This window comes from Trichoplax adhaerens, genomic scaffold (assembly GCF_000150275.1).
Source record: "Trichoplax adhaerens TRIADscaffold_3 genomic scaffold, whole genome shotgun sequence".
In the NCBI taxonomy this organism is placed as follows: Eukaryota; Metazoa; Placozoa; class Uniplacotomia; order Trichoplacea; family Trichoplacidae; genus Trichoplax; species Trichoplax adhaerens.
The window spans coordinates 8,502,919-8,647,097 of NW_002060945.1; the positions used below are offsets into that span (position 1 = coordinate 8,502,919).

Genomic DNA, 144,179 nt, shown 5'->3' on the forward strand with positions numbered 1-144,179 from the left:
TTTCCATTATAACTTTAATTTCTTGTCTCTAGTAATTGGTTTATAACTAGATTTTATTAAAAATAAATTCCATATATTTTCGCCTTACTTTCGAACATTAGAGATATATTTTGCGAAAGATTTCTCCCAAGCATACATTTTGATTACTCTCATTCCTGTTATAATTTCGTTCATAACCTTTATCCTTTCGTCTGCATATTTTAAATAACTTATTCTGTAATGGATGATAAAGGATAACTGCGTATTACTTTTATATACATTTAATCTAATTGAGACATAATAGCATGAAAAAAAGTATTAACAAGTGCATAGATCCTTTAAAAAGGATATTTGTGCATACTGTATTCAAGTTCCCTAACCTTTCTCTCGCAAGAAAAGAAGCTATTATAGTAGTAAAAGCTATAGTAACAATCAGCACAACGATAACTCCAAGCGAGGCAATACCAATTTGCAACCATAAAATGACGAGCATAACTATTCCGACTATAGCACCAACCCATAGATATTGTAGAAATTTCGTTGCATCGTTAAACTTTAACATGTCATTTGCTAGTATATTGATGATTCGGCCAGTAGTAATTTGCGATATGGTTCCACTACCTAATTTTAGTGTCTATGATACGTATACAGTAAATTGATAGGTCAAATTTTATATTAATATAAAATCTACAGATAGAAGAATTCAAATTCCTTGTGATTTGTAGTTTATCATAATATAGATACACTATTTATAAGTTGTGATTTGTTACCTTTCTATAAACGGCCGTTGTCAGAACTACTCTTATTTGGCTACCATGTCTATATGCACCAAAGAATGATGGTTGCTCGAAAATAACGATAAAAAATATTGATAAGCATAAACCTAAAGTATAAAGGTAGGCTTCGGTTTTAGTGGCAGTCGACTGAGGGGAAAAACATCCAACAAGAAGTCCAATAAAGATAGGATACACGCTCCTACCAGCTAGCTATAAAATGTTCATATAGAAACTATTTTAATTTTTATGGCACAATTGGTAATAATAAATGTTACGAGCTCTATTATGGTACTAGCGCTTCAGAAATTACTTGATAAATAAAGTAATTCAATATCAGTTATGGCGTGATACAGGAGCAGCAGTACATGATTACTTTAAATAAAGTTTAGAATGAAATATTACCGATATAAAACAAGGTATACTAAGTAACAGGTAGCCTGTTCCAAATAACCTCACTAAGGCCCGAAACAAACTTGCTTTACCACCATGATTTCGAATTTCTAGTTCTTTATTCCATTCTCTGAATGAAGTAGTAATAAAAATGAATACAGCTTAGATTAAAGCTAGCTTTCTTCGTAAAATTTTTTTCAGAATTACTGAGATTTATTTTATATACAGCAGTTATAATCCTTAACTGATCAAAGTTTTTCAAAAGAACATCCGATTTGTCACGTGAACTTAGCTGGTATAGATCTTCTACTTCAAGTGTTCTGTTTGAACTTATTCGAAATAATTTATTCAACCACCTAATAATCAATAAGATTAGTGACTATGCTAGCTAAAAATTAAAAGTTCTTACTTTCTAACCGATTGTATGGGTACGAAATTTATTATTATAGCCTCTGAAATGGCGATTTTATAGCCCTGGTAAAGAAATATGATAGCTAATGTAAACTATCATTGTTGTACGATTTTCTGGCGATCGTAAAGTAGTTGATGTAATAGGAATTAAATTACGTTTTAAACGACATTACAACACTATAGATTAATAGATACCATTGCAGGTCTCATAATTAGATAATTAGTGAAATAGACCTCGAGAAATGACTATGATATACAGTAAATCGATAATGTCCTCATCGGCATGCTACCGGAAGCAACAGTAGCACTCCAATTTCTTGACATCATATTTTGACTGTTGCTTAAATTCCGTCATGGTTAACGTAATAGCAATTAAACTCCTATTTATGATAATAATATAAGTTAAAGATCTCTTTACAGTAGAGGCTTTTTTGCCTATTCTGACTTAATGTGTTTAAAATCCGTTCGGGTTGAGTTTATCAATCAGATAAATATTATATTATTATTATGTTTAGATTACAGGGGTTATGCGATACCGGCATATACGAGTAAGCTCTCCCTTCAGTATCCGATTAGCCAAATTGTGCAATTAAGGATACTTAACAAAAGCTATAGATTTAATTCTAGATTGCGGGTTAGCAAGTATTTTTTTGATTACCCAGTTATTTTCATACTACTTAAGGCGTACTCATGATATTGCGGTCTATCTTGGTATAAGAATAATTTCTGCATACGGTAGTATGAACTATTACTTTAAAATTCACAGATAAATATTCCGTTACCAAAATGAAACCGTGCGAGGAAACCAAAAGGCTGTATCAAGTGGTACATCTTTTTCGATCTTCTATAATAGAATGGAAAAAAAGACTTGCATATAATTTTTTGTTATGTGTAATATTATCATAATAGAGCGCAATATTTTATTTGGCTCAATAATAAGAAATAGAACCTATAGCGTCGTTGTACCTTTGTAGGATTGTCACAATCGAGAGTAGTGGGATCACTTTTATCCATGTTTTGAAGATTTTGAACCAATTTCTTTAGAATGTGGTGAAACTAACTTATGCTTCTGTTTAAGCAAAGTTAGTAATACGTATTTATAATGACTGATATAATGTAATTAAATATCGTAAGATCTTGTTCGGATTATGCGTAATCTACAATTTTATTAGAGGATTTTATCGTTTTATCAGTTACCGCTTGTCTAACGCATTGTAATTAGTTCAGGAAGTTCAACCCATAGAGGTAAAATAATTTCTCACTTTAGCCCTTACAAAGGCCAAAGAGTTACTATTCAGTTTTAGTGGACTTTAAACTTTAAACTTAAATAAACAAGGAATAGACTAATGGCGCTATTAAAATATCATGCAGCATGGATGACTTACAAAATATCGCCAGCATGTTATTATAATTGCAATTAATTCCAGAAATGCACCATTGATTCACTTTCCATATATATAAACTGATAATTTTTCAAGCGTACCGTAGCCAAGTAAGAAAAGATAATACTTATTTTGCGAAAGCAACGCCTGTAATAGCATGGAATTAATATGGTCGTAGGTGATCACTGCGTCTATGAAACTCTGTATAAACATGAATATTCATAGCCAATCCAATCTTTCTACAATGCATGCCAGGGTCCACTTATAAGGTGTAATATAACCCCCCAAAATACGATAGTATGTTTCGGTTGTGTACATCTACGTAAATCATTGACGCAAACTAAAATCGGATCATAAAATCTGAAAGAGACTAACTAGAACTAATGCATAAAATTCGCCTAGATATTATGGCTAAGGTTGTATATTGTAGTTGAATTTAATCACATGGAAATGGTTCAATACTGCAATTCTTATACTGTATAATATTTCGTAGCATGGCTGTTAATCTTTCCATGAGGCAAAGTAGAAGAAATACCGCACCAAGGTCAGGATAAGCGTGATGAGGTCACCAGTATGTATTCCATAGTACCGTAGTCATTGCAATCAATAGTAAAGCAAAAGGTTAAGCAATCTTTCCGCAATCAATAATTTCTTTGTTTATGTAACACAGCAGTACTTGTTTGCCAGTTTACACCTAAAATAGGGTTGAAAAAGAGACTACAGACTATAAGCATGGATAATTAGAAGAAAATTACTCTAGTAATCCATGTTGTAAGTAATACGATTGAATGCTTGTCGTTGCATCTCTAGTATGCGCGTAGAGCAAAGGCCAAAGTATAATGATGTATAACTCGGCAACGTAATGCAGCACTGCAGTTGATTACCATTACTGTACTTGAGTTAATGGTAACGAATGAAAATTTTTATCAAAATGTAGCACCCTATATTAGCTAGTCCTTTGTATTCCCACTCACTTGATGAAAAAATTGACAGCTTTGATACATGCTTCGTCTCTGTTATCATGCAGAGTAATAAATTATATTTACAGAATAGGATTATAGGATAGCGGACAACCTCACGTAAGTAAGTCCTTAACGACAGCTCCATCCTACTACCAATGAAATAATTATCTTATCATGATAGTTGTCTCAAGAATATTTTAACGTATTCCTAATGACACGATGAGAAGTCGACGACTTTTTATGCGTCCACTGTTTCTCTAAGTGTAATGTAGATTAACTAATTATTATACTCGTATACGCAATAAAGTGTATCAGAACCAGCTCATGTGTTCAAGGATATAAAGTAAAAATATTATAAAGCTGTTCGTTAGTCGTATCTGATTGAGAAAATCGCGACCTCGGTACCAGTTATTTTTAAAATGAATTATCCATACATCTAAGTGGAAGTATAAGCAAATTCACACATTCTGTTCAATTGAATGGACGTCGCATTGGAAACAAATTGACAGCTTATGCGAATTATTATTGTAGGATTGTAGATGTAGTAGATACAATGTAAATGAGCAAAGTACTCGTAGATAGTTCCGTCTCATAATGACAAGCAAAGACTATTACGAAAATTCTTCAGAATGGAATGATAATTAATAATCTTATATAAAATAATTAATATATCTCTGCTGGTACCGGATGGTCTTATTGATGAGGATAGTAGACGTAGTAGTTACAATGTAAATGAGCAAAGTACTCGTAGATAGCTCCGTCTCATAATGACAAGCAAAGACTATTACGAAAATTCCTCAGATTGGAATAATAATCAATAGTCTTATATAAAATAATTAATATATCTCTGCTGGTACCGGATGGTCTTATTGATGAGGATAGTAGACGTAGCAGTTACAATGTAAATGAGCAAAGTACTCGTAGATAGCTCCGTCTCATAATGGCAAGCAAAGACTATTACGAAAATTCCTCAGATTGGAATAATAATTAATAGTCTTATATAAAATAATCCCAATAAAATAATTAATATATCTCTGCTGGTACCGGATGTCTTATTGATTAGGATATACCTTATCGTTTATGTTGATGACCAGTCGAAACCGTACACGAAACCGTACACGAAACAAGTGCCACTGCCTGTCCTACAATACACTGTTATACAGTACTTACTTTCCGTACTGTACAGTACTGTACTGTACACTATGCAGTATGTACAGTACAGTACAGTACAGTACAGTACAGTACTGTACGGTACAATACAAGTGTGTGTACTGTACTGTCGATTTTCCGATTGACAGTCTCTGATTTGATCATGGCGGACAACCCCCAGACCTTAGCTATCTCGGAGATGGAGGTATAAAACTATTTCTATTCCTATTCTTCCTATCATAATATAGCCTACTCTAGAATGGTTCATATTTAAATGACGCTATTGCATTGATGCCTGTACTGTATTTTATGCATCCATGGCTGAATAGACAGTTCAAATCAGTCATGTTGTAAATACAGTACTGTTGTGATCATAGGAAAGTACAAGCACGTCGACAAAAATGAATCCCAATCCCGTGATATAACTTGTGATATCGCTGTCATCATGAGCCGATCAGTATATTTGCACTACAGCTTACGGCGCAACATTACTCGTATAAATTCAACTCCGCATTGTTGTTAATCCACTGAAAGTACCCTTTGTAGTGTCGGTGATCTTCACTCAGTTGAGCCGATGACCGTTGCAAAACATAGCTAAGAATAACGTAATGAGCATAGTTTCAAGTAAGAGAGTAATAACATACTACTCACTTCAATCTAATTTACAAATTCACATCGCTCTCAGATATTGAATTTCACTTATCAATGACTGATTTTGTCACTGAAACAACAACTAGCAAAGATCCTCAATCTTGAATACACAATATTTGAGTTTTCGGCTAATTCAATATACTGTACTTGATGCAAAATTTTATTTTAATGTCTAGTCTTTCTGCAATCATATAGAATTGATTGAATCTATATAATTCTATTCTCTATATCGTAACAGGACGAAAATGACGATCGAGGTAATATCTCGCAGAGGAATAATAACGAAGGTGATGATGAATATGAAGACGATGAAGATGAAGATGAAGATGAAGATGAACCTTTGTTCAAGTACTCTCAATTGGGCAACGAATTTCTTAATATTATGAAGGATAGAGCGACAACTTGCTTTGCTGTTCATACAAAGGTAACAAATCAAAATCTACTATTTAGTTTTATATCAGCCTCGATATGATATCGGTTGAATTAAGCATGTCTTATTTGGACCCAAACAGTTTTTAGCTATTGGTACCGATTTTGGCACTGTATTTGTGCTCGATTCCATGGGTAACTGTATTGCAAAGTATGATAATGTTGTAAGTATAAAATATGACATTATATTAGCAGACTGTTTCTATAACTTCTTTTATTATAAAACTATTGCTTAGAAAGTGATAATGCGTAGAATTAACTTCCAGATCGTTCATGAGATTGCTACAGTAAATTTTTATCATCATCAATGTCTGATGTTGCTTTTATTTGGGATCATTTTAAGCATGGTGGTGCAATTCGCGACATTAGTATTGACACCTATGGGGAAGTCATAGGTAGCTGTTCTGATGATGGAAAGGTACTGTCAGAATTGTTATCAGCATGATTTACAAATAAACAATGAGAGATTAACGAGTAACAAAAAACTGTAAAACATACGAAAGTTAACGAAATATATCCACAATTGATTATTTCATGTGTAGAAATTAACTGAATCGTCTTTGTATTCAATCATAGATCTCAATTATCACGGTTTTCTCGCCAAAAAGCCCTGTAGTCCTGTCTTTCGATCGTCCTACAAAGGTAGAATAACTACCCATTACATGAGTCACATCGGGTTGCATTGAGTTACTAGGTACGTGTATTATACAGCCATCACTTTTCTTGGTTTCGTTTATAGACATTAGCACTAGCTCCAAATTTTGCCCGTTTGAAATCTAAAACCTATGTCATTGGTCATGGTGACAGAGTAAGAAGTGTTTGCAGATATTCTTATTTCAATAATAGCTTAATTCTAGCTCGTTGAAATGGTTAATCGGTGGGGTGTCTTTTAGCTATCTCTAGTATCTGCTGATTGGCTGGGACGAAATAAATTTCAAGCTATTGATGGTGGTGAAGGCACAGTAACTAATGTTCGATGGAGAGATCGTTTTATCGTGTGGTCTAATAGCGCAGTAAGGGACTTAGTACTACTTGAGTGATGACGAGTACGATCATGTATTGTTATCGTCACCTTATATTTTATACTTTATCGTGATCTGAAAATCTAATTGAAATGCTCTAATTGTGCAAATCTTTCATCTTTTAGTTCCTGGTCAAAGTATACGACACCTTAGCTAGAGGATTAATCTCAATTATTCAAAGACCTACGACAAATGAGTGCGTTTACTCTTCCTGTTATGACATACGTATAAAATGGCAGTTGCTTCGTTGCAATTTAGCTTTACTAAACAAACCCTTAATTAATCCTAATTTCAAATAGCTTTAGACCCGAGCTCTATCCTACGATTATCAACTGGATCAATGACCGTAGGTTTGTTGTAGGTTCGATAGACTCTGTCAAGGTGAGAAGTTAACGTTTTATACTGTATATATAAAATTATAACCTAGCGTAAAGTGGCTTACATCGTAACGTTACCCAAGTTAGCGGGCTAGACTGATCATTAAACCACCATTACATACTTTCCGTACATTACGTGTATAGATTTGTGCAATAAAGGAACAAACAGAATCTCATAAACCTCAGATGCTTACAACAAATATGCCTCTTTATTTTGTGGAAATCGGTATAGCTATTTTTCTTATTAATCTATGATCTCAAGCAAACTATTGACTTTCTTGATTTGATTGTTATACACGAATAGTTTCCGTTTTCAAAGTAGCGGATGCACACTTGTGTGGATTAGTTCCATACGAAGATAAAATGGTATACATATGTTCTAAATTATCGCAATTGATTTCGTATAGTTAAGTTGTCGTATTGTTCTATAGGCCATATTATGTTTACCAACAGAAGAAGCAGTTGAAAGAGATAGACAGGAAGCCGAGGAAGACGATGACTTAGAATGGGTTTGTGCTTTTTATTGAATATTAAAATTATATGGTATAGCTTATGGGCTAAATTATAATTTCAGGACGAAGAAGATGCTAGAAGGCCTCAGTTACGAATCATTGGTGATTTATATGCTCCCAAAAAGAAAGAAGAACATTCTAATTCATTACCCATTCAAAATTTTCGAAAGTATAGATGTTTCGATTATTCCTTAGGTACTTACTGACTGATAAACGTGTCGGATTACAGTATCATCGATTTAATTGATGATTTTTGAAGTATGCTTTCTTACCGGGTTTTTAAAATGACTCCGCTGAGCCAGTCTATGTAAATTTAATGTTGTATAGTGAGGGATGAATGCGAATCACAACTCTTCATAGTCACTCCAAAAGATATCATCATTGCCAAGGTAGAGATTATGCTACGCAATTAACATTTTGTTCTTGTGCGTCAAAGAGTTCATGAAAAAAATATTTTACTATTGATTGTATATTTCAAACTTTGTATTTTAATTTTAGCCCAGAGACCAAGATGATCATATAGACTGGTTAATTATGCATGAAAATTTTGAGGTATAAATACGTTTAAGAACGAATAGTTACGAACGAAATAGAATTATATGTTATAACCTATTCTTTGATATTAATTATTTCGTTTATCAGTTTCGCTCTAAGCTGGTTTATATTTATTAGGAGGCTTTGGCTCTTACTGAAAAGTTAAGACTTCAAAGACACTCCGTGAAGGTGTGTGTGTTTGAGAATTAATTTCATGCAATTTTTCATTTATCGCGAATTTAAAAATTCACTATGCCATTTCTCTATTATTTCACAGAGTGTTGGAGTCAAATTTGTCCATTACTTAATTACTTCTAAGAATTACAAAGCTGCAGCCATGTAAGTTTGCTACACTGTTCCGTATAAGTCTACCTGCTTATTAAATAGTAATTAATACCTAATTTGTGTTATAGTAAATCAGTCAAATACATGGGCAATGACAAAAACGCATGGGAAGAGTTAATTGAAAAGTTTAAGCTTGCTCAAAAACTTAAAGTATGCCACTAAATAAGTTCTTTCCAATAATTCCTTTTTTTTTAATATAACATTTGCATTGTATAGTAATTACAATGATTCTTTTGGATAGGAAATTAGTTTTTATGTTCCTACTGGTTCATTCAGACTAGATCAGTATGTTTATGAGCTTATCCTTGATGATTATTTAAAAACTGATATAGAGGTGAGACGAAAGTAATAAGTAAAAATTTAAAACATTTATTTGTATATTGTTTGTCAGTAATGGAGTATTCTCTTTCAATTAGGGATTTTATTCGTTGATAAAGACTTGGCCAAAAGATTTGTACGATTTTGAAACTATAGTTACGGCCGTGAATGTAAATGATAAGTTGTTGTCTACATGACTTTCGATTAATTTATATGATTTTGCTAGAGAGACTTTTATGTTAATTTATTTGTTATTAATAGAGAGAAGTATCTGTAGCACTACAGAAGCTTACAACGCTAAACCAGCAATTGTCACAAAGTGAAGATCAAATAATAGATTCCAACCAGGATAATTCACCCAAGAGCGCAAATTTGCAACAATATAGAACAATGTTGCAAAAGCAAAGACTTGATACAGCGAAACAACTAAGAAGCATGCGAGCTGCCTTGGCAATATTGTTAGAAATTTTAAGATTCATATCTTAGAAATTTTATTTCTTTAAGCTAATACATACCATTTCTTACAGATACTGCCAAGAAGGACAGTATGAAGACGCCATAGGAACATACTTAGAGTAAAGATTATCATTATTAACTACTTTTGCATAATTAAAGTATCAGCCTTATGACAATTTGCAATCTTTTACAGTCTTGGGCATGAAGATGTATTCGACCTTATCGATAAATATAATTTATACGAAACCGTCTTGAAACATATTCCAAGATTAATGCAACTACAGGAAGTTGTAAGTATAGGAATTAATATGTAGATTGACTTTATTTCTTTAAATTTTTTTCGACATACCTAATAATGTAAATTTTTTAGAGAGCTATGAAGATGCTTGTAGAAAATACAGATAAAATGCAGGTAGGAAATTCAAATCTTAATTACAAAATTTATTATCAATTTTAATATTTGTTAAAGATATATTTATTACACTACCACTGACGTTGCTTTTTCAGATTGGAGTAGTTGTTAAAATGTTAGATCAACTGAAACATTTACAACTTGCGGTAAGGATTCAAAGAGTTGACGAATTAATTGAAATAAATATTTGAGTTATAGGAATTTCATATTTAAAGTTTTTTATTTGTGATAAACATTTTTTATATGTGTAACAGTATCTAGATAAGCTATTTGAAAAAGATCCCAATATTGCCAAGGATCATCATGAATTACAGGTATCTGTGATGTCTAATTATAGATGATAAAAGTTATCAAAAATTTTTAAGACTATAAACTATTTCTATTTCGTAGGTTGAACTATATGCAGAGTATGAGCCAAAAAAGCTATTACACTTTCTCAAGAAAAGTACCAGCTATTCTCTGAAAAAGGTATGACTTGTCTCGATTCTACTTTATGATGTATTGTCATATGAAAAATTACTGTCAATTGCACCTTAGATTTACGATGACCATTGCTGTTTTACTTTAATAGGCGTATACGATATGCAAGGAACGGAAGTTCTTTCAGGAGTTGGTATTCCTATTAGGTACTACTTATCGGTGTAAATTACGTAATGGGACTATGTTTTCTTAAAGATCAAACTATCTAGAAATCTTGTATACTGAAAGATGTTGTAACGATACTACCCCACTATCATAGATCGAATGGGAAATTCTAAGGAAGCTCTAACTATTATTGTATCAGAACTTCATGATATCGATTACGTAAGTTATCTAAATATTAGACGATGTTATTCTTCTTGCAATTTAACTCATACAGCAATTGGAATTGATTTAAAGGCCATCGAATTTTCGAAAGAAAAAGATGAAGAGGAGCTCTGGCAGCAACTAGTAGAATATTCAATGGACAAACCACGTTAGATGATGCATTGTACTAGCTTATTTATAGCAGCTTTATTGCTGGTACTGATTGAAAGTATTTATAATAATTACCACATATAGATTTTATCACAAGCCTTTTGCATAACGTTGGAAGCCATATAAATCCAGTCATGATAATTGAAGTAAGTCTTAACATAAATTTTAGAATTACAGTATTAAGCATATTGCGTTGAAATATTGTCAATTGTTTATTTTTTACTAAATCGATACCTACGATCATGTAGAAGATACCATCCGGACTACAAATACCAGGACTAAGGGATTCGTTAGTGAAAATCTTGCAGGATTACAAACTTCAGGTGAATCGGTTCTATTTATACTGTATGGGTAATTTAGAATTGAGTTAAACTGGATTTATGTTTTGTAACACAGATTTCCTTACAAGAGGGTTGTAAGAAAATTTTAGTTAATGATAGGTAAGGATGTTTACTCGTAGATTACTGCTGAAACTATCGTACTCTCTTTATTTGGTTAATAACCTGATGGAAATCGTTAATGGCCTTTCTTCAGAGTAGGTTTATTAATGCATACTTGAACATTTTTAGTGTATTACTATTTGATAAATTAACGAAGACACAACGGAGAGGATTCTACACTGACGGTATGTAATAGTATATATTTGAGCGATATTTAGCATTATAAAAAGAGCGCTCAAAAGATGGAACATTGATGTTGTCCAACTTTGTCATTCTGATTTTACTCTAAATTTTTATTTTAGAATTTACTAAATGTCCGAATTGTCAAAGGAGCCTGCTTTTAAGTATGTTTACCTCGCATAACGAGTTTATAATCTTTCATCACAAGTCATTGCTTAAATTTTGCCTATAAAGGAATTTAAGTTCTCAACATCGGTCTAAATCACTTGTACGTCAATTAAAGTTATCTCGTAATATCTTAGATCAACGTATGGACGATGATGTTGTTATGTTTTTTTGCCGACATGCTTATCATAAAGATTGCTTACCCGCTCGTGAAAATGTAAGTGCTACATATATCTAATCTTACGTTAACTTTACAATCAATATTTAATTTTTTCTTTTCTGCATTAAAACATTTATTTGTACTTCTTACGCAGGAGTATTCTTGCCAATTATGTTCGAATGCGAAATCTTACAGAAAAAGAAGGATTAAAAAAATTTAGGACCCACTGTAAAATAATTGTAATAACTAGTTCAACATTTGTTGTTGAATTATTGTTATAATATGTATATCACTTTATGTATTTTGTGCTAAGATATACCAACGGGCAGTATCTGTATCGAACAACTGAAACTACTGGAGAATTCGTTTTAACGCTAGAAGTTATGTGTCAGATTCGATTACAAGTAGTAAATTTAAAATTGACATCTGATTTATTTCTTGTCAGCCGTCCAATGTGCTATACATTAAAAGTTTATACTCGTATAAAAAACTGAACAGGATTTCACTCTACGTTTGTTTGTATTTCGACTACAATGTTAAATAGTGCTTTCTATGATACTAATTGTATGGCATTATGTAATTAAATTGTCACTGAAATAAAAATCTAGATAAAAATTTTCTAGGTAGTACTTATCAAATGCATAAAAAATATCATGGACAACTGCAAAAAGATCTTACTACAAAGTCTAGGATGCCTCTCCTATTACTCCACGAAAATACTTATTTGTTATTTTACGTAATATTATGCCAGGTTTTATCATCAGATGACATTAGCGGCAACTGTACCGTAGTTAATATGAATAGTTTATACCAAAAGGAGATTTCCAATTCCTTTCTTCTCTTGTTTTGCTGTCCTTAATACTTAATGTGGTGACCCATTGGCCAAATACACTTTACTGGACTTTACATGACTGATTCGTACTTCATTGAACAACTATGTACTGTACTAAGCCAATATAAATGTAAAGTTAAAGAGTATCCTTATAAATACATTCCAAGTGTAATGAATCACAGAGTGGCGAACTTTGGATTTCTCTACAAACTCCGTGGTGTAGACCATAGATGAGACACTCCGAAAATTGAATTAAAAAGAGATAGGAAATAAAATCAAGATAAGGTATCATTATAAATCGCCAAGCTCTCTCTTCCTATATTATAATTAATTGTAGTCTCGAAACATGCTGGCCAGATACATCTTGTTTATACAGTGAACTACTTAGAGGAATCACTTACCAACCAAATCTATTTCTCTCTATCGGATAATCTGAATGTAAAAGTACATGTGAACCGTTTCATCTTGCTAGCCATAATCAACACTTACTTTCTTAAGATATACAGTACAGTTCTCCACTGCATACTATCACTGTATTCCCTAACACATGACTACTGTAATTAGCTGAAATCATTACAGCAATCATTCGTCATACTCCCAGATTACTTTCTGTGTAAGACACATCATGGGCTAGGTTTAGAACTAAGTTTATTTCAGAGCTGGCTACAGCTTTCACATTAATAACAACGATCCATATAGTAACGTGAACGATAAGAAGCGACATCCATTACGCAACATGAATACGATACGTATTAAAAATAAAAAATAATGAATTAATTTAACGCCATTTATTAACCAGGAACAGGAATACGGACGACATAATCATTTGTCTTGTCTCGAGTCCCTATCCATAAAAAAGTTCATTATGTGAATGTACCTTTAGAGATAACATAAATACCTTAAATACTATCTACACAGGGCATATTTGTAGAAGTTCATGATCCATAGTACAGCGCGTCCGGAAAGTCTGGACACATTTTATATGGCTTTGTATGAAAAATGTGTCCAGATTTTTTTACAGTCTTTTTTCTCCAGACTTTCCGGACGCCCTGTACATGTGAGCTATTTTATCCTACTAGCCATAATCCATCAATAGTTTACTTTATTAAGGTTAAGACCTACAATTCTATGTTGCATATTATCACTATATTGTCTTAAACAACACATAACTACTGTGACTAATTGGATGGAATCACTACAGTAATAATAATTAATAATGCTCCACGATTACTTTCTAAATAGAAATGAATCATCACGTTATCGAGGTGAGAAATGAGTCAGTAAATAGTTACGGCTACGGCTATAACAGCAATCCGCATGCAATTCAAAATTTGAGTCGTTAAAATAACACATAGTACATTCATCCACTTCTAGAAATGATCGAATAATAATTAATAATGCTCCAAGATCACTTTCTAAATAGAAATTGATCATCATAAATACTAGGCGAGAAAATGAGTTGATGAGGAGTGGCGAAGCTTAACATACTATAGTTACAACAATAACAGCAATCAGTATGCGCAAGGATCCCTCAAATAAGCCCTAGCTTAAAAGTCAATCCAGAACAGTATGAACACATGTTGCAATGTTACGTAATGAATTGTGGCTACCCTGCCAGGCGTAGTAGACAGCATCAAATTTTAATGGATGATTTTAGAATAAATAAATCAACTATGGCTGCGGTAGCCATGGCGGTGTCTAATCACTGCAAGCTGGTGGCCAGTCTAACCTCGACGTAGTAGACTGTATCAAACTCTTCTTCGTAACCTATAATAATCGCTATGGATAAAAATTATAATCTGTCAGCGTACTTGATCCGTCGCTAGGCTTGAAAATGCAAAATAAAAGCATTGAAAGGGAGCATCGCGCATGCGTTCAGGCTACCACTTTCATCATGTCTTCCGCGTGTAATGTCGAATCAGCGATCGTCGGCAAGAAACTTCGCTCTGCAAGTAAGATTGAAATAGATTTGATGCCTAATTGAATGTCATAAATGACTATCTGTATTGGCTAATTTCAATAAATCACTTTATAAGTTGTTACTATGGTAAAAAAGTCAAAATTTTTAAAAGAGAAATCCTAGTAAAACGCCCTGATTAACATACAAATTTCATATTGTGCTCTAGTATCCTTGTTATCATTGGAATCCGCATCGATTCCTTGGTCTCTTGGCGATAACTCTTGCGTTAAATTATCATCCGGGTTCGTTTTTTTCTTGAATTTTAATCATAACTTAATGTTCAATATCCATTGATTTCATACAGAAATTATCTAGTATTGATAATGATGATAATTAATTATCCATCATTTGTTATGTATATCCATAGGACTACGTTAACCAATGATATCGCTATTGCTCGATATCTTGCTCGAAGTCAAACTGAATTGAAACTTTATGGCCATAATATATTGCAATCCACCGAGGTAAACTGAACTGAATGGATTAATGGATCAGGACTGGATAGTCAATGACTTATCGATTCTATCCTATCATAAGTACTAACTATGTCTGCAATGATGCTAATGGCGAAAAATGAATGTTATCATACACTGTACATTCTACAATTGCTATAGCGATCTTACAAGACATAAAGTGAATCACTGTACAGTAGCTATTTCTTGCAATAAGTATACTCATTAGAAAAATAGAAAATGTTTACGCACTCTAGTGATTCTGGAAGGATGCAATCAAATCTGTTCTCTAAATATTTGAATTGAATTACTCAATCATAGCCTAACACTTATCGAAATATACTGTCATATTTTATAATAATCAGTTGTGAAGTATGACTATCTATCATTATACTTTAATGTCTATATATCAAACACCCATCACAAAAACGAATTGGTTAATAAATTACTACAGTATTTATTAATTGGCCTTGAAAGGAAAGAAAAATCAGATAATCATGGAAATAACAGTGAAAATAAGAAATATTTTAGTATCCTGCTTTATTGATTTTTATGCTAATTGGATATAGGTTGATACTTGGATCTCCTTTAGTCAAAAATGCCTTGGTCAATCCAATCCAGACTTCTCTTACTTAAATGAACAGCTTGCACTAAGGACCTACTTAGTTGGTAATAACGTAACGCTAGCCGACTTTGTTGTCTGGACAACCATTCGAGGTAAATAACGGTGTTAATCATGAACAGTTTAAAATGATTATTTCATAAATGCGATACATTCTTACTCTTAAAGGTAGCGCATTGCTCTCAATGTGACCTTGTATTATATGTATTATAATTATCGACCCTGGTTGGAATACCTTTTTAATGCTTATTCCCTTACAAGTTATACAATAGAGAAATAGAACCGTTCAATGAATTAAATAAGTTATATCTTAATATATAGTAAATGGGCATGAAGACTCTCTTTGCAATTATACTAACGTAAAGAGATGGCATGACTTCCTATCGAATCAAAGCATCTTTATGAAGGCGTTATCTCAGTTACAGAAAACTGTTAAAGTAAGTCTAATAAGTTTATACGTACTACTATCGTTTGTTAGTACTTATATAACTTCTGGTATCTAGCCTTAACATTAAATATTCACTTTGATATAGTATTATCCTATATTGTCTAAAATAGATAGATGTGGCACTAAATAAGTTTTCTTATACGATAGTATCTTCGCTTGATATAATTTAACTGTAATTGTATAAATACAGTAACCGTCGAAATTAATGTGTACTTAAAAAGTTAACTTCTAATGTTAGGTAGTATATTTTTATTGATATTTACGATGCGATCTAATTACGATTATTTATTGTGGTCGGTCCAGGAAGCAACACAACCAAAAGAAGACTTGGGCAAATTTATCGAGTTACCAGGAGCTGAAATGGGAAAAGTTGTGGTACGTTTCCCTCCGGAGGCTAGCGGGTAAGTATAACTGCCTATTAACACCAAAAGATACCTTTTGTAATTGTACAGTAATAAATTCAATAATGCTTTATATTTTAGGTACTTACATATTGGTCACGCTAAAGCTGCCCTTCTTAATCAACATTATCAAACCAACTTTAAAGGAAAATTGATATTTAGATTTGATGATACTAACCCTGTTAAAGAGAAAGCTGACTTTGAGAAGGTATTCTACGCTTTATAAAATGACTTTACGCTATCTATAGCAGAATTAAATAAACGAAGTTAACTCCTGCATGCAAGTATTTATCGTAGGTACAGCTTACCCTTTATATATATATATTGCTTCATTTCCGTCTGTAGGTTATTATTGAAGACGTATCATTGTTACAAGTTAAGCCTGATATTTTTTCGCACACTTCGGATCACTTTCCGTTGATGCTTGAATTGGCGGAAAAATTGATAAAAGAAGGGAAAGCATATGCTGATGATACACCAGCTGACGATATGAAAAAACAACGAGAACAAAGACTTCCCTCTAAAAATCGTGAAAATTGTAAGCTAACCATCATCATCATCATCATTTGTTCCTCATGCACTGTTACCCATTTAGGAAAATATCTAAGCTACTCTTTTAAATTTTTGATTTCAGCTGTTGAGACAAATTTGCAATTGTGGAAGGAAATGCAAGCTGGTACTGAGAGAGGACTGCAATGTTGCATTCGTGCTAAAATTGATTATAATTCTGTTAATGGCTGCTTGCGTGATCCGACAATGTATAGATGTAAACTAGAAGCTCATCCTAAGACTGGAACAAAATACAAGTAATATGATAACTTACAGTGCAAGTGATATCATTCGTATCAATTGATCTAATCTACGGTATTATTTTTATCGGTCTATCTACTTATGACAGGGCGTATCCAACATATGACTTCGCTTGCCCTATCGTGGACAGTGTTGAGGGTGTTACACATGCCCTACGGACGACAGAGTATCATGACAGAGATGACCAATATTATTGGTTTATAAAGCAAATGGGTACATTAACATTCTGTAATCTAGATAGGTCCTAAACGTATTTCACAGTTAATAGGCTTGTGCTTGAAGTACTGTAAACTGGTTATTGTTACTCGAAGCGACAAAACTTAAACATTTAACAAACTGTTACTTAGGTCTTCGTACACTGCACGTATGGGAATATAGCAGATTGAACCTAAATCATACTGTCTTGTCCAAACGAAAGTTAGCTTGGTTTGTTGAGCAAGGACTTGTTGATGGCTGGTATGCATAAATAGACTTACGTAAATTTCTAATGGTGTATCGCATGTCTCTATCTTATGACGGTAATTAGTTTAGGTTAATCGATAACCTAGTGATATCATTCTTACAGGGATGATCCTCGATTTCCAACTGTACGAGGCATTGTTCGTCGCGGTATGACGATCGAAGGACTGCGCCAGTTTATTGTTGCTCAGGTATGACTTGAATGGAAAGAAACGGCAAATAGAATTCTATTGATGCGCAAAATTTTACATTCTCAGGGATCATCTCGTAGTGTTGTCAATATGGAGTGGGATAAAATCTGGGCTTTTAACCGCAAGGTGAGCTAAGTTTGTTTGATTCACATATCACTTTATGACATAAGAGCGCGATGTATGTATATTTGCTATTTAATAAATATTCTTATTTCAATTAGGTAATTGATCCTATTGCTCCACGCTTCACCTCATTATTAAAAGGCTCCACTGTGCAAATAACAATTCCTGGTGTAGAAGAAAAATCCGAATCTGCACTCAAACATCCGAAGGTATAATATTACTAACTAAAGTTATTTCTAGGGATGCTATCCATTTTAATAATATTAAATTCTACTGTAGAATAAAGATGTAGGAATGAAGACCGTATGGTATTCTTCGAATGTTCTCGTTGATAAAGTAGACGTAGTTGACGTCCAAGAAGGCGAAATTGTCACGCTTATCAACTGGGGCAATATTAAAATAAGTAAAGTTGAAAGGTACATTAATGTAACTTAACTTCTTTACAAACGTTAAATCATATTTAAAAAAATATTAACTTGTATAAATAAATAATATCAGAAATGGAAGTAATGAAGTTACTGGAATAACAGCTAGTCTCGACCTGGAAAATACTGTAAGCATTGTTTTGTTTAATATCATACTAGTAGTGTATGTAGCTTCCTAATGTAGTGTGTATTTATATGGAAAATAGGACTACAAGAAAACGAGAAAACTTACGTGGTTATCAAAAACTGACAAGGCACCGTTTGTACCAACGATTGGAGTATACTATGACTATTTGATTACAAAGACTGTCTTAGGAAAGGATGACAATTTTAGAGATTACGTCAATAAGAACACAAAGGTCCGTTTCGTACTAGCGTTTAACATCATTACAGATATAAAGAAAAAAACTATTCATCCTTCGAAATAGTAGTAATGTAATCTCATTATTTGATGTAGTAAAACTTGTATTGATTATTTTTGAATTGTAGAATAATGTGGAGATGTTAGGAGATCCTGAACTAAAATTTTTGAAAGCTGGAGATATCATTCAGCTACAAAGACGAGGATTTTTTAGATGCGATAAAGCATTTGACCCTGCAACGTATGACAGCTTGATACTCTTTGTGATATGATGTGATGTTGTTAATAGTAATTATCTATATTTATGATGTGGGTTTTGATAATATATGTAGTGGTGAACCTTGCGTGCTCATTTGCGTTCCTGATGGACATACAAAGTCTGCTAGTGGAAAAAACACCGAAACGAAATCAAGTAAAGGAACCGAAGCAAAGGTACTGATTTTAATATTTGATATCTTTTAAAAACAATTGTTTAAGGCTTTATAAACTAATGAAACTCTCCAATTGTGTATGATCACCTTCAGAAACCTAAGAAGGAACCGGCAAAAACGCCTGCAGCGACATCGAATACGACAGCCTCCTCGCAAGAAGTTGATAAATTAAAAAATGAGATTACGGAACAAGGAAACAAAGTTCGAGAGCTCAAGGGTTCTAACGCCGCCAAAGTAGGCATTATAATTTATTATGGTTAGAAACCTTTATTTAGCAAATTTTAACATTGAAATATGTATCTACGAATGATTTAGGAGACCGTTGATGCAGAAGTGAAGAAATTATTGGAATTAAAAAAGCGATATAAAGATTTAACTGGCGAGGATGTATCTGGAGCAAACCGTAGTAAGAAGCCAAGTAAAGAGAAAAAAGCTGGTAATCAGGACAAAAATACGGCAAAACCGAAAAAAGAAAAGCCAGGTAAATTATTATAGCTGTCGTACTTGATAATGACTCGTCTGAGAGTAGCGAGCTCAGTCTATCATTACGTAATTGCTTGGTAACAATGTATGCGTGTTATCTCGTATAATAAATATATACATGATTTAATTTTGAAATCGGATAGTTAAACAAGAAGCTCGTAAAGAGGAAAATGCCGGATTACAAGATGAGCGAAACAACCCTGAACGAAAGAAGGTATCTAGATTAGGATTAGAAATTGCAAAGGAAGAAAATCTTGGAGAATGGTATTCACAGGTACTTGTCATTGATTTCTTATTAAGTTTTTATGTCATGCATGCTTATTTTTCCAACTATTATTGTTTTTATAGGCAATTACGAAAGCAGAAATGATAGAATACCATGATGTTAGTGGATGTTATATTCTCCGTCCTTGGTCATACGCTATTTGGGAATATATTAAAGGTATTAAGCAGCAAAATATCCGGACTAGTCAATCCTAGGTTAATTATTTTGCTTAGCATAACATGTTCTCTTGCTGGTATTATGCTAGATTTCTTCGATGCAGAGATTAAGAAACTAGGAGTCAAAAATGTATATTTCCCAATCTTTGTTTCGAAAGCCGCTTTGGAAAGGGAGAAAACTCACATAAGCGACTTTGCTCCAGAAGTAAATTGGACTATTTTTTAGTATTTGATTAATTGCATTAGAATCTTGAGAGATACAATATTGCTTTATAGGTTGCTTGGGTTACTAAATCTGGCGATACAGAACTTGCTGAGCCTATTGCTATTCGTCCCACTAGTGAAACAGGTATAATACGTAGAAGCTGCAAGTAATCACTTTTTACTATATGTGTAAGTGTAGAATCACTCCAAAAATTAGTTATAAATATCTATTATCACTACTACAGTTATGTACCCATCCTATGCTAAATGGATTAAGTCTCATCGTGATTTGCCTCTAAAGCTAAACCAATGGAATAATGTTGTTGTAAGTTTGTTTATTAGTTAAATGACTATGATTCTTTACATTCGCCTGGTTACTAGTTTCGTTAGAATGCTATTAATGTTAATAGAGATGGGAATTTAAACATCCGCAACCGTTCATTCGAACAAGAGAATTTTTATGGCAAGAAGGCCACTCAGCCTTTGTCTCCAAGAAAGAAGCCGAAGAAGAAGTAAGTCGTTTTTTTGTGCAATCTTACTAGTTGTTTAAACTTAAAATGGCTGTAGGAAACTTACATCATGTACGCGTATGTGGATTTTCTAGGTTTTTACGATACTAGAATTATATCGACGTATTTATGAAGAGTTATTAGCTATTCCAGTTGTTAAAGGCCGAAAAACAGAGAAAGAGAAATTTGCTGGTGGCGATTTTACTACTACTGTTGAGGCTTTTATCGATGCAAATGGCAGGGGTGCACAGGTATGAACGAATTTAGCATCAATTATTGGATAACCTATACGAGCAGATGTTATACGTTATACGAATTCATATACTATTCATTTTTAAAATCAGGGCGCAACCTCGCATCACCTGGGTCAGAACTTTTCTAAAATGTTTGAAATCGTTTATGAACATCCAGTACGTTCGCACTGTTCGCTGTACAACGGATCACTAAATTGAGATCTTAAATTTAAATTTATGATTTACCTACATATTTTGTAATTAATACTCCTACAACGCAACCATTGTAAATATTTGTATAGGAAACTAAAGAAAAAGCGTTTGTTTATCAAAATTCTTGGGGTATTAGTACTCGTACCCTTGGTGTCCTATGTTTAGTTCACGGCGATAACAAAGGACTGATTATACCACCCAAGGTTGCCGATATTCAGGTAACTAAAGACCCTATTAAGAAATATTACTCCAACCAAGCACTGATTTCTTATATCCTTGACTAGGTTATAATTATTCCGTGTGGTATATCTGCTAATCTTAGCGAGGACGAAAGAAACAAAATTTATGATTCCTGTTCTAGTTACGTAAAAATCTTAAAAGACGGCGGTATTCGTGCTGATTGCGACACTCGAGACAATTATTCAGCAGGATGGAAATTCAACCATTACGAATTGAAAGTTAGTGTGTATAATATAATTTTTAATTAGATAAATTAACCAATATTATAAGTTTATCTACATTGACGATTTGCTAGATTGATCTAACCAAATTTACTTATAAGCAATATTTATTATAACATGCATGCATTCCTCGATGTTAGGGTGTACCACTCAGGATGGAGCTTGGCCCAAAAGATATCAAAAATAATCAATTTGTTACTGTCCGCCGTGATAATGCGCAGAAGGTAAGAATAGAACAGCTGCATTAAATGTCAATTAAAATATCGAGATTTTGTATTTTATCCTATTTAAATGAAATCATATTCTTGTATTTTATTTTAAGAGTTCCTCTAATGCTGATAATGCAGTTGAACACATTAAAATGTTACTAAATGCGGTCCAGACTGATATGTTTAACAAGTAGGATGCTATTAATTTTATTTTACTAGTAATAAAACTCAGTATATAGCTACTGCTTGTGTTTATGAATATCATATTTGCTATCGGAAAATAGAGCAAAGAAGAGCATGGATGAAAGAATTATTCGCACCGAAGACTGGAATAATTTCCGTAAACAGCTAGAATCAAAGAATCTTATTTTAGCACCATTTTGTGGTGCGACAAGCTGCGAAGATCATATCAAAGCGAAAAGTGCGAGGTAATGTCATCAATTCTATATTATTCTCGCCCTGGTCATTCGGATCAACATCCAAAAAATTAACTGTTTGTTTTGATTATCAGTGAAGACCCTGTTGATCCTAGAGCACCATCTATGGGAGCGAAGAGTTTGTGCATCCCTCTGCAGCAGCCTACACTAAAGGAAAACATCGAGTGCATATCGCCGGCTTGTGAGAAGAAAGCGAATTTCTATACATTATTCGGACGTAGCTACTGATTGATAAAAATCTACAGCTTACAGTCAGGGCTAAGATTATTATGGTAATTAATAATTATGTAATCGCACCACCTATCTTCAATTCACCTGAGGGCGATAACTGCATAACAATGTACTGTAACTCTTGACAACAAATTATTCATTTATAAATTGCTAAATAATTCATATTTTACTCATGTCAAGTGGTACATTTTTAATTATGTTTTGGATATCGGCTTATCCGGTACCTAATCGAATGGCTAATAAAGTAATTTAAAAAATTTAATTTCACTAAGATAATTTATATGTATTATATATAATCTAAACTTATAATCAACGGTATATCAGTACAAACGCCAACCTTAACATTAATACCGATAAGTTATATGTGGTTGCATTGCATACATACGCGTATATTACTGTACACTCTAGCCTGAGAACCGATTGTGCGAAAGCGGAAATAATTATTACTGCACCAGTTGAACCGCTTGCTCCCGCAATCCTTTAGTGAAACTAACGTCTGCACTAATTATATATACTCTCTCTATATAAACTGTATATTGTACTGTATATGTACAGTACCTGACAGTCTCCGCTGTAAACACAAGTATTTACTCGCAGGTTCGGTTTCATATACGTTTTCTGGATCATTTCATGAGCATTAACTCTAAACCCGAGCTACATACAGTAACAAACATAATCTTTTATTCCTTTATACAGTATAAATGCAGAAGGTACATTTCGAGATAACTAAAGCGAGTTGTTCTAAGTGATTTAACTTTCAAATCAGTGTAAACATATCTTACAGAATATGATAAATTTCGAATACTGTAGTCTATTTGTCCTTATTGTATAAGACATAAAGTTTTGCATCACTAATTGTCCTGAAGTTTAAGAAGCTTAAAACATGATATACAATTCATTATCCATTGAAATGTCACATAGTTGAAACTATGGCGTCGTACGATATGTTTCGTGCATTTCGGATCATAGACTATAAAACTACTAGATGGAAATATTTCTTCACTATGATATAATCGGCAATTGCTAGTAGATTCTTTTTCAGGACGTCGCGATAGCACTGTACCCTCCCCGCGTTGTACTAATTCAATTAATTCTTCTTTACTTGGAGCAGGAGGCTTAAATTCGTTCATAAAATAAAACTTGCATTCATGAAATAGCCCTGGTAACTAAATTAATAAACGTAACGATACAATATGGGATCAATAAATACAATATTTGTTAAATATCTTCATAAATTAAATTCAACAAATATAGAAATATGCTAAAATTTATTTATAAATGAGTTATAAAACCTTTAAACCACGATTTTCTCTAGCCCTTTTAGGAGTCACCATATCAGGTACGTCTTTGGACCCTTTCAATTCGTAATCCATTTCATTCGCTGGGTACCCAAGCTTTAAGCTCTGTCTTGCCCCTAATAGTTCACCAAGCAGTATAATTTTAAATTGCTTTCCAGCATGTAACTTACAATAAAATGATAGCATGCAAATAGACATACAGCCAATATCCACAATCCATTTTCCAGCTAGAACGGCATTGAGATACTTTAAAGTTCTAGGGCAACAGCTATTTTCATCAGCAACGACGATGACATGTGTTACTAGAATGTTCAAATTTTAAAGCTTTTTAAGAAGTGAAAGACGATTTAGCGCTATCTATAGTCTAAAATCATAAGATGTAAAAACATTACTGTCGTTGGAGAACGTCATTAACGTCTTGAAATTCAGATCACGAATGCACTTATCAAGTAAATCCTGAATCAAGAGAGAACACAGTATAGTGAATAGTATTGTAAGTAAAGTACGCCGGCAAATACTATCAAGAAGTTACTTTGTCATCTTTTTTCTTTAACCCACTTGGCAAGAGAACAATTTGAGGACTACGATGACTCTATAATTAAGATGTCAATTCAATTATAAAGTATTAGTAACCACAGAAGTGTTCAATTAATGAGAATATCATTCAATTGTTGTTATACCGGCATCGAAGCTACATCTACTGCTGAAGTATTGAGCTTCAATTGAATTGATCGATCATTAACTGGGCTATGTTGATCGTCGCTCTCCTCGCCATTGCATGTCAATACGTCCAACAATCTAGCATTACTTGTACAGTCAGCAGGCGTTAACCCTTGACTATTCCTAAAATTTGTGAATATGTCACGTACGCACGTATATTGATGAGAATGATTGCTTTATCAACTGTTAAGAAATTATTGGCGTCAACATTTCTCGTTAACTGAACAGTGTTAATTATCTATTGTACAATTACGGAATGATTATCTAGAAATTAGACCATTTATCTGATTTAGCTTACTTAATTGTTTTATCTGCTCCATGGCGTAATAAGGATTGCACAATCTCCATATGATTGTTGTAAACAGCATCATGTAATGGCGTCACGTTATCCATACCAAGTATATTCACATCACAGCCACTAGCTAATAATATATTAACTGCCTGTAATTGGCCATAATTGCAAGCCTCATGCTGTAATATAATTATACACAATAAAGTTATAAAGTAAGGACAGATCTAATTTATAAATCTCTACCATCCACTTAAGGATTTTTAAAATTAATTATTGCTTACCAATGGGCTCCATCCAGCAAAATCTTTAACATTTGGATCTACACCTTGTATTAATAGGCTCTTGATCTTTTCTTCGTCTCCCTACAACATAGTTCGCACGCTTCAATAAAGTCTTATATTTTTAAAATATTATTAATAACTTATTTTTCTTACTTTGATAGCAGCTAAATGTAGTTGTGTTTCGCCCTTGTTATTTCTTTTCACTTTTACTTTTTTATCGACGGCTGATACTTTACTACTCTTACTACTCTTTTCAGTCTTTTTATTCTTGACAACCAGATCGATTTGATCGTCATGCGAGGATTCTACCTTCCTTTTCCGTTGTGATACATTTTTTTCAGTTTTTTTCTCATCTGATTTATCATATAGTCAACAGTGTTATATGAAAAATTTTATGTATTTACAATTTAATGATTTACCATTATAATTATTCTTATAGACTATGCAGTCAGTACGAGATTAGGCACTACTTTATTTGATTGCAAAAGAATAGATGATCCGATTTTCGTTAATGACATTTATACGCGTATAATTTATAATTTATATTACTAGTCTATTAATCAGCTAATTTGTGTCTATAGGCAATTTATAACTATTTTTAATATTTCATATTTAGTATCTTAGGATTAGGATTAACTATTATTGAAATTGTAATATATTCAAGTATTTTTTTTACTTACCATTAGTACTAGTGGGTATTACTTTGGTCGTTAACGATTTTAACTTTTCTAATGTACCGATAGCGCCTTCTAATTGACGATCGACTTTAATGTCTTTAGAGTAAAAGAATGCATTGCATCGTGCACAACGAGAGCCAGTAAAGCAACGACTATTTGAAGAAAGCCCAGAAGAGTATAAGAATCATTGTTGAATATTATGATATATCCAATAACGTGATTAGAATTAAAATGCAAAATTGTAGGTAGTCCGATAGAAGATAAGAATACCATGATTTCACAAATGTAAGGATTTAATTTAATTTAAAGTAAAAGTACCCAATTTCAAGACTCACATATCTAATAATTTAATAATTGTAAGATTGTCAACATTGAGGTAGATGATACTGACCATCATTTTAATTTTATGCTATAAAATGGTTTAAAAGAAAAGCTTTGAGGCTTCAAGTTGTATTTTAGCCTCAAATAAATAGGCGTATTTAGTAATGTATTATCTCATGTTCCATGTAAGTGATAATTAATTATTAGTTAGATGGAACATTAGATAATATCCTGTCAATCAGTAATGATTTCAAACATGACTATTAGCGCACATTTAACAGCTTAAGTTAGGCTATGGATTACTAGAAGAAGACCTAGTTACTGTAGGAATGTAGGGTCTTCTTCCGCGTAGTTCGTGGTTAGGGTAACTCTTACTTAGTGTGCAATGATTTCAAGCATCACTATATTGTCATAGAAGCTATAATATTACAAGTATCATCAAGTTTTCCCTTTCCTTTACGCTAATACCAGCTTAATTTAAAGTTAAGTCCTACTATGTAAGCAAGTTTTCTTTGGTAATATTGTTCTGTCCAGCTTGCGTTCTACAGAGGCTCCATTGAAAGTCGATGCGTACAGCATATAGTATGCACATATTGCAATAATGTACAGTACTCATGTACTGTCTATCTTACTATACAATATTGGAAGAAGTATCCTATTTTACTTTTTATTTTACTTGCTATTTTCAATGCCTGTGAATTGTTTACAGTGTACTAATACGCACAACACCGCCTTAATCATATACGCTTGTTTTATGCTGTTTTATACAAGAAAAGGCAATTTCTATCGACCTTACCTACAGAAAAAGTGGCCACATTCTGCAGCTACCGAAGGCTTTGTCATTAATTTTTTACTATGAGATACAAAATGAATAAAACAACAACATTCAATAGCCAATCTTACCAACTCAAATTACCTCTTACCAGAAAAGACCTCTTCTAACGCAACCTACCAGACACAACAGGATAGAGCATCACTTAATCTACTTAAAGCCTGAATTGTTTTCGGCCACGGGGACTCGACGGCCATTTTGTTGAAATTTTTTATTTCTTGGTAGTTCAGTGAATTTCAATGAAAGCTGTCAAAATGAAGGACGAGGCGACAACTTGCAAGTGGCGTCAAGCTACACTACAAAACAATTGTTAAAAATCGCGCCACGCTTTCTGATACGCCGTCACGTTTACTGATACTGTACAGTGTACAGTATCAGTAAACTCTTACAGTACGGTACTGTAATGATACTGTACTGTACTGTAAAGGGTAGTCCGATCCGGGACCGGACTAGTCCTGTCTTAGTTAACAAGTCCATAGCAAGATGGAAATTCTAGGTGGAGGCAAAATGCCTCTAAGCTTCGTAGTTCGCAGAACAATTTTAAGGACTAATATCGGAAATACCTGAAAAGACAATTCGAAAATACAGTAGTATGAAAAGTAGTCTGCACTGAATAACGATAATATAACACAGTGAAGCAAAACACGATTCTGTATCGCTTACGGAAGTAGCACTACACTAGTGAATTCAAGTGGATAGTAGTTAACAGTAATCAACATTGCCCATATACGAGTAGTCTACACTGACGAATTTTGAGCGAGCAAAGTTTTTCACCAAATGCGGAACACGAGTACATACTGTATCAGATCTCTCATACAGTTAGAGTGTTAATTTAATTCACTATATTTTGCTCTGTATAGAGTCAAGGCTTAACACTTTTGTTAATTCTGATACTGTTGAAGTACTGTACAGTAATCTACTACTTTTGACTAACTTGAAAAGAAGCCGGCTTGAAACACTTGGAAGGAGTTGTCATCTTGTGTGATTGGATAACTTATCCAAACCTATTTTATCTTAGCCTTAGCCCTTACTAATAAAATGAATCGTGAAAAAGGACTACTGTTGTAGTATTTTTTAGTCGTCGTGCTGCAATTGTACTCAGGGTAACACAAGTATGCATATCAACACATGAGATTGAAAATGAATTTTTATTGAGACGGCTCACGCATTATTATGTGAAGTACAATCTACGCTAAACCCTCTCGCTGCATGATCGCGAGATAGTATACCCTATTGCAATACGACAGATTCCCAAGTAGACGAAATCTACAACACGATACTTTAATAAAGTATTAGTATACAAAGTAATTGCAGATTCAATCCACGTACAGATGTTGAAATCATAAAATTTCAAAATCCGTTTATCTAAATCATCCTAATACAGGAGGACTAAAATAGCAACAATTAAACAATGTTTTATGTATCGAACTGGATAGCTGAATAGCATTATTAATTTCGGAAAAGAATATTCACCAGCAACCTCAATAACCAATGGGTTAATCAATGTTTAAACGGAAGGTACAATCAGTGTCAATTCAAAGTACACATTGCTAAATACGTTTAAAGCTCATAACAGAATGATAATCAAATATTGACTAATAGAATCCAATAACTTAGTATATCACTGAAATCAGTGCAAGGTGAAAATATTACAGATAACTACATAAGATTTGGATAATTTCAAAAAGTTATTCCACAAAAAAACATTTAATTTTGATACATTATAAACAATTTGATATATAGCAACAGTAGTATTTATAATAATAGTGTAGATATAGTCTACATCGTTTTTAAAAGTGTAGATCGAATGCTATATTCAACATACAATCGAATAAGGTAATCTTGCCAATTTAGAAAGAAATAGCAGGCCGAATAAATATACAGTACTAAGGTATAAAATTACCATTGCTGAAAGTAATGTCACATAGTGATAGACTATAGAAGTTAGTTTATTAATTATATTATCGAAGCCACACAATCACTACAATTTCTGTCACTCAGAAAAAAGTATTGCTAGTTAGCCAGTACCATATTCGCATTCAAAATTGGCATTTGGGGTAATTTTCGATATAGACTGTAAATTTTGAATTATCATAAAAAATTACAGCCTATTTATTTTCGAGTTATATTCATTATATGTTTATTTTACAACTAAACCGAATTAGTTATTTTCTTCCTCTTCTAATTCCTTATCTGGCTCACCAATTATCGAACCTATCTGAGCAAAGCTATCATCCATTTCCGGAGAATTATAACTCGCAAGCCCTAAAAGATTTTGCTCAGCTCCAGCAATCATTTCTTCATCAAGTTCAGTTTCATCCTCTCGAGATAAACCTAACAATTTACTAATCGTAGGGTCATTGATACTGGGCAAACTAGATGGATCGTCACTTTTCTCCAAATTGACGGAACCACTCCCAGCAAGATCAGATATGGCACTTAATAGATCTGCCCCTTCCATTCCAGGATCACTAGTTGCAACCATACTATCTTCAACAGAGGGTATAGATCCAGTAATAACTTCATCAATAGATGTTATCATTATATTGCCATCGCTATCCATCTCACCAATACTTGCAGGATTGGGCAAGCGATCTATTTCATCACGATCGCTTTCCGGAATTGACACGTCATTAATGGGCTCAGAATTACTTTCAGCTGTAGTATTACTCAAATCGACTGTTTGAAGATAAGTCGCTGGGTCTTTCGACAACGTCGAAGGAGAATCATGTACAGTGTTATGAACAAAAGCTTCTAACTCAGATACCACTCTAGCATCAGCAGGCTCTTCAATAGCCGATGTCACAATATTTTCAACTACTGGTTCAGGTTCATGATTATTTTCATCTTCAGGTTTATCATTCATTTCTGACATTTTACTATATTCAGTCTCTCCAACAATTGGAGATTCCATGACATCAGTATCTTCAATAAACACCTTGGCAGGTGGTGTTTCAATTTCATTATTATCATTACTAGCAGACTTTGTTTCTGTTACTGAGCCTGTACCAGCCTCAACTACGCGTACAGCCGATTCTTGTCCGAAATCGTTTACATTCGCTTCTGTTTAAAAAATAATAACGTTAAATATCAGTAGCATTATAACCGTTGCAAGCAGTAATAATGACTGGTATTGAAAAATTTTTACCTTCAATTTCACTATCATTACGTTTACGTTTAGTAGGATTTTGTTCAACAGCATCGGTTAACTTCATTGATAAACTAGTAGTTGGTGAAAGAATATTAGAAAATTGCATAACTTGGTTTTCTGCATCGGTGCTTCCAGCTGAACTTGGAATCGCAATATCGTGACTGTCTCCCTGCTGATTCGCCGAATAACTGACGGATTTACGTAATATCGCCCTTAGCGTAACTGGTATGCTTAAGCAACTAAAGCATAGCAAAGCAAATTGTGGTAGCCTCCCATTAGTCCATATTTCGTATAAACATAATAGACAGATTACAACATACACTTATAGTATAAATTGTATAACAAACTAATATTCTTATCTTACGCCTGCAGTATTCTTGTAATATACTCGTCTGTACAGAATGATACATCTCCCGGACATACGCACGCACGCCCCGACACCGTTCCATTTTCGTTGACACTAATTTCAACTATAAAGAACAATTTTATGTACTTTTTCATGGAGATGAGGACATATGCACAATTCATACTGCACAAAATCTTACCAGACATGAGAAAATCACTTAACGGATGCTGAAAAGTTAAACATAACAAATTGGGCGGGAAAGTAATGACTTCAAATGTTGTAATTCCTACTTCATCATCTATGTTTTAAAGAGATTACAATAATCCAGAGACTCACAATCAATTAAAAAGTATAATAATCAGATCGCGTAAATCATTTAACTATTTTTACCTCTGAGATCGTTCGGCTGTCCACATACGCAACTGCTAATTAATTCGTTGAAAACTATCTGTTGTCTTAATAGCTACACACGAGTAAGAATCAAACAAGAAATTTTAAAGAACGTACTATAAATGCACTTTCATTCATTAATGTATATAATATTCTAAATCTGCACTACCGTAATAATACGCGGAACTTGTTGAGGATTTAAAAAAGGGATTCTTTTGACGTTTAATGTTCCCAATGGTACTGAATCCAACGATTTACAGAAAACATACTTCTGCTTCTGATCCGGTAATTTCTGAGTGACACAAAATATCAAGTTGAGATAAAGTAGTATGAAATATTTCCAAGAAGTTAACTACTTACAACAACAAAAGAGGAGTTTCGATTCCGATGAAAGCCATTTTTTGCTTTTTCCTCACGAAACTATGGTAAAGATGCAAAAGAATACAATTTATAATGCTGTAAAAATCGGATCTTATCATAAATACTAAATTATCAAACAGTCAGCATACGTTTGATGCAAGTAAATCTTCAATGGTAGCCGAGGACGAATTTATATAGACTTTGTCTATAAAAAAGTAAGCAAGTATTCATGAAGTATGGACAGGGTACGATAATTCATAGCGGCTATCATCGAATACCTTGTCCTTTCACAATCTTATAGATTTTTGCCATTATACTCGCATCCACAGGAATAAAGTCATCAAAGACTAAAACAAAACTCGCAGGTAATTCTGCACTGTTTTCGTTACATAATTTTTTGTAACTAAATTTAATAAGATAATATTCGAAAAATTTTATTAAAAAAATCATCCATTGTATGGATACGGTTTCAAAATTAGATAAATAAGATGGAGCACCAACCTTGGTACGTCAGTAACCTGAGTTGGTAGAACAACTACAGGCAGCTTTGGTAATAAACACTTTTTCCCTTGTTCGATTAAAACGGAAGCTGAAAATCCGATTGCTCTACCTTTGATAATTGCATCTATGATAATAGTAATCATTTTAGTTCAAATATCTGAATGATGTTAACACATGTACATTATATAGTGTGCCTATAAGAATCTGTATCTACCAATTACCTTCTAAATTAATTTTTTCGCTAGTGTTATTATCGAACATATCTTTTGGAGAAATATAGAAGGTAAGCTTCATAGGTAGACCTACAAAACCGCAAAATGATTATAAACCTGACAAAACTGTTCTAATATACAATAAAATAATATTAAATTAGTTATAAAGTATATATACTATAGACTGTACAGACCTCCTTCTCTTTCAGTTACATGGCCGACATAGCCTTTGTTAATAATTTCCATTGGATTATTTTGGCCTGATAAACTAGACAAGAATAAAAGAATATCTCAACACTTACTGATGTTGTTTTTCTACAAAAATACGGTAATAAATATCGTCTTGAAACTCATATCATATATCTATCTTACTTTTGATATGCAGCTAATGTTGACAGATCAGTTTCCACTGCTTGTAAAGCCATAAATGCCAAACTTTTTTCAGTACTTAAAGATATAAAACGGACACAAATTTAAGAAAATAGCCCTTTCTAGCCCTGCTAAAGCATTACTCAAATAGAAATCGATAGATGCAAAAATATGCTAATGAAACCAGTGAATGTCCAGTTGAAAGTTTAATGTATCATTCAATTTAAAAATACAACAATACCCACTTGCGTGCTAAGATTTAGTCAGGGACACTACAATTGGCTATGTACTCCGTATAATTTTAACAATGCTGCCAGCGTATGATAACCTACCTTGTACCAAATAGTTGGTAGAGGCTTGATAAGCCTAGTAAATGCTTCTTGAATTCCTGAAATTGGCGTTTCCTATAGTTTACGATTTCAAAGATATTCAGAAATTTACCTCAGTGTTACGGAATTTTAACAAAAATGTCTCGAAGGCACTTTAAAAGATAAACATCTTATGCATAAATAATCACCTAAGTAGATCGGTCATAACGGGAGTAACCTATCAATAAGAAATAATTATAGTTCCTATTATATATTTTAATTTAATACAGACGTAGTATACCAGCCGTATGTCTAAGATATCCATGTTTTGCACCAATTCTTCATTATTTTAAAATAGCAAGTAGACATGTTTTGCACTTACTTTAGGATCTTCTCCATGAACAACTTTAACTTCTGTTACCTCTTTATGATTTTTCAAAGTTATCTATATAAATGTACGTACGTTGATGAATGTCATCGTTACGTCAATAATTTGTTCCTGAAACTTTATCTAGTAGACTATGATACATCCACTAACCTCGACGTAAAACATATCCGAAGAAATGAAGCAATTGTCCCCATGGTGAACAAATTTTAAACTGAAAAATTTTAAAATTGAAATAAATTTGCTTCTTTTACGTTGCCTTTAAGCATCAAGTTGATTTAAGTATCTAGCTAATACGAGAGGTCTAATATCATAGCGTTGCAATGAATATTAAATATACTGACTTGGCACTTCTTGCAATTATCTCAAGGTAAGGTATATAATCGGTATCGCTTGCTGCAATAAATATTAAAGTTATGTAAGTAAGCTATCAGGCTCAATATGACTTATTTATAGCTATATATGCTTCTCCTATTTTTTATCAACAGGAGCCATGTTAAAGTAGCATTCATATTTTCTACGTTGAAATAAGTTGATAGGAAGAAATATATGATTTACCTGACGAATGTACACCTAAAGATTCAATGATATTTCTCAAATATGATTTGATGTATTTACAATTTTCTTGCTGCTGGAATTTATCCTATCCAAGAAAAAAGGGGCAATTTAATAAATCAATCAAGTGATATTATCCAAAATCATTGCAGTCTACACCCTGTTGCATGGGCATTAGCATACAAGGAGATTAAATTAATCAATGATGGTAATAACAATAGTTTATGGCAAGCTGAAGATCCATCGTAGAATTGAGTCAACTTTATATAACCATGACAGCGATCTTTCATTACTTAATTTAACTAAACTATTTTTCATGACATTTCTAAATATAACTGGCAATAATGATACATTGAGAAATGAATTCGAGTAGATAGTAGACTTGATGTCGCTGACCTGGCATAACAGAAGAATCCGAGAACTATTATCCATTTGTAGAATATTATCCAGGTGTTGCTTCATATTGGCGATTGAATTTTTAAAATTAGCGTGGATTTGATTGAAGTTATTTTCAGCAAAAGGATGAACTACAAAAATAACAATCCATCCATTCATTTTCAAGTCAAATCATCATCCAACTTGCAAAGAAGATGGAATCCATTGTGATGTCAGGGCAACCGACAGTTATTACTACGCTCCATATAGTACGGCTGCAAGCGCGGTTTGCAATACGTACAGTACTATGAACATTTTACCGTGGTGTTTATCGCTTACATAGAACAATAATAAAAAGACATTGAAAAACGACCCTATATCACATTATCCACATCGATATATTTCCTATTGATAGAGCTTACTTTTACTTCCATCGCTATCTGAATGAATGAATTCGTCTTGTAATCCCTTTAAAATCTCCTTCCATTTCTCGATCTCGTTACCTATCGACATGATGAACGCTGTTTGCTTGGCCCAAGCCTCTCAGTGATTACCTTGAGTCAGGCTGTCAGTGAACATTGCGGTCATGCTACAGTAGAAGGTACAACAGACCACTGCCCAGTCTGATACTGTAACTGTTAACTGTGTCTTAAGATTGTTCACCTTAACAAAGAATTTGCGCTGAAGGCCTGCAGCACACAGGTCGTGACTGGCCGACTCGTTCGTTACCATACTGGCGCGGTAAAGTATCCGACTGCAGTAGTCCGTCCATACTGTAATCATCAGACAACCATCAACAGAAAATTTGTATACAGTACTGTAGACCTGTAGTAGTACAGTACAGTGTACAGTACTATTCGGTACTGTACTATGTACTGTAATCTACAGTATGTTATACTGTACACTGTACAGTACAGTATTGTACAATGTACTGTACAGTGTACAGTACTGTCTACTGTTAATACTGTACTGAACTGAACTGAACTGAACCGTAAACGAGAGATGCGTAGATTCACTACTGCAGCAGTCCGTCCATAACTGTAATCATCAGACAACCACCAACAGAAAATTTGTATACTGTACTGTACTGTACAGTAGTCTGTAGTAATGCTACAGTGTATTCGGTACTGTACTATGTACTGTACTTTACAATATACTGTACTGTACATGTACTGTACTGTATTATACAGTACAGTACAGTACTGTACTGTACAGTACTGTACTGTCTACTGTTAATACATGTACTGTACAGTGTACAGTACTGTACCGTACAGCTGTACTGAACTGCACTGAACTGAACTGAACTGTAAACGAGAGATCCGTAGATTCACTCATTGGACTCAGCTGGTGCTGCTGCTGTTGGTGCCTCCAACATTGAAAATTTCAACCTCCATCACAGCCCATGAATCAACAATTATGTATCGCAATCCAAGACCTAATCGATTCTTTAATCCACGAGCTATACAAATGAATAGGCCGATTAGACCTCCGTTCGGTCCTGGTGGCGCTAGCAACTATCCATTTGATCCAACGTCACAACTGCGTTTCCAAAGCGGTAGTAGTCGTGGCCATCGTGGAAGCTACAGGGGACGATTCCCTAGAAACCGGGTAATGACTAGTTCCTTTCGTAAATTTCATTCAATAGTCTTGATCACTTTTATATGTTGAATATACGTACTAGTGCATATGTATATATATTGTTATAACAGGACAACTAGAAGTGTTCATTTAAATTGATAATTGCATGCAATACGAGTATTATATGACAATAGACAAGCAAGACTGCTTCGCATTATGCTGATCGCTTCAATGTCATCGCTAGATAACTCAATTACTGTAATGCTTGTGATGCGAATTCTTGATGGTAGCTCCATACTTAAATATGAGCCGGCTAAAGTGGCATGACACCTGAGATTAGCCTAGTTATAACGTTGTTACCTAGTACAGTTTTCTACAACAGTGATCTAATACTACTGCATTAATCGCTTTAGACTTAGTAAGATCAAGTAACGATAAGATTGTAAATCTTGCTGAAAAGTAAACAGACTCTTCTTGTTGCACTACTGCTGTATTGCTACTCTCTAATTCTTCAGTTTACGACTACTCCAGACCAGGCACTCCGAAAATTCAATTAAAATAGACCGGTGATAAATATTTTCGCTTTAAGTTATACTTGACATACTTTGATAGTAGAATGTGCATGCAATATACCGTTTAAGAGGAAGGTACGCGTAAACCGTCCTCTGATTGAAACTTAATCACAGTCACGACGTTAAATCATCTGACTATAGTATCAGTTCGACTCATTGTTGCGTGTGCTCCTTACATGAAATATACAATTTTATTCATTTGAATTTGCAAATTATGACTGTATCAATTCGTCCTTCTAAATGATCAGGAGGACATCAAGCATTTACAACCATCCTTGTTTACTACAAAACTAAATTTTGTGCATATTCAATTATAGGGTCCTCAAAAACAACGGGACTACGACTTTAATCCACGTTCATACTTTAAGGAATCTATGCTACAAGATCCTTGGAGAAAATTAAAACATATAATACAAGAATCTACAGACGATCAAGGAATACAACCAACCGCAGAGGAATACATAGAAAAAGAATCTGTAGATACTACGGAAGAAATTGTAAATGAACCAGCTCCACGTTCACCTATAAAGTAATATATGTTATCTCAGAGCTTTATACAGTGGATGATAAGTGCTGTCAAATACTTACACTTACATTAGAAATTCTGTCTTTAGATGTAAATATTTGTATATAAGACAACGGTATTAAGTCAATACAATTGATATCACCTTCAGACTTTAAAGACAAGTATGCTCTACCTGTCGACCATACTTTACGCTTGTATTACATTATGTTAATCTACATTGAATAGCACTGTCTACGACATACGCATAGACAAATATATTGTTGTTTAATTTATTTTAATACTTTGTAACAAATGATTTTATCAATACAATAATTATAACGCATTTAAATCTTTTGGCAGTAAAGAATCTGATCAGTCATATTCACATCGGTGTTTACAGCCAGTTGGACAAACATGATTTTTTTTTATCCATTCTTTCATATGCTGCAAATGTCCTCCGTGCCCACATCCATGACACCATACGTAAAGTCCTTTTACAGGCAAATGGCTATAAACGTATTATGACAGTCAACATCGAGGATAATATATTATTACTATATTCTCTCTTAATCTTTATTAATGTTATAACTTGAGGTATTTACAGCTATTGTAGTATTATATAAGTATGGATACTATTACAAATCCTGTTATGATACAGTATGACTAGTCATAAAAGTTAGCTAGCTAGGTCAGTGCTTACCAAACTGAGCACAAAGCGGCTTGCTTCTTACAAATATTACAACAACCAGCTTTATTCACAACCTTTTTACAATTGTTGCACCCAGTGTTGTAAGGCCAAGACTAAAAAATGAAAGTGGTAGCATTTAGAATTTAACATAAATAAATTTTCCATATTTGCAACTATCCTTTTTCCAATACTGTATTCGAAACAGCCGGTCTGGAACAAAAAATAATTTGACAGTTTAATTTACAAATCGCTAGGCAATACTTACGAAACTTAACTCCCTGATAGCGCTATAGTGAGCAGTTTTGATAAGTTCGTTATGAGCATTCCAAAGCTCAAATTTGTCTAGAATCTCTATAAATATAGGGTTACGTTTGGTAATTGATTTTTCAATCGTTCAATAATCTGACTACTGTCATTACTAAATTTTAGTAAATTAACTTACCTAAATAATAATTATACCAATTAACGACAGTCTCTTCATTAATTGATGTAACATCAAATCGTTCTCCAAGAGCAGCTATTATTGAAACGCACGTTTGAACATCTCCCTAAAATAGAAATCGTAAATATTTACCATTACTAAGCCAAAGAATAAGAAATCAAGACATATTCTCACGTTTACTTACTTCATCAGCATAAGATTTTAACAAATCTGGAATAATGTCCGAAAATTTCCAAGAGCGAACCTAACAAAGTAATAACAAATGTGCATAGTTGGCACTATCACTCTGAGCTAAGTAACAAGATACTGATATCACAGCTTACTATCATTTCTGGTGTAGGCTTAGTCACGAATAAATCTGCTACAAGTTCCGTTGGTTTTGAGTAGCTTTCAGAGTTATCGCTTTGAGAAAAATAATCAGTAATTTTAATTATTGCATTAGTGGTGACTACATTTCCTAAAATGTCATGTTAATCGTTATTGTAGTCACAACACTAAAATTGGGGTGTTTTAAATTAAGGTACAATAAATGTATAATACCAAGAAGCACGTTCTATTCTATCTTGGGATTCGCTCCCAATTGTTGGAGTTCTATAATTTGGACATAATCATAAACATTTTAATAGCAATGAATAACCTACGCTATGAGAAAAATTGGGGGTTTCTATAATCCATTAAAAAACACATAAGGTCTCATCACATCCTGAAATACAGAATTACAGGCCGATTACATACCCATCATTCTCTAAGCTCGCATACTCAAAGGCCTCCTAAAGAAAAAATGCCATCATATGAAGCGGTGTAAAGATAAATTACAGCATATAACGATCATTTAGTGGAGCTAACCGTCGGCATATGACCCGGAGCTTGAAAAGAAAATATGGAAACCTCGCCATCAAGAGCACCTATACCAATTTCGCCGTCATCTAAATGTCACCATTTTGGAAAGAAGTTGCACGGTCTTATATTAAAACATAATTTAAAATATTGGAAAAACTTCAAATCCTTAACTTTAGAAATTTAAATTTTGCAACGTAATATTGACTACTGTTATACCGCTCATAGCAGAAGTGAATGCATAAGAACTGCTTGGTGCATCATCCGATAAACTTCCGTCCGTATCTAGTTATATAGTTTAGTTTATGACTGTTACGCATCGAAAGAGCTAACAATTTTTTTCTTGGACAAGCTACTGACATAAGTTTAATGCTTACCATCTTCATCTAAAACTAGATCTTTTCCAAAGTGATCTAAATCCGGAACCGACACTTTTCTATTATCATTTTGTGTTGAATAATTCTGGTACATTACTTTGAGAACAGACCAAGTTTGTGCAATGTGATGTAACTGAACTTTGTCGGCAACCTTAACATTTACTACATATTAGAAGCCACATAAAAACTGATTCACAATCGTTAATTATATCTAGTAATTAATAATGATGTGAATACCTCTCTATTATGATCACAAATTTGACCGAATAATTTTCCAGTTATTAAATAATGCTTCGCAAGGTAATATATTTTTCTATCATCCTATTTAAGAAATTATCAATTCCAAAATTGCTTTTCCAGAACGATAGCTTAGAGTACTGTAACTAGTAAATTGCATTTAATATCTCGTATGCAAAATTCACCGTTAAATTTTGGGCATAACTCGTTACTACACTGTTATTATACTGAAGATGGTGATAAGCGTTACAAAATTTGAACAAGTTGTCATTTTCATCCACAGTTTTACTGAAATATGAAACACATAATGGAATTTTGAATTCATTGTCAGTGAAAATAATGGTAACATTATGATCTGATTAAAATATGTTATAGATATTACCTCTCCTTATCTGCAACAGGCGTACGTATTGCCGTGCATAGATGCCCATAAGCATTGAAAGTAAGACTGGAAGGGGTCTATAAATATAAAAAATGTACAGTAAATTAGATCACTGTAAAAAAACTAGTCCACATTGTTCATGCTCTAGCTATAGTAGGCTTAATATGAAGCACATACAGCATCTTTGGCAGGAATGTGAGGATTCTTTAGTTCATCGAGCAAAATTCTGTTATCTGCTGAACTTGAAATTAAGGAATTGCTGTCCCTCCAGATCAGACCTAGTCGTAAGGGAAACGAAATTGCAGTTTAATCAGATATTGAAAAAATACTTATGCAAAGCAACTGCATTTCCACAAACATAATACTATTAGTTATCAAATATCAATATACAAACTATACGCCATACCTGAAATCACCTGTGAATGATTTTTTAACACGGCTACAGGAATATATGTTCTGCTTAAATCCCATATATTAATATCACAATCCCATGCCATAGATCCATAACTTTACAAATTAGAAAAAATTCGCAGATGCATTAAAAAATGACATGTCATCTCATTAATTAAATACCAAACAATCATGAAACCTTGCACATTGATCATCATGACCGGGTCTCCATCGTACTTTTCTTACACCCGCATATGTTAAGATAGTGTAAACTGCTGATTCAACGCTATCAGAGAGATCCCAGACCTGCAGTAGGAAGTGATTCATTATTGGCTGCCATGGTTCTTTCAATTGTACGATTTTAATAAATTTAAACAACGTTCTATCAAACCTTTATGTATTGATCTCGTCCGGCTGTAACCATTCGTTGATTATTTGTAGGATGCCAATCACAAGAAAATACTACATGAGCATGGCATGAAATTACTCTTAAACATTTATCAGATTTTCTTGTATCCCATATCTAAAAATATTGAAGTTCGCATTACTTAATATACTGTTGAACGTTTTACCCTAAGCACAATTAGAACAAGAGCCGACACATTTATAAATAATTAATAGTCGAAAGAGAAATATCATTTATACCATCACTTTCCCACTATCGTGAGCAGTTGCAAATTCTGACCTATCCGAATATGGGAACTACAAAATAATTCAGATTCCAGTTAATATCAAAACTGCTATATTGGACTGGTATGTTCTAAGTACCACTTCCGATAAACTATAGCACTATAATCATCATTTTACTTTAAGTAAATAAAATAAGAACTAACTCGTAAATCTCTCACTGCATCTTCGCGATCTAAGTATGTAGAAACTAACTTCTTTTCTCTTAAGTCCTATGAATGAATCAAAAAGCAAAGAGCTGCAATTAAAATGGAGGCAATTACGTTCCATAAAAGTGGAAACAACTTTTAGCATAGGTTTTTCCCCAGTAAATATAGCACGTTTCTGTAGAGGCTATGCAATTAAAGTACAGTATTAATAACTCACGAAAACAACTATCTGACTTTGTGAACCAGCATAGAGTAGGTTTGGACGATAAGGATCGAATGTTAATGAATTAACACTTCGCTGGCAATCTTCGTAGGTATGAGCTATTAGAGATATCAATTGCACAGCACTGGTATTACTAGCCAAATCAATACATATTATAATATTTATATAACAGTCATTCATTAATCAATTAATAAGATAATAATAACATATTAAGGATTACTGACTAACCTATGCACAGATCACGTTTCCAATCGTATTTCCATAACTGAATTTGACCTGTATTTAAGGACGTCGCGATAAAATGACCTAACGAAGATTTATAATATAGGAATAAGACCATTGTGATTGCGTTCATAAAGTAAAAGCAAATCTCGATTTTTATAGTAAGAACAAAAATATAAGATAGATAATAGAGGCATTCCATCACAGCAGTGATGGGCTAGCTTGCGGATATTATCATCCATAACAAGTTATTGTAAAGTCTTCAATTAGACTGGATAAGTAGAACGATATAAAATTATAGCTTTGATATTTCCATATGAGCAATGCTAACTAGCGTGTTGCAAAAATTTCCAACGCCATCTATCAATAAATAGCAAATGTCCCCAAAGCTATTTACTACCATCTATGACATGTATTGGTGTATCTAGACTCCTGTGTGTCCAGTCATAATTCGATAAGATAATTTAATATTGGACTACTCGATCTATCTAGTGCATACGTTAACCTATTGACCACTAGCATTTAATCACTATGTGTCTAGTAGTAAAGTTACTAAGAGTTAATCAATATTGTATTGCATTATATAAAAGTAATAAAGTACTTGTATACCGTTTTTTTCCTGCCATCCAACATCGACAAAATTATTCGCTCGTTCTCGATATTGAAATCGAGCAATTTCCGAAAATTCCGTACCAGTAAACCATCTATTGATTCTTAAAACTAAATCATGTCATTGAATAACAACATAATGAGTATTTACCACTTTTATTGAACTAATGACGATATCATTGCGATACTGTCAATACGGGTATATTGAATTGAACTATCATTTAATTCATGATCATCTCGTATCTGTGTACTGTACAGTCCCTTTAATTATTTTACTCTTGTTGATTGTACTATTAATGTTATTCGTTTATTATGCCATTATCGAGTAAAATGAAGAAGTAGTCGGAACATGATGGATTGACATCCTATGCACTTCATCAAATACGCATGTATCTAGCTGAGCTCAGAAAAGTATTTCGCCAATCCTCGTATATTGCAGAAAAACAACATTCAACCTACAAATTGATGACTGTCTACTCTACTGCCAAGAAGTACATTACTTTATAACTTCTAGCTGAAATTTACCTTTTCCTCCAACTGATGCAACATAATCTTCATGATCATGCTTTAAATAGCTTATGGACGTGATTTTATTTGTTAACTTCTTGCTGCTGTCAGCCATTATATTGCAGTTGGTTATACCTGTCAAGATTGTATCCAAACTTTCAATCGTGTGTGTGATGGGTGACCTCAACACGACTGCAGACGATATGACCGATTCTGATTATACTCACTTTACTCTGCTTGCGTTACTCTACAGATTGGTGCTGATTGATGACGTAAAGTTGAACTATCAGTTTCACGACCTACTGTACAAGCGATCTTACATTATCGAATTTATTTACTATCCATTACTCTTTTCCAATCTGTAGTGTAAGGGCTTAGCAAGAAACTCTTGGATTGAAGTGGCAGATTGTTGTTGTTGCTATCTTGCCGACAGAACGTATTCGGATCAGATGAGATTACAGTACAGTACAGACTACGCTATACAGTACTGTACACTCTACAGATTATACTGTAGGTACAGTACACAGCACAGTACCATGGACTACAGTACTATTTTTACTGACAGGAAAAATTTCAAGAATACTGTATCAAATATCAATACAGTACAGTGTACAGTATGAAGCAGGAACTACTGGCTGGAATGTTGTTTGGGTTAAGTCAAAGAGATGCATGTCGATGGAAGTACAGTACAGTAGATACGATTTATCGATACACGATATTGGTGTTGTTGCTAAAATAGAGATCTATCATCAGAGAGAGAGAGAGTTGTTCAAGAATGCTTTGAATAAGCAGATGCATATGATGATATAAGTAGTTACGTAGATCAAGACAGGCATGCTATTAATGTACTTATTGTACCAATTCTATCATACTAAGATAGTATACTGTAAGTAATAGGATTCCATACTATGACACTGGCCATGGAATGAGACATGCCTGAGTTAGCAAAGTCTTTTGAACTGAACTTTATACTACATACAGCCTGCAAATGAAAGACTGCAGGCTAGAAATAGCGTACTTTGATGAATCATTGAATGGACGTCGTACATAATGAATAGGTCAGTTGTTCGTCCTGATCTTATTAGGTAGGGAAATTTTAACGGAAAGTGAGGGAGGTAAAACTTTTCTTTAGTAAGCCTCTGGAATGATATGTCTTCAAAAATGAAGAGATTAGGTAACATCACGTACCGTATTTGCGTATTGGCGTACCAATGTTCAAAGCGTACAGCAAGGTCAAGCAACGTAATGCAAATACAGTATGAGCTGGGAAGTCAAAATCTTAAGGTAAAAGTAAAAGACATTAAAAGCACGAAAGGGCGGGGTTGGAGGTGGTGACACTGCTAAGTAGAGTACTGTATAGAGTTAATTCATACCACAATGCACATATCGTCATTCGTACGTGATTCACGTATAATAGTTTTCTGTAATGTTGACAATGAATCAGTAACAGACTCAATTCCGAATGGATCAGTTTAAGATCATAATATTTTAGGAGATAATGACGGTACATTTGAGAGTGTACGATCTGCCCATCAGATTTTTTACTCGATATTTCAGATTATATGCTCAAAGGTGTCAAGCGATGGCATTTATTTAGTCGAGGCTCATCTTGGAGACGTTTCAGTACATAATGTGAAACATCCAGTAAAGACTGGATAGTCTACTATACACCTACAGTATAACTTCATTTGAGAGCACAGTTGTTAATTTAATTATCCCTACTATACGCGTATATCCTTTCTGATAGAGATATATGAAATATCTGACATATTCCATTACAGTACTATACCAGTATAATATTGCACTTTTTAAGAATCGAATAAAGGTAAAAGAATGACTCGACTGATCATGTACCAGCAATATAGCGCCTAGAACCGATTCTGTCCTATTTCCTCTAAATAGCTTTCCTACAATATTTTAACCCGATAATTATAATTGACTTAAAATTGACGAACATCAAGCTTTTCATGCTAAACTCGTAAACTAATAAAAACCTCATATACCGCACCTACGGTATGTCGGAATCTCACATTTTCTTACTCAATATTGGACATGACGTAGAGATCGTCGGCTCTAATTGATAAATACACGCATAGTAACAGTAAATTCTCGCACCATAATTACCTACCAACTACACCTTTATAGTACAGTACATACTCGTATACTTTGAGCGATAAAGCTTGATCATGATAAGACAGCAGGCGCGACTTGATAGTCCCCAAATAACTTTCTCGTCCTATTTGTGGCCTGTATTACAATACTAATAGCTTAATGTTTAATGTTGAAGGGTATAATCTTATCGTTATGTCCTCACTTTGAATGATTTTCGATATACGTGTACGTATCTGCTTTAAATCACTATCTAAATATAAATCACTATAATCTACTCATTCAATCATATTTAGCTTATATCAGTCCGTGCTCGGATATTTGCTTGGATGATTTTAGCATTAACAACATCTACAGATTTTTGCAAAAGCTTATACGAAGCAGTTTCAACTTTAGCTTTTGGCAATAATGATGCCTTAGACCATTTACTATTAATTCTTATATACCGATAATTAGTCAAAGTTCAGTATAATTTGTATAATAAATTTATACAAGACATAGAGTATATTAAGTTGGATGATGTGCCGTTGATAAAAAACTAAAACACCCATTATTACTGTATTGTGCTCGATTTTTGTATATGCACCAAATTCTAAACATGCAAGCTATCAATTTATCTTTAGCAAATCTTATATCCGTAGCTTAAAGATAGCTCACTCTTTTTTCGTTTTATAAATTATTATTTCAGAGCCAGAGTCCTAAACTATAAATAGCTACTTTTCCAAACTTTTCATCTGAATACCGCGAAATCTATTACCTGAAACATCACTACAGATGTTTACATATAGACATTAGAACAGAAATTAATATCACTGTAACTAGCTATTATTACTGACTTCCGATAATAGCACAGATAACTAATAGCATGATTGATATCGGACTTCTAAATAGAATGGATACTTTTATGTTTTAACTTAAAAAATTGCGATTGATACGTAGTACTTGCTAACCACCTACAACTGTCTATAATATTTTATTGCCATTGAAGGATTCATCTCTGTTATGAAAGGTGAAGAGGCCGCAATATCATAATACTGTGATAATATTTTTTTAAGAACATATGGTATATCGTTTCGGTATTATTAATTATCATCGAGTTTGTATACTATGCTTTAATAACCTCAATATAGATTGCCAAAAAATGGGGTGGCTATGAAATAGCAATTACATATTGGAGAGTTGATAGATAAATGGCTTATATTAATGCTTTGAGATATTCTTACCCGCCCAATTATTGCAGTTAAAGAAGATCATATTCACACATATGTCTTAAAGACACAAATACATGCAAATATTGGCGAATCTATTTGCCCCTTCGACAGAATCAAATCTAACCACATCACGAACTAATCTTAGGATTTTCTTGATTTACAGAAATTGGATAGAAGTAACATACATTCTAAGCTAGCAAATGGTAAAATTTTTTAGTAAAATTTATTTTAACAGCATATAATAATTCCTTATGTCGCCATATCTACATAGTGATAATCTCTTCCAATTTATGCGCCCGGTTCTCTTTGAAATCTTTAATAACGGCAAATTCTCAATTCAATAAGATATAGCCCGTACAGTATTGCAACATATGGCAAAGCAGATCAGGCGAATATAATATGCAAACTAGTTCTTCTGATTTGAAGTTGATAAATTTGTCTTTCGACAGTACAATCAATTGATTTATCCATATGTTATTTTAGATAATTTTTATAATACTAAGTGATTCTGGGATATAACAAGAGTTTAGCGAATTGTTACTTATATGCCGTAAAATCGATTATCTATTCATTTGCATGAAACCGGTTTTTAAATAGATTCGGAACAAGAACTTGACGCTTCCGATAGTGAGCAATTTTCTAACCAAAATACTAAGGTAAAAAATCGATAAAATTAATTGTTTTTATCTCATTAAATTATAAAGTTTTCTTTAATCTGTAGCCATAATTACACATATTTTACTAGTAGTATAAAATTTAATGCCTTATTAGTTTTACACTCCCACAACATAGTTAAGCGCTTACTCTCACAATAGTGTATGAATAACAATTGATGTACACGTATATGCGCTAATTGCAGTATCACATTTCTTTATTAGCGAAAATATTCGCGTTCCATTGCATATCTACTCAAAAATTACACCTTATAAGACTATAACGCCATTCCAACTATACAAGCGATACATTCTGTTTTATACCTTTATAATCGAAAGGATAATCACTACAAAGAGTAAAGTTCATTCATTAAGCTCTATTTGAGAAGAAATCTTTTAATATCAGTACTATAGACTACAGTAAAACAGGAAGTATGCTCGTATACGATTATATTGGTTCGCATTTATAAAGGCCCCCTTTAGGGTTCATTGGTTGATGTAGGTAGAGAGAATGTTAAATGATTACATTACTCAGGCTGTAACCTTTATTCGATTATTTTAGCAAAAGAAGAAATTGATTGTGGAAGGGGAACATTATAAAATAGAGCGTTGCAAGTATGCAAGTCCAAGTAATTGAGCCGAATGCTTGTGGCATTAAAAATGAAAAATTAATGGATCACGAAAATAACTTTTCGTATGATTTTAATGATATATCATCTTCTGGTATATATACACTACGACCGCGGGAACAAGTTACTCAGAAATGCTCCAATAAAAGAGAAATTGCTGAATCAAAGACATCCTCGTCTTCTGCAACCAGGCGCAAAAACAAATCAAAATCTTCGTCCAGGTCAAGAATTCGTAGAATGAAAGCTAACGCAAGAGAGAGATGTCGAATGCATATGTTAAACGATGCATTGGAAGAATTACGCCGTGTTATACCGGGCTATGCTCCTGATCAGAAGTTATCAAAAATTGAAACTCTGCGATTAGCTCGAAATTACATTTCAGCCCTAACAGAAGCACTTAAAATAAATTCAAATCAACCGTTATCTACAGAATCACAATCATTTATGAATGATCATCCGGTGGTTAACAATAATTGCTCAATCATTGGTAATAATTCCGGTGATCCACCATCCAGAAATACAACAAACTCAGCAGATTTTCTACATGGGAATGAAAATGTCCCTGTTGATATGATGATGAATGATGTCAATAACTGTAATGACGACTTACACTTGGATTTTTTTAAAGATTTCTAAGATAGTGTCGTGATTTTTGAACAAAATATTCTCTTTTGACTTTTTATTTTACTAACCGCTACATCCGATTCCTGATTTTACTTACGCTTGTTACAGTACGAGTGTAGCAAAGTTCAGTTGTTAGACTTAATTTGGGAAAATTGGGTAAATTTGCCCCCAAAATTCTTAAGTTTAATCTTTATTAATAGCGTCCATTCTTAATTTCTTAACTCAATAAGGTAATTAACAAATGTTCTCTCGCATTGAACGTTATACTCTCCTTTCGTAGTACTGTATTACTCATAGTATGGTACCATCCGTACCGCATACCGATATTAATTCGTTATACAGTACTATTCTTAAAGGTAGAACGAAATAATAAGACACTATCATGTAAACGATACAGTAACTAATCATACTCATATGACATGATAGTATAACTGTTACCGATTGATAACAGTTCTGTTTTTATCAATTAATATAAGATATAATTTAATTGTACAGTCGTGATTAAATAAGACTGCAAGAGAATTATCTTGTATGCTTTTGAGTTCATCAGACGCAGATGTTGCCTCATGTAGTAACGTGAGGTAATTACGTAAAATAGGGGGAAATAAATGACGTATTTGTAAATTTATAACGATAATATAACCTTCACATATTAATAATGCCTATAATGCAATAAACGATTGATCATTACTATTGAATTAGTATAATATGTGATTGATAACGGCAAGATGATTTACGAGTACATTGTAATATGCGTTGTGTTTCCACTCTTAGTCGTTAACGTTAGCACAAGAGACTTTGATACACTCCTACTAGTAAGCTTACTAAAAAGTCTCTTTTATTTAGGGATTTACTGCATTTAAATAGTATAGCCGTAATGACATATTATACCCTTATCTTATGCTAACACGTTAGAGGTGCAGTACAACAGGTTACTGTATTCTTACATACATAACAATATGTTTTATTGGGACTTAATAATAATAGATATCAAGGATGATGAGAGGATGAAGAACAGGTTCATTTACAGGTTGAGAATAACAGTCCGGTACTGTACAGTACTTAGGTAGAACGTTAACGACATGTACAATACAGTACAGTACTGTACAGAGAATTCTACCGCCTGACGGAACTGAATATGAATGTCTCTATATTATCTTATACTAATATACACTTATACAGTACAGTATACAGTATGGTAATATACTGTACTGTATACTGTATATTTTGGGAGGGTCTGTCTGTCTATCTGTTGTGCTTACTTATTCCACCGTACTGTATTATGCCGACCACTACTGAATTTCTAAAATTTCAAACAAGTCAGAAATTAGCGCTAACTTCCCGTTCTTTGCACTGTGGGCCACAACTTGGTCATAATGTAATTTTACAAAGTCGCTGAAACTTAAAAATTTAAAATCAATTTATCGTATCTGTACTTGCCGTACTCTAAAAACAAGAATCATTTGGTAAATTAGTGGTACTTATCTAAGCATAATATTGCTAATTATAGTGGATAGGTAGCGTTGGCCTTCATAATGTATGAAAATGATGCAATCTACGTACTGTACTGTACTTTGCTGCAAAATCAGCAACATTAGCTACAGTACAGTATATCGAGTCGACTACAGATGCAACTGAAATCTACAGTACTGTATACTGTACACTGTACACTGTACAGTAAAGGTATCTGATTACAGATTGCCAGCTTTGCCATCAAAATATCAACTAGTCTACTTTCATTTTAACTGTACTACGACGTATATCAAAATGGATTATTGGAATTACTGGATTTTGACATTATGTATCGCATGTTTCAACATTGTAGGATGTTATTTACTACTTCGATTCTTTTATATTCTTACTAACTTACCAACAAAAATAGCACATGATGGACGTGTCAAAACTATGATTATTGCTGGATCAGGTACAGTAATTCAGTACAAAGCTAAAGGTCATTGTACCGTACTGTATTTTAGATTAACTGCAAAGTGAGATTAAATAACCATTAGATATATTGGAAAATTCTTTCTTTAAGGCTTAGCACTATGGAAACAGATAGTATTCATAAATCGTTTCAGATTAGTCATTGCATATCATAGCTACTTCTATTCCTGTATATATAATCTAAGTATTCATTGCGTTAAACTTGCCGACATACGTACGCACTATGGTGATTAATCTAATGTAGATGCAAGATGTGATTGCAGCTGTAGATACAATTTATTGTAGATAAGAAGTCAGGGATATTCAGCTACTCAAATTTAATTTCCGAAATTTCTTGTAATGACTTTCACTATTTAATATTCATAGAATAGAGCGGTATATGAGCATCATATGTAACTGTGTACTATTTGTACCACTGTCGTAACAGAAATTATTGCGTGGCACTACACCTTACATTGGAATTTACAGTTATATCATGCAGAAGATCTATACAGTATTGCATAATTAAGTACCATTTACAAGATGCTGTATACTGTATAATGAGACTTAAAATTAGCACTAATGCAGAGATCATACGCTATTATATAATTGCTATTCAGTCGAAAAATCCCTAAAAAATCTTTTTATCTGTGCTTGCAATATTAGGTGGTCACACTATGGAAATAATGAAATTAATAGGAGTTCTTACTTCAGCCTACAACCCAAGAATCTACGTTGTAGCCGCTACTGATAAAATGAGCAAAGAAAAGTTACTAAAATTAGAAAAAGAAGCAAACTTAGGCGGAGATGTATGTCTATGTCTATGCTGTTGTACGAGCATAAAATGCATGTGATATAGAAGAAATTATTTTAGAGCATCGTCTTTCTCACTGTACTTTTATTAATCTGTTTGATTTTCGATTTCTATAGTTCTGTTGTGAGATAATTCCACGCAGTCGCGAGGTTCGTCAATCTTGGCTAACGACAATTTGGACAACTTTATATGCATGTATATTCTCTATACCTCTTGTGTGGAAACACCGACCAGATGTGGTAATAATTCTGTACATGCGTCATTACATACGTAGCATAATATCTATAGGCAACTATAATTATCTACGCAATTTCCTAAGCTGCTATATTATCTCTACATCAACACTCATTTTTGAATATTGCATATCAGATCATAAGCAACGGTCCTGGAACCTGTATTCCAGTTTCTTTAATTGCCTTTGCTTTCAAGGTGATAATTGTTGTAATCATTGTCAAACGTATTTTAAATTCTTATTGAGTAGATGCAAACTAACTATAGTGCTTTTTAAAACTATCAATTTTACCCAATTTATAGGTTATGGGAATACATAACTGTGTTATTGTTTATGTAGAAAGCGTATGCAGAGTTACAACACTCTCCCTTTCAGGAAAAATCATATATTACTTTGCTGACTATCTTTTCGTGCAGTGGCCAGAATTGAAGGAGAAATATTCAAAATCTATCTACGTTGGTAGATTCTCTTAATGTCTGAAAATAAAAAATGAGATTATTTTTAGTTTTTTAAGAAGATACTCGACTACTGTACTTACTGTATGCCAAAATATATTGTTGCAACCTTTTTATTACCATAAATTAATAGTAACCTACTAGCTATGGCCATGAAAGTAGCTAATCGCATATGATGCGTAAAATTCAAGTTTAATACTGTACTACTAATTTTCAGTTATGAAGTCAGTGCAACAGATTAGCGTGCTATTTGCAACCTACTTTGTGATTATAAGTAGCTATCCTGATTCTATAAATGCATCTGCTGTCCTAAAACTTGGTAAGAACTGCAAATGCGTTGTTTTAGCACTGCGTTTCTCGGAAGAGTGATTCAGATGCTCTAAATTGTTACTATACGTGTATCATTTTTAATATAGATGATCTAAAATGGAGTGTTAGCCTTGTACTCTGTACAGTACATCATGCAATTATGATAACAGAAATTTGGGGAGTCATACTTCGATCTTTTTCTTTGTATATTAGCACATACGCGTATGCGTACATATACATATGTACAGATATCTTAGACTATCAAATATTGTTGAATTGTAATTTTGTATATGATTTTATTTATAAATATAATTTCGCCCTGTATCATCCATATCTAGAGGTTAGATGCAAGATAGGCAAAAACTTGCCAATAAATTTATTTCATTATATAAGCGTCTTGGCATTTATTGTCTTGCTTAAAATCTGCAGTATCCTATATTTCTGTATAGTCAATAGGACTCAATGGTGCATCTACTGACACCATAATTCATGATGGTACATAATGTAGTAAATATACTGTATGTACTAGTATATAAAAAAATGCAATGATGTATGGAGTGATAATGTGAAGTAAACGAGAACAGTGATAGTGGTATGTAAGAACGAGGGATCGACTAGCCCATTGAAATATGAAAACAGTACGATATACAGTACAGTAGTACAGAAACCCTAATGAACAGGCAAGGAGTACTAGAAGAAGACTTGAAACTAATCGCTCTAGGATGGACAGACATTTTCGGCCTCATCTCGTCAAAACACGCGTACCGTGTATTGTTTCAAACACTTCGTTATGACAGTACTTTAGTATGCAGATGGGCGATTTTGAATTGACTAATTTTTCTAAATTAAGTGATATTACACTAAATGTTATTATCTGTTGCTAAGTTCCGCTTGGAGGCAGTCATATAAAATCGCCGATGTTATTAAAATTACTACCAGTGATTTAGAAAACAAACATGGGAAGATCCATACTAAGTAGGTATTTTTCGGTATTTATAGCCTCATTTGGTAACAAACTTCCGTCTGTCTGAGAGAGAGAGAGTGCGGTCTTCTTCTACTGTACAGTACTGTACTGTACCGTACGTACACATGTACGTACTGTAGGCCTACCAAGCTAGGCTGGAGTGGACCAGTACCGTACTGTAGCAGGTTAAAGGTCATATCATGGAGGGTTTTTCTTTTACCTCTATGGGGTCATACTGTATAGTTTGCAGGTGCCGCCCCTTAAAACCGCTAAACGAGATATTTGTGGCTTTGGAAATAGTTTGGTTTCAGCTGATGGCGTATTCTGTCGGAATCTATGTTTGACACGCTTAGTTAAAGGCCCTCTCTGTTATGGAGAGACCTTAATTCAAAATAATCTTGAAGAGGCAATTGAACTCAATAAAAATGAGGCGATGGTTGAAGGAAATCCCTGTCCAAAGCGCATTATTGATGTGGCTGAGGCTTATTTTGAAGCAATCACTTCATTTTATGAAGACAACTAATTAAAGAGTTTTAAAGTACGGAAGGAGTTTTGAGCGAACAACTAGTTGAATCAAGAAAACGGCTATCAGGAGAAAAAAGACGATGGCAACATATTCAACTTTTGCGTAAGCAGATTTCTTAGTCACTGAGTAATCACTTCCAAAGGAGGGCATAACTTGAACATCCCAATACTTGGGCCATTTAGAGATTGCTTGAATATTTTTAAAAACTTCTTGAAACTTTGCGGCTTTACCCATTTCTTCTTCGAAAGCTCTTATATTTTCAGTATCTGTTTCCGTTTTGTCTTCGCGTTCTGGCGAGAGGCCTGTTGTAACATACTCAACTGAAACGCTGTCAAACATAGTTGGAATTTGTGTGAGTCCTCCTCTTTTCATGCTTTCTAAACGCTCCCCGCACCAGGTCAAAGAGTCATTTAGGCTAGTCAGACTTTGTGTAATGCTTCCAGAAGCAAGAGGTTGCTGACTTGTTAAACATTCAAGAAGTTGAGTAAACTTGATATTGCTTGCTTGAAGAGCGCTGAGCATATTAGGAAAACAACGAGAGTTTATATAAGTCCCTATAGGTTGGAGAGATGGGGTTTTGTCTAAGTAAGTCTGTTGATCTAGACTTAATGTTGCTAAATAACTCATTTCCCTAATTCCATATGCATTTGTCACAAAACAGCTTTGCAACAAGATAACGTAATCTACGATCAATAAGTCAATTCCTTGAACTACGTATCAAGGAACGATATCTGCACTATCACGAGCACTTTTGCTCTACTAGCAGACTACACAAAGACTTAAACGCCTCGTATTTTACGTTAAACACTAAGTTGGACAATTCTTCTTTATTTCACGATATACTGCATTTATATACTATTCCTCAATAGTTCATGAGTCATAGTTAATACAATTAACATTAGAATCATTTACTGAATTAGATATTAATTTTAGCTACTGCTCTCTTAATGCAGACAACAGTATTTACGAACATAGACATGTAATAACTAATACAGAATAGTCAGATTACGATATGTCCTATCACGGAACATTTCCATGATAATTTACAGTCTATCATAAGTAAATTACAATCACAATGATTCGAACTGTAAGCAGATGATTTGCATTCCCTATTATAACTATTATAATTTCAGTATGTGTATAAGTGTCACTGTCATAAAAAGTCAGTGCTATATTAAAATACAGTATATCCAAATTAGAAGTTAACTAAATAAGGATAGTCTAACAGAATTATCCTAACATAGTTATTTCTACTGTAATACAGTATTTAACACTGTAACAGCATTAAAAAAAAATTTCCTGCATGATAACAGGAAATGTATTATCCCCCAACGGGAATATGCACTTCATCTTGAGTCTCTAGGGGATCTTTGCCAAATCGTTTAACAACGGTTGACTGAATTTCTCCTCCCACTCCAGGGCGTTTTACGACAAAGACGGGTTCGATTCCTAAAAGCATTTCTCGTTGGTTTGCTAGAGCAGATCTTTTCGTTTCGAGTTCATGTGTTAGGCGGCCAGAACGTTGCAGGTGACTTTCAAGAACACCAACGGTCTCCTGAAGCCAGACAATATCCTGATCAGCAAATGGGGCGATACGTAGCATTTGAAAATTTGCTTCATATTCGGCAAAACGTTCGAAAAGCCATTCAGCCTGTTTCCGTGTTGGAGCTGTTAAGTCTCCTAAATGATGGCTTAAGTCTCGTTCGAAGCCACACCGCTCTATGATGATTATTGAACTTGGGTCTCGGATAATCCGGTTCGCTTTTTGAATGAGAAGAGCTTTTCCTCCTTCAAGCCACCCTGTGGTTTCAGTTGGGTCAAATTCAGGAAGAAAGTGCCAATAGCGTTTAAAAAGCTGCAAAGTGTCTAGCAGATTTTTTTGCAGGTAAAAGTTCTTTTCTTGTGGAGATAACTCTTTTTGCTTGCGGATTTGAACAGTGGACTGTGCACAAGAGGCCGGGCAGTTCATACGTCCAAGTTCGACTTGAAGGCGCTTAACTTCAGCGGGGTTTCCTTGGGCTGCTTCAATTTCACCTAATTTTGCTTGATAAGCATGGAGATCGCCCAGAGTTTCGACAACTTGTTTTTGTTTCCGTTGTAATGAGGCGAGGTATTCCTCAGCATTTTTTACAACCTGGGTAAGAAGCGCTGTTTGGGTTGTGTCACCGCGAAAAGCTTTTATGAGAGCGGTGCTATGGGGCTTGAACTTGAATAGTTGGCCTAAGAGTTTTTTCTCGCTCATTTTATCATCAAAGAATTGTTTAACAAAGCCCATAGCCTCTTCTTGACTTCTTATCGCTTTTTAAGGTTATTAGATTCTATATTTGTAGCTTTTAAGGCAGAACCCAATGCTTGGCTATTAGATTCATGCAACCAAACAGTAAGCTCTTCTTGTCCAGCATGAGCAAAACTCAGACCTTGCAAATCAGGATTGTGAGCGATGACTTTCCATGTATTTGGAACGAGCTTTAGGTTAAATAATGGGAATCGTTCTTCAGAGCTGTAGCCACACAAAAGGCAAACGAGTTCTCTGCCAGAAGGATGGCGGTTACAGCAGTTATTTGGCTGAAGCCAGAGGCCTTGAAATGCAATCGTAGGAGGCATGCCTTCTTTTCGGTGCATGTGCTGAGTTAAGAGTGCATAAAGTTGTGAAGAAATCTGCTCATAACGGGCATCCATAATAACAGGATCGACGCGTGCTCCAACAGGATCACAACCAGATAAGAAGGATCTCATGATGCTTTGTTCAATCTTTGACTGATAAAAAATTAAGGAAAACCCTTGCTGGGTGGCGACATAAAAATAGTAAATCAAAGGGCCATTAGGATCACGAGGCACGAGAGACGTTAAGACATTGACAGAGCTTCCATGTGGATTTTTCCAGTAGGGGTTTTCTGGAGGAAGACGATGTTGGTGTTGCAGATGAGCAGATGAACAAACGTCAGAAGATGGGAGTTGTCCATGATGCATACTGGGGGATAGAGGCATGACTATTTGATGGATGTAAATTTAAAGGTGAAAAGGGACCAACGGGGGGGGGGGGGTAGCCATCTTTATGCTCCTACTCTAGAAATTAAAAGAAGAAGTATTGGGATATCTGTTGATAAGATGCAAGCATAAAAAAAGCCCTCAGAGCATGCTCTTTTGCTTTTGGGCAGGCTTCCAGCATCTTATTTAAGATATGGATACGTCCCTGCTTAGCTTGAGCCAGAGCTGCACTCATGATCTTTGGGTTAATTCCTTCAAGTACAGTACGTACTGTAGGCCTACCAAGCTAGGCTGGAGTGGACCAGTACCGTACTGTAGCAGGTTAAAGGTCATATCATGGAGGGTTTTTCTTTTACCTCTATGGGGTCATACTGTACAGTATAGTATTGTTTACCATCAGCGTCTTTTAACCGGGTAAAAACGTTGAAGTTTTAGGTCGCACTTTGTACATTGTCCTCCTGTCCACTCTACTGTTGGGACGTCTATAGAAAGGTGTAGAGAAAAAACTTTACCCCGTCAAAAATCTAGTGCAATGTGGCCCATAGCTCGTAGAGTAACAAGTACTGTAGCCCACGGTGTATGGGGAGTTCGGATTGTAGGTTTTTCTTTTATCTCTATGGCTATTTGTACAGTACAAAGTTGGATTTTGTGGAGGTTCATCGCTTCACGCGGTGTCACTCGGATTGCGAATGGCGTGACATACAGAATAATACAATTGTAATCGTCAGTGGTATTGCACAAGTAGTAGTTACCCGGCGACATAGCTACTGCTTGGTTTGCATTATAAATCAGATCAAGACAGAGTGCATGGAAATCTGATGGCGGCGATATCAAAATTAGTCGAAAATCCACGAGCAAGTGCTGCAGTACTTGGTGGAAGTTTAGCAGCGTTAATATTTATTAGTAGAAGCATATCATCACAGTAAGTAAATCTCATGCCTTAAAATATCTTGTATGGAGTTGCTTTTTACAGTATTTAACGCATTCGTTGCCGTAAGGATAGAGTTGTAAAGAGGTCATACACTACTGCACCCTTTCAGACCTTCTTACTGTAAATACTTTAAATAAGCTGATTTGTTGACGAGGTTGGTGTATAGAATCGGTTCATGGGCATGTACAGAATGGCTCTCGTTTGCTTATTATATGGAGTTTCACAAGCTGTTTCATTGCTGCCAATCCTAGCTCTAGGATGATAGTAAATTCATTCGCCTTCTACTTACTGTAGTGTGTTATACACTGTACCGTATATGGCTGTGCAGTAATATACAGATTTACTGTACAGTGTACCGATTTTAAGTAAACTGGTTTCATACCTTGTCTATTTCATTGACAAGGTACTTGATAACTAATAATAAAAAAATTGATAATCGATTAAAATAGTACTATCGAAAGTTATCAGATATTATTTGCTTAGTTACTTAGATTTCTTCGTCCAGGAAATAACAGATCTATCTACTAAACCATTTGCTTATTATCATGTAAATCTCCTGCTTGGCTAACATCAAAATACAACACCCTTGTACAATGTACAGTACTGTAATATCCTTATCACCATCGAATAAAATCTAGTATCTAGTTTGTTCTACTCATAACGGCAATGGATAGAATATTGATTGAATTTACCGTAGCAGTCATCACGCTAAATTGCAATAGTTTTAAATCTACGGTATGATTTACCACAGTAACTTACAGTGTTCAGCACATTTTCTTCTATACATACGTGTGCAATGTGCATTACTGTACAGATTGTCTATAGGTCCCCGGCTTGACATTTTTAATATTTTGGATATGTATTACTATCATCCTGTCTGTAATCCTAAAGTACCTTAGCAACTTATCGAATTACTTTTATTGTTTAAATCCTTATAATTCCTATGGATAAGAAAAACCAAGAGTGAAATTCAAATTCTTCCAAGGAAGGTAAAAAATACATCGTAACCATGATCGTAATGGATGATGTGTTTACATGATTGTAATGAAGCAAATTGTAGTAAAACATTAAATGGATAATAATTTCATTGCATGATCGTGTTAGCCTATTTTGTGGCAGATCATTGATTTTCCTTTTCTAATATTAAACAAACTTTCGAATTCTTTTAGGGTAATGGTAAAAAGGAACTTCGTGTAGCTGTCAATCTCAAATTTTTTCGGTATTTTAAGAAACAAACATTAGATATCATAAGCTATGTAACCCGACACAACTTTAACACATAATCTTTTGGACTACAGGAGTATAGCGTCAATATTTCGTATACTTGTTCCGAAATTAATATGTCCAGAGGTGAGCTAAATTAGTTCAAATCTAAGTAGTGTGTTATGTGCTTAATTGCTGTAAAATATACAATAGAATCGGTAACTCGTTCAATGTAATCATGCAACTTGTTAGTAAGTGTTATATTTCATTCCGATGGCTTGTAGTACATGTTTACTGATTTTGACAGTAGGACAAAGATTTTAGATGCCAACCAGATTATGCATGATAAATTAGTGATGACAACTTATTTTATGATGTCTTTAGAGCGGTTACATGGTCATGGTTGCCATTTCACTGGTAGCCAGAACCGCTTGTGACGTTTGGATGATTTCAAATGGAACTTCAGTTGAAAGGTAAATAAATCACTAGCAGTCTCAGCTTTAATTAATAATCAACGTCTTAATTTCAAGGTTCGTAACATAAGATAACTGAATAATTTACTCATAAGTACTGCAATAAATATTTGTTCAGCTCGATTATTGGCCGAAACTACTCACTTTTTCTCAGCCACCTGACTCGCTTGCTTTGTGCCATGCCTATAGTATGTATCATTTTTATTAATGTTATGATATTGTGGTAATATTTGTTACTTAAAACGTTTATATTAGCACGTGATCCACTGTACTTACTAATCCTGTGTATTCTAATTTTTTTAATTTATCAGATTTCAATCGTCAACAATGCCTTAAAGGTACCTTCTCATTACAATGATGTTATATCGTCATCTTTCATCTACAAGTGGACATATAATAAACACTTATTCTTCTTGTTAACAGTACAGTTTAAATGAGTTGAAATTAAGATTTCGTGAGAGATTATCCAATTATCTATACCAGCAATATTTAAAGTTAGTAAAAGCTTGCCTATTTATTGGCCTAAAATATTGTGACATACAACCTCTTTAAAAGTGCCTTATTTCTCTCGTAATAGTGGATTTACGTACTACAAAATGTCAAATATTGACAACCGAATTGCAAATGCTGATCAGTTACTTACTCAGGTGAATCTGTGCAATATACTGTATAACATAAAGAAGCAATTGTAATCTAATATAGGCCTTTGTTCTCCTTTGTTTCAGGATGTGGAAAGATTTTGCGAAAGTGTTACAGAGCTATATTCAAACATTAGCAAGGTATAAAGTAGATTTTTCTGTCATATAGAATAAACCAGACTGTATGATAACAGAACTAACAAACTTGTAATAGCTGATCTATGCTAACCCTAAATATTTTTACATTCAACTATAGCCCTTACTAGATATTATCATATATGCTCGTGAATTAGCTGCTGCTATTGGTGCTCAAGGGCCAGGCTATATGCTTGTATACCTTGCTATTTCAGGCCTTGTGCTCACTCGGTAAGGACACTAATAAATTTATGATCATACAGTAAAATACGAGACTGGTTAGTTTAATCCTCTATATTTACGCTATAAGAATAAATTTCATCGTACCTATAGATTACGACGCCCAATCAGTCGGATGACGGTAACTGAACAAAAATTAGAAGGAGAATATCGTTTTGTTAACTCGAGACTTATTACTAATAGGTAATTCAGATAGTACCTAGATACGTGATTGCTTCAATCTTCTAAGGTATTAACATAGTGATAGTGAATTCTAAAAATTTCCTCTCTGTTATGGCAGCGAAGAAATTGCTTTCTATGGAGGAAACGAAAGAGAAAAAATTACTATTTTGGCCACGTTTCATAAACTGGTCAGTTTTATTTTTGCATTCTAACGTTGTGTGTTAACTAATTAACATGTAACGAAATATCTTTCTTCTTGTAATACACTAGATGAAGCATTTAAGGAATCTCCTTCAATTTCGATACACCCTCGGTCTTTTTGACAATATTATTGCGAAATGTATGCGACATAGCTTACTCTAGTGGCGATCCGGTTTGACTTAATTTAGAATCGACTAAGGAATTTTTTCTATTTATCAGATATGGCTACAGTTGTTGGTTACCTTGTAGTCAGTCGACCGTTTTTAAATTTAACTAATGACCGTTTCGTTGGCTTTTCCCATAACCAGCTGCTAGAGGTTATTTATTCTTGTAATAGTATTGTATGATTGTCGAGGCAACTTTTTTATGTATTTTTGTGATTGCTTTGTATCAGGAATACTACCGTAGCGGAAGAATGCTGGTCCGTATGGCAGAAGCCATTGGAAGGCTTGTCCTAGCTGGCAGAGAGCTAACGCGACTAGCTGGGTAAGACCTATGATGATGACGTTTACGCAGTATAGTTTAACTAATCAATTTTAACACTTTTAACTTTCCAGTTTCACTGCCAGAATAACGGAACTAATGACTGTTTTGAAAGACCTTAATAACGGACTATATGAACGTACTATGGTTACCGGAGGCTGTAAGGCCATTTAAAAACTAATGCGGAACGAGTAACCGGGTGTGATTAGAATCTTACTTTATTTCAGCTAAACCACGATTGGATTTTGCTCCCGGAAATGGTAAAATCGTTTACGAAGATCATATCATTAGGTGAATAGGAATATCTAATCTGTATAAGATTCCTCCGCTTCGTAAAATTGCAGCGATGTTAACTAAACAGAGAATTGTGCTTAATTGATTTTACTGATAATGCCAGGTTTGAAGACGTACCATTGGTTACGCCTAATGCAGATTTACTGGTTGATGGACTCAACTTTGAGGTAATATCACTGCATATCCTAAATGTTATGTGTAATATATACTGATACTCTATCTGTACCGTCCGTATGTAGGTAAAGTCCGGTCAAAATGTTTTAGTATGCGGTCCCAATGGTTGCGGCAAGAGCTCTTTATTTAGGATATTAGGCGAAGTATGAAACTAATTGGTCGGCTTGATAACTAGTCTACGCATACCATTTACTTAGTAACGCCAATCGTTGTTTTTTAAAGCTATGGCCATTATTTGGCGGAGTATTGGTTAAGCCAGAAAAGAAGAAGCTGTTCTATGTTCCTCAGGTACTTTACTAACTTTCGCAATGATCTGTAGATGTAGGCGAAGTAACTTGATTACATTTCAGTATTAATTTTGATGAATTTCGTTATAGCGACCTTATATGACAATTGGTAGTCTCAGGGATCAAATAATATACCCAGATACGCTTGAAGACCAAAAGAAAAAAGGATTTACAGATGATATGCTGGCTGAGCTTCTTAATGAAGTAACTCTTTGTTTTCCCTAGCGTTTATTGTAAAGTATATTCTCAGTAATATGCTAAGAATTTCACTTTTCTTCTACTACTATCGCAGGTTCAACTTACTAATCTTGTCGAACGAGAAGAAAATGGATGGGAATCCGTTCAAGTAAATTATCTTTTTGTAAAGGAAAAATGATTTACGTAAAGTGCTATGTACTTATCTCCAAATTGTGTTACGCTAGGATTGGATGGATGTTTTAAGTGGAGGTGAAAAACAGAGAGTCGCTGTAAGTCTTCTTGAGAGATAGCTGTCATATAAACTATGTATGTACTAAGAACAATAACTCGATTAAGTATCAGTCATAACACAATAATCCATTCTTAGATGGCCAGATTGTTCTATCATCGTCCACAATTTGCAATCTTAGATGAATGCACCAGTGCAGTTAGTGTAGACGTCGAAGGATTTATGTATTCCTATTGCAAGAAGGTGAGAATCTTGTGGTCCAAACGTAACTTTCTTATCATATTGTATAATATTAATTGTCAATTTGTCATTCTTTTGTTTACAACCATGTGACCGATTGTTGATGTATTGCACCACTATTATTAGGTTGGTATTACTTTATTCACAGTTTCACATAGAAAATCGCTATGGAAGTATCATGATGTAAGTTTTATTAATCAACTTATCTATTAAATCATCTATCAATGTTTATTGTACCGTGTTGCCAATTAAATGCGTTTTTATACGATAGTATGTGCTGCAATTTGATGGCCGTGGTAAATATTCTTACACACCTATTGACGAAAATACTGAGGTATTCGGATCATAGTGGTGCCTAACCTTACATGGAACTCTTGGTCAAGTGTTTTTTTAACTGGTAGCGTATTTGAAACTTGCAGTACAGTTTACAAAAAAAATGTAGTTATTGGAGATGTAATACGACATTATAACGTAAATATAACTAACTTATACAATGTATTACACATTTTGCGAAGGCGATAATAACGTAAGTAATATTTCATAGCATAAAAAAGTTTTAAAAATGATATTGTTAAATTACTGGGCGTCCCATAAATGAATTTGCGCTTAATGCTGGTAAATACGAATAGAGTACTTCAAATAGCAGTAGGCTGTTTATGAAGTAGATACGAGTACACCCGATTTTTAAATGAACGCGGTTAGCTAGTGTCATTATTGGCCTCTGGAGACGTTACCGATTAGAGAATTAAACAATATCGATCTTCTTAGGTAGATAATGTTACATACAATATCATGAAGTTTATGTAGTATGTCAATGCATATAGCAGTCTTACATATATCCAGTTTGGAAACGAAATTGTTGCTGCGGAACTATATAGCATGGCTTCCATCGTTGCAATATATTTAGCTTAAAAGTTTTTATTCTTTTAAATTTAAGCTTTTAAGATACTCAAAATCACAGCAGGAACATGTTACACTGTGAATTTGCTAGCGACTTGAAAACAAATTTAATATATGATGAAAAGGAAACGTGCGCTCTTACCGCAATTAGAAGTTCTAAATGTTAATTGCTAATTATGTAAAGACTTATGTTATCAGATCAGGAATAAACGCAATAGAATAAAGAGGTGTAAAAACAAAAATCGTCGATAACTGCCTAAAATTAAACTAGGTAGGTCATAGTTTGAACTAGCAATGAACTCGAAGGACGCTCAGCAAGATCTAGACTGATAACCTTAGCAAAATGGTATGACTATTGAAGTCATAAAGCAATGGCATGACTATGATGAAAGTATACACTTATATATATATATTAAGAGCAGTTTAATCTACCGTCAGCCCTTTACTGGTTAGAAATGCTGTTTCATCCGGATCTCGACCTAAAAATTCTTTTAGCATATCGATTGCATCCTGTGATCAAATTTTATGTTATGTCAGTAAAGAATGTCAAAATTAAAAAATCACTAATTCCGGATTGTACTGCTATAATACCTTTGTTCCTCCAGGTTTTAATATCTTTTCTCGATAGTCACGACCAGCTGTAGCGTTCATAACGTTCTTCTTAAATCGCGTATAAAACATATCCATGCAATATACTTCGCTCCACTAGAAAGATAAATAATTACACATGAGTATCGTACTGTACCTTTGAATGCAACCCTAAATCTATGTTCTATAGTAAGTATCTCTAGCTACTGAGATTTCTGCCGTATGGATAGCAAGCTTAGTTGTACACAAGATTTTCATACCAAATATCCATAGTACATTGCATCATAACCATCCGCAAGATGACCAAATGTTGCCGCCATATTTGTGCCTGCAATTATAAATAAAAAAAAGTACTATAAACTTTAAATTTATGCCAGCTTGAATATGAAACTGCCATAAATATAGGGCACTTAAAATTCCAAAAAAATGATGCAGATAATGAACCAATAACCTGGAGTTGCTTGAATGCCTAATATTTCTTCAGATAATCGAGCATAAACGGCAGCTGTATCCGCCTAACATCAAAATTTTGCTTATCAATACTTTACTATCTTAGGCTACCGAATTTCTAGCGCATATATAGTGTTTTGCTTATCTGTCATAATATTAACTATAGAATTCCTGTAACAATTATTTACTTTACGACTTGTATGGATGGTCTGATCGAAGGTTCCCAACATGATCTTTTTAAATAAAAAACAAATAGACAATACACAGATAGCTTAAATATTCCATGTCTATCAAATAATATTACTTAAGATGGGAAGTAAAATAGCGCATAATGTAGCAATTAGAATTTTAAAAGCTCTATATTTAATTCATACCTGACGCAAGTTGAAGACACCAGCGTTCGCCCGTTGTGATTTAATCAATTTTTCTAACAAATCATCAGGAATCGGACTAGAATCTACAATAGTAACAAAGCCAATAGGAAACGTATCAACATGATGATTGATACTTCATCTACGCCATATAATCTATATCTCAATAATATGTTTCGATTGCTTAATATTTTGTTACTTATACAATCAATTAATTAAATGACGAATGATGCATACAGAACTTACGATTGAAAATTGACTCGACATTAAATTATCCAATTACCTTTATAATGGGCAGACATTTTGCAAAGGGACTCTTTTTCCCAGCACCAATTTTCAAGCATTTGAGATGGAGCTTCAACGAAATCTCTTTCAACTCGTGTACCACTAAGAGAACAGAAATATCAATGTTAGCTAAAATTCACTTTAAGACTTTAAAACGAACCTAACTCTATCAATCTCGTACTGTGTACCTGAACATAGAAAAGTTAGCTTCTGCACAAATTCCATGCATTACATGGCCAAACTCATGAAAATAGGTCACCACCTTCACAATCACAAATACTATTTCATTAAGAAATGCAGCAACATGAAACGATTGCTTGAGGCAGATCCTACCTCATCATGAATGAGTAAGGCAGGCCGAGTCGCTGTAGGCTTTGTAAAATTAGCTACCATTGCAGCAATTGCGTGCTAACGATTATGATCATAAATAGAACGATGATTAGGTCAAGGCTATATGATATGTTTCTAAATGATGGCTATAGGCAGCAAATTAAAAATAACCTGTCTAGAGCCATCCGACAATACACATCCGGGCTATTAACAAATTAAAACAATTTGATAGATCAAAATATCTGACAATTACTACGATAAATGGCATTCGTAATTAACCTGTAATCCAAAGCAAGCGGCATGACCAAACTTTCCTTCTCTTGGATGTAAATCAAGGTAAAATTGGCCCATGAAGGTACCAGACGAGCCATCACTGACATTAAACTGCAAAATTGAGTTGAACTCAGTTAATGTACATAAAGGTACTAGTATGAAATAAATTCATAGTTAGACAAATTTACCAATCGCACTTCCGGATGCCACACTTCTGCATTCTCAACTTCTTCAAATTTTAAATCCAGTAATTGCTAAAAATGACAGCGATATTAATTCTATGAGAAGATGTCATCAGCTCAATAAAATGTAGATGAATACCCGGGTAGAACGTATACGTAATTTAATCCTTACCTGATAGATATTTAAAAGGCCTAGTGGTAGTAATGTTGAAATTCAAAAATTTCAAATTAGTTCAAAATTGTCATTTTAAAGTACCGTACATATTATCCATGTCCAATAATTACGAAAATGAGAGCTTCAATATTATATAATATTAGGTCATATCTATAGCAATTTTTACGTCTTTACCTTCAGTTACAATCTCAAGAGGAAAGTATTCCTTCAGTTTTTCGTGATCAACCGAATATTCTTTTTCTTCGACCAAATTCATATAATATCTCATATCCCAAGCATGTATTTTTGCATCATCCTTGTACCCATATTTTTGGCTCTATCGCATCAGGATTAATCAATAAATGAGGTAAATCTGGAATTATCAAATACCGATATCCATAAGACTATACTACCTCTTCAGACTTATACTTTAAGTATGCTTGTAGATCAGACTCTCCTAACGGTTTGAGCTTGCTCGCTAAGCGCGAGAGAAAATTCTTGACATTGGCTGCTGTCTTGGACATTCTAATCTGTATATTTTACAGGATAACACTATTACTTCTATCTCAAATGTTAAGAATAAAGATCATAATGAGACTCTTACCTCCGTAATATAGTCCGCATGTACCGCGTACCCAAGTAAGTCAGCTTGCTATGAAATTTATGAATAAGGTAAGTAATATCTACATTTTTGCTTAGGCATAAATGCATACCTTTTGTCTTAATTCAACGAGTTCTTCCATTATAGCAGCATTTTCATCTTTGCATCTATATACGCATTAGAGTATAAGCATCAATGAAATATTACATCATAACGAAGAGACGTTAATAAAGTGAACATAACAGCGCCGGGTATGTCTATTTCAATTTTGATATTTTAACTTCAACAAATGTATAGCAATCGAGAAATTTGGATGCGAAAATTTGACAACTAAAAATCTGATTTTTTCAAAATTTAAAATTTATTATCCAAATGTAAGTATTTTTCTTAGGAATTTCGAAACATAAAGTATCATGATGACATTATACTAAGGTTATAAATCCACGCAATGAAAGTAATTCTGAGATAGCAATAATGTAATTTTTAAATATGGAAGAAATACCTTGAGTTGAATGCAGTTTCGAGTTTCCTTCTAGTTTCTGGATTAGTAGCTTTCTTCATGCAAGGAAAATAATGAGGATACTTGAGCGAAACCTGGTATAAACCGCTTTCGGTTTTACTCAACCCATCCAAAAAATCATCAGGTAAACCATGTAAATCTTCGGTAGAAAATTCTAGAATAGTATTTTCCTCATTTAAGTTTCTATTAAAATTAATAGCTAGTTCCGTCATTCGCTTCTTGATGACGGTGATTTGATCTCGAATCTCCTTATCCAAATGTAAGCCTAATCAATAAAAGACCGTACACGGATATATATGAATACATTTAATAATATTTCATTATAACCATAGTAGCGTGTAAATATACGAGTAGTTTAAAATCAGATACGAATGCTATCATTGCTGAGAAATAATTAAAACAAATTATGCAATATCATAGGCTATGATGTAGGACACCAGCAAGAATTAACATGCAAGTGTTAATGTAAATATTAGAATACTGTAATGCACAACACAACTAAATCATAGTAGTGATAATGATATGAGTAAAAAACTATTGTATGACTTCAATAGAGCTCTTTTATTTCATGTTAAAGCAATCTTATTTTGTATTTCAGACTAAGTTTATACGTAGTTCTGAAGCAATACTTACCATTTCTCTTTCCATTTCTTATTAATCTGCTGACAAATCTTTTTACTTCACCAGTTAATGTTTGACCCAATTTTTCCTGATTAAGATAAAGAGTAGTACCATTTGATTGAGCTGTGATAGAAGATTATGAAGTCTACATTTCATATAAAATGTTCAGTTTTAATTCATTAAAATTTGGCATAATTACATCGAAAGCTTTGATGTTGTCGTAAACATCCTGCCTCATGCTGTTCACAAAATGAAAGTTACGAGATTAAAGAACGCTTAACACCTTTAATCTAGTCTGCATTACTATTTCTCATTTAGGAATTGAATCGTGCCACAAGACTGCCAACAAACCTAACATTGACTGATCAATACCTTATTTCTACCTCCACTTCCGATAGTTTTCTCTCAGCCTCAGTGCTAGCATTTCTAATTTCCTTATCTGGAGATAATTTAATGAAAAAATATATTATCATCACGGTTACTTCAACTACAGTAGTATTATACCTTTAACGCTGGATATAGCATGTTATAATCAAATCAATCAGGGGAAACATACACATACTTGTCAAAGCATAAAAAATCATAAATTACAGCACGTGTTTTCTAATTCAACTTTAGATGTATTTTCTGCGAAAGAATATAGTATTATATCGTACAATCGAACAAATATAGCGTAGTATCGAGTGAACACATGATACTGTCTGTAATAACTGCTGTTAGCTGATATCGATACTTCTATTAAATAATACAAGCTTAACATCCTGTCGCATCATCAACAATATAAAATGCTACGATAATCGTCTATATCCCTTATAACGATTGCAACTGATCGACAGTAACGCCATGTACGATCCCGTTTTATTGCTGCATATCTTATTATCCAAAGCAATTGACTAGCAGACAATATTGGCTGATGACAAAACAACCAGATGCAAATGTTTACAAATTCTAATTATCAATTTTATTACCCGGTATTAACTTGAAGTATAATTTAATTAGCCCAAGAAAACAACCTAACCTGGCGAGACATGCTGAGGAAAATCAATCGATGACCGAATAGCGCTGGAATCAGCAGAGAAATCAGCTAAAGTCTATTCAAAAATGAAATCAAGAGTACATTGTAGTGCATATTCTCCTATAATAACACCATTGATGCCTATCGTACGTGGAAACAGGCAAAATGATTCTTGCAGTTGATCAAGATAAAATAAGCCGAAATCATCAGCTAAACCTTCCATTATAACTAGACTAATTTGCACTGATACTGTACACTAAAAGTAGACATTAGGATACCACTACTAGGTGAATATCCGATGATAGAGAGAGAAAGAATACAGTTTCGACATGATTTAATCCAATTGAAAGACAGTGGTAGCATCGCCACCCTACTATAGCATGTTGTCTACCATACCTTAATGCAATTTTCGTACGTTACATCTGCATTTTTCATTAATCCAACAGAATCGTAAACCGCTTTCATTCGCTCGATCAATTCGTCAGTAGTTGATGCAATTTCTTTTGCATTTAAATTAAGTTTTAATCGATTGATAGCCGTAACAGCAGCCATTTTGATGTCTGAGATATAGAAGCCGGCGAAATGGACGCTGACCAAGTTGGAGGACTCCTTGGTGACGATACTGACGCTATACACTATGGGAAGTGGGCGCTGGCTGTACACAATTTACGATCTCGACTCAAACGCTACCGGCTCAATACTTGGACAGTATAGACTACGTCAGCAGAATGTCAAACTGGCCCATCACTTGCAATACAGTACAGTCAAGCGGCAGCTCTGGTAGAAACGTCCAACTGCAGCTGACCTACTCAAACACTAGCAATCAACACTTGCGCAGTAGGGACAACTGCTGCGAATACGTTGAGTCATACTGGCATCTCACACGTCTCTACTCAACACTACAACTAGTCAACAGTCGCACAGCAACGAATGCCCCCTATCATGGCGGTCTCTCCTAGTCTCTCTTACTATCCCCTACACTCTTCAGAATCTAATTAAATACTACCAGTTGGTCCCTAAGACCTTAATACGACCAAATTAGTTAGCTAGTTGGGCAAATTTCTTCTTTGATGGAACAAATCCCAATACAAAGTACAATATTGACTCGATCTTACAGTATAAACTTGGCCAAGTTAGAGTTGCTTCTCACACACCTAATAATCACAGTCTCTCCTAGTCTCTCCTACTATCCCTACACTCTTCAGAATCTAATTAAATACTACCTGTGAGTCCCTAATACGACCAAATTAGTTAGCTAGTTGGGCAAATTTCTTCTTTGATGGAACAAATCCCAATACAAAGTACAATATTGACTCGATCTTACAGTATAAACTCGGCCAAGTTAGAGGTGCTTCTCATACACCTAATAATCACAGTCTCTCCTACTATCCCCACACTCTTCAGAATCTCCACTTAAATACTACCTGTGAGTCCCTAATACGACCAAATTAGTTAGCTAGTTGGGCAAATTTCTTCTTTCATGGAATAAATTGCAATACAAAGTAAAGTATGGAATAGATCCTATAGTACTGTATAGATTCAGCCAAGTTACAGAGCTAGCTCGAAAAAGTTCTTCTTTGATTGAATAAATTGCAATACAAAGTAAAGTATGGGAATAGATTCAGCCAAGTTACAGAGCTAGCTCGAGAAAGTTCTTCTTTGATTGAATAAATCGCAATACAAAGTAAAGTATGAGAATAGATTCTATAGTACTGAATAGATTCAGCCAAGTTACAGAGCTAGCTCGAGAAAGTTCTTCTTTGATTGAATAAATCGCAATACAAAGTAAAGTATGGGAATAGATTCTATAGTATTGAATAGATTCAGCCAAGTTACAGAGCTAGCTCGAGAAAGTTCTTCTTTGATTGAATAACTCGCAATACAAAGTAAAGTATGGGAATAGATTCTATAGTACTGAATAGATTCAGCCAAGTTACAGAGCTAGCTCGAGAAAGTTCTTCTTTGATTGAATAAATCGCAATACAAAGTAAAGTATGGAATAGATCCTATAGTATAGTTTCGTCCAAGTTAGTGCGCTAGTTCGGTAAATTTCTTCCTTGATTAAATAAATCGCAATATAAAGTAAAGTATGGAATAGATCCTATAGTATAGACTCGGCCAAGTTAGAGAGCTAGTTTGGGAAATTTCTTCCTTGATTGAATAAATCGCAATACAATGTACAATATTGACTCGATCCTATAGTATAGACTGGGACAAGTTAGTGAGCTAGTTCAGGAAATTTCTTCTTTGATTGAATAAATTGCAATGCAAAACATTGACTCGATCCTATACGCAGTTTAATACCGATAAATACACACACCACATATTGTCATTTTGCAAAATGCCCGGGCAGTTTGCAAAATGACCGACTTCGCATACGGTCACGTTCATATATATAATAATAATTAATTTCTAGTTATGGGATTCTGTTCACTCAATACACGTATCGACTAAATCCTACGGTATAATACTAATCAATATACACTATATTGATATATATATATAATTATAATAATAACTAATTTCTAGTTACGGCATTCTATTCGCTAAATCAGCGCATTTGACGTTGATTACTAGGAAATTTCTAATGAAGACCTGGAAGCTGTGATGGTAACCTAAATTTGAAGCTACTGTACTGTATTTGAAGTCTTCAACAATTTACTAGTAGATAAATACAGGAAGAAATTACGGTAGTAGCAATACAATTAATTTATTTTATAGTATTGGACAAGGACGCCATTATCCTTGTTAGATGGTTTAGTCATGACCTACTAAAGAGATGTGTCTATTTAGTAATCCACACCTATTCAGTAGGCCTAATAAAACTTGACCATTCTTGAACCTCTAGTGTACATTGACGAAGTCCATTAGTAAAATTTTATTGTATTGCTTGGATCTACGAACTATCGATACTAAAGTAATAGTAATTGTCTACAAACGTACACCAAAAATTAATACATTAGTTAGGGATACATTAGTTTCGGTTCAAGAAAACAATATTATTTGCAATAGATTAACCATTTATGAGGTTTACTTCGTGAATTAACGATTAATAAACTTAACAGCACTGTATGATTTATAATAATTTAAATCAACTCTTTTACTATACGTATAAGTTCTAAAATTAAAGTAATGTTATAAAAACTACTTTTGGAATGTAATAATAATATTACTATAAACATAAAAATGAATATATTGTTTATTCTCATCCTAAAATAATAGTAGCTGTAGCATAGCGCCAAACATACATCATATCATCATCGTATCATTAAAGCGTCACCATCTAAATTTAGGAATAGATCTTTCAAATATTTGAAAGCTATATGGATGTAGCAATATTATGCTATACATAAAAAACATAAAGTGATTTACATATTACTATATAAAACTTAATCAATACTCTTACATTTAATAGGTAATTTAGTAAAAAATTACTGCAGAGAGCATAATTTTATCTATTCAAATCAAGTCACGAACGATATACAAACAATCAACTTAAAAAGTGCTCACGACAAGGACGTAATATCCGCTTTAACAGGCTGGGATAGAAACACCCGTAAATTACTTGAAAACCAAATCCTACAGCTAGCTATACGGACGAAAAAATCAACGCATCATTCAAATTCAACAATATCTAGACAGCAACTTGTTTGTAGGTACTGGATAATTTCAATTAAAGTGGTCAAGTTTATAATTGTATAATGAAAAGATAATGTAAAATTTAGAAACAAATGCGGTAGTGCAACGCTATTTTATGATATTTTGTCACAAGCCATGCAGAGGCCAACAAAATTCAACAATAATATTAATGATAAGTAAGGTAATTTATAAAATTTTGTGGTCTAATAAATCATATCATTAATAAGACTTTGTTCAGGAAAAAGTATTTGAATGTTGCAGCTATGCATATAACGCACTCTTGATCTTATTAATCTCCAATACAGTCCAGCATTTTCACGGTACAACATTTCCAATTGAGAAAGTACTTTAGTAATAATTAAGCTCAAAAGTTGATCAAAATAAAAGTATTATCTGAGGAAAAAACAATGCATCAAAGTATTGTACAGTATTGTAACTCGCACCAATAAATACTGACACTTTAATTGCCTTTGTACCAATAATAAAACAGCAGATAAATTAAAAATCAGTAAAGTACAGCCTAATAGCAACATTCATCCTAATAAAATAAAAGATATTACATATTACGAAAGAGAAGAATGTATAATACACTGCACACCTTATCTACCTGCTATAGTTAGCATACAAGTAGATAATGTCATACTGTAAGATCTCTCTTACTTCACTTACATTTGATCAATTTGCTAGAATTAGCAAAACACTATCTTATCTCACAATAAAATCATACAAATAGTCCGGATAAACAATCTATTTAAACACCATATTAGCGAAACTGTTGTGAAAATAGCAAACTTACTTCACTGGCGAGCAAACTAGGGCATCAAATTGAAACTCTACTAATAGCCATCTACAACAATAAATTGCTTCAACTAGCAGTATCAACTGAGTTAAAATATACAATTTCTCATATTAACTGATTCAAATTAAATATCAATAAATATTTTCATAATACGTGAAACTGTAGAGAAATGCGATAATTTTGAAAGAGTCGCCCAGTAAAATGCGATAAGCAAAAATTAAAATTTCAAAATACTTCTACAAGGGTCTAATCTCAAATCATAAATTAAACATTTGTTCGATACTATATAATTAGTACATGGTTAAAACCACCAAGTTTCTAATCAATATCGTCACAGTAAGGCGTAAAATTTTTCAAGTCAAGCAATCGTTTAAGTCTCTCCCCTGAAGGTGGATGCCATAAGTAGCCCATCAACATCATAATACTAGCTTCAGGCATTGCACCGTTAAGAAAAGCTTTCTCCCACAGTTGATTTTTCCGCATGAATTCAATACCACCTGCAATCACAATGACTATATCAAGCTATGCACAAGGATATGCAAAACAAGAATAACGCCAATACAATTTGCTATACTTATCTTCAAAAATATCCGCGTACAAATACGTGTACACAAAATGACTGTCACAACTATAATATAGAGTAATTATCTTATTTCGGCCAGATAATAAAATTTAGAATATACTGATATCAAAAATAGTCCTGCGTCAATTTCAGTTTTTTAATATACGATCTATAGTGACGGAAGATAGTGTTTACTTTCGCAATCATATCTAAATTGATTCAATTGATGTTTTCAGACGTGTACTATAGTTAATATAAAAGAGAGGCCACAAGTCGAATAAATTTTAGGTTCTGCGGTTTAAGCCTAAAAGAGGCGTATGATTGATTACCACGGCCTCCTGACGAGAGTACTGTAGAATATCAATATTTCAAGTTATACTGTTGAAATGACGCTTTGCAACAAATCGATTATACTATGGGGTTGCTTACTATCTTGATAAACTTCATTTTAACGCTAACATCAGATTCTAGAAAAATAACTTTAGGCACAGTGTACAATAGATAATACAAAAGATTAACTAGCAGTACCTGCCATGTAGGTAGGATCAATAGTGGCTGCAACTCTATCTGCTCTATAAACTTGCCAATTCATTACACGTGAAGTAACAATGTGATAAAAGGACAGCGTCCCAACTGCAACCAAGATTTTATTCAAGATTCGCAATCTTCGTTGAAGAGCCCATTTATTACACAAAGCAAAACCTCCATAACCAAGCAAATAAAATGCAGGCAAGATTGTACCAGATAATATAAAGTCCTTGTATTTCAAACGTACTAGCTCATGAGCCATTTGAAACTTGTTACAATTAGGTGACGGAATTAATTTGTCAGCTAAATCTGGATGTCGAGATAAATAACTTGATTTGATAATCCCAGAACGCTCGATATCATTTCTCGTTGCAAAGTACATTGTATATGGTAGACTTAGAACAGCTCCATTTCGCAAACTGGTACTTCCTAAATTTCCAGCTGCAAATCCTATGATAGTTAGAAAGGAGAAGTTGAAATAGGGTTCCCTAATTACCTTATTAACAGCTTCAATGCCATTTATTCATGATACGTAGATCTGCTCTATACAAATCGAACTAAAATCAACATTGATTTATTGCACTACTACACTACAATAGGGCAATAAAATACTAAATTACATTGTTGCAATGACTACCATAGCTACGAAATGATTCATCAGTGTTGTTATTAAGTACCTTCTCCAACAACAACTTCAATTTTATTGCTTTTATTAATACCAAGTTTCCTACAAATACTCTGGCATAAATCGAATGTTTCTTGTTGAACAGGTTTAGTATTGAGCATAAAATTAGAAACGACGCTTTGATGGAAAAAGTGTGGCCCAAATTCTAATGTTAAAATACCACATGTAACAGCACCCAGTACGATGACCTTCTTCATGTTGCAGCTAGTGTATTGATAAACCAGAATAGTTGGATCAATATTTGATTGATTAAAAGATTGTCACAAAACAGCTTCGTAACAAGGTTTACGTCAAAATAAATCTCTAAATTTCTAAAGTCGCCCAAGATTCAATATCCCTTGTCTACTCATAAGAACTTAGACGCCTTTGCTTCGATATTGTACAACCAGAGAAGTCATTTTATTCCACTATCTACTGAGCTCATAATTATTATATTGACCCTTGGGCATCAGCTAACATTGATGAATCATCATAAGATTCTAACAGTTAAGTCTTTACTTAATAGCCAAATTAATACAGAAATAGTTATAGGCATATGTAAGAATTTTCTTCCAGTACAGCATAGAAGTTACTGTAATACACTATCACTTACTTCCAACCGTGGCCAAGATAGAATATTCCTCAGCTAATGCAATCGTTGCCAAGACGAGCTGAAATTAATTGGCTCTACTGTACTGCGCAGTTACTAGAGCAGCAGTCAACGCACTCACTCAGTCCCCTACAGCACCTTCAATTGACCGTGCTTTACCATTCCGTACGGTACAAAATTACGACTGTTCTGCATTTAGGGTTGCACAAGCCGTCACAATCTTCTAGTCATGGATGACTAGAAGATTGCGATGCGTTTATTTTCTTTTCAGACTCAGAAAAAGGGAAAAATAGTTCTGAAACTAACGTAAAATTACTATACCTTTATAGCTTTATGTAGCTAGAAAGCTGAACTTTGTATACAAGTTGATAGAATTACGCTACTCGTAATGCTCATTATAAAATATTACTTTAAAAGACAAAATCTGCTACATTACAAAGTGCAATTTTGTCCGAATACCGACTGTCCATTAGCCCTGACCATTTTGCATAAAATGCAAGAACAGTCGTAGCACCTAGTAATGATGACGATGTACTTTGCCATCCAAAAGTTGCAAGTGAAAATAAATACAGTGTTCATTCTGCTAGTCCATGGTACAACACTGGCTATTGTACTAGACAGTGTATCCTGAATATACGCGTTGGTAGCCATTGGTGTAGATTGTCAAAGTGACTTCGTCAACATGGCAAGAAATGACTTGTACATTTTAAGCTAGTAGCGATGTGTAATAAGTACTACTTTCAGCCTTACAGTATCCAGTCACACAACGAAGTAAGCCCTCAAAGTAGCGGTTAAAAATATAGTTTATTACTTCAAATCTTATTGATGAGCATTGCAGTAGTAGAACTGAAGATAATGCAACTACACCACACAGCTAGTTCAAGGCTATCGACCTATCTCCCCTCCAAAGGAGTTGGCCTTTTATAAATACATTCCTAGAAAAGATTATTGATAAATATGTTTATCAAATCCCCGTTTCAATCAATTTAGGTAAATCCTACTTTGCTTTCCCTATATGATTCCTTACTCTACTTAACGTTCAATATGGCTCCTGCAAACATCCAAAACATCATCAACTAATTGTCTGTAATGCCCACAACACCTAATAGGGTGGATCTAACAACGCTAATCTACTATCTTATTTACCCGATGCCTCAACATAATCTAGTTTTCCTACACGATGAACAGGTTTTAATTATAAGACATGAGAAAATGGAAGAGTCCATGACTCAGTATATTGTAATCTTCAACGTTATAAGTACAAATATGCATTAGCTGCATTCGCTAGCAATGATGTGCAATAAAATTAGCATTCATATGTTTTACGAGAGATCACGATACTGTAGCCAGCACAACATGATAGATTTCTGGTAAGGCTTGTTTACAAAGTCTTGACTTTCTTAACATATTGTATAGTTCTGGAATTGTCGAGCGCTGTATCAACTACTGGCAATGTGCATAGGAAGTATAGAATTACGGCCTCCTATGTATCATCTTGTTAAACCAATAGCTATTGATGACTACAGCCATATTAGCGATCAATCATTTACTAAACGCAATATGAAAATAGTTGACTACGACAGCTATAGTATAGAAAAGAAACTAACAGAATGCCATCATAGTCATATAGGTAAGAAAATCTTGACAATTTTGGCAAATTTCTGATACTGTAAACAATAAACTACACATATATCGATATAATATGCCTGCTTACGCCTATGTACTGTATAGTTGCTGATTGTTCGCTAGATTAAAACGATCAAATATTCTCGGTGAAAAGGATGGATATGAATGAAATTACCCTCATATTGATACAATAAGCCTACTTACGACTATATATGGTAGCTGATCGTTCGCTAGATTAAAAGGATCAAATATTCTTAGTGGAAAGACAGGACATAAATGAAACTACTCACATATCGATACAATATACCTGCTTAAGCCTATGCATAGTTGCTGGTCATTCACTAGATTAAAACGATCAAATATTCTCAGTAGAAAGACAGGACTTAAATGTAACAACCCACATATCGATACAATATGCCTGCTTAAGGCTATGCATAGTTGCTGTCATTCACTAAATCGAAACGATCAAATTTAATGCGGTAAAAAGGCGAGACAGCAATTAAACTATTCAAATATCGATGCAGTATGTTTACTTATGCCTATGATCAGTTGCTGGTCATTCGCTGAATTAAAACGATCAAATATTCTCGACGGAAAGACAGGACAAAAATTAAAGTACGTGTATATGATATATATAATCATGCTAATTTACAGTATAAGTATTTAATAGTTAAAACTAATATCCTTGCTTAATGCAATTGAGGGTTAGCAGAGGCAAAAAAATACTCCATGAAAATACTGTCGATGTGAAATAATAATGTCCATAAGAAAAATATGCGTATCTATTTGTTTATTGGTCTACAGCAATGTCTTATTATATACGTACTGCATTTTAATATGCACTATAAAATGTAACATAATACTATGAAATAGATCATAGTATAACCGCGAAAGTCAGCAATCAATAATAGTGGGAATTAATATCACTATATCAAGTCCTTTCGTTCTACAATACGTGATTCTTTTCTCAAAATACTTGACAAGTATTTCATACTTGATAAACTCCAGCTTACAGCTACTCATTATCTTTTATTAAGACAAGCTTTATTGATTGCAGTGACGCTTTTCAGCAGAAAATACAAGAGAAAATGATAAAGGATTAATATATATTCTTTATTTTGTTCACTTCTTGCACACATTTATCTTTGTTATATCCCTAATTTAACCATTACGAAAGTTGAAACGAGCGCTACCAAAGACAATTACATCAAGCCGAATAAAGATTTGCTACGCTATACATTTGCCTTCAAGCCAATATGTATCAATCGTAGCCTTTCCGTTATCCTATTTCAACACAACAGAATAAATTAAATAGACTAAAATTACTTAAAATAAAGTTAAAATAATAATAGACGTCTTCCAATGTGAACGCGTTTATATTTTTATATCACATTGATAAGGTAATTACGCTTATATAAATTGTAACTCTTACCAAAATGGGAATAGATTCATGATAACGCATATCATAGTCGCCATAGCTAGATAAGGCTTCATAAGTTGATTTACTAATATTTATCTTCATAGCTAAGAGGAACATACAGGTAATAATGAAGCAATTTCGCAGAATTGACATCAATTAGCAAACGAATCATCCAAATATTATATACTATTATAATTATCAGTGATAATTTTGATTTGACTGTAAGTTAATATCAATCATGATAATCATAGATTATTATCATAGTAAAAATCAAGATTAGCAGTTAACACGCACTGGGTAGTAAAGTACCTGAACATTTTTTCTAGTTTAAGTAAATTTCAATTTGAACTTACGACTTCCTCGTGCTTCCATCCTAGTTGCTACAGATACTGTCTGACCGAATAAGCAATAGCGCGGCATTTTAATCCCAACTACACCAGCAACGCACGATCCTGCCGTATCAAAAAGTATATAGAAATAATTACAACATTGACCAATATAATCAACATCTGACTTAAACATTAGTAAAAAAATTAATTCATGGTATCAAATAATCATGCACGTAGCTAAATAATAAGTAAATGGTAATGTAACTATTAAATAAAAACAGAACTTTAAGTTGAAATATTCTTCATTATTCGCCAGTTATTAACAAGTTATGGTAAGAACAAATTAAATTATTATTTGACAGCATCATAAAATATTAAAATTTCCTGTATTATTATGAATATCATCGGTGTAAACACAGAATTGCCTCTTAATGTAGTTCGCTACTAGATTTTTCAAGTATCTAATTTTGAATACAAACACTGTCGGTACCAAGAATAACAAAATGTGAACTGATATAACGTTCTCACCAGTATGGATACCAATTCTCATTTGCAATTGTTCAACAGGAACATGGGGAATGTTAATTCGTCGCATATTAGTCAAGATTTCCATTGCCATTTGGGCAATTTCTACCGCGTGCTTTTTCTCTGCTAATCGCTTCGGAACACCAGAGGCTACCATATACGCATCGCCAATAGTTTCCGTTTTATAGACATGATAACGATCGACAATACGATCAAATAGCGTATAAATAGCATTTAGCATATAAACTACTCGTACCGGTGTAGTGGAATGACATATGTGTGTAAAGCCAACAATATCACTAATATATATAGTAACATCATCGAAAGCTTCAGCAATGACGACTTTACCCAATTTTAATTGTTCAGCAACAGCTGAAGGTAATAACTGATGTAACAATTGATCAGTACGATATCGGTGATATTCAATATCACTCAATCGGAGTCCAAAATAGGACACTTGTCTCTGAATTTGTCGTTGCATACCAGTAGTCATTATAATAACTAAAACTCCAACAATTAAAGCAGCAGCCAAAACTAAAATTTGCTGACGATTAACAACTTTAATGTCACGTACAAGTTTGTCAGTATCATTATGGATATTTTCTCTTAATTGATAGCTTAAAGTAGTTAACATCTGTAAGTATTGGGTGGTGCTATTTTTCCAATACGATAAAGACTGAACATTAGGTTGATGATGTCGATTGAACATAATTTTAGTAATTTCTTGGTTAATTATTTCTACAACAGTATTATTTAAGTGGTTTTGAAAATAATTGTTTATGAAAGAAGATAAACGCCCCGCTGATGTCAAGTATAACTGATGACGACTATTATGATATATAAAAATGAAGACTTCACTTGAATATAAATAACCGCGTGAATAATATAAATTACCAATAGCTCGACTTAGAGTAGCCTCATCTTCAGCTAAAATTAAAAAATGAATAGCTATAAGATCCTGCCAATCGAGCAATGTTGATGTAGTTTGTATCAGACGAACTTTATGTTCAGATAACAGTCCTACTGTACGGGCATAAAATTCAACTTCAAGTAAAACATTAGTTAATTTATTATCCGTTTTATTACGATGATCTTCAATTCTATGATGAATGATTTCATCTTCATCATCATCATGATCATCCAAGCTATCTTTATGATGCTCATCCTCTTCATGGCCATTTTCAAATTTAGAATCAGTAATATTACGTTTATCCAGTACATTACTGTCATAGATATTACTAGAATAATTCGAATTGATATACGTAATAGTAGCAGTTAACTCACTCAAGATAGCTTGAATTTTATCCACATGATCAAATAGGCTATCCACTGCTTTACGAATTGAATTAATTTGTGCAATATCTTTAGTAGAACGTCGAAAATTAGTCGCGGATAAAACAATAAAAAAGACACAGATCAACGTGGTAAATAAAATAATAATCATACTCTGCCGTCTGCTACGTTTATACTGCGATGAATCATCCTTTAAATTTCCTCTGCCGCATAATCTATGCCAAAAGCCAAGTTGATCTCGGCTCTCCGTTAAATCATAGCTTTCAACGGTATCATACCTTGTTAGCATGCTTCTCCTTCTTCTACTCGGAATAGCTCTAGTTACGAAATTCATTGCTGTAATCTAATGCCGGTAATGGATTTACCAAATCTTTCGATAACCTATTTTTAACTGATTATATATATTTATTAAATATAATCATGTAGCTATAAGGGAATATAATTATACCGACCAAATATGTTTAAAAAAGATCGATTATTAATTCTATATTCTTATTTTCAAACTTTTAGCGATAAAACGTCACCACAACACCTTCTAATGTTTACGGTATTCCAATTTGATACGAGAATGTCAAAAGCTATGCAATAAATAAATATGCATGCCGACAACGATCTTTTTTTCGACCAAAATATACGAATTTTTCAACGTCGATAAGCAGCCATAGATGCTATAGCATCAATTAGCTAATAAACAACTTCGATTTTTTTTTTAATCTTAGCTAATAGTCTTTTAAAATTCGTTATGATAGGTTAAATACCTGTATAAAATTTCATTCCTATGATGAAAAATTGAAATTGAAATAAAGATTCATACAATATTATGATCAATACCTAATACTGCATGTAATAGCTTTCAACATTCAAGACAAGACCGCCAATTCAAATATTAAATCATGCTAAAAATTCCTTCTACGCGTTTAATAAGTTCTCCCATTGATTGTTCTAAAATATTTTATATAGGCTTAAATGGTCTTTTCCTTAGTGAGATCATCGAGTTAACCTCTTTTAAACTAGATAATTGAGGGTAATTTCTTGGTGTGATAATGATCCAACGAAAAAAATTTCTTCTTTATGCTTGGCTAATTTTAATGTATTTTAAATATCTCAACATCTATCTATCACCATTTACAACGCATTTAATGACAAAATATTGAACAGGCAAATTGCTCTGATAGCCACTGTTATATTATCAATCAGGATTATGAATGAAAGCTATATTTCTCTAATTCTTTGGTATCTGATTTCTATCTGCTTTTAGCTGATGCCAATAACCGCCGATTAATTATGATAAATTAGAAGAAACAATTTTGTATAATGATAGCTAGGTTAAAGTTAAATGCAAAAGGCTAACTAGCAATAGTAGATTTCTTTGCCATATATAGTTACTATGGCATTAAATGATGGGTTGGATATCGTAGTGGCCGTTAATCAGCTTAAGATCTGTTTCTTTGTATGTCTAGTATGTGTTTATATTTTAAGTTCTATTTTATAGGTACTGTTATATGTGATGACAAAATTGAACAGATGGCAAGTTAATAGTAATGGTCAAAAATTGATCGATAAATCAATCTCTTCTTTTGTGAATATTGTATTATATTCTTGACACCGGATCTAAGCTTAATCAAATAACCATCTTACATAATTAATTTGACGTCTGAACTTTTATACGAATATAATATTCTACTACTGGCATTTTTACAAGATAAATAAAGTATCCCTCGCTAATTATATTATTGACAGTGAATTCTTCCAATTTATTAGCTTTTTCATTCGGTAGCAGAAAGAGCTAATTCTATATTTTTACTATTATTATCTGTTTAGATTTTGGAGGACAATTTTTAATATAAAATGCATTGATCTAACTCTTAATTCTTTTATTATCATGATAATACAAGATGATATCGACTTTACTGTCTTTGGCGTCAAAGAGATCACCACTGTTATTATTAGTGGTCAATAAGGAAATTAGAAAGAAAGTTACGGTCATATGTAAATGATGCAATTCTAAACCAAATAGCAGCTTTAGTTTCAATTTAATTTCATGTCATCATTCACTAAGCTAGTACTTTCTTATTATGACCAGGATAGAATTTCCTGTTAAGACAATTAAGGACTTATATTTCCCCTGTAAAAATACGTAAAGTACTTTTATTACTCATTATTATTAAAGTCGAGCATAAGTCCTTTATCATCAATAATAGAGTTTACTGGAAATTGAAATTATTGACTTCGGAGGTCTAAAAATATAGTTCATTATACGCACAGGGGTCATTGTAAGTAGTATGGAGATAAATCGTCGTAATTTTATAACAGAATCACATTAATATAGTCATTTATTTCATGAATGAACTAGTTAAGATCTAAGATATTGCGATAGATGAAGTAAACCTCAGCACTTTAGATTGCAATTGATTAATGAGATTTGAAAATTTTATCATGAATAACTTTAGTAGCCGTTACTTAGAAATACTTTATGTTTAAAATCTCTATTTGGTATATACTATTAATATCACGTCCGTGTTTTAAAAATATATTGATATGTAAACACGTAAAATTATAATCCTACTTACAGTATATGACGTAAACTAATGTTTAGAGTAATATAGTTATTAACTGTATTAGATCATAACAAATCTCAGGATTCATAATTTTGGCTTAAAAACTGAATTATTTGTCGGTTATTATAGTTCTATTATACTCTTCCGGCGATATAGAAGAGATTAGCAGCCTTTCTTGCTAGCGATAGTGTAAAAACTTAGGAATCATTTACACAGCGTTAGAATTTCTGGTTGAATCCAATCACTGTGAATCTGTATTTGCAGCAGGAAATGGAAAGAAACGAGTATTAATATGATGCCTAATTAAGTAGTCCAATACTGGAAATGTTGTGACATTGGATCAGTGAGTTAAAGTAAATAATCTTTCATGAACAACAAGCTGTTATTCTAGATCATACTGCAATTAAGAAGATAAAGCAGACGTTTTAATCGATATATAACAGAAATGTATTGAATAAGAGCTACTTACTTAATAGATGTTATATATCTACCATGGTATTATATTAAATTTACATCTTACAAAATAATACTTAGATTCAAATAAACTTGATCAAGAGCATAATTAGCATATTGCTAGTACTATAAATTAAAATAAATTAGACGCAATATATTTTTGACAACCATAAAATGGTCAAATGATCATTGAATTTGAATTTAAAATGGAAAATTAATTTTGCAGAAAAATCTACCGGTATTTAATAAATCAATGATATAATTAGCTGTTCAAATTTAAAAATTAGAGCTGAAGAATATCCGTTGCTATTCAAAAGGGGAGAATCTTCGTCAGAGATTGATTACCGTAACATTAGTAAAAAAAATCAAATTAGTATTGCTTATATGATCTCCACAATCTGAAATCAGCGGTAAACTGCGACTGAATTGCTATAGTATATCCTAAAAAACGAGGTGCCGTTATAGACATCATACATCGATTCTTATTAACAATTTGAATGATTATAAATATATTTAGCATGAACTAGAAGTATATGCATTTGGTCTATAACCATCTACATGATATCTGCTAAAGTTAAGAACAACGAGGACTGAATCTAAGTCGATGAAAAATCAGAAATAGTAAGAATTTGCTTGCATAAGTCATTATTAATCTCTTTAATACTCCCTATGGACACAATCAGTCATTAGCAATGCACAACTAGAGATGATCGATCACCCAATAGTAAATGAAATTCGTTAAGTCTGGGTATCATTTTCTGACATTATAGGGTAACTTAGCTTGACTTCAAATTACGGACTTTCTTCTAGCTGTATAAAAATCGTTAAAGATTGAAGAAGAAAGTTTTTTGAATTATTTTTATAGATTAAATTATTAGCAATATTATCCCCTACTATGAATAAAAGTTTGTAACGAAGAAAATTAAGATTACGTGTCTACCGTTAGGTTTGTTCTCCCAGATATCTACATACTATACGACTCCAAATGCTGACAATCTTCCCTATCATTAGCAAGCTACAGCAAACAATATATCTCTCTCGGACAAAAGCGACCGTAGACTTCATCAGATAATCAGTTAATTTAGAGTTTAGTTACATTGATATTTGTTATGAGACTTTACAGTTATCTATAAGACTATATATAATGTCATAGAAAACGATATTATCCCATAAATATCAAAGTATACTGTATGGCGAAATAAGATTAGCATTAGTTAGTGAAAATCATTTTGTGGAATCTTTTAAAACATTTAATAGGCAAAGGTGCTATAGGACAGCTGCTTACTGAGTCCCACTTCATTTACATAAAAAAGCTTCTTAGTTGGATTGTTATTAAAAGAAACGAAAAGATGTGTTTAATTCCCTGCTTGAGTTAAAATGTATCCAATTACTTTCTGGTGCTAGAATCAGTGCCCAGGGCTAGGCAGAGGCGACAGCAAAGTAATTTAAAAAAATTTAGTGCAATGTGAATTATGAATACTGACATTAAATCAAGAAAGTCAATCCGTTGTCTCTTTAAACACTGCTGATAGGGACTCCTCATTATTTTCGAGTTTCTTCAGAATTGTTCATGCAAACCCTGGCAGCTCTCCTCTTTGCGACATATTAATACAAAATCTCCTTACTTCCAAGAGATCATACACAAACAATAAATATTTGATTACTCCGACCGCTATTTTATCCCAAAAACTTAGTAAACTAGTTATAGACAATAAGCCTTAATCATAGGTTTAGAATACATATCGTTAATGATATTCTATATTGAAAATAAATATCTTTACTTTTATTAAACTGGGTACGGTACATAATTAGTACACATAAGATATCAGCTGACAAATTGATATATAAATATAAGTTTGCGACAGGAGTGTAATTTTTATAGGTATTGTTGATGCGTTGCTCATTACGGTATCGAAATTGCCTTTCCTCTTCAACCTTACTTGGCTTCCATAAAATGTTATTAGATCATAATTTTGGCCTCTCTTCCCCAACTTGGTCTATATAATCGGTGTAACATTCACTATGTAAAATAATAAAGAAAACAAAGCTAGATTTATGAATAATCACTAAGCAATACCTATACATAAAAGTATTAACCAATAAAAATGAGTGATTTCTAGAAATTACAGCAGTTGAATTTTATTTCTTATGGATAATCCGATACTCATTATTGGAGAATAACGAGAGCATAGTAAAAATTTTCCAAAACTTAAAATAGGTATGATTGAAAAATCGTCAAATTATTGTCAATCAATAATTAACGGTATTGTTTTTATAGTAACCATACATCAGCCATTAAATTATGAATAGTAGCTCTCTAGAGGATTACTATTTTTTCGCAGTCAAAGTCAGTTAAAGATATAAGAATCCAGTTAAAATTTATTTTTCCAATGTGATCTAAACGTCTAATTTTAATTTCTAATCTATTTGGAGGCTAAAATTCCATTTTAAATCAACTTCGTAACGTAAAATCAGTTTATGGATATCTCATCATTTCCTGTATCTTACTATCTAATGTTATCTTCAATAGCAATCATTATTCGCTTGAAAAGAAAGCACTTTTAGCTATTAGTCTTTATCATACTAATTAATTTATCAATCCCAAGAAAGTTTATTCATGTATGAATCTTGCTAACCCAATGTGAATGGTCTCACTTCACAATAAATTGAATTATTAAATGATACGGCTATCCTAATAGCAATAATAGGTTCCTATTGACTAATTCTACATGAGATTAGTTAAGTTCAAGCAGTTTTTTTGCAGTTTACTTATGCTGCATTAATTTTAATATATAATCTTCTAAAATAGCAACTTCTTTCATTAAGTAATGAAATGACGGATTAAATTCACAATTTGATGCCGTACTGCACAGATTGAACTTAGAATACTAAATAATATACAAAATATTTCGTGTGTGTACATGTTAGGTACGTATGGATGCCGCATAATGCCACATATTACAGGAAAATTGATAAGAATTTGCAACTGCGAGATGCTTTATCCCAAAAAATTCTTTAATATAACGATTTAGATAGTGAGCGGCCGCTAATGGTAAATGCTGTATTCCATCGTTCTAGGTGGCAATGTCTAAATCATTGATTGACGTCATATTGACATAAGGTCTGACTAATACTAAAATAATATAACGGATTTATTTACTTTTCTGAAATCCACCATTGTAAACTAGATATTGCTCTCAGAGTCTCATCTATCTTGATTTTGAGGTAAGTTGTCTTACCGTTACCATATTTAGCAACGATTGCTGTTGATTGTAGTCAGTAACAATATGACATTGATTAATCCTCAGTTCACAGGAGTTGACAATACAAAAATCTTACTTATTAAATTAAAAATTATGCGTGAAAACAAGTCAAGAATGACCACTAGTAATGAAGCCATGAATGGAATAAGGTTGTCGTTAATGCTCTTATATTTCCTTATAAAGAACAATAAATTGTTCAAAATTGTTTACAAGTCAAGATGATTCCTATAAAGGACACATTGTCAGAAGCAAAAAGATCTGTTTTATAATTGTTGATAGTGTACGTTACAGTATTAAGGTCGAAATAGCGTTTAAAAGTTTATTGCGTTATCCATAAGAGTGGTTATAAGATCCTGGAAAAAATAATGTATTACTTAGACACCTTTCTTTAGTAGATATTCAAGAAAGCTTTACTGTACATTTTCTTGCCATAAGTTGATCATTAAATCATTTTAACTGAATGTAATTTGTCGATGCCAAACATCGCCATAATGCCAAAAATCTAGCTGATGCTGTATTGCTATTTCAAATTAAAATCATAGAATTTTTAACCTCCATCGGAGAAAAATGCTACAATAGATTTAAGCTTAAATATTGCATATTTTGCTACTCCAAACTAGCATAGTGTATCGTCCAAAAATTCTCCTTAATCAATTTAACTTTAGACTACAACACATAGCTCTGATAGCTCATTGGTACAATACTAATAAATAGTAAAATATACTCGTAAATGATTCTCATTAATATAGCTAAATTTAAAGAGATGAGGACTAAAATAAATTAAAGTGCAATACGTTGCTGCGTAATAAAATTTATTGTAAATGTCTGTAAGTTTTTGCGAACGTTAAATGAGTAGCTTTCTTCCTTGGAAATGAGCCAAAATTTTTATTAATGTGTACGAATATACATTTCGCGCGATATCAACTAAATTTATAGAGTGACATAAGTATACAATTTATTACGTTTGCAATTTTAATTTGATTTTACTATTACAGAAATTCCATGAAGAATTTACTTAAGTTTAATCCTCATTATAGAGAATTACCCTCATAAATACAGCAATCATTAAGACGAGTCGGCGTCTAATTACAATATTAGCATTAGGTAATAATGCAAATCTTAACAATTGATCTTGATTACTTGGAATACGTGCTACCATAGCAGGTTTTGTTATATAAGAACATATGAATAATTTATTTTCTTAATATAGACAATATACCTATTTAATGTGTTAGTATACGTTATAAATAATACAGCATGATGATAAACTAATGCACGAAAATTCTCGCAATATTAATTTCTAAGTTATAATGAGGTTATATGCGTACATTATACAATGCAGTACGAATAAAGAAATATTGCAGCTTATAGGCTCCAATATACAATGAAGCAATAACCATAATATTTTTAATAGGATAGATTACTCCTACTGTAATCGATACAAAACATATGTGGCAGAAACGTAACTTTACTCCTTATTAATAGATCCATTTTAAATGAAAAATACATCGGGTTGATTCGTCTGACATTATTGGCTAGAAATATTACATAAGTCCAGAACTGCTGCGGTGATTAAGTGAAACTTCCTTTTTTCCGACTAACCAGTATGTAGGAATGTTGCCCAAGCCCTAACAGATGAGTAAGAGAATTAGTATACTATTATTTTATCTCTACTTTCTCATCATAAGTAATAAATGACATAGTTATACGGTTAAGATTGCCTTTGTATTCACTATTCACGATCGCCCATAAATTAATAATAATAACTACTGACAAGCAATTTATGACTAGTGGCATAAACGCTATTCAATTGTATTTCATTAGATATCAATAAAGGGAATGAAAACCTGCAGCTATCGTCTAAGATCACTAAGTACAATCTATATACTATTCTGATACTATATTGCAAGCTAAAACACAATAATCCACAATATTCAAGTTTGAAATTTGATGTAAAATATAATTATAAATTGATAGAAAATCTTCCAATGATGGACACATTTTTTGTTAGCTACATTAATTTGTAATGAATTTAATTATACTATTTTAAATCATACTTAGAACATTAAGATTTTAATCAAGACCGAATAATGCAGTAAAATCATGCTATTTGCAAAAATTTAAAACTACATTAAGTTCTTAATTTTGTAAGTATGTGGTTTAATTCATTTACAACAAAGAAAAGTTTCTTTACCAATAGGCATTTAACTTCATCAAAAACCATTTCGTAACCTCCAATTTCCTCCAACGCTTCATAGGTTGTGTGACTAAGATGAATTTGTGATGCTATGACATAAGATCAGATGATATTGGTCAAAAAATCAACAGACTTCCTGATGCATACTTATATAGTACCATACTATTTCTGTTATATTGTTTATTTATGTCAACTACTATTTAATCGCAGGCAAATGATAATTAATTCAATATAATTGCATAATTTTTAACAAACGAAAAAGGCAATAGATTAACTGTTTACGTGAAATTGCTTTTAAATTTTAGAAAGTGCATACAACGAAATCATGATATCGGTGGCTAAATAGCAATTTAAATACTACAATTCTGATAAATCCTAAACAGATAGTCTGTTTCTTGGAAAATACTATAATAAAATTGAGTCATCTCTACAAAATAATAATTATCTAAATATCTGACAATATTGTCGCAACGCTTAATATCATTCTTATATATCGTTCAAATAATTTTACATCATAATCCATGTAATGGTAAATTTAAGAGAATTGGCAATATGAATAATGTTTATGAAATTCGAATAATCTACAATAAGTTATAAATAAGTAATCTTTGTTTTCTTTTTATAGCTCTTTACAATTACGGTGGTAAATAATACGCTGTGATTCAAGTTCGATAATCATTATCCTCGTTGTGACAACTTTCAATTAAAGCTGATTTCAAAAAACTTAAGTGATTTCTATTAATAGGCTTGATCGATAGTTTATAAACTTGATAAAATGTATAATGAATTTATCTTAGATTTCGTTCTCTGATTTAACTAGGTAATTCAACAGAATAATTCAATTTGACTATCGTAGACGATATATCGCACTAAAGCCTTTTGTGAAATTGAATGCAGATGATTTGGTTAATCGAACATCGATATTTACTATTACCCAATCGATGTACGGCTAGATAATATTAACAATGCAAGTCGTCAATTTTCAATAATTAAGGAACGTTGCATAATTTTTGCTTAATTGAAATCTTAATTACTAAATAATTAAGAACGATTATCCACTATCATTCGCGAGATCAAGCATTTGTTATAGGAAGTGACCAAAGAAATTTAAATTTATAGCCACTTTGATATCAAAAGTATCTGTATAATTGGAACCAAAAAAGAATTAGCTTTAATATCCAAAACTATCAAAAAGCAGCGGAAGCTTTAACTATTATCAGCAGCTGAATTCGCAATACGCTCATAGTAACACTACTTTCCATTTAGGTTTTGATTGGGCTATTTTTATGTATGCGTATAGCTCTTTCCTACACGTACGAGCATGTAGTATGTAGACAGTTATAAAATATTAAACTGGCAGGTATTTTATTAATTGATTATGTATTTCTATCATATAATAATCATTTCCTTCCTTTTACTAAAAAAAACAGAAACGAGGTATACTAGAGCTAATTCTATTTGCCAGGGAGGATGATAATAATTTTGATGAAGGTTACGTATAATAAGGAAAAAGAAGGAACAACCTTATTTCCAGTAACATTTTTCCGTGATGATTTAATGTAGAATAATTCGATCTCCCTACATGCATCTTTTCATTGCAGGAATAGTTTGGAATGAAAAGCATTTAGTACCTTACTCCTTTTAATCATCAATGATCATTTTATAATTTTACCTATTCCAGTATAGGAAGATTCAATTTCACGCAGCATCATACGCTTAAAATTTTAGTCAACTCATTCGTGAATATTTCTAGCATGCGACACGAGTATTCAATATGAATACCCATCCTGATTCTTCTCTTTTACTAGGCCAATACAGTTCATGGGGGTAAAATTACCGGTACCCAACTACTGTATACATCATCCTAAAAATATTAGATACTCATTGCTATATAAAATATGCCCATGTAGGTTGACCTTTATGTTAAATCAACAAACGCGTTCTTCTGAATTTATAAGGTTATTCATCATCGTCAATTAATCAAATGAATTGAATAAATTTAAAAAGAGATTCTTTGTAGATACACTTTACTGATTTGTAGCCCACACAAGTCTAGCATTCGATCACGATAATAACTTCAACTACAGATCTGATTTCGATCTATGATTAATTTAAGGACAAATGGTGCTCATGTCCTATATGAACATGATGGGAATCAATTTACTATTGAACGGGTGATTCGTATGCGCGTTAATTTATTTTTACGGAAATCTAAACTTGATGGCTAAAGCGATTATCAGCCGTACTATAAATCAAATAGCGTATAAACTTATTCAGGTATAATGATATAATTATTACAATTGCTTAGAATAAAGAAATCTAAACTTGGTAGCTGCAAAGCAGCTAGATTCGATCGCTTCTGCAATATAAATAAAACCAAATGATGAAAGCTGCCGTACCGAAAACTAGTGCTGTATGGACGAATTATTTCATTCTTTTGAATTCAAATACACGAATAGCTAGTGGAAATTTTAATTTCCAGCCATGAAATCTTATTTAAATTAGCAGATTACAGCTGCAGCTATTGGATATCTCAATAAACGGTCGTGATTTATGGAATACAGATTTATGACAGCGCTATGGCCATAATCTATCCAGTTATCATACAAAATGGAATTAAGGATAGAGATCGAGTGACTACAATAACTTATTAAGTCTGTTTAAATTTAGATGGAATACTTTCCGATCTTATTAATTATAAATGCCCTTACCTTTTCCTGTTGATTCGATTTTAGATGCCAAATTGACGGTATCACCAAAGAGACAATACCGCGGCATTTTCAATCCAACCACTCCTGCGGCACAAGGACCTTTAAATATACCGCAAGACGTAGACTATTAAAAGAAGTTTACTCACAACAGAACATGTATGAAATAAGCTTTAGGCTACAACTTTAGAAGTTGCCCGGGTAATAAGAACGAGAGCAACGAATGTAATCGAGTATTTACCATTTATGGCTATAACTAGAGCGATAAGTGCTTCTATAACAGTTAGAACCAAAGGAAATGCTAAAACATATACTGAATACTTATTCTATTTGACTTGTCAAAGCATAACAGCTATTTAAACTCAATTAAAATTGCTCTTTTAAATTTAACACCAATCCCGCAACTATGATATCTCAAGCGATATGGTACTGTAATTGATTGAATCATTTTCTTTCAGCATGTAAAAATATGAAAACTAGCCATGTCTACATCGTCCCATATCTGCCAAATAAACATAAATTGACTTACCCGTGTGAATACCGATTCTCATTGACAATTGTGTATCTAGCATATTAGGTATTCGAAGTGTTTTCATTCCTTCGACAATATCTAGTGCCATACAAGCAATTTCTTTTGCATGCTGGCGTTGTTGAAGCGTTTTTGGTGCACCAGATACCGCAATATAAGCATCACCAATAGTCTCTAACTTATAAACGCTGTATCGATCGATAATTCGATCAAATAACGTATATAATCCATTAAGCATGTAGACAACTTGAATAGGTCGCCAACTATGGCAAATATTAGTAAAACCGCATATATCACTGCAATAAATAGTAACATCATCGAATGCTTCTGCACGAACAGTTTTACATTGTTTGAGTTGCTGAGCTACAGTCGGCGGTAACAACTGTTCTAACAGCCGATCTGTATTTTCTTTTTCCATTTCGATAATTTCAGTCTGATTTACAGTAGCTTTAATCGTGGTATAACTGGAACATAGAATACGTCCAACAGCAATACCTAAAAATAAAGCCGTTACTAATACTACAACCATCGCTGCAATTGATAATGGCAACTGATGATAACGGAGAATATGAGATAAGGAATTTGATGCTGTAATAGCTTTGCCAAGATTTTCCGCTACTGCATATAACTTTTTATTATATGAAGTTGTAACATTAAGCCAGTGAAAACGATTTTGTATATTAGTCTGAGTAGACATGTTACGACCCATACGTTCTTCTAGATCTTCAATCTCCCCTTCGATTGAAGCATTTACAAATTCCTGCTCATAGAAAAACGAATATAAACTGGAATGTTTACTAGCTTGCATAATATATAATTGCTTTTCAGACGCTTGTCTAATAAATGCGAAGTGATGCTTTCTTTTCGGAAAGTAGCCATATTGGTAGTAAACGCCGCCAGTAATTTGCTCTGTTTCTAATGCTTCCATACTCTTTAATAAAAATACAAACGATGCAATATCGTGCCAAAAATGAATAACGTCAACTTGCTGTATATATTGTATAGCAACTTCATGATTTTGAGTTATAATAGAAGTATAAAATCGAAAAATTTTAGTTAAATTTCGGTTACCAGAATCAATTAAAAGGCGGAACTGCCTTACCATTTGTTTAATTTTAAATTTATCTACCATTAACACAGATTGGTTATGTAATTTATTTAAATATTGATCGGTAAAGTATTGATCAGTTATTTGGCGTGAAGGTAATACATTCGATTGATAAAATTCTTTTGAATAATTGCCATAAACATAGCGTGATGAGACGTCGCGTTCCTGTAATAATAATTGATTCATGTGTAAGCATTCCAAAGTAATTTGGATCCTATTACTTATAACTGCCTCCTTATTAATGGCATTTGATAGTTTCAGGTAGCTTATTAAGCTAAAAATCATCATAGTACAACAAAGCACAATTAAAATGCTGATAATTAAGCAAAAATCTACTCGACTTTGGTATCGCGATTTCTTTTCCCGATAAAAGTCATCAAGGTGCTGGTCGTCTTCCATGACGATTTTATTTTGGATACAATCAGTAAATTGTGAAGGATTAAGAATATGGACTGTTGATGACGAGCCTCTATTGAAGATACGATCCAAAAAATGAATTCTCATCTTACGTAAGATTCTCCTGAAACTATTGATAATACGAATAATCATAGTTATTAAAAGAATATATGATGATATTACCCTAACTGGTTCAATAAGATACAATACAAATTGAGTATTATATCACGATATTTACAGCCAAGTAGCATGTTATTAAAACACACAGCAGTCTAACAAGGATGCCACCTAGGGAGTTTATTATGACACAAATATGAGCGCATATTATACTATACGTATGGATAAAAGTTGAATATACTGTATAAACAGTTACACTAAATGGATACTGCTATTTTGCAATTGGTTTTAATTTTTGATGCTTACATTTTTACTTTAATGATATCTCAGATATTATAGATCTTTTATATCCGCATGAAAAAGAATTCAGAAGGTAATGAATTAATCAATAATGCAGAAATTATGTATAGTGTCCTTACGAATGCATAGCTTGTTTACGTCATCGAAAAACACTGTTATAAGGTGATGATACTTGGTAGTAGTGTATTCCATTTTTATTTACTGATCTTTCTCTTCAATTAATAATATATGTATAATAGGACCCATCCTTTAAGCTTCCGATATCATCAGATCTAATTACTTAAACATTACTATATTGTGTCTTTCATTATTAATCAATAACTATAATCAATATCACCAAATGATGAGAACGTAAACTGTAGCAAGGTTAACATGATATAGCATGAAGTAAGATAGTTCTACTAGTTACGACACCACCCGTTAAAATAATTTGTCATCTTTTTAGCAGAAATTCGACATAAAATCAGTATCAAATAGAAGATACTTATGCTTACTACATGAAATATCTAGTTTATTTAATTGTATGGAATCCTAACAAAGAATAAATTAACTTCTACTTATACCATCCGCGATATTCTGTGGGGATGTTTCGTACTAATTTAAAGCTTGCTTGGGTCATTTTAAATTTCTAGGGATGAAAATATGACGACTGATAAATGGAAGGGTAAAGTAGAAAAGGTTAAAAATGAGCATGTAGAAAATTTCGTTCAATTAAGTTTTATGATATATTTATATACGAAATAGTTATGATATCTTTACCGCCTATAGACTGAAACTGCCGTAATTCAGCTGTTGCTAGTATTATTAACAGGTATTAAATAGATAACAGAATTTATCATCCATTAAGGTATCTCATCACTACGAATATAGTTATTCCCTGATATGAATAGTAAGATTAAATTTTAAGGATTGCGGAAAGACGCCCATTTTGTATCCGTGATAGGTCTCGTTGATAGCAATAATCCATATCAAATCTAAGTAATCAACCGAGAATCCCTATACTTTCGCAGCTAATCTTACGATTACTAATATTAATTTCCTTCTACTAAGGTTATATATCGAAAACTAGTGCATAGCGTTCCACCAAGTTACTATCTGAGGATCGACAGGAAAAATAGAGTACGATTGCCGTAAGCAATTGAAACCAGCTTATTACTGCAATTTAAACTGTTGAAAATAGTTACGCATTTAGACATGCAAATTATCAAGTTTTGCACTATTCATAAACTTCATTTATCGATTATCATTTTATCAGCAAGTAGTGTACAATAATGATACCAAGAATATCGTCAATACTTACATTTGAAGATATCGCTAGAGCTATTTTTAACTTTGCAAGTTATCTTCCATAGCAACCAAATGAACCAAAGAGCGTAATTGTTGCAAGGGAGAGAGAAGTTCGATATATCGGCTATATCACAGTAACGACTAGGTGACAAGTACTAATACGATTTAGAAATTCTGCGATGTTTTTCTAGGTAGACAGTTCATTCTCGTTTGCTAAGATCAAAAAAATTATTTTTAGACAAACAGGATATCTATATAGAATAATATCATTTTTTTAGGTTAATGTAGTAACTACTACATTTCTACTTGACTACGATTTATCCTAAATGTTACAGAACGAATTTGTATTATGAAAATCAAGTTAACTTCCTTAGCTTATGAAACCCAATTGAAATGATGAAAACTAAAATCGAGTCAAAAATAGTTTCCATTCTTTAAATCAATTTAAGTACGAAAATTATTAGAAATCCATTCTATTAAACCGGTTAACATCTCTTTTTGATTATTATATGCATAAACTATTATTTTACATAATTGGCTTATTAGTCAAAAGATTAGTTATGCTATGTGAATAGTGATGATTAATATGATAGATTATAGAATTATTACGTTGTTTTAAGTGTGAATTTATCCTTATTTCTTCTTGCTGACAACTTTAGGTAATAATTGTGCTTATTAGTATCGTAGCGTTTACTAACTACTGTACTTCAGTTCTTGATCTGCTAAGAATTTAATTTACAGATAGAGAAGACCTTCTCTATCTATTTACTTTATTCTAAACACTATAACGAAAAGTCCTAATATATTCATTCAACCCTAACAGTGATGAACCGATATTGAGATCTGAATATCATTCTGTAGCTTACTTTACTTCATGATATCGTAAACACTTTTCCTGCTATCGTTTCTCGTTCAGTTCCGATTGTACATTTAACAGTTTACTTAATCTTAAATATATTGGTTCAGTTACGGCATCAAGAATCCCCAATGCAAACATTCGAGTTTACGAAGGCTAACCTTATATCCTTATTCATAATGAACTTCAGCTATTACATCTGCAATAGAAGTATACTGTAACTTACTTTACTGTAGTTTTTATTGTTATATGAAATAAAGCAAAGGATAGTACCCTGAGATGAGAATTAAAAAATAATTCATTCTTTGTTCTATTGATATTGATCATATAGCTTAATTCATATAAGTTACGAAAGTTTCACTGGACCGTTAGATGCAAATACAGATGGTAATCGTCATTTAATTAAAATTAGATTTTCAATGCAGAGTTCTTTAAATTATATTCATTATTCATTGATTCGAGCTATCATTTCTACTTTAGATCCAATAAACATAATTATTATTACTGTATTAAGAAAAAAATGGATATGAAATAGCGTTTTTATTAGTGTCTCACTTTCACTCGAACATTTTTAGTGAATTTTCTGAACTTTGAATTAATCAATACACCTTTTAGGATCTGCTTAATAGCTAGCTAAATATACTGTAGACTGATCGTAACTCGCCACTACTTAATTATTGTCTTTTTTGGAAATAATCAGTGAATTCATACTGACGAAATTTCGTTTTTTCCTACCGAATTTCTTCGACGGATAAATATTAGATTTAATTACTATAGACTGAAAAAAATCTAAGCAATATTGGGTACGGCTATATCAGAACGCCATTCTCTTTTCTTACACCCCATTGATTTTGCTTATTTACCATATTTACTTTAACCCAACTCAATGCATTTTAATTACTATATGAAGATAATTTATTATGCATGTATCCTTTGCCTTTAAAGCTTCAATATATCCTTTCTAGAATTAAATCATCCTAATAAGTCAAGCAATTGTGGCCATAATGGACGTGAATTCTATCTATATTGGTTTAAACTGAACACTTTACACAATAATATGTCTCTATATTAAAAGTGAACTAAGCGATGAAATTCATGTATAGTACCACTAAGTCATAATTGAATCCGTCAAAAAACCTCTATAAATCCATTTGATGAAGATATATCGCTGAATTAGGATCTGTAATAAGACATATCGCGAATATGGAAAAGCACTCAAGATTTTCATAGAAAGGGATTGAGGTGAAACAGTTGAAGTTGAAGTGATCAATGAAACCATAATGCAATTGCATTCGTTCGGTTAAATTCTAGAACTACTGTAAACTGCTATGGTACTGCGTTTTCAATTAAAAAATTATTAGCGAAGAATGAATACTTTCAAAGGTCTAGATAAGGCCATATACTGTACTTTGTTTGATGTTTAATTTTGGTGTGCTTTTAGTTAATACTACAGTGGCAAAATTGTAATATAAGATACAAACTATTGCGAATTAATTTAATGTAGATCGGAAGGTGTTCTAAGTTTAACAGCTGAAAAGTATGTGATCCAAGGATGCGTATTTCAAAACTCGATAGTCCATAGCTACCTTGGTCGCAGAATAATTACTATACCGTACTGTATACTTACCCATTTAGAAATTGTATATGCAGTAGATAGCGTACTGATTTACCTAACTTGTAAAATATAAATTCAAGCCAGTTTACACTGGAGTTCACTGTAGAAATCGATTTAGCGCGTGTGGTTATAAAATAAGAGTTGCAATTCCTTATCAGAAGCGTATAGAAGTTATAACGAGAAGAAAAGTGTAGCAAGTAATCAGTTGTCAAGAGAGTACAGCCTAGACATCGTGTTCTCCATATCGTATTCACATAGAGACTGAAAATACTGGCGAAGTAGCCCGAGTTAATTATCACTCCTACACTACATGAGTCAAATAAATTTACTTCATAAGAACGTTCTAGAATTGATGAGCCTTATACAGCTGAGAATTCATCGTCTCTTCAACATGAGAGCCGAATAAATTATCTGCAGTAGCAAGAGGGACTGATTGAATACCTATCACAGGGCTGACATTTCACTATCTCTTCGGTAGAAGAGTCGATCAAATTCGCTCTATTAAAATTTATAAACTTAGCGAAACTTTACGAGGTTGACGTTTCACTAGCTCTTCAACATGAGAGCCAAACCATGATCAAATAAATGAGTAATATAAGAACTTTCTACAATTGGTGAACCTTACGACGTTTCATTATCTCCAGTTGATCATTTCGAGCCCAACAAATTTTCTTCTTGAGAATTTTCTAGAATTGGTGAACCTTACGAGACCGACGTTTTACTATCTCTTCAACGTGAAAGAGTCGAATAAATGACCAAATTGACGTTTCATGGTCTCTTCAACATGATCACTACGAGCCGAACCAATTATTTATAGCACAACTCAAGTTTCAAGACTAATCATAACCTTGTATATTTGGTAAGTTTTACGGAGTTAATGTTTCACTGTCTCTTCAATATGAGAATCGAACAAATTATCTATTTATATAGGTTAAGGTCAATCCTGGAAATATCCGATTGCCTTATATATGTTATATTATAAATAATACGTATGAGGATTTTTCTAGATTTGGTGAAACTTATAAGGTTGGCATTCCACTAGCTCTTCAACATGAGAGCAGAGCAAATTAGTAATACGAACCAACGCTCGTTGTACTTAGTAACTGATTCTCGGGATTCGCCATCACAACTAAATACTTGTACGGTGCTATACATTTTACTTTATATTATCACTGTCAGGCAAGAACTTTCTAGAAGTAGTAAATCTAACGAGGTTGACACTTGGCTGTCTTTTCAACGGGATAACTTCGAATCCAATAAAATTTTCAACTGAATATTATAACCTCCTGAATTGATGAGCTTTACAAGATTAACATTTTACTGTCTTTAGAACTGCGATGGGAATAAATCATTTGGATTGTACTAGGTAGTATGACATTGTAACTCTTATTAGTATATTTCTGGTATGCGAACCAAGTGTAATACACAGTGATAAGATGACACAGTAATAGCGATGAGTAATATCGGAAATGCCAAAATTATGCATATGTTATATATAAATAAGCTAAGTTAACGTAATAAAGCAGTTCTTAATCACCTAAGCTTGTATGCGTCATTGTGTCACTATTCGTAAAGGTTCTACTATTCAGACACATAAGAGGATAACAACTTTCTAAAATTGCTGAGCCTTGTTCTACCGAGAACTACTCAAGGGAAAAATGGGCTTTATTACTTGGTACTATAAATCCGTTGATAGTCTCAATTCTTCAACTAGGGCAATTTTTTCTCCAGTCGTCGCCACTATTTATTATTGTGAACAACCGAGTAGATACTATATACACTCTACGGACTACAAGTAACCTATGGCGTATAGTGCTAGTTAACATTGGCCAATTAGGAAAATTTCAAAATGAACGACATTTTACACAGGTGACGATATGCCAATCTTTAGAAGACACTTATCAAAGGATTTATCTACGTATAAAAGGAATTTCTTTGAAAATTAGAAAGAAAGAGACCTTAGTAACATGCTACCGATACATTGATGCGCGATTTTCAGACAGAAGAAGAAGAATTTGTACGATCGGTGCGGTGCTACTACTAAATGACAATTGTTATTATAATAAAGGCATGAGTGAAATTAAAGTATGAAATAATTTCCTGCTACCAGGGTAATTATACCGCGATCTAGCATACAGTATTTTATTGAAGAAAAATTGTCCTTTGGGGTATCAAAAAAAGGGATAGTAGATTGAATAAAATTTAGATTCCACTATTTAGTGGAAGAGAAATACTTGGATACTACGGCTTCCTGACGATGAAGAAGTTGGTAATTTTTAAATGTGTAATGTGGTCTTAAATAAACAGATCGTGTTTATAGGTTAGATTAAAAGATTTTACTAGTATCGATTCGTACCTTAGTAGAAGAATTTATTCATGTAATAAAATGAACAAGAAATACAAGTTCTTGTCCTATTTGGGACACTTATGTTACAAAGTCGAATAAGGCACTGAGAAGAGTAGGCTGTGCTTTAGACCCTGCTATTTTACTACCGTTCTGGAGCCATACAGTGAGCAAATACCGAGGAAGGTAAATCTGGTAGTAGATTCGTAGTTACTTTCCCTTAGTAAAGTTTAATTTAGTACAAGAAAACTATCTAATAGAATTCGCTTTAGTTCAAGTTATCTGGATAAATGAATCCTCATATCACAAATCACAACGGTTCAAATTTTAATTAGCATGTTCTAGCAATAAATAACTATTCTCTAGTGATACAGTAAAATGGATTTAACAAAATACACTGATTCTTCAACTTTTTTCGATTAAATTCAGGTTTAACATTTTTGATTCAATACCAATTTGAGCATTTCACTATTCTCTTATGGTATTAACTATAAATTGAACTAAAATGTAATTCTTACCGGCAGTAAAGTAATTACTCTATAGTCTAGCAACTGAAAAACTTTAATAACGAATTATATAATTTCTGTATTTCCTGAATTTACCTTAAATGTCTACGAAAATATTCTATAGCTATTCTATGAATTTTTCCTTATAAATTTGAGCATCCTACCCTTTGCTATCAGTTTTTCTAACTTCGTTAAATACTAGATATGTACAGTTTATTTTTATAGGTATACCGTTAGTTATACGGTTAACGATCACATCACAAAAGATAGTATGCTCTAAACTTCTATACATTATAATAATTTCATTTTCTAAGCATCTTTTTTGTCATCATAGGCTTGCCTGTGATTTTAATTAGCTTATCGGCTGAAAAATAGCTTTAACAATGAATACCACTACGGAAAAATAGAGATATTAATTTTCTTTAATAAATAATATGGATATTCAAAATCCTCTCTAGATATAAACTAAGTTGAAGTTGCATAGAATATCAATTTCTGTAATATTGATGCTTTAGCTTGTTATCGAATTTGAATCGTCAGTTACCTTCACGATTTCTTAACACTTAACTAGTTTATTGCTAATAAAAATCGTTCGTTAAAGTTTGTTTGTATCTCTTATATCTCTATTAATGCAATATCTGTCTCTTAATTCATTTTAACGTCAGAAATAATTTCGATCAATGACTACAGCTTATCCTCCAAAGTTATTTCTTCCTATCTCGAACAAATCAACTTTACTTAAATTTACTGCTACCATTGAACTACTTTCTTTTGATAAGTAAAAATTAAATGATGAACATAATTGCTTATTACTTAATCTAATATTTCTTTCTTTAGATATCATTTTATATATACTCAATTTATAATATTTATTCTCACTACCTTCTTTGCGTTGGCCAAATTTGATCTATTGGATATCTTCTCTTCATTCCACTAATGGAAGTACGTAGCTAACTGTTCACTAAATTGGTTCTATGGAAAAGTGCTATACTTTGTTAACTTTAAGCATTATAATCCAATCAAATACGCTTTATTTTATGTAAATTTTTAAGAATTAAAATAGGATATTATTATCGTTCATCTTATGATCGAAATCATTTATTGGTTTGTTATGACACCATAAGCGTCATAATCCAAAATGGTAAATAAATCTTACGCGTCAACTTTATTATTTGTTTTACTCTAATAATGAAAGACAAAATAATGCTATGCCATTTTCTAAACATTGCCATTCATCAAATTATTAAAGCTCAATGTCTTGATTCTATAGTCGGACTAATTGGAGACAAGAAAAGACAATCTTGTCAGTATCTCAAAGAGATTAATTTGTCAGGAATAGAAAGGTCAGGAATTTCAATAGATGGAATACGAAATAAATAGATAAAGAAATGGTTTCTATGAAGTCAATAGCTCTACTATTGATTGATTCAGGAGAGATATATAGCCAATAAATTAATTAAAAGGAATACCCTTCTTAATCATAAGGATTTATTTTGAAGAGAGAAAATGATTTTAAACAGTCTGTAAACCATATCGTGCTATTTTAAAAAGTGAAATACAGCAAGATTAAAAATTCTCACTTACCGTCGATTATTCCTTATTTAATCCTTTACACTATTATTCTATTGGCATCTTCTCTGCTGCTCTTATAAATCGATTTATAAGTTTGCACAAATAGCTTCAAATGAAATATCATTAGGAGAAGCAAAGAAAGATGGTTGCGTTTGATCCTTAGTGCCAGTTCTTAGCTTCTTTATGCAATGTTTGCCACAGTCATCTCTCTAAAAATGAGAAGGTGAATCTTTATCTACACCGTACGTTCTGGTCTTATCCTTAACTCTTCGAAATGATCATCTATACACGATCCAATTCTTATAGTTAGCTCTAAATCAAATGTTAGCGTTGTTACCTTAGCAATTCAAAAAATCTTAATTTACACTAATTTCTCTTCATAAAAAGACTAGCACTATTGATTGATTTTTTGTTGAATTAGTTAACTGAAAAATGAAAACAATAATGATGATTTCAGCGGAAGTAGATCCTTGATATGGCGAAATATTAAACTGATCTAATATTCCCACCTGGAATAAAGCAAACAATATCAGATGATCTCTAATATAGATAGATGCTATGGTGATCGAAATAACATCCCTGACCATATCAAATGTTCTGAGAATAAATTATAAATTTCATTTTATTGCTCATATTTTCTAGCATAATTTACATACAAAATTAATAGATACCGATGAAAATGCTCATATATACTGTAAAGTAATGAAAACAAGTATTACAAATTTCGTTTAATTAATCATCTTAGCTTTCCTACAACTATTCCATTTTCATCACAATTTAGATCTTATTTTTATAGCAACTATCTGAATCATATCGAATATAACGAAAACAATTATAAATTGCATATTATTATTTTATTCGCCCAAGTATCATATCTCTTATAATAAAAAATTTTATAGCGATAACAACTAATCCTTGATGTAAAACCAATAGCTGTTATGATTGATTGACGGCATTATTACTTGCATTTTAATATCATAATAAAATATTTAAAATAGTAACATATACTATCATGTGTGATTAATAGCCTTTCCATCAATAAGATTCTTACTGAGCGGTATCATTATTTTTAATCCTGTCTATTCAAGTATTATTCGAAGATGAGCCTTAAGAAATACGCATTGATCTCTTTATAGTTAATTTTCATTGGCATAAAGTTTTTTATAGACTATACCGGTAGCATTTACTACCTAATTTTGATTCTATAATACTTAGTAGCATTGAATTTTATCTAATATGGACAACAGTAACGCTATAAATCACTATTGTTCATTATAAAATTATTATAGTTATAATCTATCGTGACAATGCATACAGGAACAGATTAAAATCAATCATAGCAAATCAAGAAAAACAATTTATATAATTAATCAGTCGATTTAATCATGCTAATGATAGGAAGATCTATGTATTTTGTTATTGATTTACAAAAAACATGCATTGAAAATTTACAATCCCTTAAATGTCGTTGATGGCTATAGATTATAACGACATCGTTGTACCTTTATTACAGCTTACTGTAATATCCTATCAATGATAATTACGTAAACTGATGTTCTCCTTCTACTAATTTAAAAAACACAGAAATCAAAAATTGCATTGTTATAGATTGCTTTAAAAATCGATAATACTAAGCTTTTATCTATATCATTATGGGTGAATATTAAAATATTTAAACACACTGAATATAGTAATTACCGCATTACTAACGAACTAGCACCGTTCTACCTAGCCTAGGATATAATTTGGCCTCCTCTTTTTCGTACGACAGCGCATAACTGTAATACTTTACTCGCATCATTAAATCTTATCACTAAGTAGATTTAATAGCAAATTTAAATCATTTTATATACTATTTCTATCTTAGGACGTTACGCTTTAGGGCAACTCGAATAAACCCATTCTTTCTATTAATTAAAAATTAACACAGCATACATTGATGCTTATAAATCAATGATTCGGTAAGCTATAACGTAAAATAATTTTAACCATTCTGCTTAGCTCAAGACATAACATTGATCAGTAAACCGTTTTAAATATCAATGCAGAAATAGCCTAACACAATAAAGTTATAATCACCGTTCATAATATAATATTGTTATGAACGAGTGATTTTTTATAGTACTACCATCGCCATATAATTTTTTCTAGATAAGTTATCAAGAAAGTAACCGACAATGACAATTTGATCTATAGTTTTATACATATTTTGTATATATAGCATATATTTATAAAGATGTATTTAAGCAATGTCGGATGTTTAAGTAGCTAAATAACAAATTAGCTCGTACTTCAGTAAAAATGCTATATGTTTCGTACGTACTGTGCTTTATCCAAGTAGATACGAGTACAACATTAGCTGTGGCTTTTAATGATACGATCGTCATAATTTCTAGTTATACAGTCGGTAAGATGCTGAAATGGCTTATCAAGTTGTAGATCTATTGGTTTACGGCCACTTCAAATCTTTGCTTGTTACAGATGCAGATTGCATTGCTTCATAATATATCAATTTCTTTTTTTCTCCTTGATAGTATTTAATTTCATTTAAAGGCTAAATTGAAGACTCCATTCATTAAACAAAAATAAGGGTAAACATCAACAATTAATCCGCATCTGCATTCATAATTTAATGCTGTACTGTAGACCATTTAATACTAGTAATAAAGCATATAACTGAATTTAAGTATGTCTTCTACTGTATTTAAGATAAACTTGATTCATCCATTCATATCAGACGTCTGTCATTATTTATTTACAGCACAATATCGATTTAATAAATTAAGCCGTCTTCCAATTCTAACATGGTACTGTTTAGTTCAATTTTGAGAAGTGGGGCAAAGGCATCGACTCAGGCATCATTCTACTCTTGCACTCTAAATTAATCATGCCTGACATATTATAGATTTTCAAAATATAAAATGTAATATAAGATTTTTTCTTACTTACAATTTCACGTAACTCAAGGACAATCAATCTCTTACACAATTGAGAAATAAGAATCCATAATACTGATACGTTTTTATCATAACTATGACGTACAATCAAGGTATACAGTAAATAGATATAAATCGGAATTTATTATCAATAGAAGGCTACGTTTACAATATTTGCAATAGCGCTCTAAAGTTGCATTAAAATATTGCTATGTGTGCCTTAGACTGATGATTACACCCGCTCCATATACCTTGCGTTATACCTTCTATTTTCAGCACTGAGAAAAGAATAGGATAACTAACACCTCTAATTTATATTATATACATATTTAATAATAAGTACTTTGCCACCTTATTCGGTATAATAAAGTTAATCTTATATTATTCTAGGAAATGTACGAGTTATATTCCTTCTCAATGTAACTGAAAACGTTTGAAGTTAACACTATGGATGATTTCCAATATGCGTAACCCCAATTATTGTAAAGGAATCAATACAAATTCTATTTGTGTACTTTACATTCCAGTAAACAATAGTTAGAACAGGTTTAGCTTACTGAATGCGTCTTTCATTGATATATAATACATGCTTTTACTTAATGTTTAATTGAATGACTTACACAATTCTTTTTATAGGTAATCTGCCTGTAATATGTTTTAATATATACTAATATAGGTTCTTAAAAAGGGCTATAAATTCATCGGTCAATATTTTTTTGGTACGCCATAAACAGCGGTTGCCTTGTTAAATTTCGTAAGTATTGTTATTGATAACTACAAGTTCTATCTGCGCAATAATTCATTAATTTGTTAATAAACAAATGAATCAGTCTAACCAATTAACCCTTTACTCGCAATCAAGTTATAGAGTTGTACAATTTTACCGGGCTATTTCAGTATCTAAATTACGAATAAATCTATACTATCATAGTTAACCATTATCTATTTGTTACAGGATTATTTTAATTCTTAATAAACTACATGCATTCAAAAATTACACGATAGAAAATTCTTGAGAATTTAATTAGGATCACCATATAAACAATCATTTATTCTTTAATAACTGAGTAATTTCAGCAATAATTCTACATAGTCAGACTACCGGTATGTTATATCATTATATGACACCTATAACATACTGTGCATATCCATTGTGAATAATAAATTGATATAACGATATTCATTTAGGTGCTATTGAATTATGTTATCATTCCTTAAGATAACACAAAGTGCACTATAAGAATTATTCATTAAGCTTATAAAAATCGATATAGATAGATAATTCCTCACATAAAAAACGTCTAGATTATGATAAAGGTCCAGTCATCACCTGCCTATACGTATAGAGAACACTTGATTATTATTATAAGGTTACAAATTGATCAAACAAGCATCTCTTACTTTAGAATTAGCGTTTTTACAAAATAATTCATAGTTATGATCTTAGTTCCTCATTATCTTACCAAAGTTAATTGACTCGTTTAAAAGTATCTGAATTTTTTTACAGTTAATATGCAAGTTGTTACTCCAGTATTCTTACATATGTGCATTTGAATTTAATCACAATAAATTTATATTAAATCAGTTTCATAACCAAGATATAACGTTTGAATATCTTTGATAGATAGTCAAGTAATCACCTATTATCTGCTATGGAAGACCATACATCAGTCGTGCAGGATAAATTGTGTATTTCGAAGCAGAACATACGCTAACAGCAGTTATTTTAGCATAAATTGTATCGTATTTATGCATGTAAATTTAACGTAGCTGTAGAAGTCTATATGAATGAATCTGTGTTGTGAATTGGTCTAATTCAATATCTCATCAGTAACAGCATTTAGTATTTTTTCATTTTAATTCACTCTCCCGCCGATATTATTCAACCATTTTTCATTACTAATCCTACTGATATCAGGATGCCGTTTCAACAATATCAACCTTATTACTAAGCAACCAATGGGTCTTTATCATTCCAATCCCCTGGTGATAACAAATAAACATACAAATACGTGAATGATTAAACAGTAGCTAGTGACGTTCAAATTATTACCATTCATATACCAATACAGTGTAATTATTATTTATCTATTTCCAAGTTCGATTAAAATAAATTTTTAATCTAAATCAAAACAAAGATCAATAACAGCCTCTATACTTTGAATACAATTATTAACTATGTTAAGTAGATCCATGTGCTAAATATTAATTATACGTTACTAAAATATGTTACCTGAACATGAATCTCACAACGGTATTCAGTTAAAAATCCACCTATCTCCAGTAGTGCTTCATAAGTATTTTGGCTAATATGGATTTTTGATGCTAGAAAATTATATTAATTAAATAAGATTAAATCGAAAGGTCAACTTTGAAATTGATAGAATTTCGCTTAAGATTTATATGAGATAATTTGTCATTAATAAAACTTATAAAGTCAATAACCGGTAAATTTTAAACAGATAGTTATTGGTGATCAATTAGGTTAAAAGCTTTTACTAGAAATATAATTATTGTATTTCTCGAATGTACTATTTTTTCATACGTGATAGTTCCTGTAACGTTTAATTATTGCAGACAATGATTAGAAAATCAATGCTATAAATAGATAAATTAATTAATATAATATTTAAGGCATAAGGTTATTTCAATCATGCCCGTCTGGTAATTAAGAAGTGAGGAAAAGAAATTATATTTTATTAGGCTACGAAAGGAATGTAGTCTTTATGTATCTCATGATACTAACGTGATTACATTTAACTGAATAAAAATATCAAAATCAGCAAATACGATTTGTAGTACCTAGTCCATATAAGATAGATAATTACAATCATAATAGTGCATACTGCAAATGTATTCCGAAAATATCTCCAATGGCCCCATAACAAAATAAAATTGCAGAAGTAATGCTCAAGAAAACCTAGATTAAGGATTATAGAAAAGTGCTTTCTCACTAAATAACCATTACTACAATATGCTTAGGTTTAAGGTTTTAAGGACTAATTATTTTTTGTTGGACTAAAAAAAAGCTAAAGAAAATATATCACAATCTGAAATCTTAGCAAATTCACAGCTTTAATAATGCCATAAAGGACGATAGAAATCTAATTAACAATTAGCATATGATTCTTCAATAACATCCTATAAATTCGTAATCTATATTACTGCGCCAAGCAAATACTAAATAATTCATAACTTAAGCATTCAATTGCCTGACAATAGTTTGTTGCCATAGTAAAAATAGTATGTTAAAATGATATTCAAGTCCTACAGTTATGTACTTAGCCAATGTTATTATTATAATTTTTATAAAGGCGAAATTAATCAATAAGAACTGTATCTAGTCTTAGAACTTCATGAAGCATATTCAGAGGATTTAAAAGGTCTCTATAAGATTCTACTCATAAACAGTTATATTTATAAAGATTATATCGATTTTACGTTAATTGATTGTACTGATTTCTGCTAATTACAGTAGTTATGCATTTTTAGTATAATAACAATATAAAGCAAAACACTGAATGAATTAATTGGATATGCTTATTAAAGTAGTTGTAGATTATTGGTGGTATGATGAAACGGTGTGCCTATACTAGTATTACCATATGTACAAAAGGCGTTATTTCAAATTAGGTATTTACTCTATTTTAATAATGAAAATTTTGAGTTAGCGGATTGTAAATCTTAGAAGTTAAAAGCGTATTCCTTAAATTTGTTAATGAAGAGAAAATTTTGTCATAAAAATGATTTTGCAAAATTATTAGTTGTTAAAGGCATCTTTAGGAAACTTTTTCTGCACCTGCTGTAACCCATTAATGGCACAGTGATTAATCTTGCGATTAATCAGTATTTATATGGCCATAGTATTAAAAAATTCACGAAACTGTATCAATCTTGATAAAATAATTAGAAAAGAAACCGCAGCTATTTAACTCTGTTATAATTAGTTTGTACTACACGGAAGTAGATTTACCTAAATTTGATCAGTAATTAACCCTTAAGAGATGATATTAAAATTAAAATGATCAATACTAATTTTTTTCATTAATTGGCTTGATAATGATTCTTAAAAGAAATTTATCATACCCTTATAGCAAAAAGTAGCGGACAATAACTTCAATCATGCATCATGCATACACTCATAGATAAACAATATCAGTAACGTTATATTTTAAATCAAGAATTGAGGCTGGTAAATAAATTTTGCACTGAAAGAAGACTAACTTTCATTGAGATAGGTTAGTTTAGGCAAATTAAATGTGCTATATTGAACTGTTGATAGGTATTGTTAGATAAATTGAATAAATTAACGAAGGGATACTGTTAATTAATTAATTTTAATTAGTAAATACTTTAATAATTAAAGATAGAAATTTGATTTGATTAATTTGCTACTATTATTTTAATTAGAGAATTTTGTAAATAATTTAAGGTAAAGGCGCAAATGTTGTTAACCAACAGCAAAGGAAATATATTCTGATGATTCTGACATATTACATTTTATCTAGACAACTGTGAAATAATTAACGACTTGGAATAATATTTGAAAAGTAAAATAGTAGCTACCTTATGGTATTAATTATTATCTGCGAGGAGTTTAGCCGTTTTAATTTACAACTACCGTTATAAAATTTACTCTTTTCAAATAACATTTAAGAAAATGATACAAGTATTTTATAGTGTTATCTGCCAATAAAACTAAAGAAATTTTATCATAAACGTATTATTTAAAAAAAGCTATATTCTGAATGTGAAAATACCTAATACCTAATACTAATATAAGGGTGAATTATATGGTACTGAATAAGAAAGCACCGTAATAAGGTAGTTGCTCCACTTGAAGGGATGGCAAGTAAAGCTAGAGATAGTTAACGTACATATACGGTAATTCCAGGCATTCTATAAGATTACTAAGAATATTTCAATTAATATATATTACTTGCAATAGTATACTCGTAGTATTAGATAAAATCTCCGAATAATTAACAGAAGAATTTCAAAAATATAAAAGCACTCACACTTTCCTCTCAATATATCCTTTTATCAAAAAGATTTAAAGGTTCTACTATCTATCACTAGATTGAAACTTGATAACTATCAGTTAAGACACAAAATTGAGAAAGCGCCACGTAAAATAACATGGGAATAATCTGTGTGAGTAAGGTACAATTTTAAAATAATTAAAAACACTCACGCTGTAGCATACTAACCCAAAAAAGTTTAAACAAATAATATTGGTGTGTAACTAATAGCAGGTCATATTATAATGAATCTAATGTACCAAAGAAAAATTGCTAAATGGTAATAATAGACAAGATATGGTATTAATTTGATTACGGTAACCATTTTCAAGGGATGAGAAAATAAGTGATAATACGTGAGTCATTCACGTTTTTAATTGATTAATCAGGTATGAATTACAATAATATTAGGCGATTTAAACAATAAATTTATGCTAATTAATTACAAGATACTGATGATAGATGATTATCAATGAAATTAAAATCTTAGTTTTTAAAAAATGTTTAAAAGCTTACGTTGACTATTAGATTCCATCTTGGAAGCTAATGTTACTGTATCGCCAAATAAACAATAACGAGGCATTTTGATACCAACCACGCCAGCTGCACATGGACCTAAAAAAGTAGTGTATGCATGATGTTACGACGAGGAATTACAATCAAGCTGAGTTAGGATTTTTTTGTAGTCTGCAACTCTTATAGTTAAGCTTATTTTCTAACATTTGGTCGTCAATAGAAATTGCTAACAGTCGACTGATTAGTAATGCACTACTCTAGTCATGTGTACAAGTGTAGTAATGACATTTGGCTGACAATATTGAACTAGGATAAAATGATCATAAGGAGTGGAATTTGATGATAAACGAATACTATTAGGGTTTTAGGTTAATTTTTTCTTTCAATATCCAGTCACTGATTTGTCGATCAAGTATCTCAATCGTTAAAAGAACAGTCCTCTACAATGATTATAATCATTCAGAAAATCGGCTATAGCGATACCACATAAATAAAAGTACAGAAGATAATAAAAGATCGACTGCTTCAATAAATTTCTTATAGATTAAAATAATTTAATTGACTAACTATAGCAATCATAGAGGGCAAAAGCTAGGAGAGCATGGAGCCTGTTTATTAAATATCCTATAATTTAAAATAGTCACTAGATTAAGATCGAAATTTGTGGGCATTAAATCTAGAATTTAAATCTGCCATTCATTAATATTCGCAGCTCCTAAAATTGTGGCTGACATGTTATATTAACAAGCTAGAGTCTGGTTAAAAGTAGCTTGAAATATATTAGTATTATCGCTGATATTATTTAAGGTTGAAAGGATGTCTCTCTTGATAAACTATGATATTGATGCTAATTAATGCATATTTCATATTGTCGATCGTTAGTAATATAGGAATAACACAAAATCATCGATAAACATTGTAGCCTTCCCTGTCAATGGTATAATATAATTTCAATAAAACTGTATATGCATTCAGTGATGGTATATTTGACGAAAGATTACCAATTGATGGAATCAATAAATTCATCAGCAAGGTATATTAATGAAATAGAAAATAAGTTATGAACATCTAGTCAAAGAAGGTATACGAAATTTTACTTCGATTTTGCTGTGTCATTAGTGACATTCTAGTGCTTTTTGCTCAACCTTATTTCGTTTTTAATAGGATAAATTAAGTAATTTTAGGCAACTAAATTGACCATGGTAAAAAAATTAATTACACTGGTACTAATAAAAGAAATTAATACCGGAATGAGTAACTTTTTTTATATCTTTCCTACGCGATGATTATTTGGAGACGAAAGTATGCCGTATTTAATTAAATTTTATTAACTTTCAAAATTGTTATGAGCATTTACGTCGATAGTTAGCGGGAAAAATTAGAAATTATAAGAAATTCAGTAAGATCATCCATCTTATATCTGTTAGATCTTCAAGTTTTAAATACTACAGGATGCTATTCCCTGATTGCCACATTAGGATTTATTCTAGTAACATAGAATAATTTTCTCTTAACGGAGGACCATGTTTGCCCTTCCTTGTGAGTTAAAGAATAACAAATTTTCTCAACAGCGATCTTCAAACGTAGGCGTTTAACAAATTTCTTGATGCACAATTAAATAACTCTCGATGCTATCTTTTTACATTATTTATAGCTTGAAGCTGGCTAATAATAATAATAATTCCTAAAATGCTATTCTGATACTGTCTCACTAAAATTTATTTCAGTGATAAATCATCCCCTAACTCCAATGGAAATCTACATTTGTAGCGTTTATTGTATGACATATAAATGTCCTAACAAACTAATACTCAAAGTGCCTATTATCCCAATCATTTTACATGGAAATCCTCCAGCTCTATACGGTTAGCATTTTAAAATATTCTAAATATGATTCTAAAATAGCTATATCCATATTGAGCAAAGCTTCAAGATTTATATATTTTCGTCTTTAAAAGCGGTCTAAACTAACCTGACTAATTTTTCATATACAGTTAAATATGACAAAATTTAGATCAAAGTAAGCCCTAATCTTAAAAGCACAATATATCTAGTTATAATTTTACGAAACCATCGTATTCGAATTTAGCCATAGCTTTTAGGAAGATGCTAGTTATATCTTTTAAAAAAACTATGGTTATTTCATACTATTAGATCTCTATTCCTCAAAGAATCGCAAGATAATATCAGGAGAAAATACTGTATATCTCATTTTTCTTTACATGTAAGCAGAGATTATACAAAACGTAATCCTATGTAGAACATAAATTCTAACTAGTAAAATAGAATTCTATGATTACATAAGATATTATATTGAATTGAATTTACTACTGTTAAAGAATCACAGGATAATAGGTTTAAGGAAAATCTATATTTACATCATCATACACGCAAAATTAATTAGCACAAAAATTTCATGCACGTGGCGCTGTCTACTAGGCTAATGTTTCTAAAATACCATTCCATAATAATTACAATAATGAGACCAAAGGTATTAACTATTATTGCTGTTCTATCATTGTTGATGTGAATTTGATACAATAATAACAGATGGTCGCTGTTAAAAATAGACATTTGCCCTTAATGCTGATGCAGAAAACGGATAGAGTTTTATAATTTAATAATTGTTATAATTGTATACAAAAGAGTAGACTACGCCTTGATTAAATTAAGAGCTAACGAAAGATTTCGCGATTTTATATAAATGTCGTTATAATTCCTTTGCAGTTTCACTTTCGAAATTTTTACATGAGTAAATTTCAAAAAGAGATTTATGTCATCGATTATTAAAAGTCTTAAGCCCGAGTGAGATTAGCTGATATGATAGCCCAGTATGCCGTTGACAAATCCTTTATCGGTATTAATTTAGCGTTGCTAGGCTACGAATAATTGCGACTGGATTAGTTAAATTAGTATTCGCTTATTAACTCAAAGGTATTAGTTACTGTAATGAACATAAGCTAGTACTAGAGATAAATTTTCCTTACAACATAACGGTCAGCATGGTTTAAAATCTTTCATACATACACCTGTAATGTTATAGGCCTTAGTCAAGATTGGCTTATAATAAAAGACAATAACTTGATGTAAATAGAATATGAAAATGATATTGACAGTGTAAAGAATGCAAACAGTCTTAGTTTACTCTATTGAATATAAGTGTCGCAGTTGCAAACAGGAGTCTTTAACGGAATAAAAAAGGAGAGTACCTCCTGACAAGTCTTATTATCTGTTATGTAACTCGAAATATTTACAATCTATTACCATCAGATGATCATAATATGATGCTCCTCTTCTAGTTTAAACCGTAAAACCCTAAATATTATTGGATTAATGGCATTCTTTTATGAAAATGAGGATGAATGTTGTGCTTATGGAGACATGAATAGTTCAAAGATTATTATTTGATTTCCATCAAACTATTGTGCATATTTCTTTTAACGAAATCATAGAAATAAAATTAAGAATCTGTAAGTCTACTACAGTATAGTGCAGATCACAAGGAATATAGAAAATTAAAGTTTACTATCCACTATTCATAAAGCCATTCCATTAGCTTTTATCAGAAGTTGAATAGGATAAAAAACTAGAAATCTAAACGATTAGATTTAGATAGAAATTTAAATAAAATTGGTAGACAAGACTTTCGATAAATGAAAATAGAAGCCATCGAATTTAAAATTTTCGACTCAAAGTAAATTGTTTTCAATGTTTACCGTGAGAAGAGCGTATCAGTTGAATGGCTAAAATATAGAATCACGCATAACTATATTTACTCCATGTATATAGATTAATTTTAAGAGTGATTTCACTCTAAAGTGCTTATTTATCGTAAAAATTTCCTGAATAAATTGATAATTAAATATTTTACACTAAGGAACTTTAATATCCACATAGATCATATATGCTTAAGTGATAGTAGCTACATTTCTTGGTGAACGATACCTATCCACAACTATGAAATTTACTTAAGACCTTCTGATTAATGCTATTCCATGTATTTATACGCATATTGAATATATCAAATCAAGTAAAGCATATCCACTTCTTAATTAATGCACATATTTAATTACTAATTTTATAAAACATCCAATATACTTTCATAAAATTTTTCATTATTAATGATCAATGATTTAATACTATCATCATCAATAAATATTCCCGTATGTGATATTTTCTAGATGAGATAATCACGACTTTTAAGTGTTTGGACGTTATGAAAGGTAATTTCGTAATCTTTTATTTTAAATAAGAGTGGAAAATATTCAATAAAGGAGATCATTTTTGAAGCTATTTGCTTCAAAAAGTGGCCTGCTCATAGTCAGAGACTTTATCTTGGCAGGTATGTAACGTATTAAATACCGATATATATCACCAGCGATAGAGCCTAACTGTCAAATTGAAAAAGCTGAAGAATAAGGAGTTATTAATTTATAGTTCTTTACCTGTCATAGAGCTATTGAACATTATGAAAGTTCTAAGAATTTATTTTTGAAATACAGTATCATATGCGTAAACAAGAGACTTCATAGTACATACAAAATAGAATAACTACTTAACCCTCCTATATGTAGCGATTTAGTTGTATTAGCTAAGAAAGCATTTAGAATATCAGAGTCTATAGTAAAAACCAAGGTTACAGAATTCAGATTCGTGTTTGGATAAAGCTGTCAATGACGTTATAAAGCTCTGCCCTCTATATCTTTGCCAATCGATTTGCATAAGTAAAGTTTCAGTACTAATACTCCAGGCTAGAAAGAAGTAAAACTAACAAAAGTATTACTAAGCAAATATTAAATGCTTTCATTTTGGACACGATAGTCATTGTAGATATGATAGTCTCCGATTAGATTCCGAAGGCTTTAAGCTGATATTTAATGATTGCTAATATAACGGAACTGCGAATATACTGACGATTTAAACGTACCATTCAATTATAGTTATCTTGTCTCGATAGCGAATTTCAAGCTGCCGTTGATTAATTGGAAATATAATTTATCTGATCGTCTGTTATTACTCTTCAAAAATCGACTCTAGTGAGATAAATACAATCTTTCAATTTAATTTTTGTCAGAATTCTACTAACATGCATCAATGCGTTCTCAATAATTTGATTAACAGGTAAATAAGATAGTGGTAAAAATTACTTCGACGGTATTAAAGTTTTGGGAAATTTAAATTATAATAGTGTCAAGAAATAATTAGTTTCAAATTATATTTAACTCTTTGTAAATAGTGCTAGTAATGAAATTGAGTACAATCAGTATCCCTATCAAATGGAATAGGGAGTTTAGACCCTGTAGCGTATGTAATAGATGACTTGTTGGAAGTTGAAAAGTTAAAAATATATATTATGCATACGCGATAACCTAATTAATTAAATGATTGGAGCTATTTTAATATGCATGAGTTTATGTCAAAAATCCACTTATTACTAGTTTTTATCGTCGATGATTAGCTAATTTGATCGATTGATTGATTACCGCATAATTTAATGTCTTAAATTATCGCCATGAAATTCACACTCTATAGTAAGAAATTAAATTTACATCGTCAGAATAAATAACTTACCTGTATGGATGCCGATCCTTAATTTAATTTGTCTACCTTCCATATGCGGTACTTTAATATTTTCAATTTCAGCCCTGATATCCAATGCCATATTAGCAATTTCTTTGGCATGAAAGCGTCCTCCCGTCCGCTTTGGAACACCCGAAACAACCATATAAGCATCACCAATAGTTTCAATTTTATAGACATCGTGATTATCAATTTTTCGATCGAACAGAGTATATAACGCATTCAGCATATAAACTACTTGGATAGCAGTGCTACTATGGCAAATATTAGTGAAGCCAACGACATCACTAAAATAAATAGTAGCATCGTCGAAGGATTCAGCGTGAACAGCACGCCCTAATTTAAGTTGTTCAGCAACAGACGGTGGCAACAACTGATATAATAAGTCATCGGTGCGTGATTTCTCATATTCTAAATCATCGCTTTTAATGACTAATTTAGCCACATACTTTTGAATACGACGTATAAATTTAGCCACTAATAAAAATGAAAACGGACTTATGACTAATACTAAAATCAGCAAAACAATTGCTGTGGTCTGACTAACTTGAGCTAATAACTTGACTCTCTTTAATCGAGTAGCAAGGTAAGAGTTGAGATGAAATTGCAAACTTGCTAAATAATGCTGGTAGCTGGCTTGATAGCTAAACCAAATGACCTGCCCCCCATGGTATTCTACCCGTGTAGTATATTTATTATAAAGTTGGAGTTGAGTTAAGTGAAATTGATTGATGATAGTGCAATTATATGGAAGATAAAGGTTGCAATAACGATGAATATAACTTGATAAAGCTTGTGCACGCTTTAGATAGAGTTGTTGTTCATAGTAGGCTTGCATAAAACGGATTTGATATGAAGGCGGCAAGGTATAATTATACCACATTAGTTGACCATAGTATCGGACTAATTCTAATTTATCTAATGCATGAATTAGCCACTGATTTGCGACCAATTCTTGCCATAATAAATCTTCTTTGGAATGATAATTCGATTCTATTAGCCAATCGAATATTAACTGAATAAGTCGATGATAATGACTAGCCGTTGCTAATTCCAGTAAATCTGAAGTATTTTGTAGACTAAGATTGGAATCAACTTGAAGACGGTAAATCACTAATTGTCGATAAAGTTCATCTTTTCTACGTTGAAATTGACCGTTGAGAGACTTATTGGTGAATTGGATCGATTGTTGAAATTGTTGATCAGTTTGATTGCGAACTTGCATCAGTTGTATGGTTAATGTATTATTTGTTATGGTTGTTGTATTAGTTAATAATGTCTTAATGGAATCATTCTGCATTGGGATTCCGCTCGATGAGACGAATTGAGTATGATAAAATAATATCTGTAACGTCGACCAACGTTCATGTTGTAATTTTTCAATAATTTTAGCATAACTTGAACATAATGCAATATCATCGGATAATAAATCAACATTAGCAATTTCTTTAACTGATATAAGATACAATGAACCTGTCTGAATAATGATAGCTAATAGCAATAAAGATAAAGTAACGGACATTTTAATAGCCATGGCTTTTCGACCACGACGAGTGACCAAATCAGACGGATAACAGTTACAATTGATATCGTGAAGGCATGATGTCTTCTCTTCATCTTTCTTCATATCGGCCATGATGATCAACTTACCTTTCTCCGTCTTTTTAAATTTATAGCTACCTGATGGTGATATCAATGAGGCCGTTGTACAATTAATTTTAGCCATAATTTTTTTTAAATAGAGAAGATTTTTACAACGACTCCTTTATTTCGATTTTGAATTTTCACTTGGGATTACGACCAGATGGAAGGATTGCGTTATGACTTGATTGAATATTGGTAGGTCGTTATTTGGCCATCAAGAGATTGTCACGACAATTATTTTCTAAATAGTACCTAGTCAATTTTCTTTTTAAAAATAGTAAGACAGTAACTAGGTATAATAATAGTCTATGAAAAGTAGACTAGATGAGCAATAGTAATTTTATCCAATAAGGAGAATAAGATCAAGGACCTTTACTAAGTAGTCACTGCCACTGAAGCATAACAGAATGTATTAATCAATCCATCTATTCATGTAGGATGTTGCGGAAGGGAAAATATAAGATTAAGGCTATAGATAGTTCTAGTTGTAAATAAGTTAAAGAGATCAGCTGTAAGCAATGATCATAAAGTGATGATGATAGGTGATACTGTTAATAAAAATGAATTGTGCTATATAAGTAAACGGAATAATAGCTATTCTTCCTTTGATACCATGTTATTGGAATCGTGAATTATATTTAAAGAATAGCTTTAATGTTAAAGTTCAAATGAGTATCCAATCATGAGTTAGAAATCAAAGACAGTTGAAAAATATAGGATATAAAGTTAAAAATAAGATAACGGAAGGAAAGTAAACGCGATTGAAAGGCTACACGATTAAAATGATGTGATATCCTTCAAAGTGGCAACTTTAGATGATAAAATCTTGAGTCAATATGAGTCAATAGCTAAAAAAATTATTCAACTAAAAATTTCTTACTTCAATTTGATAAGATAGATTTTTGTACCGAATCTTTTTCTCCAATTTTAGATTGATATCGTGATTGCTATTCTATACAGTATTTTCCCATTTCCTTCAGAAAAATGTTCCTTTAAGATAATTTATGACTACATCAAAGTATTTTATTGGCACCAGATCGATCTGTTCAATTCTCTTCTGTCGCGCTTTCTTTCTCTCGCACGCACTCGCTCTCACCGCTGTCTACATGTATATCTCACTCTCTCTCTCTCTCTCTTCTTCCATATAAAAATTCTCTAACGACTGAATTTTGCAGCACTATATGGCGATGTTGAATCAATAAAATTGAGAAAAAATTAATGAGTAAAACAAGATTGGAAAAAGAAAATTAAACAATAACAAGAATGAACAACGATATTGCAATACTTTTGATACTAACTATATCATGAGTAACTTGGATCGTACTTATTGTAACATGACCACAATACCTATTATCAATATTATTCACTATCTTATTTAAAGTAATAATTGGATATTATATACCGTTAATTACCAAGTAGACGATGAAAAATAATAGATAAACAACAGAAAATAGTAGTGGACAATGTCACATTATCAATTTACAATCAACAGATTGAATGACAATAAGATATAAATATTAGGTCATCTTTTATTGATATCATCATCGAGAATTTTTTCCTTTTTTAAACTATAACCTCGAGATTCTAATTTATAAATAATCCACGTAGATCAAAGAAAGAAATAGATAGTTAACTATAGCTATGACAGTTTTAAAATTAGCCTAAATAAAGCCATTTCCAGAGAAATCAATTTCTTCAAAATTGTCTAGACCATAATATTTCTGTTAACAGAATATTCCTACTGAATTTAGCGAGTTTTTTTTCCTTTATTTAATAATCGTTGTCAACTTGATAATTTATATTTAATCATAAAATGTACAAAATAAATATGGTAGAGCTATAACATACCTTTTATTTTTACGAATAATAATTATGATTTATAACGCACCTAACATGATATATATAGATAGCATAATGCTGATGTAATTTGACCGCTACTTGGGATATATTACGTGTAATCGTGCAAATAATCAACTTATAATATAAAATATATATAACAGATGTATTTAGCTTCTCATGACAGCAGATAGCAGTTAGTGTTTTATATTACATAGTATTCAGAAATGATGAAGTTTACCTTTCTTGGCCTAGCATAGCTTTGTTAACAATTAATAACAGTCATGATTCTTAATATCGGCTATCTTACCAGGAAATGGATATATGTTATATACGTAGATAATACGAAGATCAGGTATTTCTCAGCTAAAATGACTATTTATAATGAATAATGCAGTAGCTATGATCCCATAGTATCTCATTATGAAAGGGATAATTTGAATTACTTCGTTAAAATGACTAGCTATAGTTAATCCTGTAACGGTTATATTTTATATGATATTATGCCTTATATAGAAAGGATACTATAAATTTAGCTTGTCTAAATGACTACTGATACGGGTACTTTTAGTTAGTATTGTAGCAATTTTGGTTCTAGATCGTTCTCGATTCTCATTATGAAAGGCAAAGTATGTATATTGCTGCAGCTAAAGATATTTTAATTTTAGAGCTGTAACGGTTCATGAGCTATCATAATATAGTAAAACAGATAATATGAATATCATTTGGCCCAGTAAAGATGCTTTCAAATTAATGGAGTTTTTAACTATATTATTTAGGTGATCTGAAAGAAGATAATATCTATTAAGATCATAGCTACCTTTAGGTCCATTTAAAATCAACAGTAGTTATAATTCTCAATTATATGCTGTGTCAAATCATATTGCAAATCTATAAACACTCTTAGCTAGATGCAGCTATAGTTTACTGTTAATTTCAGCTACGATTCTGCGTAACATGTTAAACCATACAATAAATCATGTGAATAAGTCTTGCTTAGACTTCGCCATCCGGATTTTATAATCAACAACAGTTATAGTTTCATAATAAGCAAGAGTTTGTTAGCACTCGTTCTCAAAGCATATTTTACTGTTAGTAACTGTAATCATCATGAACGAATAGTAGAAGTATTTTTACGGCTAAGCTTATCTTCATTTGCAGTAAAGAATGCTTACTAGCCTGTAAACATGAGGTAGATGTAGTTTAAATTACTCGTTTAATTGATCTTGATTTACCATTAAGTACAGTTGTAAATTTGTAGTATACATCGAATTACGGAGAGAATAATGAACATTATATGTCTAAATTTATTCTTTAATTCATGGTCATAGAGGAATATTTGGTCGTAAAGTGAATCCATAAAATAATGGTTGGTTAAATAATAGTTCACATACTCGTATGAGAAAAGATTACTGCTTGCTATTTGTCTCTAGATATAAAATTCCGTAAAAGAAGATACGGTAATTTACTTGCGAGGTAGCACATTTACAACCGCCCATCTTTTTCGATGATTTATTTGTTATATTTATCAAATTCATGCTTATTTCAGTGATCTATTTTTATAAAATGTCCGATATACGTATCGATAGATGCTATGATTTTATCGACAAATTTGAACGTTTGGAAAACTTATTTTTATCAAATATTTCAAATTTTTCAACTTTAACCAGCATGGATGCAATCTATTATACGCTGGCTATAGGTTGATTGAAGTTCAATTGTAAACATTAACATGGTAACATATTAGAAAAATAGACTGCTACTGTAATTGTATTGAACGTAATAAGAGTTTAGTTTAACATCTGCTTGCGATTTTCTTTACATCTTTTCAGTTGGACACAAGATAATGTATTTCTGAACTCTTGTGATGACTTTACCTAATCATTCCACCATAAAGAAACCAAATGAAAAGAGGCTTATAAGGAGATCTACGCCGATACAACATGATTATCACTATCAAACGGATGAATGTTTAACAATTTCATACTTTCCATGTTAGGTAGTTTCCTTTTCTACGCCTACACAATCGATTTAGCATTACTAGCAGTTAGCAATATCAAGTTATCTGAAGCTATATGACGTTAGTCATATAACGAAAATAGCCTAATAAGTAGAAGAAAAATACATTCAAATATGTTTTACTTAGACATACGTATCGTTTGATTAGTCTCGATGATTCAAAAAAGATTTATTACGAAGGTAATAATTAATGTCATATAATCATAAATAATTTGATGATGATATGGAAAATGAGCAAGAAGAACTATATTCAATGTTAGATAGTAAAACAGACCTATAATTATTTAGGAATTAGGTCATCATCTTTCATTGGTATTGGTTTCTAATAATTGTGATCATAATAGTAACCCAATATGAAGGCATCAATAAGTGTAAAATAATACAGTATACGTCAAAGACTAATCATTAGAGAAGAATGACAGTGGAATATTTATAGCTAATACAATGCGTTATTAATGATTGATTACATAACGTAAGAATAGTTACATTACTTTATGTTATAATGCATTCAGGGTACTATAAAATAATATGTTCAACTTATAATCAAGAATAAAAACATTGCCTATCTGCAATACTGGTGAGCCAACCATCTCCATTAATAAATCATTCCATCCCACGATTTAAATTTTGATACATGAATTCAATCAAAACAGTAACGGAATAATTACGACTATGACTATTCTCTCTCTTTATTTTCTTGACTTCCTGCCTATTTACTTTCTGTAGGGAGTATTTTCTTTTCCATCAATAACTCTGAGATGCATGTAGTTCTCTTATAATACGACTACGACGTCATCGTGCTGGTAGTTTTAAACTTCCTGTTATTATTTCTGTTACAGATAGAAAAAGAGATGAGTAAATAATACAGACGTGTATCATTGTTATTTAAAAATTCTCTTTAGCGATAAATAACTCACCATATCGATGATAGAAAGTAGCATAGCATACCATGCTAGTGAACTTAGTTTGATGTTTGCCACTCATGAATATTATAATACTGATAAATATGCGCGATCAATTATACCAACTTAAGTAATTTCCAATTATGATGCCAATAGCTACTTTGATAGGTTATTCTGCTCTAAAATCAATCGATATTGAATGTTATAGGAACATAGTATACACTGTATTTTAGCTATTAAAAATTTCTCACAAATAATAATTTAATCCAACATTCTTGTAATATCTATGTCAAACCCGCATGAATAGATAAGTCATAATCTAAGTTAAGTAATCTGAACAAAGTATTTGATCTTTTTGTTTACCATCACCGATATCTTCACAATTTTATTTAAGGACACAGCGCTAATAAAAGCCCTACAGTCTGTGAGACAAAATTTCGAAATTAGTAACTATTGAACATCTTGTTTTATTATTGTTGTAATAATATAATAGCACGGATCTCAAGCATAATACTTACATCTTATTAATTAATTAGTACTGTACTATCGTCAATATTATTGTAAAGTTACATTATACGCTTACATATTCCCGGTAATGGATATTTTATTTCTCATGGATATTCAGATATTTAATTTACAAGTTCAGTTATTCAAATCATTCATTATTGTGATTAATGTTTTAGCGGCCATCACTAGTGCTACCGTTGGTAAGGAAGGCTAGAAATTTAAACTAGCATTGTAGAAACTTGCTGGAGTATACGTATTACAGCATAAATATATGGATAAAATCGTCAATAGATTGTTTGAAATTAATTGTAGTCTAAGGCTAAAAGACGATTTACTTCTTCCAATGGTGCCTATCCTTAATTAGATTAATCACTTGTTCATTTTTATTTTTATTTTTTTCTACTTTGGAATCAAATTCGTTGTATATGATTTCTTTTGCACTTGATTTCGATTTATTTCTTTCAATAATACGATACAGTAAGATCATAATCTGCAACGCCTGACCTTATATTGGCTAATAAATTCCGTTAGTATCTAGCAAGACTGTAGAAACTTCTAATTTCCGCTCCAATTACCTCCATCATCATAGTGCTGCAGTATTAATTAAAATGCTTTCCAGTATATAAGTATAAACCCTAAATCCTATATGAAATGATCTTAATAAAGCTTTTAATCTTTTTTGTTGCTAGATAACTTAATTTGTGACATAGAAAACATATTCTTAACATTTGGGAATTCATTGTCTAAATATAGTATGGTAAAATTTTTATTAAAAAACATCTATGTGTAGTATTCATATTTGTTTTCCTAAATTAAAATAAATTGTACTACGATATTAAGCAAATCCTAAGATTCACAGCTGCAGTCTGAGGGTGGAGCATTAAGATTTTGTTAGTCTTTTTGTACATTCACTTAATTTATGTTTATTTACACAGCAGAATTATTATTATTACTCCTAACATTGGTAACCTCTATTTATAATGACAAGCACACCAAAAGATGAGCTAAGAGTAATGGCAGTGCGAATGCCAACAAGGCGGTTATAACAAGCAAGGAATATAAGAACTATCAAAAGTAATTAAGATAATATATTATTGGAGCTTTACTATCTTAATCAGATATGCAATATTAATTTAAATATTATTGCAAGAAGTAATTAATTGCCCAATTTCATTACATAAAATTGCCAAGATAACGAATCTAAATATAAAGAGTTATCAATAATTTTATTACTATTGAAGCACTAATCATTCTACTTTGGGGTAATATCGACACCTTGTAACTTATCAGGCATTTCAAAAGTAGATTGAAACAATTAGATACTAGAATTAAGTTAATAACATCAGGTGAGGATTTCTACTACGATAGCTACAGCCGTTATGCTCGTACTTGCTATAGCCTTCAATACATAGTGAGCGTATTCTGATATTTTATCTTGTTTTTGATCTTCACAATTTAAAAGTGCTATTTATGATTATGGTAGAAAAGTAATTTACTAATAACAGAATAAATTTCACCCTTTCCTATCCTCACTAAAACGATAACTTATCGGTACTTTAACTTGCCAAAAAATATATCATATTTTTAATGTGATACTTTCTTAAATAATACTTTCTGCCTGGTAAGTATAATACACTTATTATTTGGGTATGGAAAAAAAGGTAAACAGAAATTTCTAGAAACTTTTAAAAGTACAATTTTATGATCTACCGCTGGCTTTTATTCGAATCGTGTTACTGCTGAAGTATTAGATATTATAACTTTTGAAAAATTAGAATAATTAGAATGGGCATATCCGACAAACAACAATGTTCATTAAATTTTGAGAGTATTGACAGCTTGAGAAGATAATAATTTATATGCACGCTATATTTCAAGCAATCATGTTTTCCTAAATCATATTGTTAATATTATTCACCAATATAGTTATAGCTATTAATTTCTGATATATTTCGAGTCTGGATCAGGAATAATATACATGTAAATGATAGTTCAAAAAGGCTTTTACTAGGTCACATTGTTAATATCAATCAATATCTCAGCAATAACTCTTGAATTTTTAGACTATTTCGAATCTACGTGGACAATAAAAACTTATTTACATGTTTTATAACTCAAGGAATCATATTCCGCTACAGTAGCTCATGTTGTTAACAATAATCAAACAATAATAGTCACTTTGGTATTTATAATGAAGATATATATCGAGATAGCTCCAATTATTAATTGTAAAAGAAACTAAGTAAACTATTTCGTTATCGTAAACATTAGTACAATCTTACCTCAATATTCTATTTCCATATTTTGATACATGTTTGTTGATTGCTATAAGACTTTAATGACACGTAATGCTTCTAATGAGATTCTCTTTTTATATTTTATGATATTTTACAATTATATATAGCAGCTGGGAAATTATTACCCTAAAACTTATAATACTGATAATGCACTTCGAGGTTTACAACTAGGAGGAAACCATGATTCTAATATCAGACTCGCTCACTCCTTGACAATTGCCTACAGTATAAAGCCTAAAATATTAGTAATCTCATCATTGCCAACACATCACAGTAACCACAAATCTCCTGCAAATTCAGCTACAAAACCCACAGCTTATATTATGCTACGATCCTATTCACAGCTGAGTTGCGTAGATATTCATTAAATTAATATAATATGGATAATATTACGTGAGTATACGATTATTTACTGTAACTACTTATGCTGATTCTATACGAAAACATAACAATGCGAAAAAATTGTCACTTTCTTCGTAATAATATTAAGGGTGTGTATTATTACACTATGTATGTTTCTAATGGAAGCTATTTATTTGCTCTACCTAAAACTACAAGGCAGCAACGGCAGTTTAGCCTATCTAGCATTTTGATCTTTTGCTCTTATAATGCAAAATAAGGCAATAATAGTGCATAAATAATTATAATTAGAGATAAGTGTCGGTCAGCTTATTATCATTGGTACTGTGCTAATATAATAAATAAAGCTAACATCATAGCTACAATACTCGTGTTTTCTTATGACAGACAACAGGTTAACCGGTAGTATCCTTTAATTGAGTAATCTTAAGTCCTTTAGATGCATGCGATATTTTAGTATGGCCTATATACTTTCTAGAGATTTTAATTCAACCAAATCTATAAAAGAAAAATTATCAAACTATAGATATTCCACAACATCGTTATCAATTTATTTATTGTTGTAGAATAATGCTACTACCATGAAGTAAAAGTATTAAAAGAAAAAATAACTAAGTCTAATTATTGTGGATTTAGCTAGATGTAGAAACTTCTTAATGCGATACAATACGTGACCTTGTGACGGTCTTTACATAATCCGGTTGACAAACCTGGTTCAATTATGAAAGAGTTCATTCGCTGCTTAGAGTATTGTAATAGCCTCACAGCTACTACGTTAGGTACATAATTTAATAATCTTACTTTACCGCTTCATCATCCACGGCCCACTAACATGCTTTATTCTATCGAACCATTACAAGAATAAATATAGTAGGCCTTACATTTCACGTAGAGAGCTTATTGATACTTTCAGATAATATCAAATCTTGATCGATTTAGATGTCCGTTAATCAATGATTCACTACCTTATGGCAGATCGGCAAGCACCTTTGGCAAACTCAGATCAGTATACTCTACGTGTTGAATTAACACTCAATCTATGATAGATATTTTAATTTCTTGAATGCCTTAAACTGATATTATCTAGTAGTCAAATAATGAAATTATAATGGCTATTCTAAGAATTGGAGAAAGTGTCTAATTCTATTTCAATAACGTTTAGTATACAATCAGTATCATCGCCAAACCTTTTAATTTAAGAGTAAATAAGCATTGCTTATAAAAGCCGAGCATACTGTAGTTAACAGGTTACCTGTTATTTTGTCTTCCTACCGATTTTCGATTAATAATATGTCACACCAAACAAATTTTATCATCGAGACCATTAACATACACTTAATATATAAATTTAGATATCGTTGTAAGCTTTAATTGTCATCAAATAAATGATATGATAATATTTAACAATATTTCTACTGCGTAGAATATTGTTTCATATGGTAAACAACTACGCAACTATTTATGCTAGCAGCAACTAAAAAAAATTATTGATTTAGTAATTATCAAAGCTAGCATCTTCAGTCTATATAAAAATAACAGATTGTCTTACATCTAGTCTAAAACCATCTTATGAGAGAAACATGTGACGTTAACAATAGATGCTTTTCAGAATGACAGTCGATATCAGTACGATACAGCAATTGATAACTCCAACATTTATCTATTTCACAACATGTTATCGGCAACTAACATTGTAGTTTAAATAAAAATTTCCGGTTTTAAGAAATTCTTACATTTTTACTATTTCTGCTCTTGCTAAGTAATAAGTATTTGTACAATTAGTATTTTAAGTAGCTCTCAGTATACTATAATACAACAGTATTTTCTCTGTACGAGTACAATGCTTTAAAATTAAACTTTGCTTAAAACAATGTCAATATCGAAGTTGTAGATGTATGATCTATACAGTTTGAATTATTCCCCTTACAATTTACATCTATAAATATAAATATAGCATTAAATAATTGCTAAGTGTGACACTTGAGAGCCATTTCGCAATTTGATTCTATTTAATACCCTTAAAATAGGATTATCCTACGCGTTGGGTGATTTGTAATCAACCTAGCCACGATTTCTGCAATCGAAATAATCGATAAAGCAGTTAACGATAACAGATGAAAAAAAGATAAACATCCACTTTATTTCACTATAAAAACCTAAATAGAGTGACAGATAGACTACTATTATTCTTAAATTAAATTAATTATGTTATCACTACAAAAAATATTTCAGTAAAAATTGTTATTTTGAAGAAATAAACGCACGCTATATATAGATATCAACAGCTTGATAATCTAGTGTAACTAGCTGTAGTTCCATATCAAAATAAATTACTACTGCAGTACGTTGAACTCAAGCTAATAAGATCTTCAGATAATACTTACGTTTTTATCCCTTTCCTGTTCTTTGGCTAGAATCTTTTGTGATTGAATTGAGGTAAAACGAGCTAAAGCAACCAAGACCTTACTCATTTGCTATAGCAATGGGCGATAAAATATAAAACAGATGAAATTTTAGCTTGATAAAAGCAAATGCTTATAAATTATAACAAATCTACTTTCAAATATCAATGTAGACATCTCCTACGAATACAAAAGTTTACTTACCAATCTTTCACGGCCGACCATGTATTGAAATAAAGCATTTCTTAAATACTAATTTAAAATAAAAATAGCGTATTACATACGAGTATGCTTTAAGCATAGCAAAAGGCTATCAAAATGAGTTTTTAAGAGCATAACTAACTTCAAACTCCGCTGCGCTGGGTGGTGAATCCTTAGATGGTGACAGAGGTGCTCCATCTGAAGAAAATGACCGCTCTTCCATATTATCATTATAATAGGCATTTTTACCATAGAAACTTTGTGGAGAATCACCGAAAAATCTTTGATTTACTTCACTAAAGCTAGAATTAACAGAGGCCTATCGTAAAAGATTAAAAAATACTTATAATATCCGGTAAATTCTTAAAAAAAGCCCTTCATATACTGAAAATTAATTGAAAATCTGTTAATCTTATACGTTCTGCGCGAATCCCTCTTCAGCGTTCACTCTCTGCTGTAACCGTAGCTATAAAATATACAATTTTGATAGGAATAAGAAAAAATACATTATTACTCTATCTTAATACTGTATAAAATAGAGCAGTTGTATCCATATTCAAGATTGGAACATAAATTTGGGTCGATCTTCTAATTCATACTTCGAAATTTATAAATTTTTGTTTAATACCATTACTGAGTAGTTAGTTTACACGATCAGCTCTACCTTCAAGTTTTCATTTTCTTCTTCAAGTTGTGCTAGCCTAGATTTGTCTTTTTTATTTAGTAATTCATTTTCCTATGATAATTATGCATATACCATTATTATGATGTACGTATGAAATAGCATCTATACTTTTGATCCCGCTTGTATAGTTTTATGATTAGCTTTACGGTATAACTAATCAAATAAAAGTAAGCTTTAACAATAACTAGCTTTTAATACATAGATTGACTATTTTAATACCAGATTCCAAAAATCATTGCCGTTGACATCTATCTGTAGCATTAGTTGTCATACATCTACCAATTGCAACTATTCGATGCCTTAAGAATAATTTACACCTCTTGTACAGCTAGGGTTTAGATTAGGATTAGCTATACTATTAACTACCACTATCACAACTTTAGCCAGCTAGTCGTTCTAATACCAATATCGGTCCTAATAGATCAAACTGATACATTTTACCTAGCTAAATAATGTACGCACATTCTCATACTAATAGCTTAAAGGCGATAATGTACTATTCAACTCATTTTAACATATTTTAAGTACTAGTTAATATACTATCAGGATTGTTTTTGTGGCCGTATTTGGCTACCGTGAATATATTAATAAATCTGGTTAGTAACCAACTACAGTACCTGATTTAAATTTTCAACTGGATTATTAAGAATATCATTTTGTGCTTGCTGCAGCTGGTACTCCAACTCTTCAACGCGACTATTTAAATTAGCTATTTGATCCTCGTGTTCGCTTTTCCTGGTTTTTAATACTATTCGATGATCATTGTTTTCCTTTATTAAGTCGTCTAGTTTTTCCTGCTGATCTGTTACATGTTTTTCTAATCGTGATATGTGCGTCTGATGTTGTTGAGTAATTTCATGACATCGTTTTTCATTTTCTGCGTTGGCTTTATCGATCGTATTGATTGTTTCAATTTCTTTTTGTTCTAATTTTCTATGAAATTCTTTCATAGCATGTTTCATATTAGCATCAAATTCGGCCTCTTTGGCTAGTAACTGTTCATCAATATCTTGCTTATATTTCTCATAATCTCGCTGGTATTTGAACTCTCTCTCTTGCAAATCTTTTTCGTACTGCAGAGTCCTTTCATTTAATTGCTGCTGTAAATCGTCAAGTTTGCTAGCTTGTTCTTTAGTTGTTTGTTCTTTATCAGTTAATTCGTCTAACTGACGTTTAAAGACATCAACTTGAGCAGCATGAATTGCTTTCTTATTTTCTAACATTTTCTTATAGTTATCTAATTCTTCATCTTTACTTTCATTGGCTTTCATGCTATCTGCTAGCTTAATTTCATAATCTTTCGTTATTTTCTCGATTTGATCAAAATGATCTTGTTGTAATTGTAAGCGTTGACTCTTCAAGTTAGCAATTTCTTCACCTTTTAAAGCTAAAGCGGTATTGTGATCTTTTTTTGCATCACTTAACCTTAATATAATCGATTCATCATAATGGATTTTTGCTTCTTTTACTTCTTGCTTTAACGAATCAATTTCTGATTCCAGTAATTTAATGTTATTTCGATATTCATCTATTTTCTTTTCTGCATCAATTTCTTGCTGTTTTAATTCATTGCGATGCAATACTTCAGCATTCAATTGATTATCCTGATGTTGTTTAGTGATCGACTCTAACTCAATATCCTTACTTGTCAATTGCATTTTAAGTCGACTTAGTTCTAATTGAGCATCATCAAGCTTTATCTGATAATCATCAGTGATTTGTTTCTCAGTTTCTCGCTTTCCTGATTCTAAAAGTTCTAATCGTTTAGAGATCATTTCACGATCACTACAAGCCTGTTCTAATTGTTCTTGCATCGAAATTAAATCACTTTCTGCTGCAGTTTTATCTCGCTGTAATATTTCTATATTAGTAAGCATAGTAAGTCTCAATTTCTCAGCATCGCTGCTGCTTTCTTCTGCACGTCTAAGTTCTGATGCAATGTCCTCCTTCTCTTTCATGATGTCCTTAACTTTAATTTCTTTACTGTGACTATCCTCTGTTAATATAACAATTTTATTTTCTAATTCATTATTGACTTGCCGTAGCTTTTCAACCTCATCTTTGGCACTATCTAATTCTACCTCCAATTCTTTTACAGCCATTTCATTATCATGACCTTCAGCAGTATACTTATTTTTTGCATCAGCCAATTGCTGCTGAAGTTCCTCGTATTTTATATTGATTTCTCTTACCTTTTTGGATAACTGGTTATTATTTCCTCCTAGTTCATCAATAGTTTCCATGAGTTTAACTCTTTCGTTCTGTAATTGATTGATTTCTTCTCTAAATCTTTCGATTGTTGCTGTATGCTCATTCAATTTCAATTCATAACTATTTGTTGATTTTAGCTGCATATCTTTTAATTCATCCGCAGTACTTTTTTGTAAATTTTCTATATTTACTTGATGTTCTTGCTCTGTTTTACTTAATGTCTTCTTGAAATCATCATTCATTTCTCTTATTTTACTTTGATAAGCACTTTTAAATTTCTTCTTTAACCCATCAACTTCATTTTCATGCTCTTTTATTTTATCCATGACGTATAATTCACTTGCTTTTAACTTGCTTCTGGTTTCTTCCAATTCTTTCGTGATAGATAAAATAACTTTTTCTTTGCTAGTGATCTCTACAAAATCTTCTTCTATCGATTTTTGGAATATTTCGATTTTTTTCGCTTGATTTTCAACAGTACTTTCTAACTCCACTTTACTTGCTTCTAATAGTTCAATTTCTTTTCCATATTTAGCTTGAATTTCTGAATGTTTAGCTTCACTATCTATCAAGGCTTCCTGCATTTTTGAGGTGCTAATATGAACTTCACCCTTTAATACTTCAATTTCCTTTATGAGAGATTGATTTTTCGATACTAATGTAGTAATCTCTTGATCTTTGGATTTCAATATTTCCTGGTTTTTGTCTAGATTAACTTTCATCATTTGCACGTGCCCTTCCAACTCACTTGCTGCTACAGTCGATGCCTTTTCAACTTCTGTTTTTTTTCTATATAGTTGCTGCAATTGATCATTTACATCTACAAGTCGTTTTTCATACGAATCGACTGCTTTTTGAATTTGATTCTTATAATCTGCATGTACTTCTTTTATGTGAATATTAAATTTAGTTTGTTGTTCATCCTGTTGGCTTGCATAATTTTTATCTTTATCCAACATCGTTAAAGTTAATTGATCGTAGGCTTCTTGTAGCTCGCGGAGTTGATCATGACTGGACTGTATTTGAATATCATATTGCGCTTTCAAGTCGTTAATGATTTTTTGATGCTCCTCTCTGACTTGATTTACTGTAACTCTTTGACTCTGTTTAATTTCATCAATTTCATCTTCATACCTCTTTTTTAGTGCTTTTATCTGCTCCTTTTCTGTATTGACAGCTTCTAAAGTTTTTTGATCGCAAGCCTCTTGAATCGATCTAATATTGTCACTATTGCTTTTTTTTGTATCCAATAGTTCCTCTTGCAAGGCAGTTACTACTCCATTTACGTTTCTTAATGACTTATTAACAACTTCTAACTGTGTTTTGTACTCTAACTCCTGTTTCGCTATCTGCTCTTTGAATTCAGTTTCCTTTTCTTTCACTACGCGCTCATGAAATGATCCAAGCGCAACTAAATTCTCTAAACTATGCTGTCTTAATGATTGTATGACTTGGGCTATATTATTTAATTCTATATCCGTATCTACATTTATAGATATTGCATCAGCGTCTACTTTTATAACAGAACCATAATCTAATTTCAACTTGTGTAGAGTGGTCTTTGTATCTTGTAAATATACTTTAACAGTATCAGATATCGACTGAAAGAATTGCGCTGACTGTTTACTGTTATTTTCCAACTTATTAACTATAACTTGATTTTCTTTAACAGATTCTTGAAGGCAATTAATGTTTTGATTGTGCCGCTCTTCTGCTTCAGTTAGCTTCTTCTCATAATCTAATTTAATTCGTTCAATTTTATCATCGAATTCAGACCTTAAGCTAACTTTATCATTTTCATGTTGTTGCATTAACTTTGATAATTCCTGATCATGCTCAGATTTTAGCGATTCATTCGAGGCCTGCGCTGCATTATATTTCAATTCTAATTTTCGCTTATAGCTGTCGATCTTTGATTTAAAATTTTCCTTTACTTCGGATAAAGTGGCTTGATGTGATTGTGTTGACTCAGCAGCTTTAACATTATATTCTTCTTCCATATCTTTTAGTTTTTGATTGTGTTCTTTCTCCATAAACTTTATCCTTTCTTCAAGTTCATCCCTTAGTGCAGCTTCACTGTCTTTGGATTTCTTTTCCATATCAGATAACTGTAGTTTATGTTCAGTCGTTAGTCGCTCTATAGAAGAGGAAGCGGAAGTTAACTCTGATTTATAGCTATCTTCAATATGTTGTATTTGTGATCGATAATATTCTTCTAAATTTGAAAGAGCAACTTGATGTGACTCCTTTAACTGTGTAGTAGCTGTATCAACTTCAGCGGTAGTATTTATTTTGTTAGTCTCTTTGAGATCTTTAATGTGATTGTCATATTCTTCTTGCGATAGAGCTAATTGTTTAGCGTAATCATTGTCTTTCGTATTAAGTAACTGATCAAAATAGTTTTTAGTCTCATCCAGCTTAGCTTCTAGATCTTCTTTAATACTTTGTTCTGTACGGGAGTGTTCTTCGCGTAAGGACTGTATCATTAATTCTTGATCAGCTAATAATTGTCGCCTATTATTCTCTTCTTTATCTAGTGCAACTTTTAAAGCCTCTACTTTTCCATTTAAACTCTTATTTCTATCCTTCATTTCTTGTAATAACTTTTCACTACTAGCTGCATTATTCATAGAGATATCTAACTTATTCTGCAGTGATAACAATTTTTCATCGTAATCACGCTTTATCTCTGTTTTTACAAATTCTTCCTGAGTATTTAATTTTTCTGATTGTTCCATACTCATCATTTCTTTGATCTTTTCGATACGATTTTCGTAGTCAGCTTTTAGTATTTCAACTTGTTTCTGTCGCTTATTTTCGTAGTCGGTTAGTGACGAATGATGCTTACTTTCCACATCTAGCAACTGCATCTTTAAATCATCAATCGTCTTCTGTAACTCGGTCACCTTTGCATGATTTTGACTGTTAACTTCATTTAATTTAGCTTGTAGAGATTTCTTCAACTTTATAATATTTTTATGGTTTTCCTCTTGCTTCTCCTTAAGTTGATTATTATGTTGTTGAATAAGTTCCTCTACTCTTGCCTAATAATAAATAGTTAAATCAACAATGTACCTTTATATTTAAATAAGTCAACATAACGCTTTCAAAGCAAGAAGCACTTACTTGTTCTTGCTCTAACGAAGTCTCTGATCGCTTCAGTACTTGCATAATCTCTATGAATATTAAAATATACTACACTTTATACATAATAATATAAATTAAGACATGTAAATGTTAAAAAATAATCTTTTATTCCTTATCTGTTGTAATTATGATGTTAGTGTGAGAATGTTCGTGATATTAGCAGATTTCAGTACTGTACATTAGAGAATAGGTAGCTTGGACTTAAGGATGATTGTATACAGTTAAACGTTATGATAATTTCGAAAATACATCTTCAGTTTTATCATACAATCATACTATTACATTTTACGGATTACTATTTATAGTGTAAATGATTAGTGTTTCCAGTAGGATCGTTTACATTAACGAACAAGTTGTAACTTTGCAGTCTAGATGATTTCCATGACATAATTTACTATTACCTACCTTGCTTTTCTTTCAGAGCAAGTTCAATTTGTTTTTGAGAGTCTTGTATCACTGATTGTCGTTGCAACTCTTCATTTTTCAATTTCTTTATGAAATCTTTAATCTCGTCATTTTTAGAATCAATAGCTCTTTCCATTTCTAAACATCATAGCGAAAAAGTCATTAAAGAAAAGAACGAATTAATATTAAATTACTACCTAAATATGAGCAGATTATGATCTATTATAACGTACATATGGAAAAATGTTGTATTCTACGTTATTAACAATTACCATCATTTTTCTTCTTTATAATCTCTTTGAATTCAGCATCTTTTTTAATAAGCTCTGATTCCATTTCTTTATCTTTTGTCTTTAAAGCAGCTTGAAATACCTTCTCACGATTTTCAGCATTCATTTCGTTTTCTTTTACAAGCCTACTGATCATTTCTTGTTTATCTTTATTCATTAAGTCGATAACGGCCGATTTATCCTTCTTTAAATTTTGCAACAATTCTTCTTTTTCCGCTTCTTGTTCAGTCATACATTTATTTAATTTTTCGCGAAGTTCTAATTGTTCTACTCGACTGGATTCTTTGAGATCTTTAATCGCTGAAAGTGAAATAAATCCAATTTATAATCGACGTAAAAATAACTGTAATGCATAGATATTCAAATACATATTTCAAGCATAATACGCATAAATATACAGCAACCTTTTTGAGCAGCATCTAATTGGTCTCTGAAAGAGTTTTTCTGTCGTAACAATTTGTCTGCCTCAATTTTCAAATTAGTAACCATGGTTTGATTATTTTCTAATATTTCTTGAGTTTCTAACAATTCGCTTTGTTTTGCTGTGACTGCATCTTGCATACGCCCATTCAGATCTTGTATAGCAGTTCGCTTCTGTTTTTCCAATGTATCCATGTTAGCATTTAGATCTTCAATTTTCTTTTGCAACATTTCTTTTTCAATCGTAAAGGATTCCTAAGTAGAAATTAAAATATTAACAAATAAGATACTAAGTAGCTCGGTGTAGATAGAACACAACTTAGTTGCATATTAAAACTTTAAATTAAATTTTTGATTTTTATAATCAGCAACTATAAAATTACCTTTAAGCGATCCACCTCCTCTCTTAGTTGATCGTATTGAGCTAATCCTTTCGCCTAATTTAAAAAGGAATTTCAATTTATTCTTTCCAGCTTCACTACCGTTGCATTAGTAGATTTACGATATTATAAATTAGAATAATAGTACTATTATCAACGCTATCTGAGCATGTTAGTAAAGCTAACTTACAATTCCTTGCATTTTATTAGCTATAATTGGTAGGAGCCATTGAATGTATTCAGACGCGTAGATATATATATTGTAATAGAGGTAATTACATAATTGAGAATCAGTTACTTATTTAAAGATAATTATATCTACTGATATAACCAACTGCGTTTCTTACAATCGTTAAGATCATTTTCGGCCTATTAATGATTGTAATACAAAAGAGAAAAATTACTTTGGAAAATTTAACATTAATCTCATAAAGCAATTTTAGTTGTTAAAGATTTAATTAAAGCAAACCTCTTGTGACAATGAATTAGTAGTTTGTTTGAGTAGTGCAACCTAGCATTTGAAGTACATATTGCATCATTACTAATCATTCATTAAATTATGAAATTACTGTATTATAGTAGATAAGAAAAATTGGAGATAGATGTTATAGTTCTAAAGTACCTGCTGTTGCAGCACACGTATCAAATCATCTTTTTCTTGTAAGGTTGATTGCATACTTTCATCTAAATGCTTCTTAGCTAATTGATCTAACTGATGTGCCTAATGACAATAAAATAGATATGTCGTCAATGAGTGACAGTGTTTCGACAGTATTTAGATGTAATACTTTTATTTCTAGCTACTATAGAGTGCAAGAAGTACATACCTCTTTCATTTCAGCTATTCTTTTGAAGGCCTTATCTTGATTTTGAACTAATGTTTGCTGTTGAAATGAATTAGAAAAAAATTAAGGGATATTGATTCAACTAGTCATAATTGTTGATTAACAAAACAGGTCGGTAAATTTGATTCAACAAAGTCTGTTATCAATTCTGTATTAACTACAGTAACAATGTGTCGTTGTAATGTCTCTTACCTCTATTCTTTCCTTATCCGCTTGTAAAGTACTGTAAGCAGTATTTAGCTACAAATGGACAAAAATTGATATAATTGATTTATTATCCCGAAGAAATAATGCATTTTCTAAGATAAGTACTGTACAATATTGATATGTAATCCGTAATGATATATTTATTATTGATATCTTATGATAATCAGCTACACTTCTTAAATACTTACTTTAGATACTTGAACTTTATAGCGCTGTAATTCTGCTTTAAGCTTTTTACGAGATTGAACTAATTCATTATACTTTATGTCATGACTGACTGGTGTCGAATGGAATGTACGTGTATCTCCTCCCGCTTGCTGTGATGATGATATACTAATTTTGGCAGGTGTACTATCAGTAACAGGAGTAGCAATATCAACTAAAGGTGCGATTGCATTGGAAGATATTTCTGCAGGGTAATTATTACCCTCTTTATCTTTTTCTTTTTCGGCTTCTGTGTTCTTCTAATAGCCATAGTGTTTATAACATGAATCAGTTTTCATTTAATAGTACATTAGTTATAAAATTTTAGTCCTAAATTGATGTGATGAAGCTTACGTAATAATCCATATAGGCTATCAATATGCAATAGTAAATGTGGTAGTATGAGCAATATTTATTGACAGTACAGTAGAAGGATATCATCACGCTTTGTCCCTGACTTATTAACATAACGACAAGTACAGTTTTTGCAGTATATTGATTTGATATTGACCATTAGATAGTCGGTTTGGTAATCCATTGCTAATCACAATTCGTACAGTCAACTTATTAAAATGCTCCATCATCGGCAACTACTTCTATCATTACTATTTTGTAATATCGAAACCATCAACAGCCCTTCTGTATATCAGGTTAAATAAATTATATCTACGCGCTAGTAAAATTATTTATTTTATTTAGCTAAGCTACAACGTAGACTACTAAAGAAAGTTTGACAGTATTTATTGCTATTGCCGTTTATTGAATGGTTTTCGATTGGAAAATTGATTCTAACAAGCCTTCCTATTTGTAATATCATCATGATTACAGGTAATACTTTTATCCTTACGAGCAGTTGCCCAAATACAATATTAACAGGCAGTGTACTATTTATTGGCTGTTCAATTTTACGTTATATCTGAATTGATACACAATTTTGAGTATGCTATCTAGGCATGGTGTCTATTAAAGTAGAGTTGGATGTTTTGCTGTTGAAAAATTGATATCCAGGATAGCTATGAAGTTTAATTGAATTGCAATAGAGTACTGTACAGTACATTATCGATCTATACATCAGTTTACAGAAAACAATACTAAAACAGAATCATCCTCTTTCTATATCATGACTTGTCTTGATTAGAGTGCAAAACATGTTGAATTTTTCTGGTATCTCCCTCTCTACCCTGATATCGATATCGCTTTGACTATTCCTTATCAATGATAGTCTACAGATCTTGATATAGAAACGGCTAATGCGTGATCTACGAGTAACTACCATGCAATATCCATTTCAAAGATGAACATGACTACCGATAGTATCTTGCTCCTCATTTCAAAAGTGAAATAGGATGAAGTTGATTGCTCAAGGAATATATAAGATAATAGCTATGATCATCGATCAAGGTTGAATGCAATTTCGAGAACGATCTATCACTTAAATTGATTGATACATTAATTGTTGAATATCCTTGGTATTGACTGTCAATTTAAAGACTGATCGATCGAATGATGACTTGTATGATTTTACTCAACTCTTTATCCTAGTTGTCATTACTAGACTTACAGGTGTATCCAATACAGTGGAACTTAACTTTGTTTCATCATCAGCAGTAGCATAGAGTGTATTGGAATTATCATCGACATTGCTGACTGATGTTTCTTGACTGGCCTAAATAATCCAAGACATGAAATGTATTACGACTGCTTGCCAGTATATTAAACGTATAAACATGGAGAGTGCACATTGATACCTTTCGATTATCGGTAGTTTGATCGATAGATGCATTAACTGGTGACGATTTTTCCGACTCGGCTACCTGTTTCTTTAATTTAGCGAACATTTTAAGAAGAATTTTCCATTCGCGGACAACATATGCGTAGATTGGAGTGATTTGAAAGGTCCTTTTGGACTCCAATCGGAGTCGATATTTCTAGTCTAGCGTCGAGTATGAATGTGCAATACTGTACGGTACCTTGCGTTCGTGTGATATCCCATACTGTAGCCATAGCGGTACGTCACCAGTGGCCTAGACATCCAGTACAATACCGCACAGTAAATAGTATTGTAATTTACAGTGCACAGTATGCAGTAGTACTGTAGTCTTGGGTACAGTGTACAGTACACTACTCTACAGTGTCGTGATCAACGACGGTAACATGGGCTACTGTAGATCTACCTAGCGTAGTCCATTCCACTGTCTACAGTAGACTGTACCATGGACGACTAAATTTAGCCTAAATTGACTAGTCAACGACAGTAGAACGTGCCCAGTGTAGTCATGCCTGACTTATCACGATTGTCACCATATCATGGCCATCACTTTGGCCAGAAAAAAGATGGCTGCAAGACAGGTTGAAATCGAGCATAATCAATGACTAAATTGCAGTACAATCATAATGTAGAAAAATGTGTGAATTTATAAACACTGGAAACGATGTATTCGGTATTATTCATTCTTTCTTGGACGGCTTAATGGCCTATCTCTTATCCAAGTACTGTAGTCAGTGATGATCTTAGAGATGGATAGTGAAGTGATTCGGATGTTCACAGTAGTCAGCCAAGGACTTCTCAACAAATTTTTAACCCCCCAGCCCTAAAAGAAGTCCTGCTTCCAATTCCTAATCCCAAATTTAATTTTACCCCTACTCTTAAAGAACTACACGAGTAGTTTAAAGAGGTAAATAGAAGTTTGTATAGAAGTACTAAAATCATCATCTAGTGCAAATGAGCAATAAAAATCCAATAATTAGTAAAGTGCTTATGCTAACGCTATTAAAATATCGTCAGCCATATCTCTTTATAGTGTCTGTTTTTAATCGTTTCATTCTAATAGCTTTAGTAGCCTATGAGCAGTAAATAATGGAAATTGTGGATTTTGAACCTGACCTACTCTCCACTACAGTAGTATCATTACAAATTTATGACATGAACGACAAAGACTGCAACCGGCAGCCTAGCCCTTAAATAAACGAGATCCCCAAGCTGTACCCAACCAACCAATTCATTTTATAACTTTCGAAATACCACATCAATAGCAATTCCACAAGCACATTGCATAGTATCGTACTTTATCGAATCTCGAAAGTATATTATATACACACTGCATAGCAGGAATCAAACAATCGTTTCTTTCTGCAGACTGCATATGCGTCAGTACTGTAGTAAAGCTCGACCCGAAATGATATCTGATATCCTAAAATGCTGTCTGCTTTAATTAACAGCACTGTAGGCCCAATGCAAGAGTTTAGCTTACAAAAAATCACGCCTTTACAAAATTATGAACAGTTTCCAATAACATCGAGATCCTAACGGCAATGGATATTGCAGTAGAATTGCTCATAATAATACAGTATGACATCATGATGAGGAAGAATTCATTATTTTCAAACCCTATACATTGGATTAGACTGCAGTGATTCTTAATGATTGATAGAAGAGATGAATGGATTGTTTATTTTTTATAGATCCCGATTTTGCAATACCATCCACTTTGTCTGATGATATACTACTCGTGTAGTATGGATAGCACGGTAAAAACAACAGTGACTTTCGCGTAGTTATTAATTATTATTATCCATGACAGTATCTACGATTAATAGATTATAGCTTATTTTATATATTCACCATAGCTTACAGATGATCGCATAAAGTATCAGCAATAAAACTGAATTTACAAGTATACAAGAGTATAGTCTCTTGTTTATTCTAAAGTCCAAGCGGCCACGTATTACATTTGTCGATAAACATTTAAATTTTGAACAACTTTAGGGGGATATTAGGCAGGTTTATATTTAGCAAGATACGAGTATAACGTAATGTACTTATTGGCTTGCTTAAACGTTCGCCTACCACCTTTGTAGGCCTCTGGTATATTTAATTATTCGTCATCATGCAATAACTTATTAAGATAATCTATAAATCCCATTTTAGACGTTTGTATCGCTCCTCTTCGCAGTCTTACAAAATCAAAGTGTTTTTTTTTTGCGCTTCTATACTACTTTAAGGCACTATATCCTTATTTATTATATTTTGTTGTTGCATATAACAAGCAATAAGCCAGATACCATTTGACAAGTGCAGGTCTTAAAGCCTAGGATGAGTTTGTTGCTACTGTTTTCCGGATGTTATTTTGTATATTCATCATATGAAAAAATAAACATCCTAGGAAGAACTCGTTTAATACAAGTGCAAATTGACTGCATTATAGGAAAAGGTATATATGACCTATTCAATCTGTATTGATTGCACACGCACTCTTTTATCACTTTCAATAGAGCTATCTCTGCAGCCATACCCAAGTATATCGAAAACTTAAGCATCTGGTGATAGTCTGTATAAATAATCTGCTTGCTCCCCAAAGACCATATCATCAGCAGCAGAAGTAATACCAATAAATAAACTCTGTCCAAAGCATCAGTTAACACAATTAGTTATACCATCACGACCTTCCTATTTTAAAATTCTATTTATTTTGGCGATAAGTATATAGAAACAAGTTTAGCGAATTTAAGAATCTCCAAACGCAGCAAAAAATTATATAAATATTGTAAAGAGACAAGACTCTGCTTTCAACTTAGCAGATAATACAGTAAATGCCGCAGTGTACCAAAGAGTAGCATTCAACCACGGTATATTATTCTTATCACTTGCTGGATAATTTTAATACCGAAACATCTAATAAATGATTGTCACCGAATAGTGAATAATATTGACTGCTATCGGAACCATTTCTATCCTGCAATAAATTGCCCATTGCACAATTGTCGGATATGTCAATATGAGATTTGCACATATTTACCATGTTAGGTTCCTTATAGTCAGTATGCTTAGAACGAATGCTATCAAGATTTGAATAGCACTTTTGTGATATCCTTTCCAAATTATGATAACTGTTAACATTTACTGGTAACGACGGCTGCACCATACACTGCAACGGTAAATAGGAACGATTATCGGGGCCTGAAAGTAATGGTTGATTATCATATTCATTTTTTTGTCGTAATCGAATAGTAGATGATTGAACAGATCTAGTTGGGAAAAATTCAGGTGCATATGGTGATAGTTGTTTTCCTTTGCGACCTTTGACACATTGTGAATAAGTAATCTTTGATACCCTCGGTGTAAGTGGCACCTTATCGCTATTTAATCTTGAAGTCGATGACGTTGACGGACATTGATTTACTACAGCGCTACCATAGGGTCCATTATTCAAGTTATGTCCAACAGTTTCAATTTTCGTTACTCTATGAACATGATTTGCTTTGGGTACTGTTTTACTGTCATGATTATTTATCTTTTCTACATTATTTAGTTTATTATCATTCGTTTGATATCTTGAATTTGGATGTAATATTTTGTTGTGTAATATATTGGTATTTAAGTTAGTTGGGTCTATTTTTGAGTTCCTACTACTATGAGACTAAAGAAGAAAGAAAAAATATGTTACAACTAAATCACCGAATTCAATATAGAAAGATTATAAACGATGGCATAAATTCTAGTTACGGCTTTTTGCTATAATACAGTATACAAAAATGGTGCTATCATTATAAAAAATTCCTGAAAGTTAAAATCTTACATGAGATTCCTAAAAATACTATAAAGTATGTTGTTATAAGTACACTATTTAATTGTTAATTTTCTCTTTAGCTGTAATAGTAAATTCTTTTTGCGTATAGTGCTTGCGTACAAGCTAATGATACCTCTTATAGCTGATTTATTAATTAAACTATGGTTAGAAGAAATTATGAAAATGGTGTCATTCCTTGCTTTACTATTTATCGTCATCGTTTCTGCTGGATAATCAACGTATCATATAACTAGCTACGTACCTGATCAGATCGATCTGACATATTTCCGAATGATTTCGAGCTATCACTACTATTTTGACGTTGTACTTCTCGATTATTATCCGCTTTTGCCTAAAAATAGGGGAGAGTATTTTGGTATTATATAAATATAGGCTAACAAGTGAATATTGTATATCGTAGCGTAATGAATAGTATCGATGAGTGCTGGTATCGGTAAATTTGTTATACTATTCACCGAATCTACTTCTACAATACAACATCTTTAATGCCAATAGGTATTTACAAGATAATCATAATTGCTCAATGACTAAAAGTGATTGAAGTAATGACGCGTTACAATAAAGAATGCTACCATGTACTCATAGCATCTCACACAGTTAATTTTATTTAATTTTAACCAATAATAACAACATCAGAGCCCAACTACCTTTATTTCCTTTCCTGGATCTTTTCGCTTGGGTTTGTCTTTCTTCTTTATCTTTCGTCGCCTTCTTTCGTCAAGCCGAAGGATCTGTTTTAGATATAGTGATTAGGAAATAATTATTCAATACTGCTACATATGCGATACGTCTAAAGTTTGGATAACTGTCAGTAAGTTGTAGTCGTAAATACAACCGTGACAGTATAGTATATCGAGTTACCATCGCATTCAAAATTTCATCAGGCTCTTCCGGTGAACATTCGTCGTCGTTATTTTCATTTTGATCAATCTTTCAAAAGTAAAAAATAGCAATAGGTTATATTAAAATTTTTTTATCAACAAGAATCTTGCATTGAAATTACAGTACTATTAAGTAAAAAATAGTTGTACATTTGACACATTTCGGTGTACAGCAATGTCGCCGACTAAGGTAATTTACATATTCGATCAACCAGTGTACAACACAGTGGTATGTGTGTCATGCAGTATAAGGATGATTTTACTATATTCCATCTAGAATATACTGTTCGCGTATATAGGATATCGGTCCGTTTAAATAATTGGTCATTTTATAAAATTATATTTATATTAACAAATAATTAAGTAATAACACGCTATTTACATAAAGAAGTTTATTGACAATATTGGCTCAGAATAAGTTATCCTATTGAAATACTAACGTAGAATGTTACGCAATTTTGTAACTCTAACAGCTGTTCTGAAATGAATGAACATACAGTCAACGATATGGTAGAGTAAAACGCCTTCTGGTACTGTAATCTTAATGAAGGATTA

General features: G+C 32.2%; 17 protein-coding genes across 17 annotated transcripts in view; 6 read left to right on the top strand and 11 right to left on the bottom strand.

The window, feature by feature from the left end:
• TRIADDRAFT_22762 (uncharacterized protein) overlaps positions 1-1,500 on the bottom strand; it is a gene marked incomplete at both ends in the record, with an annotated part of 7,754 nt that extends 6,254 nt beyond the window's left edge. Inside the window, 5 exons of the mRNA XM_002111195.1 lie at positions 89-214; positions 360-613; positions 750-965; positions 1,158-1,275; positions 1,391-1,500. Coding sequence (XP_002111231.1) covers positions 89-214; positions 360-613; positions 750-965; positions 1,158-1,275; positions 1,391-1,500 — 824 coding nt within the window. The remainder of the gene's footprint in view (positions 1-88; positions 215-359; positions 614-749; positions 966-1,157; positions 1,276-1,390) is intronic.
• A 3,712-nt stretch (positions 1,501-5,212) lies between these two features.
• Positions 5,213-12,227, top strand: TRIADDRAFT_54975 (uncharacterized protein; the record flags this gene model as incomplete). The annotated part of the gene is made up of 35 exons (XM_002110654.1): positions 5,213-5,254; positions 5,939-6,124; positions 6,213-6,293; positions 6,473-6,547; positions 6,706-6,771; positions 6,869-6,937; positions 7,023-7,142; positions 7,277-7,347; positions 7,451-7,532; positions 7,673-7,754; positions 7,833-7,894; positions 7,960-8,037; positions 8,103-8,235; positions 8,368-8,429; positions 8,539-8,592; positions 8,713-8,763; positions 8,852-8,913; positions 8,988-9,069; positions 9,161-9,253; positions 9,499-9,695; positions 9,887-9,983; positions 10,064-10,105; positions 10,201-10,251; positions 10,360-10,419; positions 10,496-10,573; positions 10,677-10,731; positions 10,845-10,909; positions 10,985-11,060; positions 11,147-11,208; positions 11,311-11,385; positions 11,459-11,502; positions 11,632-11,687; positions 11,805-11,846; positions 11,985-12,064; positions 12,162-12,227. The coding sequence occupies 35 exons, from the start codon at positions 5,213-5,215 to the stop codon at positions 12,225-12,227; spliced, it is 2,697 nt and encodes an 898-aa protein (XP_002110690.1).
• Positions 12,228-14,733: 2,506 nt separating this feature from the next.
• TRIADDRAFT_54976 (uncharacterized protein) lies at positions 14,734-22,469 on the top strand (the record flags this gene model as incomplete). The annotated part of the gene is made up of 33 exons (XM_002110655.1): positions 14,734-14,791; positions 14,966-15,041; positions 15,167-15,263; positions 15,821-15,968; positions 16,195-16,310; positions 16,625-16,722; positions 16,804-16,930; positions 17,068-17,260; positions 17,357-17,528; positions 17,621-17,745; positions 17,880-17,988; positions 18,098-18,182; positions 18,249-18,308; positions 18,404-18,514; positions 18,585-18,721; positions 18,804-18,858; positions 18,937-19,089; positions 19,220-19,332; positions 19,424-19,523; positions 19,616-19,756; positions 19,838-20,003; positions 20,149-20,279; positions 20,354-20,447; positions 20,536-20,651; positions 20,723-20,795; positions 20,896-20,975; positions 21,061-21,162; positions 21,255-21,410; positions 21,504-21,569; positions 21,695-21,823; positions 21,890-22,063; positions 22,207-22,290; positions 22,389-22,469. 33 exons carry the CDS (start codon positions 14,734-14,736, stop codon positions 22,467-22,469), a joined length of 3,726 nt encoding a protein of 1,241 aa, XP_002110691.1.
• Positions 22,470-29,525: 7,056 nt separating this feature from the next.
• Positions 29,526-35,048, bottom strand: TRIADDRAFT_54978 (uncharacterized protein; the record flags this gene model as incomplete). Its single annotated transcript, XM_002111196.1, has 20 exons — positions 29,526-30,427; positions 30,513-30,836; positions 31,061-31,159; positions 31,252-31,324; positions 31,421-31,543; positions 31,612-31,671; positions 31,761-31,816; positions 31,890-32,014; positions 32,113-32,236; positions 32,334-32,414; positions 32,519-32,592; positions 32,697-32,771; positions 33,026-33,097; positions 33,211-33,239; positions 33,384-33,446; positions 33,540-33,600; positions 33,731-33,782; positions 33,945-34,029; positions 34,338-34,468; positions 34,871-35,048. 20 exons carry the CDS (start codon positions 35,046-35,048, stop codon positions 29,526-29,528), a joined length of 2,787 nt encoding a protein of 928 aa, XP_002111232.1.
• A 684-nt stretch (positions 35,049-35,732) lies between these two features.
• TRIADDRAFT_54979 (uncharacterized protein) lies at positions 35,733-36,999 on the top strand (the record flags this gene model as incomplete). The annotated part of the gene is made up of 2 exons (XM_002110656.1): positions 35,733-35,924; positions 36,784-36,999. The coding sequence occupies 2 exons, from the start codon at positions 35,733-35,735 to the stop codon at positions 36,997-36,999; spliced, it is 408 nt and encodes a 135-aa protein (XP_002110692.1).
• A 344-nt stretch (positions 37,000-37,343) lies between these two features.
• On the bottom strand, positions 37,344-41,723 carry TRIADDRAFT_54980 (uncharacterized protein; the record flags this gene model as incomplete). The annotated part of the gene is made up of 19 exons (XM_002111197.1): positions 37,344-37,479; positions 37,672-37,772; positions 37,925-38,010; positions 38,102-38,207; positions 38,286-38,345; positions 38,425-38,503; positions 38,837-38,871; positions 38,948-39,027; positions 39,158-39,223; positions 39,316-39,374; positions 39,935-40,011; positions 40,112-40,212; positions 40,341-40,441; positions 40,524-40,630; positions 40,716-40,847; positions 40,970-41,026; positions 41,158-41,223; positions 41,378-41,481; positions 41,612-41,723. The coding sequence occupies 19 exons, from the start codon at positions 41,721-41,723 to the stop codon at positions 37,344-37,346; spliced, it is 1,665 nt and encodes a 554-aa protein (XP_002111233.1).
• Positions 41,724-47,551: 5,828 nt separating this feature from the next.
• Positions 47,552-47,758, top strand: TRIADDRAFT_9345 (uncharacterized protein; the record flags this gene model as incomplete). Its single annotated transcript, XM_002110657.1, has 1 exon — positions 47,552-47,758. A coding segment is annotated over one exon (207 nt), but the record flags the coding sequence as incomplete, so codon positions are not given.
• Positions 47,759-50,815: 3,057 nt separating this feature from the next.
• Positions 50,816-51,389, top strand: TRIADDRAFT_22933 (uncharacterized protein; the record flags this gene model as incomplete). Its single annotated transcript, XM_002110658.1, has 3 exons — positions 50,816-50,923; positions 51,054-51,113; positions 51,219-51,389. Coding segments are annotated over 3 exons (339 nt in total), but the record flags the coding sequence as incomplete, so codon positions are not given.
• A 1,778-nt stretch (positions 51,390-53,167) lies between these two features.
• Positions 53,168-53,797, bottom strand: TRIADDRAFT_54983 (uncharacterized protein; the record flags this gene model as incomplete). Its single annotated transcript, XM_002111198.1, has 1 exon — positions 53,168-53,797. One exon carries the CDS (start codon positions 53,795-53,797, stop codon positions 53,168-53,170), a length of 630 nt encoding a protein of 209 aa, XP_002111234.1.
• Positions 53,798-54,491: 694 nt separating this feature from the next.
• Positions 54,492-56,158, bottom strand: TRIADDRAFT_54984 (uncharacterized protein; the record flags this gene model as incomplete). The annotated part of the gene is made up of 2 exons (XM_002111199.1): positions 54,492-55,468; positions 55,516-56,158. The coding sequence occupies 2 exons, from the start codon at positions 56,156-56,158 to the stop codon at positions 54,492-54,494; spliced, it is 1,620 nt and encodes a 539-aa protein (XP_002111235.1).
• Positions 56,159-56,976: 818 nt separating this feature from the next.
• TRIADDRAFT_54985 (uncharacterized protein) lies at positions 56,977-63,028 on the top strand (the record flags this gene model as incomplete). Its single annotated transcript, XM_002110659.1, has 25 exons — positions 56,977-57,080; positions 58,042-58,078; positions 58,259-58,308; positions 58,388-58,439; positions 58,677-58,765; positions 59,343-59,412; positions 59,491-59,544; positions 59,660-59,769; positions 59,872-59,961; positions 60,059-60,128; positions 60,211-60,280; positions 60,361-60,458; positions 60,536-60,627; positions 60,699-60,784; positions 60,852-60,915; positions 61,022-61,085; positions 61,158-61,235; positions 61,315-61,380; positions 61,470-61,583; positions 61,672-61,725; positions 61,802-61,846; positions 61,945-62,049; positions 62,173-62,229; positions 62,318-62,380; positions 62,984-63,028. 25 exons carry the CDS (start codon positions 56,977-56,979, stop codon positions 63,026-63,028), a joined length of 1,827 nt encoding a protein of 608 aa, XP_002110695.1.
• Positions 63,029-63,369: 341 nt separating this feature from the next.
• On the bottom strand, positions 63,370-68,888 carry TRIADDRAFT_22587 (uncharacterized protein; the record flags this gene model as incomplete). The annotated part of the gene is made up of 23 exons (XM_002111200.1): positions 63,370-63,456; positions 63,538-63,651; positions 63,795-63,862; positions 63,986-64,049; positions 64,173-64,217; positions 64,359-64,441; positions 64,639-64,742; positions 64,829-64,902; positions 64,974-65,048; positions 65,142-65,174; positions 65,250-65,354; positions 65,432-65,497; positions 65,598-65,617; positions 65,775-65,916; positions 65,993-66,109; positions 66,184-66,231; positions 66,293-66,347; positions 66,683-66,965; positions 67,334-67,409; positions 67,521-67,560; positions 67,694-67,760; positions 68,340-68,412; positions 68,733-68,888. 23 exons carry the CDS (start codon positions 68,886-68,888, stop codon positions 63,370-63,372), a joined length of 1,995 nt encoding a protein of 664 aa, XP_002111236.1.
• Positions 68,889-73,092: 4,204 nt separating this feature from the next.
• TRIADDRAFT_54987 (uncharacterized protein) lies at positions 73,093-74,746 on the bottom strand (the record flags this gene model as incomplete). Its single annotated transcript, XM_002111201.1, has 3 exons — positions 73,093-73,271; positions 73,865-74,314; positions 74,542-74,746. The coding sequence occupies 3 exons, from the start codon at positions 74,744-74,746 to the stop codon at positions 73,093-73,095; spliced, it is 834 nt and encodes a 277-aa protein (XP_002111237.1).
• A 3,477-nt stretch (positions 74,747-78,223) lies between these two features.
• Positions 78,224-79,447, bottom strand: TRIADDRAFT_5829 (uncharacterized protein; the record flags this gene model as incomplete). The annotated part of the gene is made up of 3 exons (XM_002111202.1): positions 78,224-78,288; positions 78,538-78,636; positions 79,042-79,447. Coding segments are annotated over 3 exons (570 nt in total), but the record flags the coding sequence as incomplete, so codon positions are not given.
• A 9,289-nt stretch (positions 79,448-88,736) lies between these two features.
• TRIADDRAFT_22079 (uncharacterized protein) lies at positions 88,737-92,568 on the bottom strand (the record flags this gene model as incomplete). Its single annotated transcript, XM_002111203.1, has 3 exons — positions 88,737-88,891; positions 91,514-91,612; positions 92,040-92,568. The coding sequence occupies 3 exons, from the start codon at positions 92,566-92,568 to the stop codon at positions 88,737-88,739; spliced, it is 783 nt and encodes a 260-aa protein (XP_002111239.1).
• Positions 92,569-107,026: 14,458 nt separating this feature from the next.
• Positions 107,027-116,599, bottom strand: TRIADDRAFT_13796 (uncharacterized protein; the record flags this gene model as incomplete). Its single annotated transcript, XM_002111204.1, has 4 exons — positions 107,027-107,059; positions 107,310-107,401; positions 110,614-110,712; positions 116,185-116,599. Coding segments are annotated over 4 exons (639 nt in total), but the record flags the coding sequence as incomplete, so codon positions are not given.
• Positions 116,600-127,814: 11,215 nt separating this feature from the next.
• Positions 127,815-129,121, bottom strand: TRIADDRAFT_54991 (uncharacterized protein; the record flags this gene model as incomplete). The annotated part of the gene is made up of 5 exons (XM_002111205.1): positions 127,815-127,832; positions 128,143-128,232; positions 128,365-128,412; positions 128,504-128,680; positions 129,119-129,121. The coding sequence occupies 5 exons, from the start codon at positions 129,119-129,121 to the stop codon at positions 127,815-127,817; spliced, it is 336 nt and encodes a 111-aa protein (XP_002111241.1).
• Positions 129,122-144,179: the final 15,058 nt, after the last annotated feature.